Source organism: Schistocerca piceifrons, chromosome 4, assembly GCF_021461385.2.
Source record: "Schistocerca piceifrons isolate TAMUIC-IGC-003096 chromosome 4, iqSchPice1.1, whole genome shotgun sequence".
Classification (NCBI taxonomy): Eukaryota; Metazoa; Arthropoda; class Insecta; order Orthoptera; family Acrididae; genus Schistocerca; species Schistocerca piceifrons.
In genome coordinates, this window is record NC_060141.1 from 309,174,785 (window position 1) to 309,318,963 (window position 144,179).

Here is a 144,179-nt window from a genome sequence, read left to right on the forward strand (position 1 = left end):
GTAGATGTAGAAAAAAATTATAAAAACTTACTCACACAGCCACAGGCAGATTCAGGTCATGACAGAATCAGAGGCGGAAGCAAGAGGCAAGCCAGAACGACGCAAGTGCTTCAGGTCGACGACACTGTGTGCCGATTAAGGATACACATTCAGGAGAAATGAGAGTGTGACAGAAAATCAAGTGAAGCTAGACAAGTATATTCGTTAGGTCGTTAAGACATGTTCGTAAAACTGTACCGTTTTCATAACATCAGATAGCGAGGGACCGGTGAGTGAATGTAGCAGAATAAGGAGGACACACTCAGTCATTACGATCCGAATCGTGCATTATAGCCTCACGCTAATTCCTTTACATTCTCCAGCTATCCAGTTCTCGTCATGAGTAGATCATTGGGTTAGACGGCATTCACAGTAATAGCATTCAATTCCATGATTGCGAGACTGTAGTGAACCTATGTCCTAGATGCTCCAGCACAGTCTATAAACTAAACGAAGATGCACTCAAGATGGTGGCCGCGCAGGGTAGCCGCGCTGTGTGGGGCACCTTGCAGCTCTCCCCGTCGGAGGTTCGAGTCCTCCCTCACGCATGGGTGTGTGTGTGTTGTCCATAGCATAAGTAAGATTAAGTAGTGTGTAGGCTTAGGGACCGATGACCTCACCAGTTTGCCCCATAAGAACTTACCACAAATTTACAATTTGCATTCAAGATGATGGCCTTAACCTGATGTACTTCATGCTGCTCGCCTCCTTCCACGTTCTGACGGAGAAGCCAGCAACAGCGCCTCCTTGGGGTCCACGTTCCTGTTCAACACTGAACGCCTTCGGCTACAGAAACCTGCCAGGAGTAGGGAGGAAATCAAAAGACCACACGACTATCGTCAACAAGAACATCACGGATGGGTCATCAAGGGTCATCGTAGCATTCGGACTGGGACCGAGTACACACCGAAACGGCCGCGCCTGCTCACCGGCAGTCGTCCGCGTGTGCAACCAACCGCTCACCTAGAAACCAACACATAGCTGAATGAGCAACAGTCGTGGCTGGCGTGAAAGGACGAAGACTTACAAATACTATGAACAATTATCTGAACTGTAATAATGCTTTAATACCGTCGTTGACGCTTCACAGGTTTCCGAAAGCTATCTTGAATTTATGCAGAGATGTCTCCATTCGGCGCTCCGTAGTTTTTACAAGCAGTGCCATCTGGCCAAAACACGTTTCGAAGTAACTTTGTTTTACGGTGACAGGTCGCCTTCTGAGAACGCTATGAGGGGGCATTCACTAACAGTTCTCTGTGTTCTGTGAGAAGCGACAGAGCCAAAGTGTGCCGGCCGTTGTGGCCGAGCGGTGCTAGGCGCTTCCGTCCGGAACTGCGCTGCTGCTACGGTCGCAGGTTCGAATCGTGCTTCGGGCATGGATGTGTGTAGTGTCCTTGGGTTAGTTAAGTTTAAGTAGTTCTACGTCTAGGGGACTGATGACCTCAGATGTTAAGTCCCATAGTGCTCAGAGTCATTTGAACCATTTTGAGCCAAAGTGTGGTCAATGATTCTTTCCTCTATGGTCCCACCATATGAGAGATGACCAGTCTCTTGTTTAAAAAGTGATAAGAGGGCTCCTCATGGAATAATCTTAGAAATATACTCGAGGAAGGGTAGCCAGGCTGCCAGTCTGCAAGAAATGCGGACGTGGAGACTAGCGCATTAGCTGAAGGGGAAAACTTAGCTTAACAGTGGGAGCGGAACTCTGAATTGTTTAACATATGTGACGTGCAGTGAAACTATTGGTTATTTCATGAAACTTTTGTTAGGAGGGAAGATTGTTGTCTTGTGAAAAAAATATCATAGGCCAGCATTTTGAAGCATTTTTCATTGGCTTATGGAAATTAATGAGTATGTAGAGAGGAAAAAGAACTCTGTGCTGGTAAATAACACTTCGTCTGGAGACCTGAAATGATCTGGAGACACGGAACAGAGGACAGAGCCTGCAGAAGCAGAGAAGGAATGTTCTAGCAATTGGCAGCTGATGTGCTGCAGTCTGCAGCAGACCACGGCGTCCGCAACGTCCCACTATTGAGTGAAAAATGTGGTGAGAAATTCCATCTTGGGCGAGCAAGGTATAAGAATTACCGAGCATTTGTAGGCGCTTTCTTAGGATCGAACATGACCCGTGAATCTTATGCCTTTCTCGAGTGATTGATGGAATATTCCTGACTCGATCAGTGTCATAGTTTTCCATTCTTCTAGCGGACTCAAGCAATCGATGTGTGTCCACTGTAGATTTGGCTTCCTTTAATTCACTCGTAGGGTACGGTTTTATCCAGATCACCTAAACTTTCAGTCTTTGCTGGGACCCTCAATTGATAGAGTAGCACCATTCCATGTCACTAACTTTCAACTTCCGTGTTCTCTGCGTTTCTTGGGATCGAATAGACCATGCAGTAATTTCTTATTGACGCATATGGTATCAGGGAACTTTATAATAAGCAGTAGTTAATGTGGATCATTGTTTCATTTCGTAGCTACATGATCACCCCACTTGTTAACTTTTGTGAGATGCAACACCCATGCCTGATGTTTGCTAGGGCCATCTCAGTCCTATTAGTTATCCATTCCGTGACAGCTTGTATTAAACGGATATGAGCCCAAGGGGAGAGATATGTCGGCCAGTTCAACCAATGCGAATTGTCCTGACATCCACATGAGTATGTCGAAAGCTCAGGTGTACCCTCGAGAGATTGCAGGGCACCCTCACTTCAGATACGGTGTTATGCTGCGTAATGTTCTTAGGGAAGATGATCTTTATTACTTGGTTGCTATAGTGGATACGATCTGACTTTATTCATTTGCTGAAATGGTTGGCAGTAGTTAACACTTTTAGGGAGTTTATGGCCGTTCTTTGTAAAGCTCGAAATGGACGCAATAGGGGAAATAACGATCTTTTTATGGTGTGCTGTGGTTCCATCCAGGTCATGCTTTTAGGAAAGATGCGTGGGAAGAGACCGCGAAGCTGAATCTTTTTCCTTTTTTTCCCAATTAATTTTTAAAGTCGCCGATTGGTGAAATCTGTGTATGCAGAGCAAGGGGCGGTCTCCCAGCTTCGAATGCCGCACTCCAGCTCGTGATTGGCTTGTGCTAAAGTGGGAGTAGCCTAAGATGTAACTGTGCTGTGTTACCGAGCTGGCGAGGAAAGCTGAGAGAAAGAGAAAAGGATACGCTAATAACTGGCGCTTCGCTAGTAAAGAACGGCAGGTGTTTACCTAAACAGTGAGACTTGTGTCCTTTGCTAGTGTGCCACTTAGAGCCTGTGCCAGTCACTATCTGAACAGTCAGAGGTACTGCTTCTAGTATCACGCACACAAAGAGTGATGCGTGTGTGTACTTATTTGTTTTGAGTCGTCCGTCTAAATATTTGACACATTCCGTCATGCATAGTCATGGCACGGAGTGAAATTGGTTTGTCAGACCAGCAAACGGGTCCACCTGCACGCTGGAATCCACCGGGGATTCAGAGGCTCATAGGGAAGTGCCTGCTTTCCGAATTAGCCGAACACGAGAGGGCGTACTTTCATTTTTTTGGGGGCGCGCGCCATTAATAATAGATTGCTGCCGTCCATCACTTCAGCCGTCGATAGCATCGTGGAGTGCCACCCTGACCAGCAGGAGGGTAAGTATTCGCTGCTATGGCGTAGGGCTCCAATATATGCTTGTCAGCACCCTGTTCTTTGGATCCATATTTTTCTTTGTGGAATAGTAGAGTACGGATGCTTGATAGTAGCGTAGTCTTTGGGCCGTACCATGGATTCACATGGTTGAAGTCAGGTAAAGCGATTAGTTCTGGTTAATGCCGTGTGTTGATCCCCAGCTTATCGCTTTGTTCACTATAGACTGCGTATCATTGAAAGTGTTTGTCGAATAAAAACATGTTTGTGTGCCATTTATTTAGCCATTTTTGTTGTCTTTTGATGTTAAGAAATGAATAAATCTATTGTTATTTAGACCACAACTCCTCCCAGTGTTCTGATTAACATTAACATTACCATTTTTATTAAAGTCATGATTACAGTTGAAAGTTGGAAGCCTGTAATTGGCGACCCTGCCAGTATGTAGGTCCTTGGCACTTCTGTGACGAAGTCATTTAGCGTCCTTGCCGAACAGGTCCACATTATGTTGTAGATACTTGTTTCTCTGTGTTGTTTATGTGTTTATTTGTTTTATTTACAGTGTATTTGTGTTAGTGACTTCTGTGTCATCTGTCAGCCATTTTCTCGTCATTGCTAATGGTGTTGTTGTATTATTTCTGTGGTGTTTACTATTGTATTTGTTTTGTATTTGGTTGTTTTTGATTCTGAATCTTGTGTACTATTGTTGTAGACTCGAACTGCATATGGCTTTGCAATTATTTTTTTTTTTTGACATTCATTGTATTGTACTGTGTATATCTTGTGAGCTAGATAATACAATTGTCCACGTGTTGCACGGATAATTAAAGTTTGTTCTGGACAGAGAATTTGAATGATAACAAGAAGTAGGGCACGGAGAAAGTAGGGCACTGAGACAAGTAGACTGGGAGAGGGAAAATAAATCGTTCGTCATGCAGGAAGAGCGCAATGAACGGTGGACGCACAGTTTGAACGTAGGGAGACGTTGCTGTTGAACGGTGTTAGCAACAACGATGTCATGCAACAAGAAAATCAGGGAGACGAAAGCGATATGGCTTTTCTTGAAGGAACATACAGAGTCAGATCGCGTGTGATAGAAAACGTGAGCGTACCATAACATTTTGAAGCAGGGATGATTATTATAAATCCGGACAGAGAAGACAGGGTGGTATCAGAACGCAATGATGCGGATACAACACCGCAGAAATCAAGTATAAGTTCGGTCGATCACGATACTGAGGAAAAGGAAGAGCACTTCAATCTGGCGGCATTTTTAATGGGAATGGAGAAGAAACTTGATACACTAAAAGTAATGGAGGAAAAGATTAATGGACTAAGAGGAGCGGAGGAGAAAATTAATGATTTGGTACGAGATGATGACGAGACGAGGATGGACATCAAAAATATCGGTGCTCAGGTAAATCAGACACACGAGGAACACAAGTCATGGGCAAATCAACTCCGGGAAAGTCTGTGTAAAGTAAACACCAAAGCAATGAAAAGTTTAAAGATCGCACATGATGCTAAGAAGACGGCAGAGAGCGCCAAGACAGTAGAAAGTTTCGCAAGACGAGTAGCAGCTGAAGCAGCGTAAACGAGTACACGCACAGAACAGGAAGGACGAGATGTGGTGTATCAAGTTTCTTCTCTATTCCCATTAAAAATGCCGCCAGATTGAAGTGCTCTTCCTTTTCCTCAGTATCGTGATCGACCGAACTTATACTTGATATCTGCGGTGTTGTATCCGCATCATTGCGTTCTGATACAACCCTGTCTTCTCTGTCCGGATTTCTAATAATCATCCCTGCTTCGATATGTTGTGGTACGCTCACGTTTTCTATCACACGCGATCTGACTCTGTATGTTCCTTCAAGAAAAGCCATATTGCTTTCGTCTCCCTGATTTCCTTGTTGCATGACATCGTTGTTGCTAGCACCGTTCAACAGCAACGTCTCCCTACTTTCAAATGTGCGTCCACCATTCATTGCGCTCTTCCTGCATGAACAATTTGAACATTTGAACAAGAAGGTCGAAACCGTGGAAAAGCGGCAAAATGATGCGGATCTTCATACAGATCTTCATACGACAGCGGCCATGGACAATTTGGAGTCAGAAGTGCGCAAATTTGGAACTGGTTCGGACGTGACAACTGCAACTCCAGTGAGCGAGACTGGAAAGGTCCGGACTCTCCTTTCGTTCAAATCTCAACACGCGTATGGAGAAGAATCTGAAGAAGGCGCTAAGGAAACAATTTCAAATGCGGCCAAGCGTGAAGGCAAGAGAACCAGAAACAAATTCGGACGGGATGGATAACTGCATACCGTTAGCAGCGAGCAGAGTACATGGTGAGATGAACGTCGCATTTTCTTGAAGCCGAGGAGGGAGCACAAATGAGGGGACGTCGAACGAGGACATCCAAAGGACTGATATTTTCCGTAGGACAGAAGTTGTCGACGAAACGCCGTTTGATTTTAAACACTTCTTACTACTCCGAAAATTTGAAATTTTCCGAGATGAGGGTAATTTTACTCACCCACGGACAGGATATCACAATTTGACCTCTCTTTACCTTCAAATTGACCTTTAAAATACAAATTAGGCTTTATTTGCGGACACTTGCAGGGGTCAGTTGCAGGGAAAATGCGGGGAATACCTGTGACGTGTAGGAGTTACCAGGAGTTCAAGGACATTTTCCTAAATATCTACTGGTCCAAGGAGACGCAAGAGCACATAAAGTACGAGATGATTGTTGGCAAAGGTTTCGATAGTTCAGGCTACAAAAGCCCAGTCAAGTTCTTTGATGCAATGATTGACAAGAACCAGTATCTTGACGTACCATGCGCCACCGGTGAAATTATACGTCACTGTTACACCAAACTTCCGTCAGCATATCAACAAGTATTAGCTGGCAGGTGTAATGTGGAGCTCAGTACTTTCGTAGCACTCTTTACGAATTAGAGCACACATTCTGAACAGCGAATATCAGAGAACACAGAGGAAAATCTGACAGATACGTCGCAGGCCCTATATCGCGTCCACAATATAACCATTACATTAATAAGAACGGAAATGTACGGAATGGAACGCCTAACTGCAACTACATCGGTCATGATTTCGAACAGTTCTTGCAATAAAACAGTTCTATACTGTTAGCCGCCTTTCTGTACTGTTCCATAACAGAATTATTGTATCTCTCTTCGTTTTATAAGTTTTCCTGATCTATTCCTCAAAACAAGATGGGGTTCTCTTGTTATGAGATTTCAAGCCTGGACATTCCGGGCGGGGTACGGGCGAAAAGGAAACTATATATCTGGTATTCTCTTTCTTTTTTTATTGGCCTGTGGGAACACCAACATAGCCAGTCCAAACTTCCTGTCTCTCCTCTGAAAAGGCATCTGTACCAATTTTTCTACAATTTCTGAGGAGTTGAAAGCATAAATTTCATTGCCACTATAAATATATAATATACAGTGGCCCTTAATTTAACGGACAGGTTTCTAATAAATCGAAATAAACACACACACACACACACACACACACACACACACACACACACACACACACACAGAGAGAGAGAGAGAGAGAGAGAGCACAGAGAGAGAGAGAGAGAGAGAGAGAGAGAGAGAGAGAGAGAGAGATTGAATGGTTACAATTTAATGTCAGCTTTCAACTCGAACACACACACACACACAGAGTGAACGGTTGCAACTTAATCTCAAATTTTAAAATGCATTCCACGATCAATTCATAAACGTTTCTATTTCTTGTTGTCAAGAGTGTTAACACATTAGAGGTTATTTCTTAATACACGTGGATCAGCTCCATAAGTAGCGACTCTTGATTCGCTTCTGTACCTAGAGTAGCCAAAACAGGAGTGCTTGACGTTCTGGATCACTCCACAGTCACACGATCTGTATCCTATAGAGGCGTTGACGGTAGAAGCCATTTCAGACTGCCAATGGACTTTACGGACTGCCTCTTTTTCCCGGTGCCAATTGAGTTATACTTCGTATTCCACTTTTCAGCGTTCCGCGGTGCCTTCGCTTAATATCTGTGTAATTGTGTGTACTATGTGCAAATCTTCGGTCTCCCGCTTTTAATTGCTTTCGTTTTGGCCTTGTGTCTGACAACAGCAATTAGATTACCCGCTTGAATGCATTGCTCTTGTGTTACCTGTGTGTTGTCAACAGCGTACACCACAAGACGATCCAAGCCCAATATGCATTCAGTATTACTTTCATTTGCATTGGTATACAGATATTATAAGCGTAAGATAACCGATAAGGTGGATGGGATAATAAACCTAACTACCTCGCATGTCATTGAAGATACAAGTACATTTACAGCTGCATGGCTACTCTGATAATCACACTTCAATGTCTGGTAGAGGGTTCATCGAACCACCTTTACAATAATTCTCTGTTATTCCACTCTCGAACACTTAACCTTAACGTGCGAGCTCTGATTTCCCTTATTTTATTATGATGCTCGTTTCTCCATGCGTAGGGCGATGTCAACAAAATAGTTTCGCATTCGGAGGAGAAAGTTGGTTGCCGGCCGAAGTGGCCATGTGGTTCTAGGCGCCTCAGTCTGGAACCGCGCGACCGCTACGGTCGCAGGTTCGGATCCTGCCTCGGGCATGGATGTGTGTGATTTCCTTATGTTAGTTAGGTTTAATTAGTTCTAAGTTCTAGGGGACTGATGACCTCAGATGTTAAGTCCCATAGTGCTCAGAGCCATTTTTGAGAAAATTGGTTATTAAAATTTCATGAGAAGATCCCGCCGCAATGGAAAACGCCTTTGTTTTAATGATGTCCACATAGATCCTGTATCATGTCCGTGACACTCTCTCCTATTTATCGATAATATAAAATATGCTGTCCTCCTTTGAACTTTCTCGATATACCCCGTTAATCCTACCTGGTAAGGATCCCACACCGCACAACAGTACACCAAAAGAGGACGAACAAGCTTAGCATAGGAAGTCACTTTAGTAGATCTGTTACATCTTCTTAGTGTTCTACCAATAAAAGTGGAATCTTCGGTTCGCCTTTTCCACAACAATTTCTATGTGTTTTTCCAATTTAAGTTTTTCGTAATTGCTATTCCTAGGTATTTAGTTGAATTTACGCCCTTTAGACTTGATGTATTTATCGTGTAACCTTCTAGCACTCATGTGGCTGACTTGCCACTTTTCAATATTTAGGGTCAATTGCCAATTTTCGCACCACACAGATATCTTATCTAAATCTTTTTGCAATTGATTTTGATCTTCTCGTGATTTTAGTAGAGGAGAAACGACAGCATCACTGTAAACAATCTGAAACGACTGCTCAGATTGTCCCCTCAATTTTTATATAGATAAGGAACAACAGATGGCCTATAACACTACCTCCGGGAACGACACAAATCATTCCTATTTTACTCGATGACTTTCCGCCTGTTACTACGAACTGTGACCTGTCTGAAAGGAAATCACGAATCCAGTCGCTTATCTGAGACGACATTCCATAAGCACGCAATTTGATTACAAGTCACTTGTGAGGTACAATGTCAAATATCTTCTGGAAATCTGAAAATACAGAATCAATTTGCAATCTTTTGTCGATAGCCCTCCACACTTCTTGTGAGTAAAGAGCTAGCTTTGTTTCACAACAGCAAAGTTTTTTAAATCCGTTTTGACTGTGTGTCAATAGACAGTTCTCTTCGAGATAATTCGTAATATGTTGGAAAATCCTGCTGTATATCATTGATATGGGCCTGTAATTTGGTGGATTACTCCTATGCCCTTCTTGAATATTGGTGTGACTTTCGAGTATTTGGATACTGATCTTTCGTCAAACGATCGGTTCTGTGTGATTCTTAAAAGCATAGAGCTATTGCTGCAGCATACTCTGAAGGGAACCTAATTAGTATACAGTCTAGACTGGAAAAACTTCCTTTTTTTAAGCAGTTTAAGTTACTGCACTAATCCGAATCTGCTTCTAAGTCATTCACGTTGTCAGCTGTTCTTGATTCGAATTCTGGAATATTTACTTCATCAGCTCTGATAAAGGAATTTCAGAAGGCTGTGTTTAGTAACTCTGCTTTGCCAGTACTGACATCGATAGTATTTCCATTGCTATCTCGTAGACTGTGTCTAGCCGCTGGCATACTTTACATACGACCGGAGTCTCTCTGGATTTTTGGACAAGTTACGAGAAAAAATTTCGTTGTGGAAACTGCTATAAGCATGTAGCATTGAACTCCGCGCTAAATTTGGAGCTTATTTAAAAAATCGCCACTCTTGCGAGTTTTGATTTCCTTTACATTTGTCACAGTTTCTCCGTTGTTTCTGAAACAGTCTTCAAAGCGACACACATTACTGGTACCGAAATGAGCCATTACCTGCAATTCGCTGCATCCCGTGTTCTTCATTCCACACTGAAGGAACCTTTCCACATCTGGAATGGCTCTAGATGGTGTGCATATGGAGTACACATGGCTTTCTTCTCCTCCTTGGCAATCATTTCCCTAAGGGGCCCCACAACGCATCTAACATTGGAGCTCCAATTAATAATAATCCCACCCTCTATGACTGCCCAGATCTTGCTGGCTGAGAGTTTCTTCTGAAAGCGGACAAGCAACTGCATCTGGCTGAGGGACAGTATCAGCCACAGACAACACCTGGAAGCTGTTTGTCAGACTAAAGGGCCTCACATGTTGCGCCGCGGGAAGTCTTTTGCAGCCTGTCATGCCCCGAGGCGACCTCCCACTTGACTACGGGTGAGGGGCAACCTCACAGCGAGCAGTAACTGGGATAGCTACCGATGCAGACCGATCGGTGGACTCGTGGGTCGTGTTGCACTTCCATTGGATTCCCACTGCCGGTCCACAACAGTGATTCCCATCCACTGCAGCCTCAAGCTGTGCAACTGAAGCCAGCACAGACTGGAGCTGACAGTTAAGTGCCATCACCTGAGCTCGTATCCGCACACAGCAATCAGTCCCTGATCAGTACTAAAGATGATGGAAAACTACACTACACGAAGAAACAAATGACTGTCGACACGCGCTACGAAATTATAATGTAGACACTAACGTTAACGCAAGATCAGTGTCCAATAAATTTCATTAACTTGCAGAGTTATAAAAACTAAACCACCGAAGCACACAGATGAGACTATATAATTCGCTCCTGGTTAGGAAATTGTAAAATCTCATAAAATCAGTTACTTCCCTGTTGCTGCTTGTGACTCGGCCGGCTGCTGCTGCCTTACTGACGGACTAATGCCAATGAGCGATCACTAGATTTCGACAAGAATTCAAAACATAGAAAAAAATTTGTAGAGTTCTAACTCACACTTTAAAGAAACGACGTACTTTCCACGTTGTTTCATATATAGGGTGTTTCAAAAATGACCGGTATATTTGAAACGGCAATAAAACCTAAACGAGCAGCGATAGAAATACACCGTTTGTTGCAATATGCTTGGGACAACAGTACATTTTCAGGCGGACAAACTTTCGAAATTACAGTAGTTACAATTTTCAACAACAGATGGCGCTGCAAGTGATGTGAAAGATATAGAAGACAACGCAGTCTGTGGGTGCGCCATTCTGTACGTCGTCTTTCTGCTGTAAGCGTGTGCTGTTCACAATGTGCAAGTGTGCTGTGGACAACATGGTTTATTCCTTAGAACAGAGGATTTTTCTGGTGTTGGAATTCCACCGCCTAGAACACAGTGTTGTTGCAACAAGACGAAGTTTTCAACGGAGGTTTAATGTAACCAAAGGACCGAAAAGCGATACAATAAAGGATCTGTTTGAAAAATTTCAACGGACTGGCAACGTGACGGATGAACGTGCTGGAAAGGTAGGGCGACCGCGTATGGCAACCACAGAGGGCAACGCGCAGCTAGTGCAGCAGGTGATCCGACAGCGGCCTCGGGTTTCCGTTCGCCGTGTTGCAGCTGCGGTCCAAATGACGCCAACGTCCACGTATCGTCTCATGCGCCAGAGTTTACACCTCTATCCATACAAAATTCAAACGCGGCAACCCCTCAGCGCCGCTACCATTGCTGCACGAGAGACATTCGCTAACGATATAGTGCACAGGATTGATGACGGCGATATGCATGTGGGCAGCATTTGGTTTACTGACGAAGCTTATTTTTACCTGGACGGCTTCGTCAATAAACAGAACTGGCGCATATGGGGAACCGAAAAGCCCCATGTTGCAGTCCCATCGTCCCTGCATCCTCAAAAAGTACTGGTCTGGGCTGCCATTTCTTCCAAAGGAATCACTGGCCCATTTTTCAGATCCGAAACGATTACTGCATCACGCACCCCTGTGACTTCTTTCTGTGGGGACACTTGAAAGACCAGGTGTACCGCCAGAATCCAAAAACAATTGAACAGCTGAAGCAGTACATCTCATCTGCATGTGAAGCCATTCCGCCAGACACGTTGCCAAAGGTTTCGGGTAATTTCATTCAGAGACTACGCCATATTATTGCTACGCATGGTGGATATGTGGAAAATATCGTACTATAGAGTTTCCCAGACCGCAGCGCCATCTGTTGTTGACAATTGTAACTACTGTAATTTCGAAAGTTTGTCTGCCTGAAAATGTACTGTTGTCCCAAGCATATTGCAACAAACGGTGTATTTCTATCGCTGCTCGTTTTGTTTTTATTACCGTTTCAAATATACCCATCATTTTTGAAACACCCTGTACATGCAACGCTAGTGCAACAAATATTTTCGCTATTATTGCTGCATCCAAATTCAATAAAATTTCGGATTTCTCTGACGTCATCTTTGGCAGGAAAGAAGTATGGCGACTTCGACTGACCTCATTTTATGATAAATACGTAAGTTGCAATCTGTCGCAAGTTGACCGTGGCGATTTACCCGAAGGTACCGATTTTGGTCAGATTTAATGTGGCGAGAATACAAAATCTTTTCCGCAGTGCAGCGTATAGTGTAAATACAGCTTAGTGAGCAGAATACACACAGCCAAGCGGTGGTTTCTGTGTATCCTCATATCCGTGAACCTACGCTACAGACGTTACACTAGACATTTCCGTTACACTTCACGTTATCAGATGTACGACGTGACGGATGCGACGCTCACGACGTAGCGCATAAGATTTTTCTCTCCTGTCTGGTACGAAAAAGCAATCTCTTGTTCCTGCTTAATATTTACGTCCAACTAAAACTTTCAGGAACAGCCGGCTGGCTCAGGGTAAAATATGGATGGTGAAATATTGTCAATCTTATTATGACGGCGTCGACTCTGACGTTGTTTAAAAGTTTTCGTGAATTTCGTTCCAACAGGAAAATAAGTGTTTCTCATCCCCCGAGATCTTGCTCCTCGTGTCAGTAGAGAATATTTGCTGAAAAAATCGTCCTGGTTTTCCATAGTGCAGCTTTTATTCTGTTTGGTTATTATTCTACTTTTTACCTCCAGCAAACACAGCTCAAGAGTTCTGACTCTTCGCATGTATTTTTTTAAGCATGTACCGTGAAGAATAAAATACGGCAGCAGTTTAAGGTACAAGGAAAACGGGAGAGCTCGACCTTAGGCAGACTAAATAAACATTATATTTCCGCGATAAACGAGTAAAAATATATTACACAGTTTTGTTGATGTTCAACATTTTTGGTCGTAAGTGTGAACTGACTGCAAATGAAATGCCTACTGTGTATAGATATCTCATACAATGTTTTTAATTTTAAAATGTAGATCAGTTGTAGCTAAGGTTCTGACATTCATCATATTACAAAGCAAAACATGTTTAACAGCGAAAAATTGAAATTAATTTAAAAAAATATTCAAAACAGTTTACTGACTAGACAAAACTCTTTTAAACCTTAACCTGTGTGGAGTTCTGCGTGATAGACCTGTTGTGCAAACAATAAGAGGAAGAATTACGGAAGTTTAATTTCCATTTTAATTTGAAGACGTTCCTGAGTTTGGTGCAGGGATTGTCAGTCAACAAACAAATGAAACTAACTGCTCATGTACGGGAGGAAAGATCCATTAACACACTATTTCTAAACAGTTATTGGAAGCTGTCACATCCATCAAATATGTGAAAGCATGTACACGGGATGAATTAATGTGGCATGAAGGCACAAAACTAGTCGCCGGCCGCGGTGGCCGTGCGGTTCTGGCGCTGCAGTCCGGAACCGCGGGACTGCTACGGTCGCAGGTTCGAATCCTGCCTCGGGCATGGGTGTGTGTGATGTCCTTAGGTTAGTTAGGTTTAAGTAGTTCTAAGTTCTAGGGGACTTATGACCTAAGATGTTGAGTCCCATAGTGCTCAGAGCCGTTTTTGAACAAAACTAGTCTTAGGAATGGTTAACAACAGTCGATCTTCCCGAGCACCCCTGGACCGGGAAATGGGGTCACTGACAGCGTCACACTAATCACACTTCGCGTCACACCATACGACTGCTCGCGGAGTAAAAATGTAGACGCGTATGTAGCAAACGAGCCGCGGTTCTCAGTAGTTAGATATACGTGGATAACACCGAAACGGCTGTTCAGCGTGTCACATAACAAGCCTGACGCGGGATCATTCGTTCAGTGTCGTACCAAAGCCAATGGAAAGCATAACATCCACTGAATGAGCCTTACTGTGGACCTAACCACCGTGTCCCACAAAGTAACATGTCGTTTCTGTCTCGACATTATTCGTCTCAGTATGTGTCCAGTTCCTTCTTGTCACTGACTACGAAATGCTCGTTTATACCGAAAGTCTTAAAACAATAATGTGAATTACTGGTACGCTTTCCGTTGTCTAATATCTGCGGGAATATTCTAATATAAATTCACGCTCTATGCTTACATATAGGGATTCGGGAATGCCGTTAAAAACTTATAGGACTTATAGGAGGGAGTGAGTAGACAATATTTTGAACAGAAACTCGTTTTCGGAAACATCATTCAACGCTGCTACAGAGCATTGAAGTTATAGACAGTGATTCTGTGATGATGTTACAGACTTTCTAGGATGATGGAGACGGATAAATGTATCAGTTTGAGGTAGCAGTCCCTAGTTCGGAAACGAACGTATCGGAAGCTACAAGCGAAAATCGTTCTGATATCTCTGACAGTGCAATACATATACGGCTATTGTAGTTGCTAAAATTGTAGGGTGGGCAACTTTCAGAGGTGGTAGTATGAACCAACACAACAAAAAAATGTCTAGTAAACATGAGCTCTAAAATGCTTCCGTTAAGAGCTATGAGCACTTGCTCAGAAGAGGAAATGTGTTTCACAGTAGCGAAGATGAACAAGTGCTCACAGCTCCTACGGTAATGCACTTTTGAGCCCATGTTTACTGGATATTTCTTCCCTGTTTTGGTCAATAATAGCATCTCTGAAAGTTTCATATCCTGTTTTCATAACAAATGGTTCAAATGGCTCTGAGCACAATGGGACTTAACATCTGTGGTCATCAATCCCCTAGAACTTAGAACTACTTAAACCTAACTAACCTAAGGACATCACACACATCCATGCCCAAGGCAGGATTCAAACCTGCGACCGTAGCGGTCACGCTGTTCCAGACTGAAGCGCCTAGAACCGCACGGCCACATCGGCCGGCATTCTTAACAACAGTAGCTGTACACGTACTCCACTATCAGAGGTATCAGATTTTCCCTCGTAATTTCCGACTCCTTCGTTTACTAACCAGAGACCTTTACCTCAAATTGATACGTTTGTCCATCTCTATCACCCTAAGAAGTTTGTAACATCATCACGCAATAATCCTGTAAAAACAAATTTCAGCAGGCGCCGGTGCCTATAACTCTGTAACGTCGTTGGATGACTTTCAGGACATCGGTTACACTTCAAAATATTATGTACTAACTTCCCTCTACATGACCTAGAAGTGTGTAACGGGAATTTCCGAACACACTGTATAAAGGGGAAAAGGTGATTCCAATAATCTCGAAAAGTTCTTGACACATTTATTTTAAATTTTTACAAGATACTCCAATTATAAACAATCGGATGGACAAAAATTAGTATTTATTTGAAACAAGAAAGTACAGCTTTTCTGTCAAATCTCATTATTTACATTCGTTTTCGATGACTTTGGAAAAACTGTAACTCTATCATTTTTCGTAAATTTTATACGATTTCATCGGTTATTACAGTATAACGTACCGTTTTTCAATATTTAATGATTTCTCTTAAAACCGAGAGATCGCCGAACACAAATTCGTGAAATTGCTGAGACAGTAGGGATGTCAACTGAGCGAGTGCATTATATTATGCAACGAGATTTGGCTATGAAAAAGCTGTGTGAGAAGTGGGTGCCGCGATTCCTCACAGTCGAGTAAAAGCGCTTCCGGCACATTATTTCAACAAAATTGTGTCGATGTTTAATCGCAATCCACAAGAATTTTTGCGCCGATTTGTGACTGTTGATAAAACCAGGATGCACCATTACGTACCAGAGTCAAAACGGCAGTCAAAACAATGGATAAAATCTGGTGAAAGTGCGCCGTAGAAGGCAAAGACCATTTTGTCAGTTGGTAAGATGATGGCCACTGATTCCTAAGGAATAATCCTGATAGATTACTTGGAAAAGACAGAACAATAACTTTAGCCTATTATGCTTCATTGTCTGATTTTCTGAAGCCTGCTTTGGCTGGAAAAAGACCAACATTGGCTCGTGGAAAAGTGCTCTTTCACCAGTATAATGCACCATATCCCACGTCGCAATTACAATGGCCAAAGAGCAAAAAATGGGCATTAAATTGGTCTCTCGTCTATCCTATTCCCCAAATCCAGCCCAGATGTCTTCTTCCTGTTCCGTAGCTTGAAACATTGGCCTTCTGGGATGAAATTGCTATCAAATGAGACAATTACAGTATCAGTCAACGAGTATTTTGCAGAATTTGACAGAATACTAATAAATGAAAAGCACCAGTTTGCTTTTGTTCTACAATATTACTTTTATTGCTAACCGGTTTTCGGCTTACAAGGCCATCTTCAGACATTTACTGAGTATTATCACCAAAGAAGTTAAATGTTAGCAGACAACATTGTAAGAGAAGTAACACATCTAGAGTGAAGTAGAAACGTACAGTAAATGATGTGCAAGAGGCAACGCTAGCAAGGAATATGAATGTTGAGGAAAGACAGAAGACGATGGAGACTGGAGGTGGAGAAGCGGCTCCAGTTGTAAATAAACCGCAAGAAGATGACGATGAAGAAGATGATGAAGAAGAAGATGGTGATACTGTCTTTAATACGCGCTGTTGTGCAACAAAGCATTTCGTTCTGTTTGTGCACGTAAATATAAATTTCGTATCGTGAATCTAGTCTTTCAAACATTTGCATATTCAGGAATTTAGTAACCAGAAGGCTGAAAGCAGAAACACTGTTGCTTCTACTCAGTAATGAGTTATTTATGATATTTATTGAGTGTATAAAGGAAATAAGAGGAAGAATAGAGTTTAACGTCCCTTAGACAAGCAGGGCATTTCCGCTGGAGCACAAACCGGGATAGGATAAGAATGGTCCGGGACATACACAGCGTCCTTTACACCGTTGCAGAGGAACCATCCGGGCATTTGCCTTGAATAATTCAGGGAAACTATGGAAAACCTAAATGCACATGGTCGCACAACGATCTGTAATCCGCTCTTGCAGAAGGAAACTCCAGTGTCTCTCTAAAATTGATTTAATTTTGGAATAAAGTGAAGTAGTGAAGTATCGTTTGTTACAAATGAGGAGAGACACTCTAATTAATGTCTAATAATTATGTTGACATAAAATAACAAAGCTGGTCTAAATCTACCTAACCTTTTCCATAGTAAGAATGTCTAAAGTGAATAGATTAGTTTACTAACATTCGACCTCCTTCCATTAACCATGGACCTCGCTGTTTATGGGGAGAGTTGCGTGCATCAGCGATGCAGATAGCCGTACCGTGGATGCAACCACAACGGAGGGATATCTGTTAACAGGCAAGACAATCTTGTGGTTCCTAAAGAGGGGCAGCAGCCTTTCAGTGGTTGCAGGGGCAACAGCCTGGACGATTGACTGATCTGGCCTTGTAATATCAAACAAAACAGCATTGCATGCTGGTACTGCGAACGGCTGAAAGCAACGTGAAACTACAGCCATAATTTTTCCCGAGGGCATGCAGCTGTCCTGTGTTGTTAAATGACGAAGGTGTCCTGTTGCGTAAAATACTCCGGAGGTAAAACAGATATACATTCGGATCTCCATGCAGGGACTACTCAAGAGGATGTCGTTGTCAAGAGAAACAAAACTGGCCTTCTGTGGATCGAAGCGTGCAATGTCAGATCCCTTGACTGGGCAGGTAGGCTAGAAAATTTAAAAAGGGAAATGGATAGGTTAATTAGTGAAGATCGGTGGCAGGAGGAACAGGAATTCTGGTCAGGCGAATACTAGGTTATAAGTACAAAATCAAATAGGGGTCATACAGGAGAAGGTTTAATAATGAATAAAAAAATTGTAACGCGGGTAAGGTACTGCGAGCAGCGTAGTAAATTCATTATCGTCGCCAAGATACACACAAATCGCGCGTCTACCACAGCAGTACAAGTTTATTTGCCTATTAGCTCCGATGATGACGAAGAGAAAAAAGAAATGTGTGATGAGATAAAAGGAATTATTCAAATAGTGGAGGGAGACGAAAATTTAATAACTATGGGGGACTGGAATTCGATAGTAGGAAAAGGAAGAGAAGGAAAAGTAGTAGGTGAATATGGACTGGAAGTAAGGAATGAAAGAGGAAGCTGTCTGCTAGAATTCTGCACAGAGCATAACTTAATAATCGTTAACACTTGGTTTAAGAATCTCGAAAGAAGGTTGTGTACGTTGAAGAGACTTGGAAGCACCGGAAGGTTCCAGACTGGTTATATAATGGTAAGATAGAGATTTAGGAACCAGGTTTTAAATTGTAAGACATTTCCAGGGGCAGATGCAGGGGGAAAGGTATACTATGTGCACAATTCATTGGTTATGGACTGTAGATTAAAACTGAAGAAACTGCAGAAAGCTAAGAATTTAAGGAGATGGGACCAGTTAACAATTTAAGGAGATGGGACCTGGATAAACTGTAAGAACTAGAGGTTTTAGAGAGTTCCAGAGGCACCATTAGGGAACGATTGACAATAACAAGGGAAAGGAATACAGTAGAAGAAGAATGGGTAGCTTTGAGAGATGAATTAGTGAAGGCAGCAGCGGATCAAGTAGGTAAAAAGACGAGGGCTAGTTGAAAACCTTTGGGAACACAAGACATGTTGGATTTAATTGATGAAATGACAAAATAATAAAATGCAGTAAATGAAGCAGGCGAAACGGAATACAAACGTCTCAAAAATCAGATCGACAGGAAGTGCAAAACGGCTAAGTGGGAATGGCTAGAATGTAGAAGAATATATCCCTAAAAGTAAGATAGACGTCGCCTACAGAATAAGTAAGGAAGCCTTTGGAGAGAAGAGAACCACCTGTATGCATATCAAGAACTCAGATGGTAAACCAGTCCTAAGCCAAGAAGAGAAAGACAAAAGATTGAAGGAATATTAGAGATCTATACAAAGGCGATGTACTTAAGGGCAATAGCATGGACATGGAAGACGACTAGATGAAGATGAGATGGGAGATATTATACTGCGTGAAGAATTTGACAGAGCACTGAAAGACGTAATTAGAAACAAGGCCCCTGGAGTAGACAACATTCCGTTAGAACTACTGATAGCCTTGGGAGAGCCAGCCATGATCAAACTCTTCCACCTGGTGGGGAAGATGTGTGAGACAGGATAATACCCTCAGACTTCAATAAGAATATAATAATTCCAATTCCAAAGAAAGCTAGAACTGACTGAATTATCAGTTTAATAAGTCATGGTTGCAAAATACTAACACGAATTCTTTATAGGCGAACACTCGAGGCAATACTGACCCTACGACCTATCTTAGAAGCTAGGTTAAGGAGAGGTAAGCCTGCCTTTGTAGCATTTGTAGACTTAGAGAAAGGTTTTGACAATGTTGACTGGAATACTCTCTTTCAAATTCTGATGATGGCGTGGGTAAAATACAGGGAGTGACAGGCTATTTACAATTTGCACAGAAACCAGATGGGAGTTGTAAGAGTCGAGGGACAAGAAAGGGAAGCAATGGTTCAGAAGAGAGTGAGACAGGGTTGTAACCTGTCCCAGATGTTATTTAATCTATACATTGAACAAGCAGTAAAGGAAACAAAAGAAAACTTTGGAGTAGGGGTTAAAATCCTGGGAGAAGAAATAAAAACTTTGAGATTTGCCGATGACGTTGTAATTCTGTCAGGACAGCAAAGGACTAGGTAGAACAGTTGAACGGAACGGACAGTGTCTTGAAAGGAGGATACAAGGTGAACATCAACAAAAGCAAAACGAGGATAATGAAATGTAGTTGAATTAAATCAGGTGAAGCTAAGGGAATTAGGGAATGATAGACTTAAAGCAGCACATGAGTTTTGCTAGTTGGGCAGCAAAATAACTGATGATGGTCGAAGTAGAGATGATATAAAATGTAGACTGGCGATGGCAAGGAAAGCGTTTCTGAAGAAGAGAAATTTGTTAACATCGCGTATAGATTTAAGTATCAGGAAGACTTTTGTGAAAGTACTTGTATGACGTGTAGCCATGTATGAATGTGAAAGATGGACGATAAACAGTTTAACAAGAAGAGAATAGAAGCTTCTGAAATGTGGTGCTACAGAAGAACAAATAACATCGTGTATAGATTTAAGTGTCAGGAAGACTTTTGTGAACGTACTAATATGGCGTGTAGCCGTGTATGAATGTGAAACATGGACGATAAACAGTTTAACAAGAAGAGAATAGAAGCCTTTGAAATGTGATGCTGCAGAAGAACACTGAAGATTAGATGGTTAGATCGCCTAACTAATGAGGAGGTACTGAACATAACTGTGGAGAAGTTAAATTTGTGGCCCTACTTGACTAGAAGAAGGGATAGGTAGATAGACACGTTATGAGGCATTTAGGGATCACTAATTTAGTACTGGAGGGAGCATGGAGGATAAAAATCGTAGAGGGAGACCAAGTGGTGAATACACTAAGCAGATTCAGGAAGATGTAGATAGCAGTAGTTTCTCGGAGATGAAGAGGCTTGCACAGGGTAGAGGAGCATGGAGAGCTGCATCAAACCAATCTTTGGACTGAAGACCCCAACAACAACATTAGTAACATTCGAACAGAACACTAAACTCGGTAAGTTGATGGTGGTCTAACTGTATATGCTGCAATAATATTTCAAAAGAGATTCTAGCTCATAACATCATTTCCGCTATTTATAACTAGGGTCTGTTTTAATTGTTTTACATTTTGGTAACTTTCGATTTCATATTCTGTTTGAGGAAAGCGTTCTAAGAAATGAGAACCGACAGCCAGACGTTGACTGACATGCAGCCTTTATGTTTGCGGGTAATATTAAACCGGTTGAGCTGTTCAAAATTTTAAAGACGCTGAAATAAAATTGGTGTATCTCTGAGTTCGACGTTAGTAAGAAAGTATAAAACTCTGCTTCTAATGAGTATAAGCTTTAGCAAACATTTAGCATTCGTGACGAAATATTTCTTTGATCGGCAAAGAATTCACATAAATCATGAGTTTTAATCAGTGTAGTGTTATATTACGAAGCTCTTCTCTTGGTCAGAATGAGAATTTTAATCTTTTAATGCTCTATTGTAATAAATTAGTTAATCATAGTTTTCCAAGCGAGTCGTTTAGATGACAGTATCATATTTTTCTTGACATAAATATTTATATATTACGACATATGTGTAGGGTGTGCTTATACTTCCATGCATATAATGTGTCCTCATTACCATTTCTCTTGTGCACTCCAACCTACACACCGATGCCGGCTTCGTGAGTTCCAGGAAGGAGGCGTCACGTCGATAATATAGGTAACAATGAATAATGCAGAATGTCTCCTATGCTGTTTTGTTTTTCGGAGAAATGGAGCGAAGTCACTGACAGACCAATCTCAGCCATCGGTGAGAACGCTTCTGAAAAATTTAGGTAGACAACTGGCAACATAGATAATAAGTCAGGTGGGCTCTGTGAATGCCTTGTAACAGAGAAAGAGTATTTTGTAAAAAGCAATGCCACTCAATGCCATGTATGTAAGCTGCGCTGTACGATGTCAGTCAGTGAATTTGATGCAATGAAGACCAGAAGCATTCGTTGGGTCAATCTTGCAAGGAACTCTGGAACGGATTGAAATGTACCGTTCATTCTGGAGATCGTTCATGTTACTACCTTTGTCATTCGCTAAAAACAATCACGTTTAAAGAAAGTGAGGAATTGGAAGCATCTGTTTGTAGATCGTTATTTGAGTAACTGTGGTAAAATAAGATCATCGTAGAAGCCTTCCAAGGGACCCGTTGTCTAAGAATTCTGGTGCTTCTGTGTTCTGGAATTGTAAACTACAGATGAAATATTTTGTCTAGTCAGACGAAACACTTGGATATTTATCTCATAAATTCGTCACTTCCCCCCCCCCTCCCCCCCAATCCTCCATTTCCACGACCAAACTAAAAAAATGACTTTTTTGGTATGGCAGGTGGCCCTTATACTATTTTGTGATCATTATGTACAGAAGATTGATTTATTTAATAAGAAGAAATACATTATTCTACTGCTGAGTTTTTACTTTCGTATTGTCCAGAAAAAGACTTCATTTGTTTCAAGCGCTAAGCAATAAATATCATGTTACACAGAGTAATACGAGCCATTGGTTTTTAATAAAGGGATTTTATTATTCAACTCAAGATTCCCTCACATCTGCCAGAAGACCTGAGATGAATTTACAACTAAAGCCCTTCATTATTTTACTTGCTTGACGCCTAAGAAATAAATTTGGTAAACTGACGCAGTGATGTATTGTCCCCGCGTGCTGACTGCTGTCACCAGGAAACGCATAAAAGAACTGTCGTCCGACTTTGGATGATGCTGAACCGGAGCGGAGTTATTTGCACTTGACTATGCGTGATTCTCAGGTAGGTTCATCTGCTTCCACATAACATACTGCAGAAAATTTTATGGATGGGACGTTTCAGTCAGTTCCAGCTACAAAATAAGCTAGAAACAGAATTACTCTTTTCCATTACTTGTTTTTTCGATGGTCCGTATTAGCATATTCAGATGTTGTTGTTGTTATTGTGGTCTTCAGTCCTGAGACTGGTTTGATGCAGCTTCATCTGTGCAAGCTTCTTCATCTCCCAGTACTTACTGCAACCTACATCCTTCTGAATCTGTTTAGTGTATTAATCTCTTGGTCTCCCTCTACGATTTTTACCCTCTACGCTGCCCTCCAATACTAAATTGGTGATTCCTTGATGCCTCGGGATATGTCCTACCAAGCGGTCCCCTCTTTTAGTCAAGTTGTGTCACAAACTTCTCTTCTCCCCAATTCTATTCAATACCTTCTCGATAGTTATGTGATCTACCCACCCTATCTTCAGCATTCTTGTGTAGCACCACATTTCGCGAAAGCTTCTATTCTCTTCTTGTCTAAACTATTTATCGTCCACGTTTCACTTCCATACATGGCTACACTCCATACAAATACTTTCAGAAACGATTTCCTGATACTTAAATCTATACTCGATGTTAACAAATTTCTCTTATTCAGAAACACTTTCCTTTCCATTGCCAGTCTACATTTTATATCCTCTCTACTTCGACCATCATCAGTTATTTTCCTCACCAAATAGCAAAACTCATTTACTATTTTAAGCGTCTCATTTCTTAACCTAATTCCCTCAGCATCACCCGACTTAATTCTACTACATTCCATTATCCTCGTTTTGCTTTTGTTGATGTTCATCTTATATCCTCCTTTCAAGACACTGTCCATTCCGTTCAACTGCTCTTCCAGGTTCATTGCTGTCTCTGACAGAATTACAATGTCATCGGCGAACCTCAAAGTTTTTATTTCTTCTCCATGGCTTATAATACCTACTCCGAAATTTTATATTGTTTTCTTTACTGTTTGCTCAATATACAGATCGAATAACATCGTCAGATCCCTTAATCGCGCAGGTGGGTTAGAAAATTCCCTCCCTCCCCCATCCCCCCCCCCCCCCCCCAATGAACCATGGACCTTGCCGTTGGTGGGGAGGCTTGCGTGCCACTTTATATCCTCCTTCCAACACACTGTCCATTTCGTTCAGCTGCTCTTCCACGTGCTTTACTGTCTCTGACGGAATTACAAAGTTTTACTTTACTGCTTGCTGAAACCTGTCTCACTTCCTTCCCAACCACTGCTTCCCTTTCATGCCCCTCGACTCTTATAACTGCCATCTGGGGTCTGTACAAATTGTAAATAGCCTTTCGCTCCCTTTATTTTACCCCTGCAACCTTCAGAATTTGAAAGATAGTATTCCGGTCAACATTGTCAAAAGCTTTCTCTAAGTCTACAAATGCTAGAAACGTTGGTTTGCCTTTCCTTAATGCATATTCTAAGATAAGTCGTAGGGTCAGTATTGCCTCACGCGTTCCAACATTTCTGCGGAATCCAAACTGATCTTCCCCGAGATCGGCTTCTAGCAGTTTTTCCATTAGTCTGTAAAGAATTCGTGTTAGTATTTTGCAGCCGTGGCTTTTTAAACTGACAGTTCGGTAATTTTCACATCTGTCAACACCTGCTCTCTTTGAGATTGGATTTATCATATTCTTCTTGAAGTCTGAGGGTATTTCGCCTGTCTCATACGTCTTGCTCACCAGATGGTAGAGTTTTGTCAGGGCTGGCTTTCCCAAGGCTATTAGTAGTTCTAATGGAATGTTGTCTACTCGCGGGGCCTTGTTTCGACTTAGATCTTTCAGTGCCCTGCCAAACTCTTCACGCAGTATCATATCTCCCATTTGAAGGGCTTATTTCAATAGTGGTACAAGTCCATTTTCGTTCATTCTGAGATACAGAGTCCTAAAGTTAAATGAGGGCTGAAAAATCTGCACTTGAGATGCCAGAAATATTCAAGTATATATACTTGAATTGAAAAATCTGCACTTGAGATACCAGAAATATTCAAGTATATATGCTTGAATATTTCTGGTATCTCAAGTGCAGATTTTTCAGCCCTCATTTAACTTTAGGAGTCTGGTTTCTGCAGATGAGTTTCTCAGAGTCTAGGAAGGTCATTATGTCTGAACACAAAATATGTTCCATGATGCTACAACAAATCGATGCCAGTGAAATTGGCTGGTAATTATGTGCATCCGATTTTCTACCCTTTTTATAGATTGCTATAACTTGGGCCTTCTTCCAGTCCAGTGGAACTTTCCGTTGTTCCAATGATCTCTGATAGATGATGGATGATGATTAAGATTGGTGCTATATTTGTAGCATAGTCAACATATAATCTTACAGTGATACCGTCTGGGCCAGATGCCTTCCTGGCATCTAAGGATCTTAACTGTTTTACAATGCCAGGTACACTAAACACTATGTCAGCCATGCTTACGCTTGTACCATAAATGAAAGGGGGGATGGTGCTGCAGTCCTCTACCGTAAATGAGTTTTTGGAAGCTAGGTTTAGAATTTCGGCCTTCTGTTTATCATCACCCGTTATATTGCCCGAACTGTCAGCAAGAGAAGGTATTGAATTATTTGTAGCGTTCATAGATTTTACGTACGATCAAAATTTTTTTGTTTTTTTTTAGAACCTACAGATAAAATATTGCTATCAAATTCGTTACAAGGATCTCTCATTGACCTTTTGACAGCTGCTTTCATTTCGCATAATTTCTGTTTGTCAGCGGGGCAGTGACTACGTTCAAAACGACTGTGCAAAATTCTCTGCTATCCCAGCAACTTCCTAATATGTTTGTTTTACCAAGGGGGATCATTTACATCCCCTACCTTTTTGCTAGGAACATACTTCTCTAGCACATGGTGGACAATGCCTTTAAATTCCGACCAAAGATGCTCAGTATCTTTGTGTCCTGCGGTGAATGCTTGGAGCTGACTATGAAGATATTCATTAATGACACTTTTATTTTTGCCGGCCGGAGTGGCCGTGCGGTTCTAGGCGATACAGTCTGGAGCCGAGCGACCGCTACGGTCGCAGGTTCGAATCCTGCCTCGGGCATGGATGTGTGTGATGTCCTTAGGTTAGTTAGGTTTAATTAGTTCTAAGTTCTAGGCGACTGATGACCTCAGAAGTTAAGTCGCATAGTGCTCAGAGCCATTTGAACAGTTTTATTTGCTTTCCCAAACAAGAAAACTCTACGCTTTTTCTTTGGATTTTTTGCAACTTCCACGGACATAGAAGCCACAACGACATTATGGTCGCTAATACCTTCTTCTAGATTAACTTCCTCAAAAAGATCAGGTCTGTTTGTCACCAAGATATCTAAATGTTCCCATTTCGAGTTGGTTTTCTAACCAATTGCTCAATGTTGTATGTTGAGAGCGCTCCTAGAATAGCTTCACGCGAGTCTTTGCTTCTGCCCCCTGTGATAAACGTGTAATTTTCCCAGTCAGTGGATGCCAGATTAAAGTCTCTAACGGATAATTTGGGTATTTATTTCCTATGTACTCAAGACTTTCCCTGGAACGTTCTGTGACGTTTGTTGCGAATGCTGGTGGTCTATAAAAACATCCTAATACAATGGTCATAACCACTATATAAAATCACACTCCAGACCGTAACTCCTGGTGTCTGTCCCGTGTGTGTGTGTGTGTGTGTGTGTAAGCCACAGACCTTGCCTCCTCCTAACCAACACACTACCATCACTGACATTGAGACAGAACCAGCTTTCATCAGATAACGCAACAGATCTCCACTCCGGCCTCCAATGAGCTCTCGCTTGACATCGCTGAAGTCAGAAACGGCTGTGTCGTGGGTTCAGTGGAATGCACGCTACTGGCGTTTGGCTCGATGCTGTCGAAGTAACCAGTTGCAACAGTTCGTTGTGTCACTGTGGTGCCAGCTGCTGCCCGAATTGCTGTTGCAGGTACAATATGATGCACCACAGTCATGCACCGAACTTGACGATCTTCTTTCTCGGTAGTGTAATGTGGGCGTCCGGAGGCCATTCTTCATGCTACTTTATCTTCCCGTGACCACTGCTACCAGCAATCATGTACAGTGGCTACATTCCTATCAGTTCTATCTGCAATATCGTGGAAGGAACAGCCAGCTTCTTTTAGCCGTGTTATACGACCTTGTTCAAACTCTGTGACATGTCCATAATATCGCTTTCGTCCTCTTAAAAGTATTCTTGACTAACACAGCTCACTTCGCCGAATCTCAAAAGTAACAAACGCTCACGAGAGTTACGGTGACACATTTAAAGCAAACCTGATTTGCATCTTCATAATGGCGCGAAATTTGAACAGACGTCATCTATCAGATGTAGAAACATGCCTAACAATTTTTTTTTATCTTGCTCAACTTCTTTATGTTGTGATTTTTTTCCGTTAGTGTAATTTTTTTTTTTTGCTGAGGCATCACTTTTCTGACTGGTTTGATCCGGCCCACCACGAATTCCTCTCTTGTGTCGACCTCTTCATCTCAGAGTTGCACTTGAAACCTATGTCTTCAATTATTTGCTGGATGTATTCCAATCTCTGTCTACAGTTTTTTCCCTCTACAGCTCCCTCTACTACCATGGAAGTCATTCCCCGATATCTTAACAGATGTCCTATCATCCTTTCCCTTTTTCTTGTCGGTATTTTTCACACATTCGTTTCCTCTCCGATTCTGCGCAGAACATCCTCACTCCTTACCTTATCAGTCCATCTAATTTTCAAAATTTGTCTGTAGCACCACGTCTCAGATGCTTAGATTCACTTCTATTCCGATTGTCCCACAGTCCATGTTTCATTATCATGCAATGTTGTGACCCTAACGTACATTCCCAGAAACTCCGTCCTCATATTAAGGCCTATGCTTCATACTAGTAGACTTCTCTTGGCAGGAAATGCCCTTTTTGCTAGTGCCAGTCTGCTTCTGATGTCCTCTTTGCTCTGTCCATCATTGGTTATTTTGTTGCCTAGGTAGCAGAATACCTTAACTTCAACTACTTCGTGACCATCATTCCTGATGTTGAGTTTCTCGCTGTTCTCATTTCTGCTACTTCTCATTACTTTCGTCTTTCTTCGCTTTACTGTCAATCCATATCCTGTGCCTATTAGATTGTACATTCCATTCAGCTGACCATGTAATTCTTCTTCACTTTCACTCAGGGTAGCAATGTAATCAGCAAATCATATGGTTGATATCATTTCACCTTGAATTTTAATTCCACTCCTGAACCTTTGTTTTATTTCCATCATTGTTTCTTTGATGTACAGATTGAACTCTAGGGGCGAAAGGCTACACCCCTTTTACTCCGAGCATTTCGTTCTTGGTCGTCCACTCTTATTATTTCATCTTGACTTTTGTACATACTGTATATTACCCGTCTCTTCCTATAACTCATCCCTATTTTTCTCAGGATTTCGAACATCTTGCACCATTTTCCACTGTCGAACGCTGTTTCCTGGTCGACAAACCCTATGAACGAGTCTTGATTTTTCTTTAGTCTTATTTCTATTATGAACTGCATCATCAGAATTGCCTCTCTCGTGCCTTTACCTTATCTAAAGCCAAAATGATCGACATCTAACGCATCCTCGATTTCCTTTTCCATTCTTCTGTATATTATTCTTGTCTGCAACTTGGATGCTTGAGCTTTTGAGCTGATTGTGCCATAATTCTCGCACTTGTCAGCTCTTGCAGTCTTCGGGATAGTGTGGATGATATTTTTCCGAAAGTCAGATGGCATGTTGCAAGACTCATACATTCTGCACACCAACATGTGCAGTCGTTTTGTTGCCACTTCCGCTAATGGTTTTAAAAATTCTGATGGAATGTTCTCTATCCCTTCCGCCTTATTTGATCTTAAGTCCTCTAAAGCTCTCTTAAATTCTGATTCTAATACTGTTGGAGGTTGTTAGTTTTTACCTCCAGTGTTAATTTCCAGACAATAAGTGTATTACTTACTGTATAAGTAATAACAGAGAGAGGGAGGCGGAGAGTCACATACAGGGGAGAAGGTGGACAGAGAGTGGGCTGAGGAGGAGGTGGGAAGATAGGGTGGCGAGGAGGTGATGAGCGGAGAGGGTGGAGATAGAGATGTGTGCTTTATATGTGATGACACACACATACGCTGGCGAAGCCATGGGGAGAAGGCTAGTATACATTTTTAGCCCCTATGGTTAAAATGCAATCTATTCAAGTGTTTAGTACTGCTCGTGTCTTCATACATGATGTCAACCATAGCTACACAGATACTCCGCCATCGTAATGAGACACTGATCTTGCAAAAACGGATGTTAAAAAAAAATTAATTTATTGGATTTCCAAACATGTCATTCAACATCCAAACACATAAACGTATGTTTATGGATTTGCCAGTTCATGGTGACATTATTTTAAGTTGTACCCAGGTACAACGTAAATTAGGATTGACAAAGGACTGTTTCGACATAAAATAAGTTTTGCAACCAGAGTATACTAAAACGAGAAAACAAGGCGAAATATCTACACACATCAAAAAAAGTTTTGCATCACCTCGGTTCCTTGAGACCCTGTACCTGTATAGAAAATGGAATAGAGATCAACATAAACATCATTTCCACCATTTTTATTTCTCATGGAAACCACACACTGCATGTTGTACCACCATACAGCGAGACCTTCAGAGGTGGTGGTCCAGATTGCTGTACACACCGGTACCTCTAATACCCAGTTGCACTTCCTCTTGCATTGATGCATGCCTGTATTACTAAAGGCATACTGTGCACACCTTCATCAAGGTACTGTTGGTCCAAATTGTCCCACTCCTTAAGGGTGATTCGGCTTAGATCTCTCAGAGTGGTTGATGGGTCACGTCGTCCATAAACTGCCCTTTTCAACCTATCCCCGGCAAGTTCGATAAGGTTCATGTCTGGAGAACATGCATGCCACTCTAGTCGAGCGATGTCTTTATCCTGCAGTAAGTCATTCACAAGATGTGCACGACAGGGGCGCGAATTGTCGTCCATGAAGAGCAGTGTCTCGCCAATATGCTGCCGATGTAGTTGCACTATCGGTCGGCGGATGGCATTCATGTACCGCACAGCCGTTACGACGCCTTCCATGACCACCAGCGGCCGTACGTCGGTCCCACAAAATGCCACCCCAAAACAACAGAGAACCTCCACCTTTCTGCACTCGTTGGACAGGGTATCTAAGGCGTTCAGCTTGACCGGGTTGCCTCCAAACACGTCCCCGGCGATTGTCTGGTTGAAGGCATAAGCGACACTCATTGGTGCAGAGAACGTGATGCCAATCCTGAGCGGTCCATTCGGCATGTTGTTGGGCCCATCTGTACCGCGCTGCATGGTGTCGTGGTTGCAAAGATGGACCTCGCCATGGGCGTCGGGAGTGAAGTTGCGCATCATACAGCCTATTGCGCACAGTTTGAGTTGTAACACGACGTCCTGTGACTGCACGAAAAGCATTATTCAAAATGGTGGCGTTGCTGTCGGGGTTCCTCCGAGCCATAATTCGTAGGTAGCGGTCATCCACTGCATTAGTAGCCCTTGGGCAGCCTGTGCGAGCCATGTCATCAACAGATCCTGTCTCTCTGTATCTCCTCCATGTCCCACCACCATCGCCTTGGTTCACTCCTATACGCTAGGACACTTCCCTTGTCTAGAGCCCTTCCTGGCACAAATTGACAATGCGAACTCGATCGAACCGCGGTACTGACCATCTAGGCGTGGTTGAACAGACAACACGAGATGTGTACCTCCTTCCTGGTGGAATGACTAGAACTCATCGGCTGTCGGAGTCCCTCCGCCTAATAGGCAATGCTCATGCATGGTTGTTTACATCTTTCGGTGGGTTTAGTGACATCTCTGAACAGTCAAAGGGAGTGTGCCTGTGATACAATATCCACAGTCAACTTCTATCTTCAGGAGTTCTGGGAACAGGGGTGATGCAAAACTTTTTTTGATGTATGTATATATTGAAAAGTGGTAAATGAAACGTTATCATGTAAAAACATACTGAGCAAACAGACGGACAGCTGAAGGCCATAAACAATATTTCATAAATGCACAAGTTTCATAGAGGAAATGCCAAACTTTTAGTGTGTCATTTTTGCAGGGTAACTTCCGTTACAAATAGGTGATGCTTAAACGAATCGAAAAGATAAATTCCATTTTTCACGCAAACAAATGTTTATGGAACTATTGCTGCTTTTCTGTAGTTGAAAAACGAAAAATCGGAAGAACACGAAACTAACGAATTCATTAATTCATAAGGGAAAGATTACAAATATTTCATGGAAAATCTTTGTGTAAACGAAGCACGGTGGTCAGAAAACATGAAATATGTTTCAGCAGAGAGCCAAGCGAAAGAGGGCCGTAACTTTATGTTAGGCTTGGTCTGCAAAGATACTTGACGAATTTTCTCGAGCCAGTGCAGCACACGTCTTACTGTATGTACCTTCCGAGTATTGTCAACACAGGCCCACAAGCCTCTAACGCTGCTGCTACGGTGGACATCCGCACAAACCTGTCTGTTTTGGTCACATGTAACTTCAGAGGGTCATTCTTATAAAGTAAAAGCTTTGACGTTAGTAATTGACTAAACCGATGGTTAACAAAATGGAAGTAGTGTTTTCCTCTGAAAATCATTTCTACTTTCTGAAGACTACGTTTTCACTCGCATCTAAAAGGCACCCAGTAAATCTATTAGCATAACGTGAACTGACGATTTTGAGTTCTATGTGCTACATTAGAAAATGCTTTTTTCAAGCTGTACGATGTCGTCAGGGAGCAGTCAGTGCGAGAAAGGTGTTTGTAGACCGCTACAGTTGTAACAATCGACAGTCTGCTGCGTCGACGTTGAAGGCGCTAAGCGTAAAAAGACAGCAAGGGTGTTCCACTGTTATGGTCCATGGCTGGTTGTCCAACATGTAACATTATTCGTTAAAAAATATTCACATACCCATTTAATCTACGATGTACCATGATGAATTGTTGGGAAACCCAACGAATATGCAGAGAAAAAGCGGTTATAAAAAATGATTGCGGTTGTCGATGTGAATAGAAACCTGCGAGAAACAGTTATGTCGTTCAAGCCAGAGAGAGAAAGACAATGAGAGAGAAGAGAGAGTAAAGTGAGAGAGAGAGAGAGAGAAGAGAGAGTGAAGTGAGAGAGAGAGAGAGAGAAGAGAGAGTAAAGTGAGAGAGAGAGAGAGAGAGAGAGCGAGGAAGAGAGAGAGAGAGCGAGGAAGAGAGAGAGAGAGGAAGAGAGAGAGAGAGAGAATGAGAGAGAGAGAGAAATAGAGAGAGAGAGAGAACTAGAGCGAGGGAGGAAAATAGAGATCGAGAGAGAGAGAACACACGAAACAGTCATTTTCATTCAACGCAATTTGAACAGATGATGTTTGATGATGTGGAAACAGCATCAACATACTTTTGTGTCAGATGTTCACTTTTTAAACAGTCTGCATAGTACTCGCGGAGCAGCAGCCAGATCGCTATCAACGAGAGCAACACGGAAATCAAATGATTTTCAGCCAGGTCAGTTTACTTAATACATCGTTCAGCACTGTACTACACTGCCAGTCTTCAAATATTTTATATTGTACTAGGATGAGGCGTGTATAAATTTACGTTGTTTACAGCAGTCACAAACATCATATGAGTGATGATTCCCGTTCCCTATTAATATTTATAATCACCAACAGTTTCTGTTATTCATTGATTGGAACTGAACAGCACTTTGTAGTATCGTGTCTCAGCCGACACATTTCAACGTATGTGTTTTACGCGGTGTTCATCTGAAATACGGAACGTTTGATGCCCGCGAGAGGATAAGTGCTATTGACAAGGGTTTTCAGATTGATTCCTTATTTCTGGATTTCCGGAGGGCTTTTGACACTGTACCACACAAGCGGCTTGTTGAGAAATTGCGTGCTTATGGAATATCGTCTCAGTTATGTGACTGGATTCGTGATTTCCTGTCAGAGAGGTGACAGTTCGTAGTAGTTGACGGAAAGTCATCGAGTAAAACAGAAGTGATTTCTGGCGTTGCCCAAGGAAATGTTTTAGGCTTTTTGCTGTTCCTTAACTATATAAACGATTTGAAAGACAATCTGAGCACCGTCTTAGGTTATTTGCAGATGATGCTGTCGTTTATGGACAAATAATTTCATCAGAAGATCACAATAAATTGCAAAATTATTTAGAACAGACATCTGTATGGTACGAAAATTGGCAATTGATCCTAAATAACGAAAAGTGTAAAGTCATTCACATGAATGCTAAAAGGAATCCGTTAAACTTCGGTTACACGATAAATCAGTCAAATCTAAAGGCCGTAAATTCAACTAGATGCCTTGGAATTACAATTACGAACCACTTAAATTGGAAGGAACACATAGAAAATGTTGTGGGGAAGGCTGATCAAAGACCACGTGATATTGGCAGGACACTTAGAAAATGTAACAGATCTACTAAGGAGACTGCCTACACTATGCCAACCGAGCGAGGTGGCGCAGTGCTTAGCACACTGTACTCGCATTCGGGAGGACGACGGTTCAATCCCGTCTCCAGCCATCCTGATTTAGGTTTTCCGTGATTTCCCTAAATCGTTTCAGGGAAATGGTGGGATGGTTCCTTTCAAAGGGCACGGCCGATTTCCTTCCCCATCCTTCCCTAACCCGAGCTAGCGCTCCGTCTCTAATGACCTCGTTGTCGACGGGACGTTAAACAACACTAACCTAACCTAACCTACACTACGCTTGTCCGCCCTCTTTTAGAATACTGCTGCGTTGTGTGGGATCCTTGCCAGATAGAACAGACGGAGTACATCGAAAAAGTTTCAAGAACGGCAGCAAGTTTTGTATTATCGGGAAATATGGGAGAGAGTGTCACAGAAATGATAAAGGATTTGGGGTGGACATCATAAAAACAAAGGCGTTTTACTTTGCGGCGGAATCTTCTCACGAAATTTCAGTCACCAACTTTTCCCTCCGAATGCGAAAATATTTTGTTGACACCGACCTACGTATGGAGAAACGATCACCATGATAAAATAAGAGACATCAGAGCTCGTATGGAAAGATATAGGTATTCGTTCTTTCCGCGCGCTATACGAGATTGGAACAACAGAGAATTTTGAAGGCACTTAAATGTAATTTGCAGAGTATCCATGTAGATGTAGATGTGGTTTCAGCATGACCGTGCACTCACTCACTTCGATTGTAATACTTGTTTTGTAAATAAAACCGCCTTTTCCCGCTGCCACTTCATTTGCTTATCCCAGACGCGTTTCGCCTTTATCTTGTTCTAAGGCATCGTCAGTGGAATGATTTGCTGATCTGCGTTTCCCTTCATCTGGAGGTCGCACTACCACTTCATTATTGACATATAACCACACCTTTGCGTTCTGATCTTCTTCACACTGTTCACCCTGTTTCTCCTTCTTTTTTTTGGTATACTATTGTTCTTTTGCCACTCGATATAACTATTTCGTCAGACACTGCTTTTAACAACGTAAATATTGCAGTTGGAAACGCACTAAATTTAGATTACACTATAATTCACACAAATCTGAAGGCCCTGAGTTCACCTAAATACTTAGAGATCATAATTGCGAATAATTTAAATTGGAAAGTGAACCAAAGACTGCGATTTGTTGGCAGAATATTTAGAAGCTGCAACATATCTACTATAGAGACTGCCTACACCACGCTTGTCCGTCCTCTTGCGGTATCCGCTTCAGATACGACTGACGGATGACTTCGTAAAAGTTCAAAGAAGGGCAGCTCGTTTTGTATTGTCGCGTAATAGGGAAGAGAGTTCATAGATATGATACGCGAACTGGTGTGGCAGTCTTTAAAACAAAGGTGATTTCGTTGCTACAGAACCTTTTCACAAAATTTCAGTTACCAACCTTCTCCTCCGAATGCGACACTATTATGTTTGCGGATACAGAGGGAGAAATGATCATTGTAATAAAATAAGAGAAGTGAGAATTTGCACGGGGAGATTTAAGTGTTCGCTTTTCCCGCGAGCTATTCGAGAATGGAGTGACATAGAATTCTTGTGAAGGTGGTACGATGAACCCGCTGTCTAGCAGTTAAGAGTTAGTTGAGGAGTAGTCATGCAGACGTAGATATAGATGTACTTCGACCTTTAGTTATTTTTCTGCCCAAATAGCAAAACTCATTTACTACTCTTAGTCTCTTATTTCCTAATCTAATTCCCCTAAGATCGCCTGATTTAATTCGACTACAATTCATTATTCTTGGTTTACTGTTGTTGATATTCATCTTATAACCACTTTCAAGACACTATCCATTCTATTCAACTGGTGTTCCAAGCCCTTCGCTATCTCTCACAGAATTACGATGTCATCGCCCAGTCTCAAAGTTTTTATTTATTTTCTGTGAACATTAATTCACTTTCCGAATTTCTCCTGCGTTTCTTTTACTGCTTCCTTAATGTACAGATTGAATAACGTAATGTAAGTAACCTTTTCGTGATTGTATTTTAACCCTGCTAGCTTTAGAAATTTTCTGTAAATAATTCGTCTTAGTTTTGTTATCAGACTACTAGCTGAATACCTGATGTTGGTCGAGTATGCATTTATTCCAGTCATCTATTAGTCCTTCTCCTCCTCCCCCCCCCCTCTTCTCTCTGAGCACCTCCAACATCCCTCACCGTCTGTCCACCCACCCCAACCCCACTCTGTGTCCACGTATTCCACCCACCACTCTCTGTCCATTTGCTACTCCCTATTTCTCTCTGCGCGTCTGTTCCGACCTCCTCTGTCCACTCCTCCTCCTCAAGTCCTCCTCAGTCCCTCTCCCCCGCCCTCCTCTCTCTGTTCATACCATCCTCCCCCTCTCTCAGTCCACCTCCTCTTCCACCTTCTCTGTGTCAGTTTCCTCCTTCAACTGTCTACCTCCTCCTTTCCCCTCTCTGTCTATCCACCACCTCCTCCTGCACGCTTTTTCCTCCACGTTACCACCCTCCCCCCAACAGTTGCTGGTATTTACCCCCACAGTATTTCTTTCCAGGTAGAAAGTAATATGCGTACCACGTTTGCTTGAAATAGATCCATGGGTTAAGGGTTAAGGTGGAGCCTCTCCACTGTGGCTTTGCTCACATACATGAATGTCATATATATTTCACACACACACACGTATATATATATATATATATATATATATATATATATATATATATATATATATATATATGTGTGTGTGTGTGTGTGTGTGTGTGAAAGCTAAGGCGTCATAAAGATGGAGGTGCGTCAAAATGAAACTGAAGGGCGAAATCCGCTTGATGCATAAGTGAAATACCGGTACAGATATATGTGAAATATTTTGAGTCATCGGTCTTCTGACTGGTTTGATGTGGCCTGTCTTTTTTGATCTCCTGTGCCAGCCTCTTCATCTCAGAGTAGCACTGCCAACCTACGATCTCAATTATTTGCTGGCTGTATTCCAGTCTCTGTCATCCTCTACATTTTCTACCCTCTAGTACAATGCAAGTTATTCCGTGATGTCTTAAGATTTCCTAACCCTATATATTAGGTGGATTAATAGGGTAAAAATATATTTCACATATATCTGTACCGTTATTTCACTTATACCTCTAGCGGATTTCGCCCTTCAGTTTCGTTTTCACGTACCTCCATGTTTATGACGTCTTAGCTTATGCACTGTGTGGCTACATCTACATCCATATCTATATCTACATGGATACTGCGCAAATCACACTGAAGTACCTGGCAAAGGGTTCATCGAACCACCTTCACAATAATTCTCTACTATCCAATCTCGAACAGCGCGCGGAAAAAATGAACACCTATATCTTTCCGTGCGATCTCTGATTTGCCTTATTTTATTGTGATGATTGTTTTTCCCTATGTAGGTCGGCGTTAACAAAATATTTTCACATTTGGAGGGAAAGTTCGTAACTGAAATTTCGTGAGAATATTCCGCCGCAAAGAAAAACGCCTTTGTTTTAATGTACTCCACCTCAAATCCTCTATCATGTCCGTGGCACTCTCTCCTCTATCTCGAGATAATACAAAACGTGCTGCTCATCTTCTAACCTTCTCGATGTACTGCGTTAATACTATCTTGTAGGGATCTCAGACCAAGCAGCAGTACCCCAAAAGAGGACGGACAAGCGTAGTGTAGGCAGTCTCTTTAGCAGATCTCTTACATTTTCTAAGTGTTCTGCCACTAAAACGCAATCTTTGGTTTCCCTTCCCCACAACATTTTCTATGTGTTCTTTCCAATTTAAATTGTTAGTAGTTGTAATTCCTTGGTACTAAGCTGAATTTGCGTCCTTTAGATTTGACTGATTTATCGCGTAACAAAAATTTAACGGATTACAGTGATATAATTTTGTGGGTACATCCAGCGGTATGTGTGGATTCGCTCTCTTCCCCCCTCTCTCTCTCTCTCTCTCTCTCTCTCTCTCTCTCTGTGTGTGTGTGTGTGTGTGTGTGTGTGTGTGTGTGTGTGTGTGTGTGTGTCTCCACCCGAAGAAGCCTCGGTACCGTCCGACCACCGTGTCATCCTCAGATGTTGTGCGTCACCGAATGTGGTCAGTAGATACCTCTCCCGGCCATTATCAATTTACGTGACTGGAGTCGCTACTTTTCAGTCAAGTAGCTCCTCAATTGGCCTCACAAGGACTGACTGCAGCCTGCTTGCCAACAGTGATCTGCAGACGCCGTCACCCACCCAGATGGGGTACTTGTGGATACCGCTTGCAAATATACTTAGTAGTAGAGAACAGATACATGAAAACATCATGCAGTATGTGGAAATTTATGACGTCATATCTCCTGAACTATATTCCGTATAAAAGTATATTTTTGCAGGTACATTCAGTGATATACAAGACACTCTCTGCAAATATGTTGCAAAATGGTTCAAATGGCTCTAAACACTATGGGATTTAACATCTGAGGTCATCAGTCCCCTAGACCCTAAACCTAACCAACCTAAGGACATCACACACATCCATGCCCGAGGCAGGATTCGAAATTGCGAGAGCAGCAGCAGCGCGGTTCCGGACTGAAGCGCCTAGAACCGCTCGGTCACAGCGGCCGGCAAAATATGTTGCAAATAAAGTTTGCAGTAGAGAAGTAATACATTAATACGTCATGCCTGATGCGGCAGTTTTACTACATGAATAGCGAAAATGCAGTAACGATAAACATTTTTCCTTTCTTCGCATTGTAGGGAGCATCAGCGAGAGAAATTCTCAAAAATGTTCAAATGTGTGTGAAATCTTATAGGACTTAACTGCTAAGGTCATCAGTCCCTAAGCTTACACGCTACTTAACCTAAATTATCCTAAGGACAAACACACACCCATGCCCAAGGGAGGACTCGAACCTCCGCCGGGACCAGAGAAATTCTCGTGAGGGCCTGATATTATATGTAAATTTGTTTGCAAGTCACTAAATGTTCTCATTTTCAAATATTGGATGAATATAGCAATGCTGTTTTCGCGTTGTGAGCTACGCCCTGTATCACCCTCATCCGTACGCCTTTGAGAGGTTGTTGGTTCGTGTCCCCACAGCCCATAGTGGTTCTTTCCAAACAGTAAATAATACGTACAGAGGTTTGTCGAAATCGATCCAGTGGTTTAGGAGGAGATGTGAACATACACTACTGGCCATTAAAATTGCTACACCACGAAGATGACGTGCTACAGACGCGAGATTTAACCGACAGGAAGAAGATGCTGTGATATGCAAATGATTAGCTTTCCAGAGCATACACACAAGGTTGGCGCCGGTGGCAACACCTACAACATGCTGACATGAGGAAAGTTTCCAATCGATTTCTCATACAGAAACAGCAGTTGACCGGCGTTGCCTGGTGAAACGTTGTTGTGATGCGTCGTGTAAGGAGGAGAAATGCGTACCATCACGTTTCCGACTTTGATAAAGGTCGGATTGTAGCCTATCGCGATTGCGGTTTATCATATCGCGACATTGCTGCTCGCGTTGGTCGAGATCCAATGACTGTTAGCAGAATATGGAATCGGTGGGTTCAGGAGGGTAATACGGAACGCCGTGCTGGATCCCAACGGTCTCTTATCACTAGCAGTCGAGATGACAGGCATCTTATCCGCATTGCTGTAACGGATCGTGCAGCCACGTCTCGATCCCTGAGTCAACACATGGGGACGTTTGCAAGACAAAAACCATCTGCACGAACAGTTCGACGACGTTTGCAGCAGCATGGACTATCAGCTCGGAGACCATGGCTGCGGTTACCCTTCACGCTGCATCACAGACAGGACCGCCCGCGATGGTGTACTCAACGATGAACCTGGGTGCACGAATGACAAAACGTCTTTTCGGATAAATCCAGGTTCTGTTTACAGCATGATGATGGTCGCATCTGTGTTTGGCGACATCGCGGTGAACGCACATTGGAAGCGTGTTTTCGTCATCGCCATACTGGACTGGCATATCACCCGGCGTGATGGTATGGGGTGCCATTGGTTACACGTCTCGGTCACCTCTAGTTGGCATTGACGGCGCTTTGAACAAGGGACGTTACATTTCAGATGTGTTACGACTCGTGGCTCTACCCTTCATTCGATCCCTGCGGAACCCTGCGGAACCCTACATTTCAGCAGGATAATGCACGGCCGCATGTTGCAGGTCCTGTACGGGCCTTTCTGGATACAGAAAATGTTCGACTGCTGCCCTGGCCAGCACATTCTTGAGATCTCTCACCAATTGAAAACGTCTTGTCAATGGTAGCCGAGCAACTGGCTCGTTACAGTACGCCAGTCACTACTCTTGATGAACTGTGGTATCGTGTTGAAGCTGCATGGGCAGCTGTACCTGTACACGCCATCCAAGCTCAGTTTGACTCAATGCCCATGCGTATCAAGGCCAGAGGTGGTTGTTCTGGGTACTGATTTCTCAGGATCTATGCACGTAAATTGCGTGAAAATGTAATCACATGTCAGTTGTAGTATAGTATATTTGTCCAATTAGTTCCCGTTTATCATCTGCGTTTGTTCTTGGTGTAGTAATTTTAATGGCCAGTTGTGTATGTACCTAAATACATACGTACATACATTTTTATAATATTGTGTATTAAAATATTAAAGTGGTGGAAATGAATAGGAAAGAAATTGATAAGAAACATGTGGAACAGTAGCGAAAAGAAGCACCGGCCACGGCGTGTGGTAGCGACGGGTTCGCGCGACGATTCCCGCTCGCCTCGTCCAGCCCGCCCTCTGGTGTGATGCTGCCGCCGCGCACGCGCCGGCCGCCCGCCGGCGATGACCGATACGGCACACGCAAACACAGAGCGCGAGATGTGGCAACCGCCGCCGCCTTATCACGGCCGACATGTGGGCCAGTGGGCCGCAGATAACGCTCGCCGTGCAGTCTGCTGCCGTGGCACGTGTCCGCGCAGTAGCGGGACAACGGCGTAAACAGCCGAACAGCCATTCAGCCTGTTCTCGCTCGGCTGCAGCACATATGAGAGGGTTCAATAAGTAAAGCAACACTTTAAGTAAAGCAACACTTTTTTCTCGTACAATTTCGTTTGCAAAAAATGCGGAATTTGTTGTGCGATACTGTGGAATATCCCGGCGTCAGGCCCTATAGTTTCACGAAGGTCCGATAGGTGGCGGCGCTCTACGTAGCATTCAAAATGGCGTCCGTAACAGAGTTACGTTTCACGACAGAGAGCTGTCACTAAGATTTTTTGGCAGAACACCACACATCGCAGATACTCATAGGCGCTTGCAGAATGTCTACGGAGACCTTGCAGTGAACAAAAGCACAGTGAGCCGTTGGGCGAGGCGTATGTTACCATCGCAACAAGGTCACGCAAACCTTTCCGTTCTGCCACATGCCATCTGCCTGCACACAGCTCTGACTCTTGCAATCTTGGAATGTGAGGACTCTTTCATCTGAAGTGATCGACGGATCACAGTAAAACACCTCGCTGCACAACTGTAAGTGTCGTTTGCTGGTTATAACACACTCCTGCACCAGTTGGGGTTCTCAAAGGTGTGTACCCGTTGGGTTCCACGCCATCTAACAAAAGACCATAAAGAGAAATAAAGGGTCGTTTGTTGCTTGCGTGTTACGACTGTGATTCTAACAATTTTTTGTCGAGCATCGTCACAGGCAGTGAAACATGGGTTCATCGTTTCGAAACGGAAACAAAACGGCAATCCATCTGGAGGTTTTTTTTTTTTTTTTTTTTTTTTTTTTTTTTTTTTTTTTTTGGCAGGTGGCATCAGACAACTGAACACATTCCGAGAACATCTAAATTCGCAACACAAAAACGTACAATTCACTATGGACCTAGGTGAAAAATCCATTAACTTTTTAAACCTTAACATAGATATCACCACAAATACACATACTTTCAAAATTTACAGAAAACCCAAACAACAAACACTGTAATACCCTCATGTTCACAACACACAAACATACAGTCTTCCATTCCATGGTACATCGCCTCACATCCATACCAATGTCAAAACAGAATTTCCAAACAGAAGTAGATACCATTAAATATATTGCATATAACAATGGCTATAACCCTGAATTAGTTTACAAAATCCTGCACAAGAAACAAAGAAGGAAAATTTTGCCCTACATTTATGTCCCGTCTGCAATAACAACTACACCAAAAACCAACTGGTGTACTATTCCATATCTAGGTAAGCTATCTGACAAAATAGCCAAAACACTGAAATCTCAAAACTATAAAACATCATTTTATGTAAGAGTTACTACAGCTTATCTCCTATTCAACAGCAAGGACAAAAGTGATAAACTAAGCAACAGTGGGGTCTACAAAATAATATGCACTGACTGCAATAAACTGTACATTGGTCAAACGGGCAGGGTCATATCAAAAAGGCTGACTGAACATGAACGCAGCTGGAGATTAAATAAATCAGACTCCATCTTTGCTGAGCATGTGCTCAAAGAAGAACACAAATATCTAACACACACACACACAAGTGTAACATATAGCCAACAAAGGCAGAAAACTCAGCATGCTAGAAGCACTTGAAACTAACACTTAGCCCTAAATCCCCAGCTGGTTATAAATGACCAATTGCAACTGAGCACATCACCACTCTTAAACTTTACACAATAAAGTAAACCTACTACTAACCACTAAGTGTCCCAATAGTAAACAAATTCACACCCCAATATAATGTAATACCCCTTATGTGTTTACATTCATAACTGTAACTCAACTGTAACAATGTAACATTTGGTATATATGAATGCACAGTTTTCTAATAACAAAATGTAACCCCCAAAGAAAACATCACCGTTGTACAACCAGCAATTAAAGTCCAGTACAACTGTTCACAACAAATACCAAAAATTGTAATTTTGTAATAATGTGTATTCTAAATACACTCCTGGAAATGGAAAAAAGAACACATTGACACCGGTGTGTCAGACCCACCATACTTGCTCCGGACACTGCGAGAGGGCTGTACAAGCAATGATCACACGCACGGCACAGCGGACACACCAGGAACCGCGGTGTTGCCCGTCGAATGGCGCTAGCTGCGCAGCATTTGTGCACCGCCGCCGTCAGTGTCAGCCAGTTTGCTGTGGCATACGGAGCTCCATCGCAGTCTTTAACACTGGTAGCATGCCGCGACAGCGTGGACGTGAACCGTATGTGCAGTTGACGGACTTTGAGCGAGGGCGTATAGTGGGCACGCGGGAGGCCGGGTGGACGTACCGCCGAATTGCTCAACACGTGGGGCGTGAGGTCTCCACAGTACATCGATGTTGTCGCCAGTGGTCGGCGGAAGGTGCACGTGCCCGTCGACCTGGGACCGGACCGCAGCGACGCACGGATGCACGCCAAGACCGTAGGATCCTACGCAGTGCCGTAGGGGACCGCACCGCCACTTCCCAGCAAATTAGGGACACTGTTGCTCCTGGGGTATCAGCGAGGACCATTCGCAACCGTCTCCATGAAGCTGGACTACGGTCCCGCACACCGTTAGGCCGTCTTCCGCTCACGCCCCAACATCGTGCAGCCCGCCTCCAGTGGTGTCGCGACAGGCGTGAATGGAGGGACGAATGGAGACGTGTCGTCTTCAGCGATGAGAGTCGCTTCTGCCTTGGTGCCAATGATGGTCGTATGCGTGTTTGGCGCCGTGCAGGTGAGCGCCACAATCAGGACTGCATACGACCGAGGCACACAGGGCCAACACCCGGCATCATGGTGTGGGGAGCGATCTCCTACACTGGCCGTACACCACTGGTGATCGTCGAGGGGACACTGAATAGTGCACGGTACATCCAAACCGTCATCGAACCCATCGTTCTACCATTCCTAGACCGGCAAGGGAACTTGCTGTTCCAACAGGACAATGCACGTCCGCATGTATCCCGTGCCACCCAACGTGCTCTAGAAGGTGTAAGTCAACTACCCTGGCCAGCAAGATCTCCGGATCTGTCCCCCATTGAGCATGTTTGGGACTGGACGAAGCGTCGTCTCACGCGGTCTGCACGTCCAGCACGAACGCTGGTCCAACTGAGGCGCCAGGTGGAAATGGCATGGCAAGCCGTTCCACAGGACTACATCCAGCATCTCTACGATCATCTCCATGGGAGAATAGCAGCCTGCATTGCTGCGAAAGGTGGATATACACTTTACTAGTGCCGACATTGTGCATGCTCTGTTGCCTGTGTCTATGTGCCTGTGGTTCTGTCAGTGTGATCATGTGATGTATCTGACCCCAGGAATGTGTCAATAAAGTTTCCCCTTCCTGGGACAATGAATTCACGGTGTTCTTATTTCAATTTCCAGGAGTGTAATTCTAATTGTTGTCATACATGTTACTGAGAAATCATAAAATGTGATTTATTATGTTAAAGAAAAGTTTTACATAACAAAAAGTCAAAACACCCGTTTGACAATTCCAAAGACAATGCCAAAACTAAGGATCGTATGTAAGTGCATTGCATCTTAGTCCAGAATGTTTGGTTCATAAGAACAAAAGCTCCCTGTAAACAAGGAGCTTTTATCTGAAGATGGCCTAATAAGCCGAAAACTAGTTCATACAAATAAAAATAAGTAGAACAAAAAAGAACCTAAGTGTTTTTTTGTTATGTTTTTAGGGTGCAAAACTGCTTCGTTCATAAGCGCCCATTCTGTGGCTTTGGGAAGGATAGAAAACCGAATGGGAAATCAGCAGCAATTGGAGCGAAAATCAAGAATGAGGGAAACTAAAAACGGAATGGAATCTTAGAAAACTACTATTGAAGGGGGGATTGTGTTCCACAAAAAAGAGCTTCAGTCATCCGACTGACGCTGATAAACTCAAGAACGAGAACGACTGAGCGCCTGTCATCTGGTAAAAGGGAAGATAAATCAGGCGACAACTGGTATCGGGCACTTTGCAGATTGCAGTAGGGGCACTGAGTAAGAGGTGTCTCACCGTCCACGGTTGAGAACAGTGGGGACAAAGCGAGAGAGGATCGCCACTGAAAAGATATCGATGGCTAAAAAGACAGTGCCCTATCCGGAGTCTAGTTAAAATTACCTCCTCTCGACGACGAGAACGGGAGGAAGAGGTCCAAGCACAGGGAAGAGGTTTTACGTCCCGTAATTTATTATCGGTAAGTGTAGACCAATGTGTGTGCCATAAAACAGTAACACGACGACATAAAACGCTCTGTAGATCGGCAAAGGGAACCATGCGAACAGCGGGCCGACGAAGAGAGACTGCAGCCTTGGCCGCTATATCGGCTGCCTCGTTTCCGCAGATACCAACATGCTCTGGGATCCAGAGGAACGCCATAGAGATTCCCCCCCCCCCCCTCCCCCCAACCCAAGTGGAGGAAGTGGAGGCTGTCCTGCATTCGGTGAACCATTGGGTTGACGGGATAAAGAGCTTGGTGGATGGAGTGTGGCCACAACGAAACTCCTCTGAAGGTAAAGTTCAAAGCCACACCCGCACCTGATAAAGTCATGGCGACTGTCTTCTGGAACTCTGAAAGGGTTATTCTGTTTGATGTCCTCCATCACGGTGCAATGATCAACTCTGAAGAGTGTTGTGCTACCGTCAGGAAACTCAAGAAACGTCTTCAGCGTATTCGTCGCCACAGAAATTGAAATGAATTTCTCCTTCACCATGACCATACAAGGCCTCACGCCAGTCTGTGCACCTGAGAGGAGCTCACAAAACTGCATTGGACTGTTCTTCCATCCACTGTACAGCCCGGACCTCCATCTATTTGGCCTACTGAAGGGTGTACTCCATGGCAGGCAGTACGTGGATGATGGAGGAGTTATTGCTGCAGCAAGACGTTGCCTGCAACTTCGACAGTAAAATGGTGCAAGGCGGGCATACAAGCCCTTCCAGTAAGGTGTCTTTGCACTGCACAGAGATTATGTGGCCCATAGAGTTTTGTAGTCAAAAGAGTGGGTAATAATATGGTATATTGGAATCCCGAATAAGACTAACCTGCTTTCAGAAAAACAGTGTCTTGCATTACATACGGTACAAGCCATTGCATTGGGCACTCCATACAATCCCATAATTTCTCTTATTTTACCGACGTGGACCTTGCGCGAAAAGTACGTAGGCGGCAGCAGACTCGTTCTGCAAACAACCTACAATTCCTGTTCTCTAAATTATCTCAGTAGTGTCTCTCGGTAAGAACGTCGTCTTTCCTCCAGGCATTCCGACTTGAGTTCATGATGTATCTGCGTAATACTTGTGTGCTGATCGAACCTAATGGTAACAAACCTAGCAGCACGTCTCTGAACTGCTTTGGTGTCTTCCTCTAACCTGACTCGTGGAGATCCCACACCCTCGAGCATTAGTCAAGAATGGCTCCCTTTAGTGTTCTATATTAGGTCTCTTCTATAGCTGACCTGCACTTTATTAAAATTCTCCCAATGAACCGAAAATTCGCCTTTCCTATTACCATCCTGACATGCTCGTTCCATCTCATACCGCTTTGCAGCGTAACGCTCAGGTATGTAAACGACATGACTGTGTCAAGCAGGACATTACTAATGCTGTATTCGAACAGCAAGGATTTCTCCTACTCATCCGCCTTAACTTACATTTTTCTAAATGTTAAGCTAGCTGCCATTCATCACATCAACTAGAAATTCTGCCCGGGTCATCTTATATTCCTCGTATAGTCACTTAGCGACGGTAGCTTCCCGCACACCATTACTTCTTCAATGAACGGTCGCAAATTGCTGCTCACCCTGTCCGTCAGTTCATTTATATATACCGAAAATAGTAGCAGACCTACCATACTTCTTTGGGGGAACTCCGGACGCTACACTTGTCTCTGATGAACGATCGCCGTCTAGGCAAATATACCGGATTCTAATACTTAAGAAGTCTTCGTGCCACTCAGATATCTGGAGATTTATTCCGTACGCTCGTACCTTCATTAATAGTCTGCAGCGAGGCACTGTGTCAAACGTATTCCGGAAATCTAGGACTATGGAATCTACCTGTTGCCCCCCATCCGTGGTTCTCAGGATAGCGTGTGAGAAACTGACAAGCTGAGATCCGCACGAGCGATGCTAGTTTGTGGACAGAAGCTTTCTTGTCTCAAGGAAACTTATTATATTGACCCAAGCAGAATATGCTAAAGAGTTCTGCAGCAAACCAGTGTTAGGGATATTGGTCTGCAATTACGCGAGGCCGTTCTTTTATCTTTCTTATTCACAGGAGTCACCCAGGCTTTTTTTCTAGTCATTTGAAACTTTGGTCTGGGCGAGACATTCACGCAAAATGCTAGCTAAGTAAGAGGCTAATGGCGTATAGTTCTCTCTGTAAAATCGAATTGGGATTCCACCCGGACTGGCGACTTTTTTTTAACTCTTTCTGTTGATTCTCCTCAACAGGGATTCCTCCACATATTAGTCTATGCGACGATCAAAAGACAGTACGGTTGTACGATTCTCCTGCGTGAACGATGTCTTAAACGCGAAATTTAAAACTTGCGCTTCCTTTTCCTGTCTTCTGTTGTCACACCAGACTGGCCGACGAGCGCTTAGATAGAAGCCTTTAACCCGCTTGGCGATCTTACGTAGTTCTTCACGTCATGGTCGTTTCAAGGTCGCGCTGGGCCCTTAGCACTGCTAAACACCTGGATCCCTATTTACCAATATGCATTCACATTTTTTCTTACTTGTTTCATGTCGACATAAGTTGGATCTATAGGATCGTTCGTAAGATATGAAAGAGAAGGAAGATACCTGCTAATTGCAAAATGGGTATCAAAATTCCAATTTTCAAGAAGGTGATAGAAAGAAGGAAATCAACTGAAATCTTCAGTGGAAAATTTTTTCAAAAGTAGAGCCTAAGATCGGACACTTTACTTGAAGAAACTATCTTGGAAGAATAGTATGCATTCAAGAAGGCAATATCTACAATAGATTTAATGTTTGGTCTATGAATACAACAGAGACCTATCGTCAGCCTTCCTTGATTAGAATGTGTGTCATGTTGTGAACAGGGGAAAAGATGTGGGAAGCACTGAAGAAAACTGGAATACATGATATGGTACATAGGCTGAAAAACTTGTACGAAGATATCAACAGTAAAGTCAGAACTGACTGAAGCCTTTGGAGTAAAATGTTCGTTAAGGCAAGGAGGAATTCTGTGTCCTCTTCTTATTACTGTACTGAACGAGATCCAGAGAAAAGCCCACTAAACTATCGGAGATGAAAAAGTGAAATCCATGTTGTTTAGTGATGACGTATGTCTTTAGGGCATTTCAAGGTAGACCCTCAATATCAAATAAACACCTGGGCAGAAGCTACTATAGTATGTGGTCTAATTTTCAGCCAGGAGAAAGGTGAGGTGATGGTGTTCAGAAGATATGGGCAACCAGTGGATCATGTCGGAATGGAGGGGAAATATCTACAGATGAGCCATCCTTTTAAATATATCTGATACTGGTTCTATAGGCAAAGAAATCACTCAGAGAATTCAAGCAGATAGTAACTTCCATCTACTGAACAAGAAAGTATCACTAAAATGTAAGAGTGTCATCTATGAACAATACTACATGCTTACTTCGACATATGATTGTGAAACATGGACCGTGGAAAGTAAAGAAAGCAGCAGAATTCACAAAGAAGAGATGAGGTTTTTTCTTAGCACAATCAGGAAGACACTGAGGGGTAGAATCGGAAATGAGGAAATCCGAAAACAGGCTCAAGTCGTAAGGCTAGAAGACAAAATAACTTCGCATCACCTGAGATGCTGCGGACATATGCGACACATGGATGCTAATAAGCTAACAAGACTAATAATGTGAAAGACCTAGACCAAGACTCACGTATATGGATATTGTGAAATCTAACATCGAGGATCTGGCAAATAGCTGGGACAACCTCGAAGTTTAACGACGGTAACTAGTGGAAAGCTTCGTCTGCCGGCCCATCAAATAGGATGGGACGACGTGGAATATGATATGATGATGACGATAAAAACTGAAGGTTATGTCTATAAAAATTTTATTTAACTGATGTATGCACTGATTTAACTGTTACAAATTCTCTCTCCATAACTACACTGAAACAAAATTTTGGGACCTCTTCCTACACCGAAACTAGCCAAGTGACCAGTGCCTTGTTACTCTTCTTTTTCATTTAGTGGCAGCAGCAAAGCAATCACGTTTCAGGTTTTTTACCATCTCTCCAAGTAGAACTGACAACTGCCCGCCGTTCCAGGGGCTGACTTCTACGTATTAATTCGAATATGATGAGGGCTTACATTATAAAGTATAATGCATCGTATTATCACTATTTAAGTTGTGTGAAAAACCTTCAGTCACACAAAAGACATCTGTAACCAAAAATACTTCTTAAAATGCACAGAAGTGAGACAGTGTAACACAGTGTCTTTATGGAGCTGAAACACTAAGCAGAAAGACTGATTTGATCCACCATAGATGATTTGTGAATGCCTGCGACTGTGAAACAGCGGGTTTATTTGTAAATACCGTTTATGCTACCAGCCACGATTTTCTTTTATTTATATTTCACACGACGCATGTTACTTGTATACTCCATATGGCTCATGACTACACTTTATGTTATATACAGGGCGACAATTATTGTACTAAATGAAACGAACGTAAATTAGTTACAAACTACGACGTGCACACACTTTATTCAACATGTAAACGTCACTACAGGTATTCAGATTTAGGTTATGACATGTTCGATATGCCTGCAACCACTGGCGATGATGTGGTGCAGACGAATAGCGCAATTCTGCATGACCCGCTGAAGTGTCGGAACATCGATGCTGTCGATGACCACCTGAATGGCCGTTTTCAGTTCAGAAATAGTTTTGGGGTATTACTGTACGCATTGTCTTTAATATAGCCGCACAAAAAGGAGTCGCATGTGTTCAGATCCGGAGAATACGACGGCCAATCGAAGCCCATGCAAGTGGCCTCACGGTGCTCCAGGGCCAGAATGCTGTCCCCAAAGTGCTCCTCCAGGGCATCAAACCCCCTCTCCTGCTTAGATGAGGTCGAGTTCCGTCTTGCATGAACCACACCTTGTCGAAATCAGGGTCAGTTTGGGTAATGGGGATGAAATCATCTTGCAAAACCTTCACGTACAGTTTGGTAGACACCGTGCCATCAAGGAATATCGCGCCGATTATTCTGTGTCTAGACATTGCACACCATACAGTCACCCGTTGAGGCCGAAGAGACTTCTCGATTGCGAAATTGCTTATTGACGAACTCCTCGAAATCTAAATGGCCGACAACAAAAGGCGTGTGTGCATGCATATACTAATTCCCATCATGCCCAACGGCCAACGGTGCAGATTGAACGTCCTAACGCAAGCCGTTCATAAGTTTTATTTCATATAGTTCAATAATTGCCACTCTGTATTACACTACTGGCCATTAAAATTGCTACACCAAGAAGAAACGCAGATGATAAACGGGTACTCATTGGACAAATATGTTATACTAGAACTGACATGTGATTACATTTTCACGCAATTTGGGTGCATAGAACCTGAGAGATTAGTAATGAGAACAACCACCTCTGGCAGTAATAACGGCCATGATACCCCTGGGTATTGAGTTAAACAGAGCTTGGATGGCGTGTAAAGGTACAGCTGCCCATGTAGCTTCAACACGATACCACAGTTCATCAAGAGTAGTGACTGCCGTATTGCGACGAGCCAGTTGCTCGGCCACCATTGACCAGATGTTTTCAGTTGGTGAGAGATCTGGAGAATGTGCTGGCCAGGGCAGCAGTCGAACACTTTCTGTATCCAGAAAGGACCGTACAGGACCTGCAACATGCGGTCGTGCATTGTCCTGCTGAAATGTAGGGTTTCGCAGGGATCGAATGAAGGGTAGACCCACGGGTCGTAACACATCTGAAATGTAACGTCCCCTGTTCAAAGCGCCGTCAATGCCAACTAGAGGTGACCGAGACGTGTAACCAATGGCACCCCATACCATCACGCCGGGTGATATGCCAGTCCAGTATGGCGATGACGAAAACACGCTTCCAATGTGCGTTCACCGCGATGTCGCCAAACACGGATGCGACCATCATGATGCTGTAAACAGAACCTGGATTCATCCGAAAAGACGTTTTGTCATTCGTGCACCCAGGTTCATCGTTGCGTACACCATCGCGGGCGCTCCTGTCTGTGATGCAGCGTGAAGGGTAACCGCAGCCATGGTCTCCGAGCTGATAGTCCATGCTGCTGCAAACGTCGTCGAACTGTTCGTGCCGATGGTTTTTGTCTTGCAAACGTCCCCATGTGTTGACTCAGGGATCGAGACGTGGCTGCACGATCCGTTACAGCCATGCGGATAAGATGCCTGTCATCTCGACTGCTAGTGATAAGAGACCGTTGGGATCCAGCACGGCGTTCCGTATTACCCTCCTGAACCCACTGATTCCATATTCTGCTAACAGTCATTGGATCTCGACCAACGCGAGCAGCAATGTCGCGATACGATAAATTGCAATCGCGATAGGCTACAATCCGACCTTTATCAAAGTCGGAAACGTGATGGTACTCATTTCTCCTCCTTACACGAGGCATCACAACAACGTTTCACCAGGCAACGCCGATCAACTGCTACTTGTGTATGAGAAATCGGTTGGAAACTTTCCTCATGTCATCACATTGTAAGTGTCGCCACCGGCGCCAACTTTGTGTGAATGCTCTGAAAAGCTAATCATTTGCATATCACAGCATATTCTTCCTGTCAGTTAAATTTCGCGCGTAGCATTTCATCCTCGTGGTGTAGCAATTTTAATGGCCAGAATTGTAGTTTTTGTTGTGGTTTATTAGGTTAGGATAAACCAATTTTTACTCTGTGGTTTCTGAAAATATTTGCAATCTTCTGTGGCTTATTGTCAATGATTAGGATGCTAAATATGCCCGCATCTCGTGGTCGTGCTGTAGCGTTCTCGCTTCCCACGCCCGGATTCCCGGGTTCGATTCCCGGCGGGGTCAGGGATTTTCTCTGCTTCGTGATGGCTGGGTGTTGTGTGCTGTCCTTCGGTTAGTTAGGTTTAAGTAGTTCTAAGTTCAGGGGACTGATGACCATAGATGTTAAGTCCCATAGTGCTCAGAGCCATTTTGCATTCTGTTTATCTGTGTTTATTTCCTGCTGCACGTTCTCTTTGTTCAGAAGTATAGATATAAGCAAATGAGATAGAAGCAAATTGTGATCCAGATCGTTAAGATAAACACCCCGTTAAAAAAGCTTCGTGGAAGACCTATAACATTGTCTGTCTACTACATCTAAAAACATCTTAGTAACTGTTTGTTTGTGTATGTTTTATTCGATGTATATTGTCGTATCCAGATGGAACAATATACGACTACATGGTACCTGCTACTTGTTAAGGAGGAAATAGTTATTACTATTTAAGTATAGTAGAACAGAAGATGCGCAGAACTTCCCGATGACTGTAAGTGTGCTACATGCAATATGTCACCTTAATGGCTCAAATGGCTCTGTGGACTATGGGACTTAACATCTGAAGTCATCAGTCCCCTAGAACTTAGAACAACTCAAACCTACCTAACCTAAGGATTTCACAGACATCCATGCCCGAGGCAGGATTCGAACCTGCGACCGTAGCAGTCTCGCGGTTCCGGACTGAAGCGCCGAGAACCGGTCGGCCACCGTGGCCAGCTCACGTTAATGAAAGCTGCAAATTATTTGACGTTTAAAGAAGCATTCTGCGAATATAATCGTCATTAATTACTATTTATTCAATGTTTGTATTCAATTTAAGATCCATTTACAATAATACATGAGTTTCTCCCGGCTTATACAATGTTCGGATAACTTACGGGAATATAGCCGGGTGAACCTGAGAGTTTGTCGGCTGAGTTAGCCATTCGTGCGGTCACATTTTCGTTAGAATGGTGTTGTGAGAGGCAGATTAGATGTACATTGAGCTATCGACCAATTGTGCACCGGCTGAGTGATGATAATACCGAGGTGGCACCGGCGACTACGGCCTTTTTGCGTTACGCAGGGATGTTTCGAAGAGAATTGGTCGCATTTTGAGGAAACATGATTCGATATCCGTTTTTCTTCCACCATCTAAGATCAGCGCCCTTTAAGGTTACATATAGGATGATCTTGGTTTGTGTAAGGCGTTTGTTTACCGCATTCCTTGAGGTTGTCGCTTGTCATATATTGATGAGACTATAGGCACTGTGAAGGAGCGGTGTACTGAACATAAGCAGCACACGCGCTTACAACAGCCGAGCAAGTCCGCCACTGCAGAACATTGTCTTGGATCCCTTCATCCTGTGGAATATAGCAACACGGAGATTCTGAAACGCACTTCCATAGAAATGATGGTGTTTGTTTAAATTCTGCATGGAATCCTGTATCCCTTGTCAAAAAAAAAAAAAAAGACAGAGACAGGATTAATGCTTCCTCACCCGTTGATTATTAATTTCACTATCGATAACTTCTGACGTCAGTCATACTTGGTTTGTGTATGGCGCCAGTGTTTTCACTTCACTGTGTGTGTGTAAGTGTGTGTGTGTGTGTGTGTGTGTGTGTGTGTGTGTGTGTTTTATCTTTCGGAGTTTGTACGTAAACCGAGGTTTTAAATTGCATTGCGGGCCGGCCGGTGTAGCCGAGCAGTTCTAGGCGCTTCAGTCTGGAATCGCGCTACCGCTACGGTCGCAGGTTCGAATCCTGTCTCGGGCATGGATGCGTGTGATGTCCTTAGCTTGGTTAGGTTTAAGTAGTTCTAAGTTCTAGGGGACTGACGACCTCAGATGTTGAGTCACATAGTGCTCAGAGCCATTTGATCCATTTTTTTTAATTCCCTTGCATAGTGCTAACTATGTTTGAAAATGGCAGTGTGTGATCCTTTAGAAATATCGGGAGCTGTCGACGACGTCACCCCCATGCATTTACGGAAGTTATTTAATCTAGTTGTAGTATTAAAATGCGCTATAATTGACAAAATTCTTATCTGCCAGAGTACTTCGCTTCTAGAAAATCCTAGGCTCTTGTGTAGAGGACTGATTCAGTGTTAAAAAAATGGAACGAAGAGCTCAGGGCTTATTGAAGAAAATACACCAGCGATTGGGCGATTTGCGGAGAAAAACCTAAACCACGTTATGAAGACCATTTTTCCTCTCTTAATTGTACGCCAACCTTAAATCTCTGGAACTCACTACACTTTCAAGGGCTTCTCCATTCTGCAGCAGTTGCCCTGTATTCCCGCTCGCCAGCTGTCACGATCACGGAAGTCTTCCTCTTACAGACTTCTCTTTCTCATCTTTCCAAGTACTCCGGCTCTCCATGCCAATCTCAACCGTTCACTTTTCCTCCTTCCTGGCGGATGCCATTCCAGGCTTGACCCTTTGGCTATCGTCCTTGCTCCAGGAGGAGGAGAGGATTAGAGTTTAGCACGCCGTCGACAACGATGTCATTAGTGAAGGAGCACAAACTCGGAGTAGGAAATGATGTAGAAGGAAAGCGGCCGTACCCTTTCGAAAGAACGATTCCGAGATTTTCCTTAATCGAATTAGGGAAATCATAAAAAACCTAAATCAGGATGGCTGGGGTTTGAACCGTCGTCCTTCCGAATGGAGTGCAGTGTATTAACCACTGCGCTCCATGCTCCATTCGTCGTACATGGTCATACCATTGAAGAGCCCTACTCTCAGTTCTACGCACGACAATCGCTGGAACTCTTGTTGAATAAAATTGGTCGTTGGTGATCTGCATTTCTTCCCTTCTACGTATCGACTGTCTCAATAAGCGGTAATTTTTCTGAACGAAAATTTTGGAATAATCTCTCTGTTCTAGGGTTTTGCCAAAGGACGACGTCATGCGCGAAACTGAGCTTTACTAAAATCCTGCGTGTATTTGGTTTCTGTTGTTAACTTTTCTTTCCATTGCAATCAACGAAGTTAAAGTGGTTGAATCCCTTATGTTATAATGTTTTCCAATACGTGGTACTTTACTTTCAACTTTTTGTACTCTACAATATATAGGACGATTTAAAGGCAACTGTATGCACTTCGAGGGTGTAATATATGGATCAAAATAAGAGTAAAATGTTACATAAAGTTTTGTCTGAAACTGCTTTATTTCCGAAATATGGTGCACAGTGTCATTTATGGTAGGCTCTACATCATGGGCCCTAATAAATGATTTTGGCGTCCCATGTTCACCTGCGTGTCGATTGATGCTTTGTCGTCGGTGCCCCTGATTGTTTCAGTCTGGAGGCAAGAGAGTATCTCAAAGTTGGGTACCCCAATAAGTGGACAGGTCGTGCAGGGCCAGTTGCTTGGCCCGCCACATCTCCGGATCTTAACCCCTGGACTTCTGTCTTTGCGGCCGTCTAAAGGATCTCGTGTAAAGGGCTGCAATGAAGAACGTAGCACAACCACAGCAGCGAAGTGAAAATCGCTGTACAACTCTGCAGAATGAGATGAACGGACCCTGCAACATTCCGAGAGCGCTAAGAAGTAGAGCACGTCACTGTCTTCGTCTACGTAACATTATTGTCAACATGTCCTGGGGTAACGCGCAGTACATAGTTGAATTTTGGATCCCTTCGTGTCGTTGCTTTCCGAGAAGAATAAATTTTGAGTTGTTTGTGTTTCACTTGTGATCCCTACTCAGCTGCATAGCTCTGAAATAATTCAATTTCAGTAAAAAATTTATGTAACGGTTTACTCTTATTTTGATGCATACATTACATCCACGAAGTGTGTACAGCTACTTTTGAATCACCCTTTATATTCTCGAACAAGGGATGTAAGCAGTTAGTTTGTTCATGCCCATAACTCGTTGCGCCACCTTCTACGATTGCACCCCAGTAAAATTAATAACTGTTAAAGATAACCGACGTTAAGGACTATGGCACAAAATGAAATCTAGGTAGCCATCTAGCTCAGGTGCATTTTCAGGTGAAGGCAGAGACTACACGTTACTTGAGGAGCAACCATTCTTTTTACGGAAGAGGTTTTCTAGTATATGGGAATGCCACACATCTGCCTAAATAGTTCAAATGGCTCTGAGCACTATGCGACTTAACTTCTGAGGTTATCAGTCGCCTAGAACTTAGAACTACTTAAACCTAACTAACCTAAGGACATCACACACATCCATGCCCGAGGCAGGATTCGAACCTGCGACCGTAGCGGTCACGCGGTTCCAGACTGAAGCGCCTTTAACCGCACGGCCACACCGGCCGGCCCGCCTAAATGGTGGTGACCCCTCTCTCTCTCTCTCTCTCTCTCTCTCTCTCTCTCTCGCTCTACATTCTCCAACTTTCTTCATCACTGTCTCTATCAAAAAGCATATCTGCAATAAACATGTTGCAAGAGAGAAGAGGTTGAAGAATAGCAGAAAACCAGAAATGTAAGATCAAGCTAAAGTGGTACAGTAGTACTTATGGTATTGTCCACCACCGCTATTGGAGACGGTCTTGTACTGAACTGTAGGAGATTCGTACCTGAAACAGACAAGAGACGTCACAAAATTAGGTTAGAGTAAAATGTCCAGCTTTTCTCAAAGAATGAAAGAAATTCATATCAGATAATAAACATTGATATCATCACAGCATATGTCACATTAAGAATTTTATACTGATTATTTTCCTCTACTATTCAGCAAAAGAAACTTTTAGTACTACTCAGAGCATTTTTAGAATGTTATTTTCTGTATCGTGTTCCTCCAAAATCTGCCTGGCGATTTGAAAGAGCGAAGGAGGTGCCCTGCCAAGATGATGGAGGCCAGACTAAGCTGCATTCTTCTATCGTTTTTAAACAATCAGTTCAAAAACATTTGAATAGCACCCTAGAAGAAAGTCGAGCAGACAGTGATTTCGGCGATCGCATAGAAAACATTTATGCCGTCCTCAGTAGCAATCAAAAAACAGTACACTCTGTGGAGAACAAGGATTTATTACACAGCCAGGTGAATTAGTGTTATCGCTGTGATAGCCTAGTGAGGAAGCTTTCAGTCTAAGATTTCGCAGCGAAGGCCAAAATTTACCATTTAGATCACATATGATGCAGGCGGGACTCCGTGTCCCTCCGAAAGAAATAGCCGTCCAGATATATACAATACTAACACCATGAATATTTTAAGCGAGTGGGCTAAAGTTTTACAGTGTTCACCTTCTGCCCACTACTCTCACGTCATAATGATAATTGTGGAAGGAGGAGATCGTGGAAAGGAAGTCAAAGCTGTTATGAAACACTGTACGCTATGTTGTCCTTTGATTTAAGTGCGTCAGCATGAAGAGCATTACCTAGCTTTCGTCACGATGTCTCGTTTGAGCCATTAGTACTGTCACGAACGCGGCAATATTTTCCAGAGTGCATACTGAGAAACGTGTTTTCTATCCTTCTGCTTTCATCACTTAAGATTCCAAGTGTATATTGTGTTGTCTGGGTGACTGAAATGCACTGAAGGGTCAAAGAAACCAGTATAGACATGCGTATTCAAATACAGAAATGCGTCAACAAGCAGAATACGGCGCTGCGATCGGCAACGCCTGCCTAAGACAAGAAGTGAGTGGCGCAGTTGTTAAATCGGTTTATGCTGCTACAATGGCAGGTGATCAAGATTTAAGTGCCTTTGTACGTGGTGTTGTAGTCGGCGCACGAGCGATGGGACACAGAATCTCCGAGGTAGCGATGGAGTGGGGAGTGTCCTGTACGACAGTTTCAGGAGTGTACCGTGAATAGCAGGATTCTGGTAAGACATCAAATATCCGATATCGCTTCCGTAAATTGATGCAGATATCAGTGCTGGGACAACAACGAGTGTCAGCTTGCGAACCATACAACATCATCGATATGGGCTTTCGGAGCTGAAAGCCCATTCGTGTACCCTTGATGACTGCACGACAAAGCTTTATGGCTCGCCTGGGCCCGTCAACACCGATATTGGACTGTTGATGACTGGAAACACGTTGCCTGGTCGAACGAGTCTCGTTTCAAATTGTATCGAGCAGGTGGACGTATATGGGCATGGAGACAACCTCATGAATCCAAGGACCCTACGTGTCAGAAGGGGACTGTTCAAGCTGGTGGAGGATCTGTAATGGTGTGGGGCGTGTGCAGTTGGAGTGACATGGGACCCCTGATACATCTAGGTATGACTCTGACAGGTGACACGTACGTTAGCATCCCGTCTGATGATTTGCATCCATTCATGTTCATTGTGCATTCCGACGGACTTGGGCAATTCCAGGAGAACAGTCCGACACCCCACACGTCCAGAATTGCTACAGAGTGTCTCCCGTAAAATTGTTCTGAGTTTAAACACTTCCGCTGGCCACCAAGCTTCCCAGACATGAACATTATTGAGCACATCTGGGAAGCCTTGAAACGACTGTTCAGAAGAGATCTCCACCCCATCGTATTCTTATGTATTTATGGACAAATCTGCAGGATTCATAGTGTCAGCTCCCTCCATCAGTATTTCCGACGTTTGTCGAGTCCATGCCAAGATGTGTTGCTGCACTTTGCGTGCTCGCGGGGGACCTACACGACATTAGGCAGGTGTACCAGTTTCTTTGCCTTTTCAGTGTATATGCATGTGTAGCGTAATTTAGTAGTTGCGTCATGTGAATGATTACCGAAATGGGGGGCAGCGACATAATGAAACCCAGTACCAGCATATCGAGCCTACTAAGTTTCAAATCCCACCAGATTTAGTAATGCCAAGTGTTTCCTTAAGAAATACAGCTTGCCTCAAATACGTTACATGCCTTCATTCCACGATATAGCACAGAGACGTATGAAAGGAAAAAAACAGTTTAATTAACTGTCGAAAAAGTAGTCACTGGAGACGAAGCACATGTGCGGATTGGGGGAAGGTTGTGTATATTAACTGCCCGTGTCCTCTTCGATGGAATCATCCAAACATTTGTTGTAAGCGATTACGATACCTACAGGAAATGTAAATGTGAGTGGCTCAAGAGGGATTTGAATCATCGTTCTCCTGAATGTGAGCCCAGCATGAGACATCTCAGATTCTAAATCTGAGAGATCTCCTACATGTTTCACACAGTCATGGAGAAGCCTTAGGAAATGTTTCATTTTTGCCTTACAATGGAACAGTACCGAATTATTCAACTGATGTAAAATCCAATAGTAGATTCGTATAGAAGGGGGATTGCGTACGTATTAAACGAGTTGTAAAACTTAATACGAAAATTTCTCCATAGCATCAATTTTGCTTGGATTCTAGACCCGCTGATATATTACTGATCACTAGATAAGGTCAGAATAAATTTGATGCCACCCATGCATATTATATACAATAGGCAAGATCGCGCAAGCCGTTGAACGAATAAGAACCGTTTCATTCAAACTTTCTTTTTAGCCATGTTGGCGCTAAGGGAGACCTTACTTCTCAATCTAATCGAATGTTGCCACTTCAGAACAGAGTATGGAAGCGACTCCGCCGCACTGTATGTGAAGCTGTAGGAGTCAGCGCTAGAGGTGGGCCGCTCACAATGAGCCCCAAGGAATGGGTCACTAAAGTGAAAGACCGAGGAAAGACTTATAAGGAACGGTCGATCACCGTTTACTTCGGTTACGGTTGGTCTCTTTCCTGGGAGCGGTCGTTCACATCGATCGCGGTTGGTTTCATTCCCGGGAAGAGTCTTTCACTCCAATCGAAATCAATAGATCAGCCGTTCACTTCGCGTTTCGGCCAGTCTTGTTCCCGCCTCAGACTCATTACCTCACTCAAGTTCTTCAGCTCCTCGTTCCCAACTCGTATTTTGAGCAACTGTAAAACGCACATTTATCAGAAGAGAAGTTGTTTTTTGTTTACCAGTTAAAACGAGCAGCCACTGTTTTTTTTTATTTGAAGACTTTTTAAAGTATCATCTCCTTGATTTTAAGATAGCTCTTAATCATTTTTTTAATTGTAGTGTAAGAATGTTAGCGTAAAACGTGTGATTTTCACAGTTCTTCCAAAAAATAGCGTGATGGTTAAGAAAGTATTATTTTGCAAGTTTGGGTGTTTCTTTGTGGTGCCCTCTAATTTGGTTTTATTGCACAAAAAATGAGTTGCACATGGCTTCGGCTAAGTACAAAAAGGGAAAACAGTGTCTCTCCATTTGCAAAATCGCAGAATAGTATAAAATGTATTTACTTTTTGTCTCAAAAAATGTCGAGAAGTAGCTAGTTTATATATATATATATATATATATATATATATATATATATATATATATATCCCTTTCGAGTTAATTATTGGCAGCGTGTTGCTTCATTAAATAATACAGACTGTAAACCTACAATTATGAAAGGTGTGAGGCAAATATGAGGAGAAAATCAGATTTGTTTTCAAGCAGACTTATTCTCCTATAAATTTTTTTTTCTGGTACCTTGTGAGAATACTGAGACATCATCTGAAGTATATACAGCTTCTGTTCCTTGTTCTTTTTTTTAAAATTCCTTTATTAACAAATCTTTATAATTATACATATGCAACCCACCACCTTACATGATTAGTGGGTCCTTAAGTGTTACATATCCTTGTTTCTTTGTAAATTCTTTATTAGTATGTTTAACGAACTTAAGGCCTCTCTCAGCCGAACAGTTTACTTTAATAACTACATTGAGCCGCGCGGAGTGGCCGCGCGGTTTAAGGCGCCATGCACGGATTGCGCGGTCTTTCCCGCCGGAGGTTCGAGTCCTCCATCGGGCATGGGTTTGTGTGTTGTTCTTAGCATAAGTCAGTTTAAGTAGTGTGTAAGTCTAGGGACTGATGGCCTGAGCAGTTTGGTCCCTTAGGACTTTACACACATTTGAACGTTTGAACTACATTTACGCCAAAGAAACTGATATAGGCATGCATATTCAAATGCAGAGATATGTGAACAGGCAGAATACGGTGCCACGGTCAGCAACGCCTGTATAAGACAGTTGTCATATCGGTTACTGCTGCTACAGTGGGAGATTATCAAGATTTAAGTGACTTTGAACGTGTCCGCAGCTCGTGGTCGTGCGGTAGCGTTCTCGCTTCCCGCACCCGGGTTCCCGGGTTCGATTCCCGGCGGGGTCAGGGTCAGGGTGATGACTGGGTGTTGTGTTATGTCCTTAGGTTAGTTAGGTTTCAGTAGTTCTAAGGTCTAGGGGACTGATGACCATAGCTGTTGAGTTCCATAGTGCTCAGAGCCATTTGAACCATTTTTTTGACTTTGAACGTGGTATTATAGGCGGCACACAAGCGATGGGACACGAGTGTATTGTGAGTATCAGGAATACGGTAAAACAGAAAATCTCCTACGTCGCTGCGGCAGGAACAAGATTCTGCAAGAACGTGGCCAACGACGACTGAAGAGGATCATTCAACAGGACAGAAATGCAACCCTTCCGCAAATTGCGAAAATTTCCATCAAGAAGCGTCAGCGTGCGAACCATTCAATGAAACATCATCAAAATGGGCTTTCGGAGCCGAAGGCCCACTCGCGTGCCCTTGATGACTGCACGACGAAAAGCTTTACGCCTCGTCTGGGGCCGTCAACACCGACATTGGACTGTTGATGACTGGAAACATTCTGCCTGGCCGGACGAGTCTCGTTTTAAAATGTGTCGAGAGGACGGATGTGTCCTGGTATGGGGACAGTCTTATGAATCCACGAAATCCGCATGTCATCAGAGGACTGTTCAAGCTGGTGGAAACTCTGTAATCAACATCTACATCCATACTCCGCAAGCCACCTGACGGTGTGTGGCGGAGGGTACCTTGAGTACCTCTATCGGTTCTCCCTTCTATTCCAGTCTCGTATTGTTCGTGGAAAGAAGGATTGTCGGTATGCCTCTGTGTGGGCTCTAATCTGTCTGATTTTATACCCATGGTCTCTTCGCGAGATATACGTAGGAGGGAGCAATATACTGCTTGACTCCTCGGTGACGGTATGTTCTCGAAACTTCAACAAAAGCCCGTATCGAGCTACTGAGCGTCTCTCCTGCAGAGAGTTCCACTGGAGTTTATCTATCATCTCCGTGACACTTTCTCGATTACTAAATGATCCTGTAACGAAACGCGCTGCTCTCCGTTGGATCTTCTCTATCCCTTCTGTCAACCCTATCTGGTACGGATCCCACACTGCTGAGCAGTATTCAAGCAGTGGGCGAACAAGCGTACTGTAACCTACTTCCTTTGTTTTCGGATTGCATTTCCTTAGGATTCTTCCAAATCACTCTTACTTCGGAAGACTTCTCTCCATTGAGAATGACATGCTGCGTTCTGTTATCTAGGAACTCTTCAATCCAATCACACAATTGGTCTGATAGTCCATATGCTCTTACTTTGTTCATTAAACGACTGTGGGGAACTGTATCGAACGCCTTGCGGAAGTCAAGAAACACGGCATCTGCCTGTGAACCCGTGTCTATGGCCCTCTGAGTCTCGTGGACGAATAGCGCGTCTTTTTCGAAACCCATGCTGATTCCTACAGAGTAGATTTCTAGTCTCCAGAAAAGTCATTATACTCGAACATAATACGTGTTCCAAAATTCTACAACTGATAGACGTTAGAGATATAGGTCTATAGTTCTGCACATCTGTTCGACGTTCCTTCTTGAAAACGGGGATGACCTGTGCTCTTTTCCAATCCTTTGGATCGCTACGCTCTTCTAGAGACCTACGGTACACCGCTGCAAGAAGGGGGGCAACTTCCTTCGCGTACTCTGTGTAAAATCGAACTGGTATCCCATCAGGTCCAGCGGCCTTTCCTCTTTTGAGCGATTTTAATTGTTTCTCTATCCCTCTGTCGTCTATTTCGATATCTACCATTTTCTCATCTGTGCGACAATCTAGAGAAGGAATTACAGTGCAGTCTTCCTCTGTGAAACAGCTTTGGAAAAAGACATTTAGTATTTCTGCCTTCAGTCTGTCATCCTCTGTTTCAGTACCATTTTGGTCACAGAATGTCTGGACATTTTGTTTTGATTCACCTACCGCTTTGATATAAGACCAAAATTTCTTAGGATTTTCTGCCAAATCAGTACATAGAACTTTACTTTCGAATTCATTGAACGCCTCTCGCATAGCCCTCCTCACACCACATTTCGCTTCGCGTAATTTTTGTTTGTCTACAAGGCTTTGGTTATTTTTATGTTTGCTGTGAGGTTCCTTTTGCTTCCGCAGCAGTTTTCTAACCCGGTTGTTGTACCACGGTGGCTCTTTTCCATCTCTTACGATGTTGATTGGCACATTCTCATCTAACACATATTGTACGATGGTTTTGAACTTTGTCCACTGATCCTCAACACTGTCTATACTTTAGACAAAACTTTTGTGTTGAGCCATCAGGTTTGAGGCGTACGCATTTGGAGTGATATGGGACCGACCCCTGATACGTCTAGATACGACTCTGAAGGTGACACGTACGTAAGCATCCTGTCTGATCACTCGCATCCCTTCATGACCAGCCGGGTTGTGAATTTTCTCCGCCTGGGGACTGAGTGTTTGTCATCATCATTTCATCATCATTCATGAAAGTGGCGAGATTGGAATGAGTAAAGATTGGGAATTTGTAGGTCCGCTGATAACCGAGAAGTTGAGCGCCCCACAAACCAACCATCATTATCATCATTCATGTCCATTGTGCATTCCAATGGACATTGGCAATTCCAGTAGGACAATGCAACGTGCTGTGCAGAAGAGATTTGCACCCGTTCGTAGTCTTACAGATTTATGGACAAACCTGCAGGATTCATAGTGTTAGTGCCCTCCAGCACTATTTCCGACGTTAGTCGGTCCATGCCACGTCGCGTTGCGGTACTTCTGTGTGCTCGCGGGGGCTCTACACGATGTTAGGCAGGTGTACCAGTTTCTTTGGCTCTTCAGTGTAGGTATAGAGTGTTGTAGACATCTTCAGTTTTATGCCACTGTGACAATCTGTCTTATGGAGCTTTTCACTCCAGTCAAAAAGGTTGAGGTCATTTTATTAGGAAGGAGCAGTTCAAAATTTTTGGAATTTGATGGATTCGTAATTGAATCCTCACATATATTTTTGTCCGTTGGTTCTTCTTCACGATTCAGCGATGTTATCAAACTGATTTTTGATCCAGAAGATGAAGACATCATAGCACGGGACAGGTGACTATAAATGACTTTTCAGTTTTTATAGAGCCATGCAGGGGTATCACTGTTGACGACCTGATGCATAAAGTTTTGAGAGAATTCTGAAACCTAAGTGCTGTGCTTTGGCTTCGGAAGTGGCACACTTACATACTGTCGAGGAAAGTAAGAATAGTGCCGTCTCGTACTGTAGTAACTCAGTTTCATCTAGGAACATATATTTTTCCAGTACATAAATGGCTTTCGCCATCCACCTTGCGTGATGGATACTCCTTGAGATGGTTTTTCGAGAAGAGAGTACGCAGTTAATTCAAAGCTGTCGACGTAATCCTCGCATATATCTTATGCCTGAAAGGTAAGCACAAGAGATTGTTTTCCAAAACGTTGTCATTCCAAACATATGCACCTTTTGTTGTGACAGAAACTAATGATTCAACTAAAAAGCCATTCAACTTGGGTTTCATGGACAACATTTTACTACATTTTTTTTAGTAAGTTAAATGACCGAAACATGCGCAAAATTATCAGCATTGAGGTAGTAGTGAACTTCTCTGTTTCTTTCATTTTCAAGTATATCTGTGTGTAAAATTTAAATTTTAAGTACATTAGTACATATTTAGCGAGTTGTTGAATTTCATATTAGTTTCAATCTCATCAGTTAATGGCAGCCTGTGCTCGCTCAGAAACTCTCTTTCTCATTTAACTGATGATTGAATCCAGGCATGGAGGTTGGGACCCCGTCAACTGATAAGTGATCAAAAACTGGTTACTATGTTCGATTTTAAAGATCTTCAAAATAACTCTGTGTGCTATATCGTGAAGGTTTTGGAAAAAAAATTCCGGTTTCGTATCACCGACAATCTCCCAGCATATTCATGTAGTTTCCCAAGCTTCTAATTTTAGTATGCAGATTCTCAGCTCCTGTTTCGGAAGTCGTGAGTTATCCAAATAAGGCATTACTTCTCATACAGATAGCATGGCAGTTAATAAATACATAGTTAGTTTACACACCAGCTTACTGTAAAAGAATACTCTACACATAAAAAAAAAGTTTTGCATCATCCAAGTTCCCAGAACTTCTGAGGATAGAAGTTGACTCTGGATATTGTGTCACAGACACAGTCCCTTTGACTGTTCAGAGATGTCAATAAACCAGCCCAACTATGTAAACAACCATGCATGAGTAGCACCTATAAGACAGAGGGGGTCCGACAGCCCATCAGTTCCAGTCATTCCATCAGGAAGGAGTTACACGGCTTGTGTTGTCTGTAGTTCAACCATGCGTAGACGGTCAATACCGCGGTTCGATCGCTTCTGCATTGTTACTTTGTACCTGGAAGGGCTCTCAACAAGGGAAGTGTCCAGGCGTCTCGGAATGAACCAAAGCGATGTTGTTCGTACATGGAGGGGATAGAGAGAGACAGCAACTGTCGATGACATGCCTCGCTCAGGCTGCCCAAGGGCTACTACTGCATTGGATGGCCACTACCTACGGATTATGGCTCAGTGGAGCCCTGACAGCAACGCCGCCATGTTGGATAATGCTTTTCGTGCAGCCACAGAACTTCGTGTTACGACTCAAACTGTGCGCAATAGGCTGCATGATGCGCAACTTCACTCCCGACGTCCATGGCAAGGCCTATCTTTGTAACGACGACACCATGCAGCGCGGTACAAATGGACCGAGCAACATGCCGAATGGACCGCGCAGGATTGGCATCACATTCTGTTCACCGATAAGTGTCGCGTATGCCTTCACCGAGACAATCGTCGGAGACTTGTTTGGAGGCAACCCGTTCAGCCTGAACGCCTTAGACACACTGTCCAGCGAGTGTAGCAAGGAGGAGGTTCCCTGCTGTTATGGGATGGCATTATGTGGGACCGATGTACGGCGTTGGTGGTCATGGAAGGCGCCGTAACGGCTGCACGATGCGTAAATGCCATCCTCCGACCGACAGTGTAACACTATCAGGATAACGACATCGCTCGACTAGAGAGGCCAACATGTTCTCCAGACATGAACCCCATCGAACATGCCTGGGATAGATTGAAAAGGGCTGTTTATGGACGACGTGACCCGCCAACCACTCTGAGGGATCTACGCCAAATCGCCGTTGAGGAGGAGGGCAATCTGGACCAACTGTGCCTTGATGAACTTGTGGACAGTATGCCACGACGAATACAGGCATGCATCAATGAAAGAGGACGTGCTGCTGATAGGTATTAGAGGTACCGGAATGTACCGCAATCTGGACCATCACCTCTAAAGATCTCGCTTTATGGTGGTCCAAAATGCAATGTGTGGTTTTCATGAGCAATAAAAAGGGCGGAAATGATGTTTGTGTTGATCTCTTTCCAGTTTTCTGTACAGGTTCCGGAACTCTCGGAACCGAGATGATGCAAAACTTTTTCTGATATTTGTTTAATGTTGGTTTGACAAATGATAGTTTACTTCTGGTTACTTCATGCTAGTAATGACACTGCATGCATGTATTATTTTCTGTGAACTGAATGAAAACGAAGACATTGTGCCTGCTAGATTACGAACTTCCTTCGAAAATTAATGAGGACTGGGCCGTTCACGCTGGCTCGTTAAAAGGTTCCGTAAGTCGTACTTCGTTCAGCCTGCTCTGGCGTCTCTCTGCCTGTCTTGTAATTACTGGCCCCTCGTGTCAGTCGACTACTTTGGTGCTTTTGGCCGGCTGAAGTGCCCGTGCGGTTAAAGGCGCTGCAGTCTGGAACCGCAAGACCGCTACGGTCGCAGGTTCGAATCCTGCCTCGGGCATGGATGTTTGTGATGTCCTTAGGTTAGTTAGGTTTAACTAGTTCTAAGTTCTAGGGGACTAATGACCTCAGCAGTTGAGTCCCATGGTGCTCAGAGCCATTTGAACCATTTTTTTGGTGCTTTCTGAGAAGGCACTCGACTAAGGAAATGAATTTTGATTTTTATTTGATATTTTTTCTGAAAATTTATCTAAAATCCATGTGTCATGCACAGGAACGGTGAACGGGTAAAAATGAACGGTTCCCAAAAGGGAACAATCACCAATGACCTAATTCCGAAAGATGAAGGAGTCTGCCTCTCTCTAGTCAAAGCAACCTCCCTTGTATGGTTGTCTGCACTTGCTTGTGAAGGCAGACCACACTGGCAGGAAAACTAACGGGGACATGCTCGCCAGGTCATTTTGGCGCAAGCTGTCGCGGACGCCGTTTGGCTTTGAATTGTTAATGAAAACTGGCACGGAAGCCTGTCGCCATCAAGGCTAGCAGTAAGTTTTGACTTCCATCGGCGTAGTGCCAGATGTGCATAGAGTGATCACGACAGGATTTCTTCCACGTAGGCAGAGGATGCACACGGCTGTCGCGGTCGCCGAAACTAGGCGAGCACGAAGTCTGCTCTGTGAGCCGACTGCACATCACACGCCGACTTTGCTTTCGTGAAAGTTGCTACACATACCACCCTTTGTAATCGTCTAACATTCTACGTGGTGTCCGTTTGTTCTAAGTCGTGTCTCCCTACCACTTTCGCGCAACGACGCTCTGAGCGTGTTTTTTAGGGAATTGACTAGTTTGAACCTGGGACCTGCTGCTGGTAAGGAGACGCCAGACCACACATGACATGTAGAATTCATAAGAGTTCAGTGAGGCTAGCGATGATAGCAGCTCCACTGCACTCCCTGTAAAAGAATCTTAATACTAACTGAATTTAGTGGAAGGGGTTCAAGGCTTTCCTATTTTTAGTTAGCTGGTAAAATAACGTCGAAAAAGCAGTTAAGTTTACCATTGGAATTTTTATTCTATTCACAAAACATAGTTTTTAAATTGTACTATTGATAAAAGGAAATATTTTAGTACAGGATGATAAAAACCAACTGCGTTCAACAAAATGTGAACGAATATTCCCTGAATGGGTTTCCAAGTTCTATAATGGATCGAAGGATGACCTATGCCATATCACATCTATAATCTAGGTTTAAATTAAGTTTCATAAAAGAGAAAACTATCAAAAATGGTCTACAGTGACCCTCAATTATCTTTAATTACTTATTTAACTTGTCATAAATTACAGTGGCTGATGTGGCTTCTCAATAATTATATAACAGAAAAATCATCGCGTTTCAGATTTTAGCTTCAAGTAGCAAATGTGAATACCACGAAGTTTAATTGACACTCGACACTAGTAAAAATGGCTCTGAGCACTGTGGGACTTAACAGCTGCGGTCATCAGTCCCATAGAACTTAGAACTACTTAAACCTAACTAACCTAAGGACATGACACACATCCATGCCCGAGGCAAGATTCGAACTTGTGACCATAGCGGTCTCGCGGTTCCAGAATGACGTGCCTAGAACCGCGCGGCCACACCGGCCGGCTCGACACTAGTATTGCGTAAAAAGTGGATGTAACAGATGAGACTCCTGCAGTTCTGAGTGAAGCCTTATGCGCTCTTATGCGGCATCGCATACGTTCATTTCCTTGTCAGTGGTTAGGCAGCGTCGGGGGTGGCGGGTGGCACAGCTCCACACACCTCGCCATTTCGGTAGCAACTCTCACGAACTTATCCTTACTACTGTTTTCCGAAGTTGATTTAAGAAAAAGGTATCTGGCTGTGTTTTCAACTGACCAATCAGCGTCTTAATGTTAACTTTAAGCTCCGCCTACAAAAATTCTGTCTATCCATGAGAAACGTTATACTTTTCGTGGTGGGACATTATTTTTAATGTATGCTACGTAACAGAGACGAGTATAGTCTCACGCTAAAACTTGCAGCTGGTGTGGCCCTTTTAGTGTTATCGTAAGATCTGTGCTGTTCTTCTGGTGGGCTCTATCTTTTAACAGGGGCTGCAGGATGGACCCCCCAGCGGTCGGCCGGACGTGTGGGTGTCCCACTGTCCCTCTCTTATCGTAGGGCAGTGTAGCCTACACGGCTCTACTCTCGGCTTACGTTCTCGTTTCTCCCCTCGGAACTGCGTCTGTTTCACGATGGGAAGGTATGACATGCATTTAGGCGTTATTGTGTTAGTCTCTGGTATTCCATTTGCTCATTCGTTGATCGTATTACTTTGGTTAATTTAATGTCACGATTTATTCGGAGCTATGTGACATATTGCCGGATTTGCTATCATGTCGGGGTTTTCATGGAAGGTGTTGGATTTGCCTGACACCTTACAATCGGATCTCATTAACTTTCATGGTCTCCGTTCTTGCTCTCACCGAGATGGTGATTCCACTTTTTACCAATTACACCTCTCCAAAGGCTGAACGAACTTTTTTTCATATTTTATATTCTTCTTCTCGTGGTGGTCAGGCAATTACTACGGACAATCCAGCGCTGTGGACTGCGGCTGTCCCACTCTCTAAAGCCTGCTTCTCATTTCATTTCTGTTTCCAATGAGATGACAAAATCCTTGGAATACCTCCTAATATCATGCAGGTTTCCGTTTCGTCCGGCGTAGTGCAGCAACTCGACGTGGCATGGACTCAACAAGTCGTTGGAAGTCCCCTGGAGAAATATGGAGCCAATCTGCCTCTGTGGCCGTACATTATTCCGAAAGTGTTGACGGTGCAGGATTTTGTGCACGAACTGACCCTCCGATTGTGTCCCATAAATGTTTGATGAGACTTATGTCGGGCGATCTTTGTGACCAAATCATTCGCTCAAATTGTGTAGAATTTTCTTCAAAACTGTCGATGACATGAAATCATTATTTGATAATATGAAGTCTGTGAATGGCTGAAAATGGTCTCCAAATATCCGATAATAACCATATCTAGTCAATGATCGGTTCATTTTGACCAGAGGATCCTGTCCATTCGATGTGAACACAGCACACACCATTATGGAGCCACCACCAGCTTGCACAGTGCCTTGTTCACAACTTGGGTCCATGGCTTCGTGGGGCCTAAGTCACACTCTAACCCTACCATCAGCTCTTACCAACTGAAATCGGGACTCACCTGACCATGACATGGTTTTCCAGTCTCCATGGTTTTCTCCCAGGAGAGTCGCTGCAGGCGATGTGCTGTTAGCAAAGGCACTCGCGTCGGTCGTCTGCTGCCATAGCCCACTGACGCCGAATTTCGCCTCATTGTCCTAATGTATACGTTCGTTGTACGTTCCACATTGATTTCTGCAGTTACTTCACGCACTATTGCTAGTCTGTTAGCACTAGCAGCTCTACGCAAATGCCGCTGCTCGCGGCAGTTAAGTGAAGGCCGACGACTATTGCATTGCCCGTCGTGAGAGGTAATGCCTTCATTTTATATTGTCGGCACGCTCTTGACACTATGGATCTCGGAATTTTGAATTACTCAACGATTTCCGAAGTGGAATGTCCCATGCGTCTAGCTCCCACCATCATTCCCAGTTCAGAGTCTGTTAATTTCAGTCATGAGGCCATAATCACGTCGGAAACCTTTTCATGTGAATCACCTGAGTAGAAGTGACAGCTCCGCCAATGCACTGCCCCTTTATGCCATGTGTATGCAATGCTACCGCGATCTGTATACGTGCATATCGCTATCCCATGACTTCTGCCAACTTAATATATGGTTCAATATATACAAAAATTAATTGACTTTCTGCTTCACAGTTATTTATTTATGGTCTACCCCTGTCCATAACAGTTCCTGATTGAAGCATCTTCTTTGGTTCCCTTTTCCGATATTGCCGGGGTCAAGGAGACAGTAAGATTTTTCTGGTAAGCTACTATGCAGCGTGATTCCGTAATGATGTTACAAACTTTCAGGGATCGTGGACAAGGGTACATGTGCCAATGTGAGGTAAGAGACTCTGATACGGTAACGATAGAGTCGAAAGTTATAAGTGAAAATCGTTCTGATACCTCTGACAGCGGAACTGTTCTACTGCAGGCTCTTTTCATTCCATATTTTTTGAGGAAGTAGTATGGACCAAAACGAGAAAAAAATTGTCTAGTTAACATGAGCTCTAAAATGCATACCTTATGTTCTTCGAGCACTTGTTCATTAGAAGAGGTGTGTTTCACAATAGTGAAGATGAACAAGTGCTCATAGCTCTTAATGTTGCACTTCAGAGTCCATGGTAAATGAAGATTTTTTTTTTTTTTTATCCATGCCACCTCCTCTCAAAATGTGGAAAGCAGCGAGTTTGCAGTAGAAGGGGTTCGCTGTCAGACTTATATTTTCTTATAACTTTCAAGTAGGTCTTCCCACATCAGTATCCCTTACTTGAAATTGGTACTGTCAATGACTACACAATGAGTGCAATATCTTCCGTTTGCAAGAAAACATAACCACCCCTGCTCTATAAGGTCGAGCATTATTGTCAATCAATACGAAGTCTGAGCTCACAGTACCTTGCGACAACCGCAAATCAGGTCCCAAGATCTCTTCACGATACCTAACCCTGCCGATTCTTCCGTACAATTTCATTAAGAGGGTTTCGAGTATTAAACATAATCCCTGCCTACACCATAAGGGATCCTTCTCGTTATTGGTCTCTTACCACAATTTTTGGGTCCCGAAATCGTGTTCCACGTTCCCTCCAGATGCGAATCCATCGAGAATCAGGCAAAATCGGAGCTCATCTGTCAAAACAACATTGTTCCATCACCCAGGTGGCATGTTGATGATTCCACTCTAGACATTCCCTTCTGTGAAGACCCGTCAGAGGTAGACAATAAATCCGACAATAAACGCCACTATGCCAAAGCCTTCTGGACAACGTTTGTCTCGATACAACATGTCCAGCGGATGCTGCGAGGTCAGACGCCAGTTGCCGTGCAGTGTTAAGGCGGTACTGATGTGCCCTTGCAGCCAAATGACGGTCCTCTATTTGAAGTCATACGTGGTTGGCCCTGCCATGCTCTTCGGGACAGTTTCAGTCTCTATAAACTGTCGCCACATTGGAGAAACTGCAGAACGATTCACACTAAGCCGACGGGTCACATCAGTTTGCGACTGTCCTGCTTCCATTCTTCCTATGTCCCTCCACCCCAGAGTGGTAGACATCTTCTCCGTGCCATACTGCACTGGCTATGACTGTGTATACAGCGATTGTGGATTTAGGACAACCGAAAAACACTATCTCGTTTCATGGTGCCCTGAGGTCATCGTTGGAATGGTTGTCCAGTGACCGGAATGCTATCTTCTGTGCAGAACAAGATAGTAAGGGCATTTCGTTGAAATTTTATGTGATTATACCGTGAATTAGACACGGAGTTCGTTGTTTTAATTTTGGACACGAGAGTTCATAATAAAAAGAAACATCCCAGCCACAAATTTTAACACGAGGCATTGGAGCATAATCATGTGATAGTGAACCATTACTTCTCTGGACATTGTTAGTTGAAACGTCGTGATAAAAACTTCGACACTAAGGCATGTCCAATATGTCGAGCAGATTTATCGTCAGTTGCGGCAACATAGACTTGTTCCATAGTGAGGTTTGCAAATAGTTTTGTTTCTCGTAGAAACGGATTGGAAATGTCCTTAATTTAGGTATGTGGCGCTGCCACAGCGTTGTACATGTTCTGACAGATGACGTGCTGCCTGCCACAGAAGACTAGTGCATGAACGAATATTGCGCATTTTAACACGAAATGATGATTATTCGTAGTGTTTATGCAGGGAGACTTATGAAAAATAGGTCTTAATTTTGAATCATTAGGTTTTCTCTTTTCAACCCAAATGAAAATTGATGCCATTTAACAGCTCTATCCTAGATTCTAAAGCCTTACATGGTTATCAGTTGTCTTCACTGCGGTTTTTAAAAATACCCCTCTTTCTTGAAAGACAGAATAGAAAAAAAGGCGAACTGATTCAGATGATATGTTATGTTGTTACCTGATAACTTCAATAAAAAGAAATTTACTTTTAGTTACATTTGAAATCGAATCTAAAATTGTGTGGTTAATATTACTTGCTTTTCTGATAAATGTGTATGTTAAGAGCGTCGATAATTTCGGTTGGATTTGAATTTAGTTACCCTAAAATGGGGTCATTATCGTTCAAGACCCTGTTAAAAGCACAGAATGAAGTCGTTTCAGAAACATTATTTTCCTTGTGTTTTCAAGTGAATGCTCAAAGTAAAGTCCTTCTTTTCACCTTAGTGCAAATGAAAGTACAGGGAACTGCAATTATGGTGATGTATTGCCCAGAAAGAGTTTACTTCCTGATTTACTGTCCGCCTTGATATAATAAGAGCTAAGTGATATGTCACTAGGAATCCATCCGTGGCGCTACGTTTTATACTTTCACGAAGAGAATTTATCCATCAATCTGATGGTTACCTTCAGTTCATTTTTTATGTTCCAGGACGAAAACATGTTTACTGAGTCCCCAGTATCTCTACTTCGGCTGTCTCGGGGGGCAACGAACCTTAGATATTGGAAAACAGAAGCTTCTTTGGAGACCATGTCAATTCGAGAGCAACAGATCAATAGCATTAGAGCTCAGAAAATAAACTGCAGCATGAGAGATGCTCATAAAACGCAGTAGAGTGGCATTTCATCCCTCGAATGGATACGTTGATCAACGACCAAAACAGAAAACAGTATCAGACTCTGTTTTATTTACTATGAGAACAGAATGCAAGTGTAACTCATATGTAAACAAAGACAAAACACTCGCATACGAAAATAGTATGTACAACATCCTTAATACTGTCTCCAAGTTAGGCCTGAAAAATTTACACGGCACAGGAGAAGACGTACAAAGTTATCACAAGATTCCATTATCCCCTATCGCACGTCCAGATATACATAGATGGTTGCACTCCATTAATGTGGAGTCATGGCACAGGACCACTTTGAGGTAGTGGTACTATTCTGTATTAATTATTCGAGAGTGTCTGTGAGTACACCATCGTTTTCATAACAGAGTGTAGTTCTTCTCCATGTACGATGTGAAATTCTCTTTATTACTGGCGTGACGGCAGTAAATGCATATCGAACAGCAACCTTAAGTTCATCAGCTGTCTTGTAACGAGTGCCAGCAACCTTCTGTTTAATTAACCTCCATAATTCAATGTCGCAAGATGAGAAATCAAGAGTTAGGAGTGGCCGCTACAAAGGTGCAGCAAATGGACGGAACCACGTCCGATCCATTGGTCACGAATGCGTCACTGAGATATTCTCTGTCGGCAATTGCATACTGGGCTGGTACTCTATCCTGCTGGAACAATAAATCACCGAGCAGTCTCCGATTTTGCAGATGTGAAATAAACCAATCACGTAACATGGTAAGACATACAATTCGATTCACAGGATCGTCAAAGAAATGTGGACCTACCGGGTGGGTTGCAGACGTTGAAGCCCAGATCATACCAGTGAATTGTGTTCAAGTACTTCTAAGAATTTACTTTTTCTTTACTCCAGAAATAAATGTTTCTCACTTTTGCAGTGTGATATATTGCAAACTCGTCCGAGAAAAATACTTTCCCTCCAGAAAGACATCGAGCATTCGCCCACAATCCTGATGGTGTTTTTGCATGCCATTATTTAAATGCCTTCAACTTCAACTTCTTCTTAATATGTTTTTTTTTAATGTCGAGTATGGAACTCCTAATTCTTGTGGCCACTTACACTTGGCGTTTTGGGTGAGCGTTCGACAGACGCCTGCAACCCCTACATGAGTTTCCAGTCGTGCTGGTGGTCGTCCTGAGTGGGGTTTCTCTTTTATGTAACAAGTGGCTAAGAGCTTTTTCTCTCATCGTAAAATTACTGATTTTGGTGGAGAACGTCTCTGAAGCGTACTGTATGGGGTCGTTCGTGAGCCCACGTCCTCATCATGATCCATTCCTGTATGGTCTACGTGGACTTATCAGCCACGAGTTAGATGTATATCAACAGTTTCAACATTAAGAAACAACAATTGATTAACATCTCTGTAATATGTAAGACTAATAGGGGTCTGATGACTCTGTACTGCGTTCTGTTGTCACTGTGATGTGCAACTAAGCTTAGCAACGTACGGGTTCACTGTTACAATCAAAGAAAAAAAATTTAAAAATTACTGTCAACAGGGTAGACTTTATTTTAACTGTAAATACTACACTGAAATTGTTTTACATTTCTGACATTTAAAAATTTTTAACAGTTCGTTTGTGTCAATGTTCAAAAAGTTGTGTCTGACAGATTTTGTTCTTTGTGCAATAGCCGTGGCTATGACACTCCAGTCTTAGACGGAAGAGATTTCGGCGAAATGTCAGTTGTTATAAACTTTAGTTTTTCTACCTCCTTGTTTATGTGTGTGTGTGTGTGTGTGTGTGTGTGTGTGTGTGTGTGTGTGTGTGTGGGTGTGTGTGGTGTGGGTGTGTGTGTGTGTGTGTGTGTGTGTGTGTGTGTGTGTGTGTGTGTGTGTGTGTGTGTGTGGGCGCGCGAGCTCGTGCTTCAAGTTGTAGACGCTGATAGGTACTTTAAGCTCTCTTAACAGGTTGTCTTTGCTATCATAACTGTACACTGGTGCTGTTCCCTGTAAATATGTATATAACTTACGTGAATGCAGTGGTGTAACGTCCTCGACAACAGCCGCTTCATTTCTATACACTTCTTAGGCATTTGTTACGGCAGGGGAGACTGAAGTTTCACATGTTTCATATCTAGACTCAGTTTACTAGATAGCAGTCTTATATATACTCGCGAAATATTACTAGAAAATTACTGTCGGTTTTTTTTTTTTTTTAGTGAAGAGAGGCGGTGAAACGCGTTGCCAATACATAACGTACTCATCTCGTACACCACGAGCTAAACAAATACATCCAGCAGATGGATGACAGTCAACAGTGGTCTCATGAATAATTCGATAACACACTGCAGAAACACATGGACGTTGCCACATATGTAGACGTCAGAAACTGAACTTCGTCATTTCTCTTATCCTTGTCGCCTATCGAGATTCATGTGAAGTATCATGTCCCCTCTTTCAGTAGCGTACTAGCGGCCTCTGTTATGCAATGTGTTCCTCATTCTCCTAATTCTGATTTGTTGCTGTGAGTGTAAATGTTTCAGATAATTACAAATGGAAAAACTATGGCAGAATGAATTATGTTCTCTTTATATTAGAGGATGTGAAGACTAAAAGAATACGATTTCCTAATCTGAGCCGAAAGCACCAAACGTTGTACACAGATAGCAGAAGGGTCACTTGCTGCTCTTTTGTCCATTCACTTTTTACTGCAAATACATTTACAAAAGTTCTCCAAAATAATCTTAAGTGTTTTTCAACCAATGAAAATTCTTCAAGGCCGGATTAGCCTCAGAGAAAGGGGAGGTTCCGCTGAGGCCCTTATGCCACCCCCTATGCCTTTTCGTGCCGATTCTGAGCAGCGGTGTGTCTGGGATGTTATGCTCGGTCACTCATAAGAAAAACGCTTGATGTCAAAGCTGGGCGTCGCGGTTCTAATGTGGGTAAGAGGGTCTGACACGACTGTCCCGTCACGTGACACGTCCACGGTGGCTCTGGTCAGAACTGTGGTGAAGTTCTGTGCCGATGTGACGTCATCTTACAGGTCTCATGGACTTCTGAGCTGCGGCCTTTCTTCTGCATGTGGTCAAACCTTGAGGTCTGAAGCGCCTTTGAGCACGAGTGTGACGTCGCAGGGCGCCACGCTTTTGCACCATTACAGAGGAAGGTCGCACTCTCCTTACAGTCAAATATAAAACTTAAGCGTGCAAGTGGAACACAATTACCACGTTTCGAAAAAGTGATCACATAATTGTGTTCCGCAATGTACACTACTGGCCATTAAAATTGCTACACCAAGAAGAAATGCAGATGATAAACGGATATTCATTGGACAAATATATTAAATTAGAACTGACATGTGATTACATTTTCACGCAATTTGGGTGCATAGATCCTGAGAAATCAGTACCTAGAACAACCACCTCTGACCGTAATAACAGCCTTGATACGCCTGGGCATTGAGTCAAACAGAGCTTGGATGGCGTGTACAGGTACAGCTGCCCGTGCAGCTTGAACACGATACCACAGGTCATTAAGAGTAGTGACTGACGTATTATGACGAGCCAGTTGCTCGGCCATCATTGACCAGACGTTTTCAATTGGTGAGAGATCTGGAGAATGTGCTGGCCAGGGCAGCAGTCAAACATTTTCTGTATGCAGAAAGGCCCGTACAGGACCTGCAACATGCGGTCGCGCATTATCCTGCTGGAATGTGGGGTTTCGCAGGGATCGAATGAAGGGTAGAGTAACGGGTCGTAACACATGTGAAATATAACGTCCACTGCTCAAAGTCCCGTCAGTGCGAACAAGAGGTGATCGACACGTGTAACCAATGGCACGCCATACCATCACGCCGGGTGATACGCCAGTATGGCGTTGACGAATACACGCTTCCAATGTGCGTTCACCGCGATGTCGCCAAACACGGATGCGACCATCATAATGCTGTAAACAGAACCTGGATTCATCCGAAAAAATGACGTTTTGCCATTCGTACACCCAGGTTGGTCGTTGAGTACACAATTGCAGGGGCTCCTGTCTGTGATGCAGCGTCAAGGGTAACCGCAGCCATGGTCTCCGAGCTGGTAGTCCATGCTGCTACAAACGTCGTCTAACTGTTCGTGCAGACGGTTGTTGTCTCGCAAACGTCCCCATCTGTTGACTCAGGGATCGAGACGTGGCTGCACGATCCGTTACAGCCATGTGGATAAGATGCCTGTCATCTCGACTGCTAGTGGTACGAGGCCGTTGGGATCCAGCACGGCGTTCCGTATTACCTTCCTGAACCCACCGATTCCATATTCTGCTAACAGTCATTGGATCTTGGCCAACGCGAGCAGCAATGTCGCGATACGATAAACCACACTCGCGATAGGCTACAATCCGACCTTCCTCAAAGTCGGAAACGTGATGATACGCATTTCTCTTCCTTACACGAGGCATCGCAACATAGTTTCATCAGGCAACGCCTATCAACTGCTACTTGTGTATGAGAAATCGGTTAGAAACTTTCCTCATGTCAGCACGTTGTAAGTGTCACCATCGGTGCCAATCTTGTGTCAATGCTCTGAAAAGCTAATCATTTGTGTATCACAGCATCTTCTTCCTGTCGGTTAAATCTTCGTGGTGTAGCACTTTTAATGGCCAGTAGTGTACACTGACTTGACGTAAGTCATGGAATACGCAATTACCTAGATGGCGGTATTATCGCTTATACGACGAATAAAAGGGTGGTGTATTGGCGCAGCTGTCAATGAGATAATTCATGTATGAAGGTTTCCGATGTGATCATGGCCGCGCGAAGAGAACCAACAGACTTGGTATTTATAGGTAGATGGGTGAGACATTCCATTACGGAAATCGTTAGGGAATTAAGTAATCTGAGATGTGTCAAGAGTGTGCCGAGAATACGAAATTTCAGGTAATACGTCTCACCACGGATAACGCACTGACGGCCGGCCGGTGTGACCGAGCTGTTCTATGCGCTTCGGTCTGGAACCACGAGACAGCTACCGTCGCAGGTTCGAATCCTGCCTCACACATGGATGTGTTTGATGTCCTTAGGTTAGTTAGGTTTAAGTAGTTCTAAGTTCTAGGAGACTGATGACCTCAGATGTTAAGTCCCATAGTGCTCAGAGCCATTTGAGCCGTTTGATAATGCGCTGACTGACGGCCTTCACTTAACGACCGAGAACAACGACATTTACGGAGAATTGTCAGTGGTAACAGACAAGCAGCACTACGCGAAATAACCTCAGAAATCAATGCTAGGCGTGCGACGAACGTATCCGTCAGAACAGTGGGGTGAGTTCTGGTTTTAATGGGCTGTGGCAGCAGACAACCAACGCGAGTGTCTTTGCTAACAGCACGACGTCGCCTGTAGCCCCTCTCCTGGGCTCGTGACTATATCGGTTGGGCCCTAAACGACTGGAAAACCGTGTCCTAATCAGATGGGTCCCGATTTCAGTTGGGGTAGAAATGATGACAGAGTCTGAGTGTGGCGCAGACCACACCAAGGTGTAGCCCGAAGTTGTCAACAAGGCACTGTGCAACTGGTGGTGGTTGCTTAATAACGCGGGCTGTCTTTACAAGGGATGGACCGCGTCATCTGGTCCAACTGAATCGATAAATGACTGCAGATGGTTATGTGAGGCTACTTGGAGACCAATTTCTGCCTTTCGTGGACTTCATGTTCCCAAATAACGAAGGAATTTTTATGGATGACAATGCGCAATGCCAGCGAGTCACAATTGTTCGCGTCGGTTTGAAGAACATTCTGGACAGTTCTAGCGAATCATGTGTCACACAGGCTGACCGATATGAATCTCGTGGAACATTTATGGGACACAATCGAGAGGTCTGTTCGAGCACAAGATCCCTCGCCGACAACGCTTTGGCAGTTATGGAGGGTATAGAGAGAGTATGGCTCAGTATTTCTGTTGGGTCTATGTCACGCTGCACTACGCCTGGCAAATGGAGGCATTCCATGACTTTTGTCACCACAGTGTATATCGAGGCTATGGAGCTGTGGACAAACCAAAAACAGCTAGAACAGTACTGTAGTGCAGGACACACTAGCGTCTCGTGCGCTGTTTGCTTTGCAGATGCACTTTCGCGGCTAGCAACGCGTTCGATACAGTTCCCCACAGTCGTTTAATGAACAAAGTAAGAGCGTATGGACTATCAGACCAATTGTGTGATTGGATTGAAAAGTTCCTAGATAACAGAACGCAGCATGTCAATTCTCAATGGAGACAAGTCTTCCGAAGTAAGAGTGATTTCAGGTATGCCGCAGTTGAGTGTCGTAGGACCGTTGCTATTCACAATACACATAAATGACGTTGTGGATAACATCGGAAATTCAATGAGGCTTTTTGCGGATGATGCTGTGGTATATCGAGAGTTTGTAACAATGGAAAATTGTACTGAAATGCAGGAGTATCTGCAACGAAGTGACGCATGGTGCAGGAAATGGCAATTGAATCTCAGTGTAGACAAGTGTAATGTGCAGCGAATACATAGAAAGAAAGATACTTTATCATTTAGCTACAATATAGCAGGTCAGCAACTGGAAGCAGTTAATTCCATAAATTACCTGGGAGGGCATTAGGAGTGATTTAAAATGGAATGATCATATAAAGTTGATCGTCGGTAAAGCGGATGCCAGACTGAGATTCATTGGAAGAATCCTAAGGAAATGCAGTCCGAAAACAAAGGAAGTAGGTTGCACTACACTTGTTCGCCCACTGCTTGAATATTGCTCAGCAGTGTGGGATCCGTACCAGATGGGGTTGATAGAAGAGAGAGAGAAGATCCAACGGAGAGCAGCGCGCTTCGTTACAGGATCATTTAGTAATCGCGAAAGCGTTACGGAGATGATAGATAAACTCAAGTGGAAGACTCTTCAGGAGAGGCGCTCAGTAGCTCGCTACGGGATTTTGTTGAAGTTTCGAGAACATACCTTCACCGAGGAGTCAAGCAGTAAATTGCTCCCTCCTACGTGTATCTCGCGAAGAGGCCATGAGGATAAAATCAGAGAGACTAGAAGCTACACAGAGCCATACCGACGATCTTTCTTTCCACGAACAATACGAGACTGGAATAGAAGTGAGAACCGATAGAGGTACTCAAAGTACCCTCCGCCACACACCGCCACGTGGCTTGCGGAGTATGGATGTAGATGTAGATACCTGTGACGTGATAGCCGTTACTTTTGTCGAGACGCTGGATGACGATTGATGGATGTATCAGAGAGACCCCCGTTTTGAGCGGTGCGCGTGCTGGGCGCTAGAGGCAGTACAGACGGCTGGAAGTCGCTGAGTGTCGTGAGCGGCAGATTGTACTGCGGCGTGGCTGCGGGCCACGTGCGGTCGCGTGGAGCTGGAACGCCGCGCCGTTCCGCTGCCAGCCACGGAGCGCGCTTGGCAGTCGGCTCGCATAAATTGCCGCGTCCAGCGTGGCGCTCGCCCCCCTCATATCTGGCTGGCGTGCTGCACCGCGCCGGCACCCCGGCGTCGTTAAAAGTTAGTGCAGCGCAGCGCAGCGCAGCGCAGCGCAGCGCGGTGTGGAGCGATGTGGTGTGCGGGCGTCACGTTTGGAGCCATTACACGGTCGCTGCGCCAGCCCTCGAGTGCCTATAACCGGCCTATCTGTCGCGCCGAGCCGCCGCTGCGCAGCTCACACGACCGGCCACGAAGAAGGCTCGCGCATTCCGCGGCCACGGGGAGCCTTGTGGAATCTGGGGTCCCAATGTTTCAAACCTAGCTGTACAGGCGCTATAATGTATAAAAGTTTTTCCGTGCAAAAGTGCGAGCTAAGAGTCAAGATTTCAAAGACAACCACCATCTTCGTCAGCAGACGCTCGGCCGAAATGAAATTCTGCCTTCCTTATACGATCGCTCAAGCCTGGTTTACGAAATTCTATTGGAGTAGTGATATCACCTGATTGATGACAGAACCGTAGGTTATAATACCGCTGGTGCCTAGGGACGAGCATTGGAGACGCTGAGTCAAATAAAAACAACATCTTCAGCTACAACAGGTATGGGATCTTTCGATCCTTTCCGTTTCCTTCAAAACTGATCGCGTCATTTCTTCATTTGTCTTCGTAGCGACCTTTTGCCTCACGGTTTATACACTACTGGCCATCAAAATTGCTACACCAACAAGAAATGCAGATGATAAACGGGTATTCATTGGACAAATATATTATACTAGAACTGGCATGTGATTACATTTTCACGCAATTTGGGTGCATAGATCCTGAGAAATCAGTACCGCCGGCCGGTGTGGCCGTGCGGTTCTAGGCGATTCAGTCTGGAACCGCGTGACCGCTACGGACGCAGGTTCGAATCCTGCCTCGGGCATAGATGCGTGTGACGTCCTTAGGTTAGTTAGGTTTAAGTAGGTTTAAGTTCTAGGGGACTGATAACCACCGATGTTAAGTCCCATAGTGCTCAGAGCCATTTGAACCATTTGAAACAAATCAGTACCCAGAATAACCACCTCTGGCCGTAATAACGGCCTTGATACGCCTGTGCATTGAGTCAAACAGAGATTGGATGGCGTGTACAGGTACAGCTGCCCATGCAGCTTCAACACGATACCACAGTTCATCAAGAGTAGTGACTGGCATATTGTGATGAGACAGTTGCTCGGCCACCATTGACCAGACATTTTCAATTGGTGAGAAATCTGGAGAATGTGCTGGCCAGGGAAGCAGTCGAACATTTTATGTATCCAGAAAGGCCCGTACAGGACCTGCAACATGCGGTCGTGCATTATCCTGCTGAAATGTAGGGTTTCTCAGGGATCGAATGAAGGGTAGAGCCAAGGGTCGTAACACGTCTGAAATGTAACGTCCACTGTTCAAAGTCCCGTCAATGCGAACAAGAGGTGACCGAGACGTGTAACCAATGGCACCACATACCATCACGCTGGTGATACGCCAGTATGGCGAGGACGAATACACGCTTCCAATGTGCGTTCACCGCGATATCGCCAAACACGGATGCGACCATCATGGTTTTGTAAACAGAACATGGATTCATCCGAAAAATGACGTTTTGCCATTCGTGCACCCAGTTTCGTCGTTGAGTACACATCACAGGCGCTCCTGTCTGTGATGCAGCGTCAAGGGTAACCGCAGTCATGGTCTCCGAGCTGATAGTCCACGCTTCTGCAAACGTCGTCGAACTGTTCTTGCAAACGTTCCCATCTGTTGACTCAGGGATCGAGACGTGGCTGCACGATCCGTTGCAGCCATGCGGATAAGATGCCTGTCATCTCGATTGCTAGTGATACGAGGCCGTTGGGATCCAGCACGGCGTTCCGTATTACCCTCCTGAACCCACCGATTCCATATTCTGCTAACAGTCATTGGATCTCGACCAATGCGAGCAGCAATGTCAAGATAAGATGAAACGCAATCGCGATATGCTAAGGTCCGACCTTTATCAAAGTCGGAAACGTGATGGTACGCATTTCTCCCCCTTACACAAGGCATCACAACATCATTTCACCAGGCAACGCCGGTGAACTGCTGCTTGTATATGAGAAATCGGTTGGAAACATTCCTCATGTCAGCACTTTGTAGGTGTCGCCACCGTCGCCAGCCTTGTGTGAATGCTCTGAAAAGCTGATCATTTGCATATCACAGCATCTTCTTCCTGTCTGTTAAATTTCGCGTCTGTAGCAGGTCATTTTCGTGGTGTAGCAATTTTAATGGCCAGTAGTGTAAACTGTTTTATTGTTTTAGAGATTCTTGCACGTGGATTACGGTTGATGTGTTCTTTCCATATTATCTGTCTTGTTTTATTGTGTCAGTTCATCTTCTCGCACCCCCCCCCCCCCTCCCCGGCTTCGCCCGTGTAGGCGTTCTACACGTGGACGGAAGAGTCAAAGAAATTGGTACACTTGCCTAACGTCATAAAGGGCCCCCGCAAGCACGCGGAAGTGCCGCAACACTACATGGTATGGACTCGAAGAATGTGCGAAATAGTGCTGGAGGGAAATGACAGCGTGAATCCTGCAGGGCTGTCCATAAATCCGTAAGAATACGAGGGGGTGGACATCTCTTCTGAACAGCAAGTTGCAAGGCATCCCAGATATGGTCAATAATGTTAATATCTGGAGAGCCTGGTGGCCAGCGGAAGTGTTAAAACTCAGAAAAGTGTTCCTCGAGCCACTCTGTAGCAATTCTGGACATGTTGGATGTCGCATTGTCCTGCTGGAATGTTCAAGTCCGTCATAATGCACAATGAACATGAATGGATACAGGTGAACAAACTGGATGCTTATGTATGTATCACCTGTCAGAGTCATATCTAGACGTATCAGGAGTCTCATATCACTCCAACTGCACACGTCCCATTCCGTTACTGAGCCTCCATCAGCTTGAACAGTCCCCTCCCTGGCATGCAGTGTCCATGGATTCATGAGGTTGTCAACATACTCGTACCTCCATCCCCTCAATTCAATCTGAAACTAGACTCGTCCGACCAGGCAACGTGTTTCCAGTCATCAACAGTCCAATGTCGGTGTTGACGGGCCCAGGCGAGGCGTAAAGCTTTGTATCGTGCAGCCATCAAGGGTACACGAAAGGGCCTTCGGTTCCGAAAGGTCATATCGATGATGTTTCGTTGGATGGTTCGCACTCTGACACTTGTTGATGGTCCAGCACTGAAATCTGCAGCAATTTGCGGAAGGGTTGCACTTCTGTCACGTTGAATGATTCTCTTAAGTTTTTCTTGATTCAAAAAATTTCACCAACAGTCGTATGTTTTGGTTTATTGTATTTCATGTATCAAAAGCTACCAGTTTTGGCAACTCCCTATTGCCATCTTCAGGCCCCATACGCTATTATCGTATTAACGATCTTATCGAATGGCGTCATAAAACTTATTTCAGTCAGTGTCAACCGTTTACAGACATCTGTTGCATAACGATCGGATTTACTAGTTTTATGGCACCATTGGATAAGATTGTTAATACGATAACAGTGTATAGGGCCTGAAGATGGTTATAGTGAGTTGCCGAAACTCGTAGCATTTGAAATATAAAATAAAATAAACCAAAATAAACGGCTGGTTGTGAAGTTTTTTGAATCAAGAAATACGTACCAGCCGATGTGCCCCAGGCCATAATGGACCGACGAGACATTCTCTTTAGTCGTCGTTGTTCCCGTTCTTGCAGGATCTTTTTCCGGCTGCAGCGATGTCGGAGATTTGAAGTTTTACCGGATTCCTGATATTCAAGGCACACTCCTTAAATGGTCGTACAGGAAAATCCCCACTTCATCGCTAACTATGATATGCTGTGTCCCACCGTCCGTGAGCCGACTATAACACCATGTTTAAACTAACTTAAATCTTGATAACCAGCCATTGGGCGAAACACTTGTTGTCTTATATAGACGTTGCCGACCGTAGCGCCGTATTCTGTCTGATTACATATCTCTGTATTTGAATGCACATGTTTATACCAGTTTCCTTGGTGCCTCAGTGTATATTGAACACACCTCTTCGTCTCCCCCTCTGTGTCCACCTCTTTCTCCCTCTGTCCGTCCACCTTATCCTCTCATCTCCATCTGCACGTCCCCAGTCTCTCTGGTTCTTCATCTCCTCCTTCCTCTCTCTTCGTCATTTACTCCACTCCTCTCTCTTACGCTATCTTCCTCCCTCCTCCCTCTGATCACACCTATTATCCTCCTCCCACTCCCTTCTCTCCACCTCCTTCCTTTTCCAACTTGGTAGGCTGTTAGTGGTCAGCAGTGGTCAGTTGCTTAAACTTATTTCTGGATATGACCTTTAGTAAATTTAAAACTTGTTCTAATATAGGTATGCTCCGTTTTCAGTCAGTTTGCGTTTTTTTACTGTCCCCATGAGAGAGCTATCGACTCGCTCCTACTCGTATTTAAGAGTGGGTTCATCATTTTACAACATATGGTCTCCGTGCTTTTAGAGTTCATTACTTTTAATGTAGTTACATTTAGGCTCATTTCGTATGCTGTACTTTCGATTCATTTGATTCATTCCAGCATGACACCTCAACAGCTACTTTAACCTCCCCATCTAACCGCACCCTTTTAATTACATTTTCGTGATTACATTTTTTGGATGAGGTGACCACTGTCATTCTAGTTCCTTCCCATTAAGAATATAAAAGTATATTCGTACCGATTATGAAGAGTTGGTTGTAGGTTTTCTTCTTTGTTCGGATTTTTCCTTTAGATAGTAGGATCCTTTACTCTTTAGATAGTCCAGTAGTTATACATAGCATAAAGTAACATGAACCTGAATGTTTCTTTTTATTCTATATCGGTGCTATTATTTTAATGTTGTCATTGGTGCAGAGTTTTATATGCTATTTATCTGTTTTGAGTTTATCATTTTTGATGACTGTTCTTTAAACTATGTATATTCATTTTCCTATGTAATATAAAACGTTTTAAATACTTTTATAGACGTTCTGCATCACGGTTCTTTTTCATCTTTGCCATAACGTTTTTTGTAGCACACGAGTTTTAATGACATACACTTAGTGATCAAAAGTATCCCAACCAAAGGCAACCACATAACGTTTTTCCACTGTTAAGTCATCCAGTGTTTACGTTCCTTACACCAAGCGAAGCGTCGTTTGGCATTTACCGGCGTAATATGTGGCTTAGGAACAGCCGCTCGACCATGAAATCCAAGTTTTCTCACCTTCCGCCTAACTCTCATAGTATCTGCAGTGGATCCTGATGCAATTTTGAATTCCTTTGTGATGGTACGGCTAGATGTCTGCCTATTATACATTACGACCCTCTTCAACTGTCGGTGGTTTCTATCAGTCAACAGACGAGGTCGGTCTGTACGCTTTTGTGCTGTTCGTGTCCATTCACGTTTTCACTTCACTATCACATCGGAAACAGTGGACCTAAGGATGTTTAGGAGCGTGGAAATTTCGCTTACAGACGTATGACAGAAGTGATACCCAGTCGCCTGACCACGTTCGAAGTCTTTGAGTTCCGCGGAGCGCCCCATCCAGCTGTCTCACTATGTCCAATGATTACTGAGATCACTGATATGGAGTGCCAGGCAGTAGGTGGCAAAACATTGCACCTAATATGAAAAACGTATGTTTCTGGTGTTGTCCGGATTCTTTTGATCACTTAGTGTATTTCTCCTGTTTTCGTACGACTGGTTGAAACTGACATCCTTTTCAAATTACATTTCAGTAACTACGGTTATCTATCATTGTTCCCTTCTTCATTTACTATCTTTACTATCCTATCGTGCTCTTGCTTTGTAACTCTGCAATTCCTTGATACATGATGTGACATGTAGTAACCGTTGCGAGTGTCAGCTGATATTCAGTCTTCTCAACTATGGGTGCTCCTGTTCAAGAGTTTTATGACGTTGTTTAGCGACAGCCTTAATCGATTTTTGACATTTTATTATTTCTTACCTGGCGAACGTTACTTCACGTTCACTATAGGACTCAGTTGCCACCAGCTTGTGTACATTTGGGTTCGAGCACTCAGGTTCGATTTTTGGTCTACCATTCTTCATATAATGTTTGTCATGGATTGTCAAAATGCATCACATCATGCGTTCCATAAGTCCCATAGATAATTCCTCATCAACATTGGGCAACAATCGTTAACGAAATACTGTTATAGATTTTTGTGTTTTGGGAATTTCTACTTATGCATTAGCTTTTCTTTTCTTCCGGAACAGGCGCGTTCAGTTCATCAGTTGAGTGATTGCAAATCTCGTTTTATAATACTTCCCAAAATCTTTTACATTTTGTTGTCATCTACACCTTTCTTAGAGAGTCTGCTATTATACATACGATTGATCATTTATGTGTCTGCCATATTTGTTAATAGTTTACCGCGTAGTGTTCCATATTTGGTCCCCACTTTTAATACATTGGCAATGGGCAGTCAGATATAATGGTACCACACCGCCCTAGTAATGCTGCACGTGCGTTGACTGTGACGTTGTTTAACCCATTTTATGTAAGATGATTTTTATTAAATGGGGATTACAAACAAAAGAGTGGTTCTTGCACAAATATTTACTTTAGTTTTTTTCACTATTTAAGAGCGTTTTGTTGATTATGTGTAGATAAAATAGTGCAGATGACACCCGAGACTCCAGCATTCACAATTATTTACAAGCTTTTTATATCAACCAGGTGCTTTAAATGAGGCTGTTACTTTTGTCTCTTTTAAGGCGTTTATGCCAACATCGTATTTATGTATGTTGTTATGCATCTATAACTTGCTTGCTGCTGATCAGCACTATGTGGGTTTCTTACTGCCGTTTTCCGTACCTCACACCTTTCCTACCTCCCTTTAGATATCATGTTTGCTGCATATCCTACATATATAAAAATCTCGTGCCACGATGTACGTCCGGGATAAACCGTTTCAAGTCAGTGGACATTCCGCTGCAGAGTGAAAATTCATTCCCCATGAAATGTGCTTTTTCGAAGGTCAGATGCACACCGTAGCTCACTATGACTCACTTGAAATTCCATTACCGCCAAGAGATAATCTGATTCTATTTGATAAGACTCAGGGTACTGGCAGCCATAAGCAGATAATATGAGACGCTGTGAAGGCTTAGAGATTACTAAATACACCAGTAATTTTAATCGGAAGAAGTAGGCTGTGAAATTAAATGCTGTCTGTATGCCGAAGCTGAAGAAGATGAAGAAAAGGTTTCCACCATGGGATGATAGAAATAGCGAACGACAGCTAGCGACAACCGGCAATTGCGCTCGAGTTTTCAAATCATGTGGCTTCACGCCTCTGCGTGGGAGCACGCGGAAACGGAATTTAGTAGCGAGCAAGAGTGTGCATCGGACCGTGGAAAAGGCCGCAACCACTCTGGAAGACGTCCTCAGCAGACGGGCACGAAACGACGGGTTTCAACATGATTTTTTTTCGACCAAGGTATAACAACCCTGAATAATTTAACAAGAATGACATAACGGTGCAACGAGCACGACAGTGCGATACATGAAGACTGGAAAACATTTGTTGGTCTGATTTGTCTAGTCTTTATTTAGTGTGCTGGGATGCGTAAAACTGGCGTCAATCACATGAACCTATGTATATTTCGGTGTGGCCGAGCGGTATTAAAGGACTGTGGCGAATGTTACGTGGCATAATACAAGGATACATTAAAAAAAATCGTCTGGTTCACCTGAAGTAGAAGATACGAAAGGTTTAGCGTAAACATATCTCCTTGTAAACTGATTTATTTTCAGACTGTGACTGTTTATTTCGATACGACAACTGACCTGATCGTACTACATACCTTCAGTAGGAAATGGCTGGGCAAACTCAATGCGAACATACTCATTCTTTCTGGCTACCAATTTCGTTAGATTACAATCCGATGAATTACCTGTATGACGTCAAGTGTTGACCCGTCTGGGTATTTGAACTTCCACAGCTTCTACTCGGATTCAAAAACGAATTGCATCCAACAGAACTACAGAACTGCTGCCAGCATCTAGTTGGAACAGTACTCTAGTGCACGCTAAACACAAATACGGCCTTTAATGCGGTAAACTGAACCTATACTAAAGTCGATGATCAGGTTCAGAGAACAGCACGATGGCGGTCGGCCACGGAATCATTCTCAAAATTATAGCGCCATATGTATGCGGTGTGAGGTGGAATGGGTTTTGCACACCGCTCTCCAGCCCGTTGTCGGGTGTCCAGACTTCGGCGTCACTGCCTGTCAGTCAAGTACCGAGCGAAGTGGCGCAGTGATCTTAGTACACTGGACTCGCATTCCGGAGTGCGACGGTTCAAATCCCCCTCCTCACATACAGATTTAGAGTTTGAGTGATTTCTCTAAATCGTTCCCGGCAAATACCGGCCTGATTTCTTTGAGAAGGGGACGACTGATTTCGTTCCCATCCTTTCGTAATCCTAACTTGTGTGCTCCGTCTCTAGTGACATCGTTGCATACGAGACGTTAAACTCTAATCTTGCTTCCTTCCTTTTTTCATTTAGGTAACTCCTCAGTTAGCTTCACGAGGCTGAGTAGGCCACTTTCCAGCCCTCGCACCAAGGGAAAGTCCCTGGCAGTACCAGGATTTCAACCCGGCTCCTCCACATGGCTGTCAAACACGCTGACCGCGCAGTGTTACGGAAGTGAACTTTAGGTAAACAGCCGCAAAAAATTTGTGATGCACTGTATTTTCACTCACTTTTATCTCATCAGTGGCCTTAAGTGGGCGACCGTAGAAGCCACTTGACGGAAGCTGATAATCCTTGCTTTCCTGTTGGTGGCCTCAGGATAGCAATCATCAGTAACTTCAACCCGTACTTGCTCGCTGTTTGAAGAACATGAATCACTCCTGGTGCAGTACGGCTGGTTGACATTACACCACTAAGAACCTACGTAGCAAAACGTTACAAAAGTTAACACATACCCTGCTGAACCAGGAAAATGTAAGTGACATTAATGAGATCTGGTTGCGGAGAAAGCACTTGCCTCGATTTTCGTACTTCAGTTTCTTTCTACTGTCGTAATTATAAAGTGATGTGGTACGGTAGCATACCGAATACACTGTGGTGACAAAAGTCATAGGATACCTCGTATATCGTGGCCGATCTCATTTTGCCGACACAGTGTAGCAACTCGACGTGGAATGGACTCAAAAAGTCGTTGGAAGTTCCCTGCAGAGATGTTGTGCCGTGCTGCCTCTATAGCCGTACATAATTGCGAAAGTGTTGCCGGTACAAGATTTCTGTGTACAAACATACCTCTCGATTATGTCCCGTAAATGTTCGATGGGCCGATCTGGGTGGCCAAACAACTTGCTTGAATCGTCCAGAATGTTCCTCAAACCAATTCTGAGTAACTGCGGCCCGGTGACATGGCCCATTGTCGTCCATAAATATCCTGTCGTCGTTTGGCAGCATGACGTGTATCAATGCTACAAACGGTCTCCAAATGGCTGAACATCTAGAGGACCCAATCCATTACTAAGCCACCACCAACTGACACAGTGTCTTGTTGACAATCTGGGTCCATGCCTTCGTGGGGTCTGCGCCACACTCGAACCCTACTATCAGCTCTTACCAACCGAAATAGGGACTAATTCGACCAGGCTACGGCTTTGCAGTCATCTAGGGTCCAACCGATATGGTCACAACCTCAGGAGATCCGCTGCAGTGGATGTCGTGCTGTTAGCAAAGGCACCCGTGTCAGTCGTCTGCTGCTATAGCCATTAACGTCAATTTTTGCCACACTGTCACACGTTCGTTGTGAGTCCGACTTTGATTTCTGTTGTTATTTCACGCGGTGTTGCTTATATGTCAGCAGTGAAAACTGATCTCGGTCGGCCACTGCGTTGTCCGTGGTGGGAGGTAATGCATGAAATGTGGCATTTTTGGCACGCTCCTGACACTGTGGATTTCAGAAAGTTGAATCCTCACCGATTTCCGAAATCGAATGCTCCATGTGTCTAGCCTGTAATGGAACCTGAATTAAGTAACCATTGCGGCACCTCACCTCAACCTCTCGATACCAGGAATATTCTACTGTGTTTCTGAAAAATAGTTAACATATTTCTGAGACAACATTCAGATTTGATTTCATTAATGTATAGGTACTTTGATACATTGATATGTTTATATTGTAATGATATTGGTTGGTTCAAATGGCTCTGAGCACTATGGGACTTAACATCTATGGTCATCAGCCCCCTAGAACTTAGAACTACGTAAACCTATATAACCTAAGGACATCACACAACACCCAGTCATCACGAGGCAGAGAAAATCCATGACCCCGCCGGGAATCGAACCCGGGAACCCGGGTGCGGGAAGCGAGAACGCTACCGCACGACCATGAGCAGCGGACATGTAATGATATTATTCTTATGTGAATTCTTTCTTTTGTCACTATGATCTTTGACGTACTTGTAACTCTGATTTTTGGGCGCGTAGGCGGTTAGTAGAGAGTCAAGTCTTGGTCGTCATGTTGAAAAGACGCAAACTGTAGTCAGTTTATAAAATGTGAACTTTAACAGTGAGGTAGATTTTTCAAGTATGTTTTATACTGTGAAGTGATGTTTTTTAAGTTACGTGATATTGTAACAAAAGCAATGAAAAAGAAGTATAACTTAAATTCGGAGTGCTGATTACTATTTTACATCACCATTGTCCTAACTTGCAAAAGTTTAATCTTCAAGAATGGTTTGTGAAGCGCATCTATAAAACTTCTGAATGTCGCAGAATAACACCTAGGCCTCTTTGGATCCGAGCTTGGAATCATCACTACCTAGATTTTCGACGTTTGAGCCATGAGTACACAACGAGACCAGCGTGGGAAATACGAAAAAATGAGTGCCTGGTTTATCCACTACTTCATGAAATGACACCTGCCACATAATATAACTTTGTTGTTGCCAGAAAATGCAATATTTAGCAGCGTGATCAACATTACAATCATAATTAATTTTTTACCTGTGTTGTGGTAGGGTTGTTAGAAGCCCAAACTACCATTCCGCGTTCAAAGTCTGTTTTCTACCGCCGTGCGGCCACAATGACGTCGGAAACCTTTTCGCACGAACCACACGATTACAAATGACAGCTCCGCCAATGAACTGCACTTTTGTACCTTGCTTACACGATACTGCCACTAACTGTATATGTGCATATCGCTATCCCTTGACCTCTGCCACCGCATTGTTGTATAAAGGACGAACCCAGCCGGTCTCGACTAACTCTGAAACAAAGAGTAGGGTACAGGGTTTACTCAAGCTCTTTCATGGAAGATACTACTTCCTAAAATTTCACGAAACGAGAATATGTTAGAAAAATACAATGTCTGGAAGCCGTACTCCTTGTCCCTTCCCACGGTAGAGATCTCAAAGCTCTTTTCCACCTATCGGCTTTCCCCTCTGCGGTTGACAGAAATATGCCATGCCTTGTTTAGTGATACTTTAAGTAGCAGCAAACCTGTTGTTATGTAGATCATATACTATGCGACCCAAGATGACAAAATATTTAGACTAACTCGCCTGTGTCACAGAATTTTTCTAAAAGCTGGTGATTTCAACGCACAAGTAAGACAGCAACTCTCTCTGCTTCTAATTTACAAATTAATGTACCTTATTCTCTTTCGCTGTTGATTGACCCTAGGCAACAGAGATTTTTCCGCAAAAAAGAGAAGAATTTCCGAGAGTTATATGCAATTTTTTTCACCGAATACGGAAATTTTAACACATGGAAGTTGAATTCGCTCGTTGCAGGAAGTACATGTGTCACATAGGCGACAGCTTTCAGCTACCCTATGACAGAACTGGAGGTTCGGAGACTGTGTGGGCTACGTAACTGGACCTCTTGATTCGGGTCCTCGACTGCCTAGAAGTTCTGGAAGTGCTTTTTCAGTGTAACGCGGAAGTGAAGTACAGCACTATCGTGAAGCAGCAACATGACAATACCACTAAAAGCAGTACTCCCAGCAGGGGAATCAGTGCGTTCTGACAGGATAGAGTAAGGTATCTCTCTGGCAGTGTATTGATTCAGGCCGTTTAACAAAAAGGATGTTGAGATAATAACTTTGTGTCTAGGAACGAGTTTCTTTTACACAACATTGTCCTTATCTACCCCCAAGACATAACTGAAACAGGTACAACATACGTCAGGTGTATCTCTCATGGATTGTAAGTGTTGCGATGAGTCGGTTGAGCATTAAGTATAACCCTGAGGTGATACGAGACCGAAACCCAGTGACTCATATGGTGAACCGATGACTCCCCACGACACCACGTGAAATGAAAAAATGAAATCGCTCAACGGACAACTAATTGGCTAACTAAATGAAACAGGAGTGGCCCAATCGAACGTGAAATACAGGTACCTCAACTCACATGAAAATACTGATAAAGGTTTCTATCAGGATAGTAAGTGAAACGGAAGGCCATTATAGCAATCCTACTTATTGCTAGATGCATTTATATGATTCTAATAACTGAATGGAAAATAGAAATAATTACAAAACGGCACAAGGATGCGAAAAACATGTATTAAAGACGTGTATACATGTGGGTGGATTTGAGATAGTCCATCAACATCGCCAATGATTGCTGAATGAGCTGATAGCCTAAAGAAATGACAAAAACGAGTGAAAAATTGGCTGTTCTCTCGCCTGAGTGCATACTGAGTACAGCTAGCTAATTGTGGATTAGTTCAGAAGAATGAAACTTTGACTTGAATCAAGTAACTTTACGGTCCGCTCATCACGACGCTCATCACGATCTCAGCGACTGTGGTCATCTTGAGTCTGTTGAAAAAGCAACGCTTTGTTTATAGCTTGTTGCTGCCTGACCTCTTGCTTTCAGCAGAATCATTTTTATAGTCAGCGTGCCACGTTTCCTTTTGCATTCTAGCTCGTTGTCATAGCTGTCTGGCAATCCCAAGTTTACAGAGAAACTCTAGAAGTACCCATGACTGTACAGAGTTAAATGAAAGATTACTACTTGTATCTGCAATCATTGGTGTTAGATTTAATTGCTTGCGTACATTCATGCAGCGTAAACATTTAAGTGATTGGGGTATCCTCATCTGAATAATGATTTATTAATAAGGCTATGCAGCAGTTTTTGAAGAACTATTCTGTAACAGTGTCCTTTCTTAGAGAGGCTGACAATACGAATTTTATTACTGCTCTACCTTGAACAGTAATTAACTTAGCTGCGGATCTCGGTGTTTCGTATGGGCTGTTACATGCGAGTAGTAAGGACTGGGCATTTTTGACCAAACTTTTAACACAAGTTTGATAACAATTTTGTAAACAGCCTCTTTTGTTGATGTATTCCAGTTTCCTAATATCCTCTCAATGAATCAAACCCTGTCATACACTTCTAACAATTGTGTCTAACATTGCGTCTAGATAGCTGTGCGTATCAAAAACTCATATTTTGCTTCCATAGTTTTGAGTGATCTGTTTTATCTACTCCTGTCTCCTTCGTCCTGCACGTAAAGCTTGCAGTAATTTTGCAAAGATTAAAATATATGACAAATTTTTTTCTGTATTTCCAAATAGTTTGTAGTTGCTGTACTGGATTCAAATTTGTAAAACTTTATCTAGATATTACAAGACCTTAGTGTACAGTATAAAGACTAATGACTCTTGCAGAGTTTGTTGATTCATTCCTGTTAGTTGTCGAATTATCTAGAAAATTCGTTTCAGATAGCACAGGAGCTATATCTGTACGTGCATTTTTCATTTGTCTTTGTGTTTACTGGACTACATTTGCTAAAAAGATTTATTGAGATTCGTCGTCTTGGAAGATTTATCCATGTGTGTATTGGTATCTCCCCTTTTGACCTACATAAGTAGAAATGAAGATACATAATTGCACAGATTAATTAAATGTAATTAAGTGAAGATGTACACTGAAGAGCCAAGAAATTGGTACACCTGCCTAATATTGCGTAGGGCCCCCACGAGCATGCAGAGGTGCCGCAACACGATGTGGCATGGTCTCGACTAATGTCTGAAGTAGTGCTGGAGGGAACTGACACCATGTATCCTGCAGGATTGCCCAGAAATCCGTAAGTTTACGAGGGGGTGGAGATAGCTTCTGAACAGCACGTTGCAAGGCATCACAGATATGTTCAATTTCGTTCGTGTCTGGGGAATTTGGTGGTCAGCGGAAGTGTTTATACACAGAAGAGTGTTCCTGGAGCCACTCTGTAGCAATTCTGAACGTGTGGGGTGTCGCATTGTCCTGCTGAAATTGTCCAAGTCCGTCGGAATGTACAATGGATGAATGTATGCAGCTGATCGGACAAGATGTTTTCGTACATGTGACCTGTCAGAGTCGTATATAGATGTATCAGACATCCCATATTACTGCAGCTGCACACGCCCCACACCATCACAGAGCCACTAACAGCTTAAACAGTCCCCTGCTGACATGAGGGGTCCATGGAGTCATGAGGTTGTCTCCATAGCCGTACACGTTCATCCGCTCGATCCAATTTGAAATGTAACTCGTCTGATCGGGCGACATGTTTCCAGCCATCAACAGTCCCACGTCGGTGTTGACGGCCCCAGGCGAGGCGTTAAGCTTTGTATCGTGCAATCATCAAGGGTACACGAGTGAATATTCGGCTCCGAAAGTTCATAATGATGTTTCGTTGAATAGTTCGCACTCTGACACTTGTTGATGGACCAGCACTGAAATCTGCAGCAATTTGCGGAAGGGTTGCACTTCTGTCTCGTTGAACGATCTTCTTCAGTCATCGTTGGTCCCGTCCTCGCAAGAACGCCACGTGTTCCAACCTCTTCATCTCAGAGTAACACTTGCAGCCTAAGTCCCCAATTATTTGCCGGGCGAATTCCATCTCTGTCGTCCTCTACAGTTTCTAATCTCTACAGTCCCTTCCAACACCATGGAATATGTTCCCCGATGTCTTAAAACATGTCATATCATCCGGTCCCTTCTTCTTGTCAGTGTTTTCCATACATTCCTTTCCTCGGCGACTCTGCGAGGTGGACTTAATTTTCAACATTCGTCTGTCGCACCACATCTCAAACGCTTCGATTTATGTTTCACTACCATACAATACTAGGCTCCAAACGTACATTCTAAGCCATTTCTTCCTCAAATTAAGGCCAACGTTTGATACCAGTACACTTCTCTTGACCATGAATCCCCTTTGTGCCAGTGTCAGTCGGCGTTTTATGTCCTCCTTGCTCCGTCCGGGATTATTGCTGCCTACGTAGCAGAATTCCCTAACTTCGTCTACTTTGTAATCCCCAATTCCGATGTAAAGTTTCTTACTGTTGTCATTTCTGCTACCTCTCATTGCTTTCGTTTTTCTTCAATTTACTCTCAGTTCATTTCTGTACTCATTAGACATTCATTGTGTTCAGCAGATCCTGTAATTCTGCTGCGCTTTCTCTGAGGATTGCGATGTCATAAACGAGTCTTATCATTGATATCCTTTCACCCTGAATTTTAATTTCATCGACCAGCTGAAGTATTTCTTCTGTTACCCATGGTTTCTTCGTAGTTACCTTCTTTGTGCCTATGTTTCTCTTTCTAACTTCCTTTATTGCCCTTTTTGGGTGCGTCCATTCAACTGTACTGCTTACAGAGTTATTTGTTATCGCAGTATCTATAGGTTCAGAGATCGTCAAGCGTATCTCTTCGTTCCTTATTACTACCTTATTCCACCTCTTTGTACGTTTATTCTTCCTAACTGGCCCCTTAAACTTTTGCTTACTCTTCATCATTACTAGATTATGATCTGAGTCCATAACTGCTCCTGGGTACGTGTTACAATCCACTTTCTGATCATGACGTAATCTAACTGAAATCTTCCCGTATCTCCAGCCCTTTTTTGTGATTCTTGAAGAGAATATTGTCTATCACTAGCTGCAGTTTATTGCACAAATCAGTATTTTTCCTCTCTCATTCCTAGTACCAACCCCATACGCTCCTGTGATCTTTCCTTCTAATCCTCCCCCTACAACTGCGTTCCAGTCCCCCATGACTACTAGATTTTCATTTCCCTATACGTACTGTATTACCCTTCCAGTATCCTCCTACACTTTCTCTTCATCTCCAGCTTGCGACGTCGGCATGTATACCTGAACTATCGTTGCCGGTGTTGGTTTGCTGATCATTTTGTCAAGACAACCCTATCACTGAACTGTTCACAGTACTACACTCTCTGTCCTATCTTCCTATTCAAAACGAATCCTATTCCGGTTGTACCGTTTTCTGGTGCTGTTGATGTTGCTCTATAATCATCTGATCAGAAATCCTTGTCATCTTTGCATTGCGCATCACTAACCCTCATTATATCTAGACTGAGAGTCTGCATTTCCCTTTTCAGATATTCTTATTTCACTTGCACGATCAAACTTCTGATAGTCCACATCCCGACCCGTAGAACGTTATCCCTCCGTTGGTTATTCAATCTCTTTCTCATGTTCGCGTCCCCCTTTGCAGTCCCCTCGCGGAGATCCGAATGGATACCTTATCTGGAATATTTTGCCAATGGAAAGATCGTCATGACACTTTTTCGGTTATAGGCCACATTTCCTGTGAAAACACATAATGTCTCTTTTACGCTGTGGTTTCCATTGCCTTCTACATCTCGAAACAGCATATCCAGACACTCCGGGATGATGATGGCATTGAAACATAGGATGACACGCGTAAAGCTGAAATACTAAACACCTTTTTCCAAAGCTGTTTCACAGAGGAAGACCGCACTGCAGTTCCTTCTCAAAATCCTCACACAAACGGAAAAATGGCTGACATCGAAATAAGTGTCCAAGGAATAGAAAAGCAACTGGAATCACTCTACAGAGTAAAGTCCACTGGACCTGACGGGATACCAATTCGATTCTACACAGAGTACGCGAAAGAACTTGCCCCCCTTCTAACAGTCGTGTACCGCAAGTCTCTAGAGGAACGGAAGGTTCCAAATGATTGGAAAAGAGCACAGGTAATCCCAGTCTTCAAGAAGGGTCGTCGAGGAGATGCGCAAAACTATAGACCCATATCTCTGACGTCGATCTGTTGTAGAATTTTAGAACATGTTTTTTGCTCGCGTATCATGTCGTTTTCGGAAACCCAGAATCTACTCTGTAGGAATCAACATGAATTCCGGAAACAGCGATCGTGTGAGACCCAACTCGCTTTATTTGTTCATGAGACCCAGAAAATATTAGATACAGGCTCCCAGGTAGATGCTATTTTCCTTGACTTCCGGAAGGCGTTCGATACAGTTCCGCACTGTAGCCTGATAAACAAAATAAGAGCCTACGGAATATCAGACCAGCTGTGTGGCTGGATTGAAGAGTTTTTAGCAAACAGAACACAGCATGTTGTTATCAATGGAGAGATGTCTACAGACGTTAAAGTAACCTCTGGCGTGCCACAGGGGAGTGTTACGGGACCATTGCTTTTCACAATATATATAAATGACTTAGTAGATAGTGTCGGAAGTTCCATGCGGGTTTTCACGGATGATGCTGTAGTATACAGATAAGTTGCAGCATTAGAAAATTGTAGCGAAGTGCAGGAAGATCTGCAGCGGATAGGCACTTGGTGCAGGGAGTGGCAACTGACCCTTAACATAGACAAATGTAATGTATTGCGAATACATGGAAAGAAGGATCCTTTATTGTATGATTATATGATAGCGGAACAAACACTGGTAGCAGTTACTTCTGTAAAATATCTGGGAGTATGCGTGCGGAACGATTTGAAGTGCAATGATCATATAAAATTAATTGTTGGTAAGGCGGGTACCAGGTTGAGATTCATTGGGAGAGTCCTTAGAAAATGTAGTCCATCAACAAAGGAGGTGGCTTACAAAACATTCGTTCGACCTATACTTGAGTATTGCTCATCAGTGTGGGATCCGTACCAGATCGGATTGACGGAGGAGATAGAGAAGATCCAAAGAAGAGCGGCGCGTTTCGTCAAAGGGTTATTTGGTAACCGTGATAGCGTTACAGAGATGTTTAGCAAACTCAAGTGACAGACTCTGCAAGAGAGGCACTCTGCATCGCGGTGTAGCTAGCTCGCCAGGTTTCGAGAGGGTGCGTTTCTGGATGAGGTATCGAATATATTGCTTCCCCATACTTATACCTCCCGAGGAGATCACGAATGTAAAATTGGAGAGATTCGAGCTCGCGCGGAGGCTTTCAGACAGTCGTTCTTCTCGCAAACCATACGCGACTGGAACAGAAATGGGAGGTAATGACAGTGGCACGTAAAGTGCCCTCCGCCACACACCGTTGGGTGGCTTGCGGAGAATAAATGTAGATGTAGATGCCGTTGATCATTGCCGATTCTTCCGCCATATGGGCAGTTTCCCATCTCAAGACCAAACGACTGCCCTGAAATTCTGTCTGCTTCTCTGCCCTCTTTGACAAGGCTGTTGGCTGTATGAGGGTGACTTATAATAATGCGATAAGTCGTCGGCATCCGTCATTGATGATTTTTATTCAAAATTTAAACAGTGATGGAGTTCGAACCCCAGACCAAGGACGTTCTGATTACTAATCTAAGACACTACCCCTAGACCAGACTGTATAACAAGGACAGAGTTGTCGTTCATGTTCTCCTGCGATATGTTCTACGTATTTTTAACTGTGGGTGCGTTGTTGCTGTGATTGATATGGGGACGTCCCTTTCAGCAATGTCATAATACGGTGCACCCAGCGCAGAAACTCACGAAGTGAAAATATATGTGTTGGAATCAGTTATCCGAATGAGCTATGGGAGTGCTGTAGAAGGATAAGACGAATTTCAGTATGGAACGTCGAAGTACTTCCGGATGACAGTAACGCTCTCGTAAGGTGGTGTGAGGAAAGAGAGGAGGAGCGAGCAATAGAGAGAGTGGTAGGTAGAGGGGAAAGGGAGGAGACAAAGAAAGAGAGAGAGAAGGGTGGTGGCGGTGGGAGGGAGGGAGAAAGGGGGGGGGTGGGTAGAGAGAGAGAATAAATAGCAGACAGAGAATGAGTGAGGTAAGGCACCGGCGCGGGATGTCAGATGTAGCAGTTACGTATAATGAAAATATAACGCGAGGAAAAGCTTGATTACGACTCCAAATAAATTGAAGTTTAAAAGTTCGCTTTTCTTGAAGAGATCGCACCTGCTGAAGATTCCCTCACTCTGAGTCTGGCATTCTTTTCTGTACGCAGTAGCTACGTCACTGTCACCTTACGAAAAGCGAGGATGTCGTTTACCTCGTTCTTGTGCAAAAAGAGGTAAACAGCGTTCTACGTATTCCACGAGTTTCCGGGCTTGTAGTTGGACAACTGTGGCGTCTTATTCGCATATTTTGCTGATAATCATTAAGCGTGTTTATGTGGGTTCTTCACTGGATATTGCTGGTGGACTTCGCTGAGTTTATATGGAACAATCAACGCAGTTAGCTGGTGTAGGTTTTCGCTGCATGATAGCCCTCTGTCGGATTTGGCTCCAACTGAGGCGCGCAAGCGGCTACGCGACAGTGATATTACGTGCACGAACTCGTCGAATTGTGGCAAAACGAATTAAAATTCGGTGGTCAAAATAGTGAAATTAAATGTCTCTGGACCTGTATTCAGGCGTAAAATTTTGTCTTTTTGGAGAAATTAAAGAAGTCACCGGGTCCCAAGCAGAACAAGATATTCTGCCAAAAGTGTTTCCAGAGATTCCCTAATAATTAAAATCGAGAAGGACTTCGTCGTGGTCAAGATTTTCGTGGTAAAATAATCCGTGAAATGTCCTGTGGAGACACAATTTTTGGCTTTTCAGTATAAAGTCAACGTGGAACTCCAACAATCCTCGGTGCACAGCGCACTTGAAGGCGGCTGAATGGTTGTCACCAGAAACATCGTGGCAAGATGTCAAAGTGCGCTGCTCTGTTGATACACAGGACACGAAAAGTCATAGAAAATAACCTGGGCAGTCCTTCAGCGCAGGCCGCTGTGGCCGAACGGTTCTAGCCGCTTCAGTCCGGAACCGCACTGCTGCTACGGTCGCAGGTTCGGATCCTGCCTCGGGCATAGATGTGTGTGATGTCCTTAGGTTAGTTACGTTTAAGTAGTTCTAAGTCTAGGAGACTGAAGACCTCAGAAGTTAAGTCCCATAGTGCTTAGAGCCATTTGAACCATTTTTTGAGTCCCGCAATGGCCCTTTTCGAGAAATACAGACCAGAATCCGAAAAAGTTCCATTCGACCACGCAAAGCTTCCGAATACACTTATAAAATTTCATATTACCACCTTCTGCTGTTGGGGAAAAAGCTTTATTTACTTTATTTATACAGCCAGTTTCAAATGTCCGACCATCATCAGGTACATAAAAGTATTTGTCAAGTATATGAAAGCCTGAAAATATGTTGGAATCTTCCAGTTACACTGGGATACGTAAGACAATACTACATATATAGAAGAGCTCCCTCTACCTCAGAGCCAAGACTGCAAACAAATATATGACGCACTCAGAGGCAGTTCACTGAAGAGTACCATCGAGTCAAAATTTCCGCTTTTTCGGTGAGTAGTTTATGAAAGTGGACGTGTGTGCGCGTGGAGTGGATAGTAATCTCTAAGCCACACAGAGAAACTAGATATTAACTTGTCTACGGGACCAACTTCCCAAAACAAAATGTCAAAATCAAAGAATTTTTATGAATATTTTAAACATGCATTAGATACGGCTGTAGCGATAGAACATCTTATGGCAAAACATATCAGCGCTTTCTTTCCTTCTTTTTAGATCACCAGAAAATCGCAGCACGTGGTACAAGGTTGTTAACAGGACGACGCCAACCAGTGAAAAATTAGCAGTCATGCGTCCGAGACGTGCAGTGAACCAAACACTCTGGAACAGAGGACTCTGAGTCGACAGTCGCGAGCCGTTGGAAAACTAGTGAACTAATACTCGGACGGATAAACAGAACCGCTCCGAAGCATTCAACAATGGTCACGGCACCAGACTTTAAGCCATTTTCTGCCTCGAAGAGATCTGCCACTACATGGACATACAGCACACTCCATCAGCCGGGACACATTGAGAATTTATACTTTTTATGGGAAGATATGGAATATACCAAAACATGTAGGAACTTTTATGAATCTTTTAACCGTCACATTAGACACAGCGTTTAGAAAACTGTGGTGAATGTCGGAAACAGGTCAAGCAACAAACTTTTTAACAATAACAACAACAAAAAGAAAACGACGGACTTCTATCAACCTCAAGAGGAAGCAACACTGCGTGTCAAGGCCTGGAAAGGAAGAAAGTTGGATCCCTCAACAGCAGGGCTGGCCACGGTGTGCCAAACAGCATGCGAGCTGGGAGTGTGGACCGTGTGCAAGCCCAGGCTCCTAATGTTTCGTCTTTGCTCGGTCCGTCTTGGAAGTACCCGGTACATCGTGACATTCCATCTAGTCCAGAATGACAGTTTCACTCTGCAGCAGAGTGTGCGCTGAAGTGGGGCTGTGAGGGCGGGTCGTGAGTCGTGATGATACCGGCACGGTAGCTCAGCGTGTTCGGTCAAAATGTTAACCGCCCTCTGTAATGATAATAACAACAATAAAAAAACCTGAGTGAATGGACCAACTATGAACTTGAAGGGTGTCATGGGACGTCCGCCAAGAACAAATACAATGAAAAAAATGGTAGAACGCTTGCCCGCGAAAGGCAAAGCTGCCGAGTTCGGGTCTCGGTCCAGGAGCCAGTTTTAATCTGCCAAGAAGATTCATTTCTTCTAGTATTTAGGCGTGGCAATTTAAAGTCGTCACTACTCTCTTCACTTCGGCAAGATTGTGTGTCAGCGCTGTTTACCCTTCATTATATTTTCACAGTATGAAGGACGTTCACAGGTACAGTGGCCGTCTGCACAAATGTGTGCGAATTCCTAAGGGACCAAACTGCTTAGGTCATCAGTCCCTAGACTTGCACACTGCTTAAACTAACTTATGCTAAGAACAACGTGAGGGAGGACCCTTCTGCATGAAATGAGACTGTCTAGCGGTACAGCGTATTAGGGAAGTCCCGTTACAAACTTCTAGGACTTGTAGAGGGGAGTGAATTGGAACCCATATCCGGAAACGTACCATTTCCGTGCTACAACCGTTTGAAAATAAGTTGGTCACGCGGCCACTTTTGCGAGCAACTGGTTAGGCATGGCCCAGTGCATCACTTTTTTTATAATTCCACTTGTTAATAGCCAGAGAAGTTGCTCTTTTACTCGTTGACGGGTTCTCTTCAACGTGATGAGGTGCGGCCTCTGTCAAACCGGGTGTGCGGCGTCTCTTTGGAGCACCACACTCACGCCTTGTGACGGTGAAAGTGTCCTCCCTCGAAGCTGTTGCGTAATTGTGGTGAAAAGTGTATGCGATGGAGTCGGACGCTGTGGAGAACGACCTTGATAAAGGCGACGTGCAGCTCTTCCATTACCGTGAGCTTCGTAATTCAGAACGATCCTCTGGTTGCATTCTGAAAAAGTGCACTCAACCGTATTGCTCTAACACACACAGATACGTGAATAAGACTCGAACCCGGTCATAGAGGTGGGACAGTTGTTAAGTGACATCAGACGATCCGACGTAACCACCCCTCCCATGACTAACCTGTTGGCTACCTACCTAGCAAACATTTTAAAACGACTGCAGCACGGAAACGGTATGTTTCCGGACATGGGTTGCTATCCAAAGTTTAAGTAATTTAAGTACTCACTCCCCTCTACAACTCCTAGAAGTTCGTAACGGGAATTTCCGAACACTTTGTGTATCGTTACAAGCCTTTACAGCTGAAAGAGTGACGGAAGGTAGGAATGAGGATTCTCAGTATCTACTCAGCAGTCGCATAATGGATGGGTACTGAAAATATGACATGAAACGACATTATAATATCATGCAAAAAGCATTTAAAGAATTGCTCACAACGAAAGAGCAAAAAGTTAAAATGATCGACAGATGGGACTCATTGTTCTACTCATCAACAAGCACTTAGTGCTAAATTTGCATGCATGGAGCATGTGATGGTATTGTTAGTACGAATAGTAAAATTTCAGAAGTCACATGTATAACTGCGCTGTCAGTTTTAACAGATTCGATGGAACTCGCCGAACATTATGCAGACTTCATAGTACATTGGTTAAGTCATGGGTCTCACCTGGAACAATTTTTCAATTTGCAACCCACTATTGGTGAATTTACGAAGGAAAAAGGAGTGCAGGAACAAAAATTAGAACATCCAGAATAGATTGGTGACATCACATTTTAAGGGGACTTGACGTCACACTGCGAGGTGAGAAACAACTTTTTTTCTGATTTGATGAGGTTGCATTTAAAAAGAAACTTGCATTGTAAAAGGGACAAATTCTGACAAACACAGTCCAGTTATCTAGGCCTACTGGCATTACAGAAATTGTGAGGTCTGGATAATTCATTACCGCCTTGCAAGAATTACAAGATTACTTTTCTAAACGTTTTGAGGCCACTGCCAACACTTTACCTATTTTCGAGACCGTTTGTCGGTTCAGTGGAAACTGCTCTTGTGGATGTGCAGATGTAACTAATCGATCTGCAATGTAATTCCTGTTTTAAAAACAAATTCTTTTTTCTTAAAACTGTACAGGACGCCTACATTATTTTCCTTAGGTAGAATTAGGACGTCTCCATAACGATGTTGCAAAAGAGCTTGAGTATTTCGATCAACAAAAATGAAACTAAATAAGTTCCAATCACGTGGCAACCTGAGTGCGAAAGTCACTGAAATTGTCTGCGTCTGTCCGTATGCTGACAGTCTGTACCAGAGAAAAATTATATTACGTCTTCAGCGCGCCAAAAATAAATTAATAATACTGAAAATTAGTTTCGCTTGTGATCTATGTTGTACAGAAATGTGAAACATAAATGCAAGCCGTACGCAATACAGATGCATTAGCACGTAAACGCAGTGCGTTCGCAGTTCCCCCTCTCTTCCGCTTTCTCGCGCCTAACATGGCGTGGCGGCGGCGGCGGAGATGTGCAGCGAGGCTGAGTGTTATGCCACACGTGTCAGGGTAAACTGCAAGCCCAATTCTTGGCCGCCCCGCCTCTAGGCGGAGTTGGCCTCACAATAACACTTAGCCACAATGAACTGTATCAAGTAATCATTTGCGATTTACAATGTTGAATAAATAAATTATGTAAGTTCATAAGATGCTGATAAAAGCTCATTAAAATGCGGTGCAAACCCAAAACTTTATTTTTTACTCATTATGCCGATAAAATTTCAGGACTCACAGTATGCCACGTGTTTTATTGTTTGTGTGTCACCCTTCTGACACTGCGAAGAAGAATAGCCATCCATCAGTGTCATTATATGATGCGTTTTTTTTTATTTTTTTGGATTTGAGTCATCAGTCAGCTGATTTGATTCATTTGGCCTGCCATGAGTTCCTATTCCGTGACAACCTTTCCCTCTCACAGTAGTAAGTGCAGCGTATGTCCTCAATTATTTGAAGGATGTATTCCAATCTCTGATTTCAAGTGGCTCTGAGCACTATGGGACTTAACATCTGAGGTCATCAGTCCCCTAGAACTTAGAACTACTTAAACCTAACTAACCTAAGGACATCACACATATCCATGTCCGAGGCAGGATTCGAACCTGCGACCGCTCGGCAGTCTCTCCCCCAATTCTAATGTGAAGTTTCTCGTTGTTCTCCTGCGTGCTACTTCTCGCTACTTCCGGCTTTATTTGGTTTACTCTCAGTCCGTATTCTGTACTCGACTGTTCATGTCATTCAGGAGACGCTGTAATTCTTCTTCACTTTCACTGGGAATAGCAATGTCATCAACGACTCGTATCATTGATACCCTTTCATCTTGAATTTTAATCCCACTCTTGAACCTTTCTTTTATTTCCGTCATTGCTTCTTCGATATACAGATTGAGCAGTACGGGCTAAAGACTACATCCCTACCTCACACCCTTTTTAATTCGAGAACTCCGTTCTTAGTTTTCCAATCGTTTTGCCCCCTCTTGGTTCTTGTACTTATTGTACATTATGTACATTACCCGTCTTTCCCTATGTCTCACCCCCACGGTGCGTACCGTGCAGGAGTCTGAAAGAGCTGTCTGAATGAGATACGGGAAAGATGCATAGAGAGAGAGAGAGAGAGAGAGAGAGAGAGAGAGGAGACGCCGAAGTACTTCCGCAAGACAGTAACTCCTTCACCAGGCGCTGTTTGGAGAGAGAGGGGAGGGAGAGATAAGGAGGAGGGATGGGGAGAGGGAAGAATGAACAGCGGACATGAGAGGGTGAGTGGAGTGCACGTGCGAGATGGGCGCGCCTCAGCAGCACCAGTCACGGCGGAGTGGCTGGGCTCGACAGCTCCTTGCGAGTTACGGGAGGGGGAGGGGGGGGGGGGAGGGCCCAACCGGTCGCGCTGGGTTCATTCACACGGAGCAGCTCTGCGCACCGTCTCTCTCTCACTCTCTCTCTCTCTCTCTCTCTCTCTCTCTCTCTCTCTCTCTCCACACACACACACGCCGAACAGCCGCCAGCAGAATGCTCGCCCGTCCGTGGACCGCTATTAATTACACGTGGGACTGGCGTACTATCCCCGCACCTCTGCCGGCTCCGCGGGGAAATTTTATTCGTGCCGCCGGCGAGTGCTCGCGGACTCTCCCCTCCCCAGACTGCCTCCGGATGGCCAGCAGTTGATAAATATTTTATTAGCCGCGAGCTGGCTCTACCGGAAAAGCCGTAGTGGAGAACTCTGAGAAACTGACACGTGTGCCTTCCAACAGGCGACTAGCGCACAGCTGTCCACATACGGGAATCGTTGGCGTCCATTTTATATGATCGACAATATCACGTACAATTATTTAATCAATGCTCTATAGCTTCTTCATCCACTAGCTTAAAAATACCGATTGAGAGGTCATCACTACCTGGAGTAGTTCCTTTTTTCGCCTTGTCTATAGCAAGTTTGACTTCTGAGGGAGGTAATCCCAGAAATACTTCACTGAGAAATCAATAATTCTATAGACATCATCAGTCCTAAGAATTTTTGACTATTATCGACATCGATACTGGCAAGATACTGGACCCGGAACCCCCACGGCGTTATCAAAATCTCTAGATTAGTTCCTCAGACTAGTTGGACTTACAGAAAGAAGCGAGGAGGGAACCTGAGTTTACATATCTAGGAAGATAAAATTTAACGAAAATTATTTTATTGGAGGTATGATGACTGATATGTACGTTCAAATGGCAAAAACTTATTTTCTATGTAACATAAAAATATTTTAACAAGTTTCAGATTTTACACTTTACTTGCACTGTGAAGTAAATGACCAGATCTTTTTATCGCAATCACTTATAAGCTCAAACTTTTTACACCGCTAATGGACTATGAACCTTAATATGTGTCATAATTTTGCATTTTGTACGCCTACCCGTTCTTGAGAAAAAGTGTAACAGACGGTCGAATAGACGGACCGACGCTTAAAGATAACGAAAACATTTTTTCGTGTTACAGATGCAATTAACAATTTTTGGTTTTTTCCTTTTATTTGTACTTTGAAGTTTTTTTTCTTGCCAAATTTTATGATTCTACGCGCAACCTATAGGGTTTTGATGAGGGAGTTTTTGAGTATCAAAAAATGCGACATGTGTGGCGACATGAGTGGGCACATGAGTGGCTTCAGACTAATTTGCACTTCGAATCGCTGCAGATCTTGGAGAGAGAAATATCATTAAATTTACGTATTTTGCTTACTTGTTTTCATTGCTCAGAAATGTGAAACATGTGGCCGCCTCAATTTTGATTGTTATCAACACAGAATGATTAAAACATGTGAAGACGGTGTTAGAGAGCAGTCTGGAAGGAAGCCTGATGTAGCTGTAAGCAATTAAAAGGTCAGTCTGGAAAGAAGCCTGATGTAACTAAGTAATTAAGAGGTATTTTGTACAAATTTATCAACAGTTGCGAAGAAGAAATTAAAATGGTGAGTTATGTAAATCAATTGGACTTGGTTCCTTTATAGTTTCTTTTTCTTCTTCTTCTTCTTCTTCTTTTCGCTTGGACCACCTAAGGACCACGTTAATCCACGTCAACTTCTTTTTTTCTGGTCTTTCTCTTTGTCCAGTATTCTTTCATTCTAATATATTGCATCCTCCTTCTCTCTTCTCTCCGTACTGATTTTCTTCTGGGTCTAGTTTTGTCCTTGAAACCTATGTAAGCCTGAATTTTTTATTTAAAGACCATACTATCGTACGTACATCTCCAGCTCCTGCATTCCCATTTCTTCTAGATCTGTTATGTCCTAGCCAGTAATGCCACCCGAGCCCGCTGCCAAAAGGTTGGCAGCATCAAAGTCCGGACGCCGTCCGCATAAGCAGCGCCAGCGATACAGGAAATCGCCGCAAGTCTGCGCGCGCCACCGCTGGCTTCTGGCTTCTTAAGCGCTGGAGTCGCGAGCGCTAGGACAGTTCTGTATTCGCCGCTCAGTTGTATACTCGCCACCGAATTGTGTAGTTGCTAGTCAGTTGTGTGTTCATCGCAGCAGAGTTGTTGTTTGTCGTCAGCCGATGCTGACCTAGCCGCTCCGACTCGAACTAGACAGATCTCTGTAGACACGGAGTTCACTATTGTGTTTCTGTATCGTCATCAATAAAGATAAGTACCGACTTTTATTTAATCAGAGTGTTTGGGTTTTCATCTTTCTGTTCACTGTTCCAGCGGACCGGTCGGCCCGCTAATAAAAGTGTGGCGGTGACTTCGTAAGCTGTTTCTACAGCGAATTGTTTGTCGCTACGAACACCGCCACAAAAAGATCCCTTGCTAACCAGAGATTAGTCGCTTTGTTAACCTCTCCTGGTCCATTCTAAGGATGTGTCCGAAGAACACGCTCCTTCTTTTCCTGATGATGTCCGTGATACAGTTCATGGTTAGCTCTTCGCGTAAACTGACCACTTTCTGTGCTTCGCGATCCCAGTATCCTCCTGGGACCCTTACTTCCACCAGTTCTAGTCTCGGAAGTATTTCTGTTCTTACTAGGTTAAGAGTTTGTGCTGCGCATAAGGCTTCAGATCGGGGCACTGTCTGGTAATTTCTCAGTTTTGCATTGAGCGAAAGATTCTTATTATTGTAAATGTTCATAATTAGTTGGTATACCAAATTCATTTCGTTTAAACGTGCTCCAATTGTTTCCTTTTCTGTTAGCCTAGTTTCTGTCAATTGTCCCAGGTACTGAAATCACTCCACTTTCTGAATTTTCCCTTCTTGTATTGTCATCCATATAGGAGCCGCGTTGTTGTTTGTCATAAACTAGGTCTTCTCGATAAGAGGTCTGTAAGATAGTCGCTTGTCTCTGTAGTGGCGAAGTCTGCTTAACCGCCTCTTCAAATGAGTGCGAGAATATCACAATTTTGTCGCCACTCCCTGATCACCTTGTCAAATACAGAGTCAATGAGCAAACGCGAGAGTCCGTCTCCCTTTCTCACTCCTGTTTTAATCTTAAAGGCCTCTGAAAGGTTTCCTCTAAACTTTACCTTGCATGTTGTGTTGCTTAAGGCTTTTCAGTTTACTGGATTTTCCATCCAAACTCATCTGTCCTAAAATTTCGAACAGTGTTCGTATATCTACTGAATAATACGTAAGCTATCTCTAAGTCTACGAATGTGAGCACGAACATTTTTACCCCCCTCTTTCTGGACAGCGATTACCAGTTTCAGATTCAAAATTTGTTTTGCGCATTATTTCTCCTTTCTGAATTCTCCTTCGTATTCACCAGTTTGTGAATTTAGTTATTTTTCCACTCCATTCAGCAACACTTTTGAGAATACGTCGTAGGTCACTGTGTTGTTGTTGTTGTCTTCATTTCAGAGACTGGTTTGATGCAGCTCCCCATGCTACTCTATCCTGTGCAAGCTTCTTCATCTCCCAGTACCTACTGCAACCTACATCCTTCTGAATCTGCTTGGTGTATTCATCTCTTGGCCTCCCTCTACGATTTTTACCCTCCACGCTGCCCTCCGATGCTAAATTGGTGATCCCTTGATGCTTCAGAACATGTCCTACCAACCGATCCCGTCTTCTAGTCCAGTTGTGCCACAAACTCCTCTTCTCCTCAATCCTATTCAGTACCTCCTCATTAGTTATGTGATCTACCCATCTAATCTTCAGCATTCTTCTGTAGCACCACATTTGGAAAGCTTCTATTCTCTTCTTGTCTAAACTATTTATCGTCCATGTTTCACTTCCATAGATGGCTACACTCCATACAAATACTTTCAATCTATACTCGATGTTAAAAAATTTCTCTTCTTCAGAAACGATTTCCTTGCCATTGCCAGTCTACATTTTATATCCTCTCTACTTCGACCATCATCAGTTATTTTTCTCCCCAAATAGCAAAACTCCTTCATTACTTTAAGTGTCTGATTTCCTAATCTAATTCTCTCAGCATCACCCGACTTAATTCGACTACATTCCATTATCCTCGTTTTGCTTTTGTTGATGTTCATCTTATACCCTCCTTTCAAGACACTATCCATTCCGTTCAACTGCTGTTCCAAGTCCTTCGCCGTCTCTGACAGAATCACAATGTCATCGGCGAACCTCAAAGTTTTTACTTCTTCTCCATGGATTTTAATACCTACCCCGAATTTTTCTTTTGTTTCCTTCACTGCTTGCTCGCTAGTAATGACGATATTTCTCCGTAGCTCCCAGGCTTCGACTTATCTCCTGTAAGTGTATAGCTTACATTAGTGTCGACGCCCATCCTGCTGCAAGCTTCTGGTGTTCCCAAATTTTACTTATAATATGTGTCAGCTCTATGATTGTATTCTCGTTTGCAAATTAATTTCAAGAGTTCTGCAACGATCCCATCTTTCCCAGGAGCTTCATTATTCTATAAGGTGTTTTTGATGACACTGCCCTCTCTTATAACTGGAGGCTCTGAGTCGGGATTTGGTTCTTTCTCGTTGTAGCTAAATCACTCAGACAGCGCTCATAGTTCAGGAGCTATTCAAAGTACTCGGCTAAGATCTGACTGAAAATGTAAACTTTCGCGGCGGGAAATGTCACAATTAATAAAATATTCCGGGCTGCTATTATGCCAATGTCGAATGGATTCACATTAAAGCCAAACGTCTCCTCAGTAGTGGGCCAGTTTATTTATTTATTTAATCGTATGGCGAGGTCTCCCCATCGGGCAGGCCGTTCGCCGGGTGCCGGTCTTTCAATTTGACGCCACTTCGGCGACCTGCATCGATGAGGATGATAGGATGAAGATGAGGACAGCGCAACACTCAGTCCCTGAGCGGAGAAAATTCCCCGACCCAGCCAGGAATCGAACCCGGGCCCAGAGGATGGACAATCCGTCACGCTGACCATTCGCGTACCGGGGGCGGACAGCGGGCCAGTGTGTAAATCGGACATTCAAAGAAGCTACGCTCCTCCTTGAAAATGTCATCCATGGGTGGGGACGAAACGTTGGGTTTTAATGTGAAATCTATTCGACCACGCGATAATAGTCCATGTCTTCATATATTGCCTTTACTTCTTCGTATTTAAAACTGAGGTTTAGGGGATCATGTCTACTTAAGGTAGTCCTGAACTATAAAAGTGTTGTGCACAGTTCTTTCGGAAGACCTGTTTTAATTTTATTTTATAGCAATACTTATTATTTCCTGCACATCCGTAGTTCAGTAACACGTGCTCAGTATGTCTGCATATTGAGAGTGAAGAAGCCGCAGTAAAAGGTAAATGTCATTTTCGAAGATAAGCGATACAGTGACTCAGAAAACGAGACGAGTATTAGGGAGTGAGGGATACTGATGAACATCATACAAGTAGTCAAAAAAAAAATGGTTCAAATGGCTCTGAGCACTATGGGACTCAACATCTTAGGTCATAAGTCCCCTAGAACTTAGAACTACTTAAACCTAACTAACCTAAGGACATCACACACACCCATGCCCGAGGCAGGATTCGAACCTGCGACTGTAGCAGCCTCGCGGTTCCGGACTGCAGCGCCAGAACCGCACGACCACCGCGGCCGGCTACAAGTAGTCAAATCAAGTTTTACGCAGGTGTGATTCGATCAATGAAAGATAGTGGGGATACGACACGAACGTATTAAGACCTAGAACTCCGAAGTGAATGCATGTGACACACGTTGACCCACTCGTACACATAGGAGAGCAAGAACTCGACCGAAAGCAGGTATTTTCACTTGGTCGAATTAGTAATAAAACACACGAGCGTCTCAAAGACCGAACTGGGAAGAAGGAAGGAAGGAAGGAAGTCAAGGGTTCAGTGCCCCGTCGACACTGAGGTCATTAGAGACGGAGATCAATCTTGGCATGTTTCTAGGATGGGGCAGAAATCGGCCGTGCCCTTTCAAAGAAACCGTCCCGACATTTGCCTTCAATAGCTCAGGGTGATCACGGAAAATCACGACGGCCAGACAGATAAGAGGTCTTCGAGCCACTCACGTATCTGTGAACTTATTCCAAATGCTCGTACCTTCGTTAACAACCTGCTATGGGGCACCATGTGAAATGCTTTCCGGAAATGTAGAAATATGGAATCTGACTATTGCCCTTCATCCATGGTTCTTAGTATATCATATGGGAATAGGGGAAGCTGAGCTTCGCTCCAGCGATGCTTTCTATAACCACGCTGATTCTAAAACCGTGCTTCTTAGTCCCAAGAAAGTTTATTATATTGGAACTGAGAATAAGTTCAAGGATTCTGCAGCAAACAGAAGTTACAGATCAATATCCCTAACTGCTGTTTGCTGCGGAATCCTTGAACTTACTCTCAGTTCCATTATAATAAACTTTCTCGAGACTAAGACGTTTATGTCCACGAATCATCATGGTTTTAGAAAGCATTGGTCGTTTGAAACTCGCCTTGCCATTCCTTACATGATTTAGTGAGAACCATGGATGAACGACAACAGGCAGATTCCATACTTCTAGATTTCCGGAAAGCATTTGACACGGTGCCCCACAGCAGGCTGTTAACGATAGTACGAGCATATGGAATAAGGTCACAGATATGTGAGTGGCTCGAAGACTTCTCAAACAGTAGAACACAATGTGTTGTCCTCGACGGAAAGTGTTCATCAGAGATAAGGGTATCGTCAGGAGTGCCACAAGGAAGTGTGATAGGACCGCTTTTGTTCCGTATATACATAAAAGATATGGCAGGATATGGCAGGACAATGCGGGCAGCAATCTGCAGTTGTTTGCTGATGACGCCTTTGTGTACGGTAAGGTGTCTAAGCTGAGAGACTATAGGAATATACAAGACGACTTAGACAAAATTTACAGTTGGTGTGGTGAATGGCAGCTAGCCCTAAATGTGGAAAAATTTAAGTTAATGCGGGTTAGTAGGAAGAACAGACCTGGAATGTTCGGATACAGTATTACTAATGTCCTGCTTGACAGAATCAAGTCGTTCAAATATCTGGGCGCAACGTTGCAAAGCGACATGAGATTGAACGATCGTGTGAGAACTGTTGTAGGGAAGGCGAATAGTCAACTTCGGTTTACTTGGAAAATTTTAGGAAATAGTTGGTCACCTGTACAGGAGACTGCATATGGGACGCAGATGCGACCTGTTCTTGAGCACTGCTCGATTATCGATTATTTGGGATTCGTACCATGTCGGATTGAAGGACGACAGCGAAGCAGTTCAGAGACAGGCTGCTAGATTCGTTATCGTTAGGTCCGAACAACTCGTAAGTGTTACGGGGATGCTTCGGGAACTCAAATGGGAATCCCTGGAGGGAAGGCGACGCGCTTTTGGAAAACACTGTTGAGAAAATTTAGAGAACCGGCATTCGAAGCTGACTGCCGAACGATTCTACTGCTTCCACAGTACATTGCGTGTAAGGACCACTAAGACAAGGCACGAAAAATTGGGGCTCATTCGGGGGTGTACATACAATGGTTTTTCCCTCGCTTTATTTGCGAGTGGAACAAGAGAGGAAAAGACAAATAGTGGTACAGCGTACCATCCTCCACGCATCGTACGGTGGCTTGTGGAGTATCAGTGTAGTTTTAGATGTACGAGTAGATGTAGATCCTTCCGAATGCAGGTCCAGTTTATCAGCAATTGTGCCACCTCGTTCAGTAGGACTGGCCTACGTTCTTGGAACTGCATCTTATAACGTCCCGAACGAGTGGCAAAACCAGAGTCTCAGTAGTCATAAACAAAAGTTAAGACCATACGTAAAATAACGGAACAACTGTTAAGTAACTCTTCACGACGACGGGATGTACTTTATATTCAGAGGCAAAAAAGACATTGCTTCACACCTTGTCTTCAATGCGAATTGCAAAAGAAGCTTTGCAGTTAATAGTCTGCTTTTCTGTTTCCGCAGTGACTTTGTACAATGATGTCACCATGTGATACCACCAAGAAACATCGTAATGGCCTGGCATCTGGCCACCACGATGACACATGGATGGCGACGCAACCAATGCGTGCCTTGAAGAGACATGCGTGCTGTATTTTGTCATGTACAAATTAACAATGACTGTGTCAAGTGTTTTTGTTGCGTTCAAAAATAAAACAGGAGTTCATCATTAAGTTCTTTCCACCTACTACACTACTCTGCACCTTAAATCTAACACCTCTGATCGTTCATTTCACGCCAGAGGTTGTAATTTTCATTTTTGGGTTACCTGTCTCGCATTTCCTCAAAATGTTTAGGATAGCCTGTAGACTGGGGAGACAAAAGACATGAGATACCTCCTAATATCGAGCTTCTGTATGTCTATGCTTTTGACTGGAGGTCTTGAGGAAGATGGCCGCTCACTTGTAACAAAATGAAATGCCTACAGCCGTCATTACGATATTGTTTATCGTGTAGCTAATATCGCCTCGGCTATCTTTTTGCCTGGCCTGGTGCAACATCTCGACGTGTGTTCTCAACAAGTCGTTGGAAGACCCCTGCAGAAAAAATGAATTGTCGTGTGGCTAGGGTCTCCTGTCCGGTAGACTAGTCGCCTGGTGCAAGTCTTTCGAGTTGACGCCACTTCGGTGACTTGCATGTCGATGGGGATGATATGATGATGAGGAAGACAACACAACACCCAGTCCATCAGCGGATAAAATCTCCGACCCAGCCGGGAATCGAACCCGGACCCCTTGGCATGGCATTCTGTCGTGCTGACAATTTATTTTTCTCCTTTTGTTCTTTTTTTCTTTTTTTTTCATTCTTGTTCGTTGTATTTGGTCGTAGCGGACGTCAGATGACATCCATTGAAGTTCGTTGTTGATTGTTTCACTCAGTTGGTGTTTTTTATTTTTTATTTATTTAATTTTTTTATGACAGAGGCCATCCAGCCCCCTGACTGAACACGCTGAGCTACCTTGCCGGCTACCACTCAGCTATCGAGGCTGACACCCCTGCAGAAATACTGAGCCATGCTGCTTCTATCGCCGTCCATAAATGCATGTAAAAGAGACAAAAGGAAATAATAAGAATGGACGACTAAGAACGAATTGCTCGGATTATAAAGGGCGCAATACAGGGCGTCTTTCACCCTACTGTTCCATCTGTACGTCGAAGAAGCAGTGATATAAATAAAAGAAAGGTCCAGGAGTGGAATTAACATTAAAGGTGAAAGTACATCAATGATACGATTCGCTGATGACATTGCTATCCTGAGTGAAAGCGAAGAAGAATTACATGATCTGCTGAATGGAATGAACGACGTAACGAGTACAGAATATGGATTGAGAGTAAGTCGAAGAAAGACGTAAGTAATGAGAAGTAGTAGAAATCGGAACAGCGAGAAACTTTGATGGTCACGAAGTAGATGAAGCTAAGGAAATCTGCTACCTAGGCAGCAAAATAACCAATGACGGAGGGAGCAAGGAGGACATCAAAATCAGACTAGCATTGGCAAAACGGGAATTCCTGGCCAAGACAAGTCGATTAGTATCAAACATAGGCCTTAATTTGAGGAAGCAATATCTGACAATGTAAACAATGACTGTGGGAAAACCGGAACAGAAGAGAATCGAAGCATTTGAGATGCGGTGCTACAAATGGATGTTGAAAATCAGGTGGACTGATAAGGTAAGGAATGACGAGGTTCTTCGCAGAATCGGAGAGGAAAGGAATATGTGGAAAACACTGGCAAGGAGGAGGGTCAGGATGATAGGACATCTGTTAAGACATCAGGGAATGACTTCCATGACAATGAAGCTACAAAGAGAAAAAACTGCAGAGAAAAAAATGCCAGTGGGCGAGTTTGTACACGAACTAATCTCTCTCTCCATTATGTCCCATAAATGTTCGATGGGTGGCCAAATCATACTCTCGCATTGCCCATAATGTTCTCCAAACCAGTCGCGAACAACTGTGACTGGTGACATCGCGCGTTGTATTTATAAGAATCCCATCGTCGTACGTAAACATGAAGTCCACGAATGGCAGCAAATGTCTCCAAGTAGCCTAAGATAACCATTTCAGGTCAATGATTGATTCAGTTAGACCAGTGGACCCAGTCCATTCCATGCAAACCCAGCCCAAACCATTATGGAACCACCACAAGCTTGCACAGTTCCTTGTTGACATTGGGGTCTATGAATTTGTTGTGTAGGCATTGCACCCGAACCCTACCATCAGCTCTTACCGACTGAAATCGGCACACATCTGACGAGGGTACGACTTTTCCAGTCGTCTAGATTCCAAGCGATATGGTCACAAGCCCAGGAGAGGCGCTGCAGGCGATGCCATGCTGTTAGTAAAGGCACCCGCGTCGGTCGTCTGCTGCCATAGCCCATTAACGTCAAATTTCGCCACACTGTCCTAACGGATAGGTTAGTTATGCTCCCAACCTTAATTTCTGCGGTTATTTCATGCGTTGTTGCTTGTCTGTTAGCACTGACATCTGTACGCAAACGCCTGTGCTGTTGTCCCAGATGAGGAGTAATATCTTAAATCTGGTATTCTCGTTACACTCTCGACATTGTGGTTCTCGGAATACTGAATTCCCTAACGAATTTCAGAGTGGAATGTCCCATGCTTCTAGCTCCAACTATCATGCCACTTTCAAAATTTCGTAATAACCGTCGTGTGGTGACAATAACATCGCACACCCTTTCACATGAATCACCTGAGCACAAATGACAGCTCCACCAATGCCCTGTCATTCTGCACCAGGTCTACACAATACTAACGCCATCTGCATATGTGCTCATCGCTATCTCATAACTTCTGTCACCTCGTGTACTTATTACCGCGTAGATAATGCACTTTTAACGACGGAACGCACACATTTGTATTAAAGAAAATTAAGAAACAACTTAAACGTCATGCGAATGTGTCGGAAAGATTACAAAACGCATCGTTAAACGCTATATTTTTTCCTGTTGCTAATTTATCCTCAGCTGGAACCACTGGCCTTCAGTATCCTGGGACACGAATCAGCACTGGATCTGTCTCGGAAAAGGTGCTTCAAATGTTGTATTGTAGAGGCCCTGTATGACCATTTTGGTCACTGGTGTGTATCAACCAGATCAAGCAGTTCGCACACATGTGTCTCGAATTGATCAAGCGTTCTGTTGTTGAAAACCTCATTTAAAATGGTATGACTTCAGATGTAAACTTTCGAGTCAAAGGAAGTACTAAATACTGTGCTGAGAGGGGGTCTCAGATCGTCGTAAGTTGTGGCATATTCTACATCCTTCACATCATGTCAAGAGCAAAGCACCCTGCATTTCCTCCTCAATATCGTGTCCCCCATTGGTGGTCATACTTTCACAAGATAGCAATGACCCATGGTTATAGGTGATTTTTGTTCGGCGCCAGTGTGCTAGTCCCTTCCACCCCTCTCCCTCTTTTCCTTCTCTCATACGTTAACAGCTGTTTTCCTAAGGTATTAATGGTACTTCATGCGTGAGTCAGTACTGCGTTGTCACGGTATTAATGATGACAGTTTAACCGCAGGTAAAAAGAGAAGTCGTATGGCGTGAACGGCTTGAAGACCCCGAAAGGCAAGTTTAGCCGCCTAATTGGAAAAGTTTTCCCTATCATTCGCACCAATAGGCACCTTCCCTTCGTTTAGAGTTATGTAAGTAAGTGCATCTGTTAAGTGTAAGTGACTAACGTGTGTGTGTGTGTGTGTGTGTGTGTGTGTGTGTGTGCCTACTCTTCTCGAAGAGCACCAACAGGGCCGCCGAACTTTATGTACCCAACCAACGGATGGATCACCATCAACCGTGTCGCAGGCCCTCACATCATGAGACGCAGCGGGAGTTTTGGAGGTGAATCCAGGACATTTGCCGCAGAGACTGATGAACAGGAATGCCACGTCACCACCCGTCCTGTCCAACTATTGTAAAGGCAAAGGGGAATATGTCAACAGCCCAGGTCACCATGTCACCCCACCTGTCCACGTACTGACAACGCACGACGGCGAGTGACTTCGGTGATCTGGCGGGAACAGATGTATCCACCTCGGCACTGCCGTTGACACCATAGGTTAGTACCGTGTTGTCAGAGAAACTAGCAGCCAGCAAATACTGAAGTGTGCCAGAAACAGCTATAGGTGGACAAGGACGCATGTGTCGGTGGTAGAAAACGGTGAACGCACGGGAAACGGAAGTGAGAAGTGTGTGGATCGTAACGCGGAAAGCACTGGTGTTTGTGGCGTCGGTCGACTAGAATATTCATGACATTACGCTGCGTTCAATATCGAGTCAGTCTGCTACAAGAAAGCACTCCATGCCAGCAATTGGCTTTCACATATAGAAACTATCTACAGCATGTTGAGCATGCAACCGGCACTTTTACAGCTTATTTAAACGTGAGGTGAAATTCTTAGTTATTGTGACTAATTTCTACATAGTTTGGTCACGTAAGAAGTGCTCATGGCGGAGATCCCCAAAGCAGGATAGAAACGTTGATACAAAGGGAAGAATGTCTCAGGATATTTATAATCCACAGTTTTCTGTCGTTATGGAATAATAAATTCGGTGTTCCCTTATCAGTACCTATCACGAAAATAACATTATAGGACTATATGTGCACATCTATACATATATAAGGATAGGGGAAAAAATAAAAACTTCCCAATGACATTGTAATTCTGTCAGTCTCAGCAAAGGCAGTTGAATGAAATAGACATTGTCTCAAAAAGAGGATGTAAGATGAACATTAACGCAAGCAAAACAAGGATAATGGAGGTCAGGCGATGATGAAGTTAGATTAGGAAAGGTGATATTAAAAGCACGAGACTAGTTTTGTTATTTGGGCTGTAAAACAACTGATGTTGGCTGAAGTTGATACAAAATGTAGACTGGAAACTGCAAGAAAAGCGTTTCGGAAGAAGAAAAATTTTTTAATCGCGAATATAGGTTTAAGTGTTAGGAGTTCTTTTCTGAACGTATTTGTTTGGAGTGTATGGAAGTGAAACAAGGACTATAACAAGTCAGACAAGAAGATCAAATTAGTGTTGATGGCAAGTGTGTTTGCGGGGGGTACCGAAGAAGGAGACCAAGAGGTGAATACAGTAACCAAGTTCAAAAGGATGCAGGTTGCAGCAGCTGTTCGTGACGAAGAGGCTTGCACAGTATACATTATCATGGAGAGCTGCATCAAACTATTCTTCGAACTGAAGACCACCACTACAACAACAACAATATATACATCTAAGAAATACATCGATTACAAAATCGCTTCAAAATAATCTCACAGGATAAAACATTACTCACGCCCATAAAACAGCACGTTGGTCACCTTGAAGCATTGTAGAAGATATGTAGTGAAGAGCAAAAGACACTGGTACCCCTGCCTAATATCCTGTACCGCCCCCGCGAGCACGAGGAAGTGCCGCAACACGATGTGGCATGGACTCGACTAATGTCTCGAGTAGTGCTGGAGGGAACTGAAACCATGAATCCTGCAGGGCTCTCCATAAATCCGTAAGAGTACGAAGGGGTGGCGATCTCTTGTGAACAGCACATTGCGAGACATACCAGATATGCTCAGTAAGAAGAGTGTTCCTGGAGCCAATCTATAGCAATTCTGGGCCTGTGGGTTGTCGCATTGTCCTGCTGGAACTGCCCAAGTCCGTCGGAACGCACAATGGACATGAATGGATGCAGGTGATCAGACAGAATGCTTACGTACATGTCGCCTGTCACATTCGTATCTAGACGTATCAGGGGTCCCATATCACTGCAACTGCACACGTCCCACACCATTACAGAGCCTCCACCAGCTTGACATGCAGGTTCTCTGGATTCAAGAGGTTGTCTTCGTACCCGTACACGTCCATCCTCTCGATACAATTTGAAACGTGACTCGCCTGGTCGGGCGACATGTTTCCAGCCATCAACAGCCCAACGTCGGTGTTGACGGGTCCAGGCGAGGCGTAAAGCTTTGTGTCGTGCAGTCATCAAAGGTAAAAGAGTGGGCCTTCGGCTGCGAAAGCCCATACCGATTATGTTCCGTTGAATGGTTCGCAAGCTGACACTTGTTGATGACCCAGCAATTTGCGGAAGAGTTGCACTTCTTTCACGCTGAACGATTCTCTTCATTCATAGTTGGTCCCGTTCTTCTAGTATCTTTTCCTGGCCGCAGCGATGTCGCAGATTTGATATTTTACCGGATTCCTGATATTCACGGTACACTCGTGAAATAGTCGAACGGCAAAATCCCCACTACATAGCTAACTCTGATATGCTGTGTCCCATCGCTCGTGCGCCGAGTATAACACCGCATACAAACTCACTTAAATCTTGATAACATGCCATTGTAGCAGCAGTAACCTATCTAACAACTGCGCCAGACACTTGTCTTATATAGGCGTTATCGACCGAAGCGCCTATTGTGCCTGTTTACATATCTCTGTATTTGAATACGCATGTCTATACCAGTTTCTTTGTCTCTTCAGTGTGCATGGATACTCTACAAATCACACTAAAGTGACTGGCAAAGGGTTCTTCGAACCATCTTCACAATAATTCTCATTATTCCATCCTGGAACACCGCGCAGAAGAAATGAACACCTATATGTTCCCGTGCGAGCTCTGATTTCCCTTATTTTATTATGATGATCATTTCTCCCTATGTAGGTCAACAAAATATTTTCGCATTCGGAGGAGATAGTTAGTGATTGAAATTTTGTGCGAAGATACCGCCGCAACGAAAAACGCCTTTCTTTTAATGGTGTCCTGTATCATGTCCGTGACACTCTCTTCTTTCTCGCGATAATATAAAATGAGCTGTTCTTCTTTGAATTTTCTGATGTACTCCGTTAAGCCTATCTGGAAAGAATCCCAGATCGCGCAGCAGTACTCCAAAAGAGTACGTATAAGCGTAGTGTAGGCAGTCCGTCACATTTTCTAAGAGTTGTCCCAGTAAAACGCTGTCTTTCTTTTGCTTTCCGCATGTGTTTTCTATATGTTCTTTCCAATTTTAATTGTTCATAATTGTAATTCCTAGGTATTTAGTTGAATTTACGTACTTTAGACTAATTTATCACGTAACCGAAGTTTAAAGGATTCGTTTTAGAACTGACGCGGACGACCTCACACTTTCATTATTTAGGGTCAACTGCCAATTTTCGTGCCACACAAATATCTTATCTAAATCGTTTTGCAATTTGTTTGATCTGCAACCAGCCTAAGACGGACGCTCAGATTGTCGCCTAAATCGCTTATATAGATAATGAGCAGCAGAGGGCCTGTAACACTAGCTAGGGGAACGCCAGAAATCACTTCTATTTTACTCGATGGCTTTCCGTCTGTGACCTCTCCGACAGGAAATTACGAATCCAGTCACATAACTGAGACGATATTCCAGAAGCACGCAATTTCACTACAAGCTGCTTGTGAGGAACAGTGTCAAAAGCCTTTTGGAAATATAGAGATATGGAATCAATTTTAATTCCGTTATCAATAGCTGTCAACACTTCATGTGTGTATAGAGCTAGTTGTGCTTCAGATGAACGATGTTTTCTACATCCGTGTTGACTGTGTGTCATTAGACCGTTCTCTTCAAGGTAATTCATAATATTCGAACACAATATATGTTCCAGAAGCCTGCTGCATATTGACGTTAATGATATGGGCCTGTAATTTAGTGGATTACTCCTACAATCTTTCTTGAATATTTGTATGACCTAGGCAATTTTTCAGTCTTTGGGTACTGATCGTTCGTCGAACGAGCGGTTGTATATGTCTACATCTACACCTATACCTACATGGATACTCTGTAAATGACATTTAAGTGCATGGCAGAGTGTTATCGAACCACCTTCACAATTCTCAATTCTCAATTATTGTAAGTATGAAATTATTGCATCAGCATACTCTGAAAGGAACCTAATTGGTATACGGCCTGGACCAGAAGACCTGCTTTTATTAAGTTTTAAGTTGCTTCACTACTTCGAGGGTATCTACTTCTAAGTTACTCACGTTAGCAGCTGTGCTTTATTGGAATTCTGGAATATTTACTTCGTCTTCTGCGGTAAAGGAATTTCGAAATGCTTTTGATGGGTTCGTGATCACGTTCTTTAGTCCCTTCACCAATAATTTTGTAATGGAATGTAAGAAATTATTGTGTGAAGTTTTTAATTACCGTCGTAGAAATCCAATATGGAGATGGCTGAGAGATACAGACTTCTTCATGAGAACCTCCCGAGTTTCAGAAGGCGACAGCAAAAAACTACAAGATAAACATTAAACAGAAAACCATCCAAGTTTTTCACTCACATTATAGGTGTTCAATGTGTGTACCACTGTGACGTGACAAACGTCAACACTTTCGTGAAATTCAATAGCACGATTTGACCTAGAAGATACGAAGGTATCACACTTTGAAGATCTGTTAATTGGTTTACCTGTCTGCAGGCGAGAACTAATTACACGGCGCAAAAGAGTCAATCTTTTGATTCAGGCACGTGTCCAGTCGCAGCCGCCCTGTCTCCCCCCCCCCCCCCCCCCCACCAACACCGATTACCCGTCATGATGAGAACGGGAAAAAGGACGGCTGAAAAATCGTTAACATCCTTTGTTGCTTCGGATCACTTTCAGATATCATCGAATGATTTTGAACGGGTGCTAGTGGTTCCACTCTATATACCAGAGCAAACATTGTGGTCGCCGTGCACTCCAAAGGTTCAGAACACATCCAGTGGGGTTGCAGCCCCACGGTGTCCTTAAGGAAAGGCTGAATCATCCGCAGGGAATCGGCTGATTCAAAGATTGTGAAGAATATCGATCTGTTGCACATCACCCCGCAAACAGTCGTTTTCGACCGCGAAATGTATAAATCAGAATGCCCCAAGCGAACGACTGATTTTATTGTCACCCTTTATACGAATACCCGAGGCCTTTTCGTGTTGATTCCCAGAGGAGTATATGTCTGAAATGTTTTCCTCGGCCATCTATAAGGAAATCGAGTAATTTCAACCCTGGGCTTCACAGTTTTGACTCCGTCTCACAAGCGTCAAGAGAAGCCGTGAGAATGATGAGGCTAAGATGGTGTGGGGGAACTTTCCATCGTGTGACACGTCCACTTTAGCGTTGAGCAGAATTGTGAAATTTGGTGTTAATCATCTTCAACCTACGTTACTCTTCACATTAAGTTCTGAGCTCTCGCCTTTGTTTCGTTTGTGTGAACACTTAGCTGTTTGCATCGCTGCTAAACCCGAGGGTGACGTTGCAGAGCACCCACGCTTTTGCACCCTTACAGAGGAAGGTTGTAGATACTTTTCAACCAAATTGCACTGTTCTGCGTCGCAGTGTGGGAATCTAAAGGGGTTTCACAAATTACTTAGCACAGTGTAGATGCGGATGTAATCTGTAATTATTAGATTGCTGCATAAGTCAGTAGCGTTTTTACGTAAGATTAATAAACACAACAGATACACATAACGGGGACTTTTTTGTTAATAATATGTTCTCCTTCACTATTTACAATAGCCTGCCAACGCTAGGATAACTTTCTGATTCCACGACTGTAGAAGTCACTTGGTTTTGAGACGAAGAACTCGTCGAGGCGTTTCATCCGGAAAGGAAATTCCTTGAAAGTTGTTCGACAGAGAGCAGTAAAGGTGAAAATCTGAGGGCGCAACATCAAGGTGGGTGCGAAGTGACTTCCCAGTAAACTGCTGTATACTGTTTTCTGTCAGTCTAGCAGAATGCGGGTGGGAGTTGTTATTGTGTAGCATCACTTCATGCAGACTTTCTGACCGTTGTTCTGGGCCTGCCTGTACAAGACGTCTTAGTTGTTGACAATAAATGTCGGCAGCGGTGGTTACAAAAAATGTTTCAAATGGCTGTGAGCACTATGGGACTTAACATCTGAGGTCATCAGTCCCCTAGAACTTAGAACTACTTCAACCTAACTAACCTAAAACGACACACACATCCACGCCCGAGGCAGGATTCGATGGTTACACATCGGGGGAAGTAATTCGTAGTACAGCACACTGTCGCTGTTCCTCTAGATACGTAACTCATCTTTTGCATGTCTTTGTATGGGGCGTTGCTGCTTTTTTGGGGTCGTCCATTCCTTTTTTTCCCCTTACGTTAAAATAAAGACACCATTACTCGTCACCAGTAACGACACAGTATGGGAACGGTAGGTATTGTGCACGAGCCAGTTCAAAAAATGGTTCAAATGGCTCTGAGCACTATGGGACTCAACTGCTGAGGTCAATAGTCCCCTAGAACTTAGAACTAATTAAACCTAACTAACCTAAGGACATCACAAACATCCATGCCCGAGGCAGGATTCGAACCTGCGACCGTTGCGGTCTTGCGGTTCCAGACTGCAGCGCCTTTAACCGCACGGCCACTTCGGCCGGCCACGAGCCAGTTGATGATGAGCGAGCAGAGATGCACTTAACACAACCCGCTTATTTTTGTGATTTTAGCTTAGAGCATGTGGTACGCACACACTCGATTTTCCAACTGTACGGAAATTCGCATAACGGTGAACGATCACAATTCACTTCATACGTCAGTTCTCGAGTACACTGGCGTGGATTAATGTGTATTAATGCGTTTAAACGATCTTCGTCAATCGCAAAGGTCTTCCTGAACGTGGTGAGCCACTAATTTCGAACTACCCTCTGTAAAATAACCACTTTCTTGCCGCGCTCTGTCCAATGTCACTAACCTTAAACAAGGCGCAAATGTTTCTGGTCACCTCCGCTGCTGTCGCCCCACTATTGAACTCAAACAGAAGAATACGTCGCAAATGTTCCGATTTTCTCCACTTGGCACCTCATTGTTTTGCGTGCGCGGCTCCTCTCTCTATCGCAAAATGATAATTTGTGAACTGAAGTAGCAACAGTGAAGCCGCGCGTGGTAGCCGTGAGGTCTAGGGCGCCTTGCCACGGTTCGCGTGACTACCCTCGTCGGAGGTTCGAGTCCTCTGGCATTGGTGTGTGTGTGTGTGTGTTGTCCTTAGCGTAAGTTAGTTTAAGTTACATTAAGTAGTCTGTAAGCCTAGAAAGCGATGACCTCAGCAGTTTGGTCGAATAGGAACTTACCACAAATTAAAAAAAAAAAAATAAAGCTGTCAATAAATAAACTCATAGCAACCGGAATACTAACATGCGAAGCAAAAATGCACCAACCTAATATAGGAGTTCTTCCACAAACCATTAGCCGGCTTCCCTTTACCATTGGGGTATGATTCATAGCAATAGAAGGCAGAAAATTCCCGGTACGTACTCTTTATAGAGGGTGATTGAAGGAAACGTTCACAAACTGACATGGCACGTCGGGTATATAACAAGGGACAGTAAGCACATAGGAACCGAGGATCGCAAATGCCACGAGAGGGCACTATGATCGCGGGACTGAAGCTCCACAGCGAGTGTCCTCTTCACCGATCAGGTTGCGTTCTCACTCGAGGATGTGATGAACACAAGCAACCTACATACGTGGGTGGATGTGAATCCACATACCACACGTACGCATGCCTCACAAACCAAATTTGCCCTTAACGTGTGGGCTGGTATCGCCGGAGACTGTTCAACTGGGCCGGCCGGTGTGGACGAGCGGTTCTAGACGCTACAGTATGGAACCGCGCGACCGCTACGGTCGCAGGTTCGAATCCTGCCTCGGGCATGGATGTGTGTGATGTTCTTAGGTTAGTAGGTTTAAGTAGTTCCAAGTTGTAGGGGACTGATGACCTCAGAAGTTAAGTCCCATAGTGCTCAGAGCCATTTGAACCATTTGTTGAACTGGGCCGTACACTCTCCCGGACGGACTTGAAGATCGCACATATCTCGTATTCCAGCGAGAGGTTCTGCCGGACGTGCTGAATGATGTTCCCATGCCTGTTCGTCGCCGGATGCGATTTCAGTATAACGGAGTCTCCGCTCATTTAAGCAGACAGGTGAGGTCAGATCTGCAGGCAATCTTTCCCAGCCGCGGGATTTGTCGCAGTTGGCCAGTCGTGTGGCCACCACGATCACTCGATCTTCTCCCAATCGATTTTTTCCTTTGGGGGGGTATATGAAGGATCTTGTGAATGAAACGTCTGTTACATCACCTGAGGACCTAGTGGGCATGATTGCTGCAGCAACAGGATGTCTACGAATGCAGCAGGTATCTTTGAGAGGGTGCGCCGTTCAATGAAGCGTCAATTTCAGATATGCTTCGAGTTATCTGGACAAAACTTTGAGCACCTCCTGCAGTGGACGTCCATTTGTAGAATGTGACTACATAGCCGCAACGCCGTTTAGTAGACTCGGATGGCCTTTGCGACTCACACTTCCTATGTAATTACTGTTTCTTGTTGTGTGCCCCGCGTGCCATGTCAGTTTGTAAACGAATTTTTGAATCACACCTTAGAAAATATTTTGACCTCTGGTAACCGCTAAGCTCTGCGAACCAGAGGGAAAAAAGGTTGCTCGAAACCAGAAAAAGCCACTATTACAAGCTGTAGTGGGGTGTTCCTCTGGGATTGCACATGCTCATTTCATAACAGGAAGCGCGGCGCTGGGCAGTCGCTTCGTTTGTTTTTCACGCTGACCGACGCAGCCGCGAGAAACTGGTTTCACAGTAGGTTCCCATCGCCGGCCTGTCCTTTTGCAGCTGTAATAGGAGATACCGTTAATATCCGTTCATTCCCGGGAGTTAGCAGGGAGGCAGCTGCAGTCCATTTTCGCAGCAGATTAGTGGCGGAAGCGGCGAGTGCCCACGGCGCGGGCCTTTAGCGAGCCGCACCTCGCGAGATAACATTCTGCGCGGCCACAGGGAGCAAAAAGGCGGCCGCGTAGGTCCACCGGGCCGAGGCTGCTGGCTGGTGCGGCGTGGGCATCGACCCCGCAGCCGCCGCTGAGGCCGACAAAGCCCGGCGCCGCCCCACAGCCGATCAGGCAACGCCCCCTCAGCATTACGCGCTCTTTGTGCCTTCCTCATTCCTCTCCGTCCCCTCTCCCCGCCCCCATCAGCAGTCCGGGTCGTGCCATACATGCTCACTGTAACGGCGGGCGCCGTGAAATCGCGTTTGAATGGTCGTAGCCAAGCAAAGGTACAGTCATGCTGATATGGGTCTGTGTACGTGCCTCCGACGAGAACTTGAAGGAAGGCGGTAGTGCTGTGTGTGTGTGTGTGTGTGTGTGTGTGTGTGTGTGAGAGAGAGAGAGAGAGAGAGAGAGAGAGAGAGAGAGAGAACAGTTTTGATTATGACACAGCTGTTGATTACTAAGCGTATATCTGTTACCATATCTAAGAAATGGTTGAGGTAACCCATCGATTATGTTTTAAATAATATAAGCAGATAGCTGACAGAGGGTACAAACTATTGCCGTAGGGATGTACAGTTTTGCTGGTCTCGGCCAGACAATTCCTTATCATGAAAACAGGCGGCTAACTAACTCACTAATTCTTGGTAAATACGCTACTGTTTGGAGAAAGTGAAGTACCAAGACAGAGAGATGTGATTACAATGAAAATTATTGATTGGCGACTGCATAGAGTGCTGTGTTCACAACGACCATATACGTGAAATTAGAAGGAAGGTCAGCGTTGGCCGTGATTTTGATGGTTTATTGACAGCAAAATCTATTTTAAATCACGTAATGATCACCTCAGTGCTGTAGTGTACAAATTAAACTCATAGGCACTGGTGTCAAGTTATTATTAGGAACCAAAGCTATGATCGTTTCACAGCTTTGGTTAATGATAATAACTTGACACCAGTGCCTATACCTCGACTTTTCTCTTTGTGGTAGATGGCGCTGTAAGAGTCACAAACGTATAAGTACGTGGTATCACATAACATTCCGCCAGTGCGGACGGTATTTGCTTCGTGATACATTGCCCATGTTAAAATGGAATTGCGGAAAAGGTCGATATCGTGTTGATGTATGGCTATTGTGATCAAAATGCCCAACGGGCGTGTGCTATGTATGCTGCTCAGTATCCTGGACGACGTCATCCAAGTGTCCGGACAGTTCGCCGGATAGTTACGTTATTTAAGGTAACAGGAAGTGTTCAGCCACGTGTGAAACGTCAACCACGACCTACAACAAATGATGATGCCCAAGTAGGTGTTTTAGCTGCTGTCATGGCTAATCCGCACATCAGTAGCAGACAAATTGCGCGAGAATCGGGAATCTCAAAAACGTCGGTGTTGAGAATGCTACACCAACATCGATTGCACCTGTACCACATTTCTATGCACCAGGAATTGCATGGCGACGACTTTGAACGTCGTGTACAGTTCTGCCACTGGGCACAACAGAAATTACGGGACGATGACAGTTTTTTGCACGCGTTCTATTTAGCGATGAAGCGTCATTCACCAACAGCGGTAACGTAAACCGGCATAATATGCACTATTGGGCAACGGAAACTCCACGATGGCTACGACAAGTGGAACATCAGCGACCTTGGCGGGTTAATGTTTGTTGCGGCATTATGGGAGGAAGCATAATTGGCCCACATTTTATCGATGGCAATCTAAATGGTGCAATGTATGCTGATTTCCTACGTAATGTTCTACCGATGTTACTACAAGATGTTTCACTGCATGACAGAATGGCGATGTACTTCCAACATGATGGATGTCCGGCACATAGCTCGCATGCGGTTGAAGCGGTATTGAATAGCATATCTCATGACAGGTGGATGGGTCGTGGAAGCACCATACCTTGGCCCTCACGTTCACCGGATCTGACGTCCTCGGATTTCTTTCTGTTGGGAAAGTTGAAGGATATTTTCCATCGTGATCCACCAACAACATGCGTCAGCGCATTGTCAATGCTTGAGCGAACAATATGGAAGGCGAACCACTCGCTTTTGAGAGGAATGTCGGTACACGTATTGCCAAATGCATTGAGGTTGACGGACATCATTTTGAGTATTTATTGCATTAATGTGGTATTTACAGGTAATCACGCTGTAACAGCAAGCGTTCTCAGAAGTGATAAGTTCACAAAGGTACATGTATCACATTGGAACAACCTAAACAAAATGTTCAAACGTACCTATGTTCTGTATTTTAATTAAAAAAAACCTACCTGTTACCAACTGTTCGTGTAAAATGGTGTGTCATATGGCTGTGACTATTACAGAGCCATCTATCACAAAGCGAAAGAAGTGGTCCAACTAAAACATACACATTTCTTTACGTACTACACGAATACGTAACAAAAAATGGGGGTTCCTATTTAAAAAACGCAGTTGATATCCGTTTGACCTATGCCAGCGCCATCTAGCGGGCCAACCATAGCGCCATCTGGTTTCCCCCTTCAAGCTACTCAAGTTTCGTTCTTTGTAGTTTTTTCGTTTGACGCTTATTTCGTGAGATATTTGGCCCGGTCGCGATCAATGGACCACCCTGTATATTACCACTCAGCTCGCCATTGTCAGTGTTCACGAGTCCACTGCAGTCTGCAGTGTTGATGCACGCGTGACAACAGTCCTGCCCGCAGCCCGCGTCGACTCATCGACCTCCGTTGTATTGCTCCAAAGTCGCGCCAGCGCTGTGGATGAAGCAGATCTGGCCGTTACGGTCAAGGGCACAAGATAGCGCTCATCTCGCGCTGTGGCCACGTTGAGTCGTGTCGTGCAGTACCCTATCGGCGCTGTGTATGCACCTCTTCACTGCACTGGTTCCACGTACTATTCACTGTTGAAGCACCGTGCCCTGTACGAGCCGCACTGTCACGGAACGACAGACGAGCCCGCCCCGTTCGAACATCCGCTCTGTGATGTCGAAGCATAGTGGCAATCGGTTACACGTTTCCACTACGTCCGATCACAGAAACGCGGACGCTGTTGGGCTTACTTGTACGCCGTGTCTTTGGTCGTGGTCCACCTTGCTGATACCTATTGTTGTGATCATCCTGTACAACAGTGCCCCTTAAAAAGGTTGTAAGGGATGAATGAAAACTTTCTGTTTGAAGGCGCTGCTGCAGCGTATGCACAACGTAGGGCGACTCCTAGGCGGGTATAACAGCACCGACATGTAGACAAGGAATTAGTGTGACATTCGCGTCTTTCCGGTGCGCATCCGAGAAATACGTAAACATGAACGATGGAGATGTTATTACCAAATGCGTCTAAGGAAGACCAGTGTACTGTTATTCTTTTTTTAGCTGCCGAATGGCAAACAACGGTACACATCCATCGGAGAATGAAGAATGCGTATGCGTTAGCGTGTCTGTCGAAAACCAACGTTGTGGTATGATGTGCCAAGTTCCGTGTTGGAACACATGTCCTCGTATCGCAAAAATCGTTACCCAGAAGTTACGATAACTCAAGTGGGAGACATTCGAGCATCCGCCGTACAGTCCTTCAGTCCCTTAGAAAAGGCCTTGATACCTGTCAGACGAGGATGTGCAGCAGGCAGTTACGGACTTCTTCAGGCACCATGACACCGTGATTCTGTACTGTAAGGCCTCCTAATGGAAACTTTTTGATCGCCTCCTTTGTTTCTGTCGCTCCGAAGAATCACTCAGTCATGATACCTTTGAAACTCAAGACTGTAGGTTCGATACTGGAACTAAGCCAGGGAGACTCCAGCTAGGAAACCTGCTGTGTCCTATGACAAACATGAAAGAAATGGTCTATTAATCGTCGGCAGTTTAAATGTATGGCGAATAATGGAACCTCTGAGGGGAATGGCAGCAAGGGATGGGAAGGAGGCAGGTGTACTCATTGTGTATGACTGGGTAACTCACTCAAGATGTTGAAGAGGGTATAACGGCAGTCACTGAGGGAACAGGATGAAATCAACTGCAGATAGTGGCACACATTAGAAGAAATGGTGTGTGTCGTCTGTGTTTCGAGTGCATACTTGGATCATTTTAGCAGCTGACAGAGAAGATTGAGAACCCAGCCTTGCTCACTTAGTTTCAACGAATCTCTCAAATTTCAGTATTGTCCCCCGAACTGATCATAGACCACTGGTTGTAAGTAGAAGGAGTGAACCAGAGCTCTGATGGTTCTGTGACAAACTAGACTGTGACTTCCTGGAGTTGCACCATAAAATTGTTAACTGCAGGGTCCCCCCCCCCCCCCAAATGTGCCAGGCTGCAACGCTTTTTCTCTTACCTGTGGTAAGAATATAAAATGAAGTCTATTTTTATTACTATGTACGATCTTAGCCCAGCACTGGAATGTGATACACGGATAACACTTCATGTTCATGGCTCATTTGTGACAAAGTGATTTCCATTCACCACGCATTCTGTTCCTGAAAACAGAGTTCATCGAAAACAATTGTAAACATTGTTAAATAGTTATGATGTAGGGTTGATTCAAAATTACAGAAGTCGACGCTTGTAAGAATTAAACTTCAGTCAGTGGTTCACCTATCCTCAGTCGCAAGTGCTGAGTGTGGAGAATCTTAAGATGGTCGAGTTTAACTGGCACTAAATTCTACCAAGTCCCATCGAAGATACTGAAGCACCGAATAATTATAATCTCCCATCAGCTAGCATCGATCAAAACAGTAACTCCCTTTAAAAGTTAATCGCGATTTGCTCACTTCGCGCCGAAGACCAAATCCCACCGAAAGTTCAAGATCTGAATTTAGATGTCAAATAATGTATAAGCGAAACTAAAATGCAGTCCAACGCGACAAAGGTACCTCGCATACATGTATCTCAGGCAGTACTACTAACCACGTTCTTGTACCGGAATTTGTTCCCTTTACACCCACTATCGGTCTCATTCACCAGACTAAACAAGCCCACATATTTTGAACAACACATGACATTTACAAAAAAAAATTCTTCTATCACATACATACTCAAGTTCTGAAGAAATTGACGCTAAACGCTGAATGTCTAACTTAACCCGCTGAATACCGTTTATTTATTTATAGTGAAAGATATTGATGTATATTTATTTTAAGCAATCTCTTAGCCCGAATTAACAGTATGAATAAAATATATCCTGCCGTTCGTTTTCTAACGCAGGAAGGCCTGGGACATGCAGAGCTACTCTTAAGTACCTCTGGGGATTCAGAAGACGACTGCGCAAAAAATACACTACGTACAGAAAACAGACGCACAGCACTGGATACAGCATCTCTCCAAGTTTTTAACTCACATTACAAGTGCTCAATAGGGGCATCTTTTGTGACGCGGCAAACGCCAACACGAGCGTGCAGTTCATTGACACAAATTTTCCGGGAAGGCGCGACACCAGTCGGCTTTTCAAATCTGCTAATTGAGTTCCCTACTCGCACGCGCGAACTAATTCGGTGCGACAATACGGTGCGGAGTGGAGCAGAACGTTACCAATCAAACTTGAAGGCAGTGCAACCTACAGGTTGAAGATGTAATTATATGAGTTCTGCAAACCACTAGGAGGCTTCCTTTTGCCAGTGAGACATTGATACTAAGGAATAAAATGCAGTTAATTCTCATTGATAGTTTGATAACCTATCGTGGGCACATACATCCCAATGGTAGTCAAAACTACGGGTAACCGGGATTTGCAGCATTTGCATAAAGAATGAATTTTTCAACGGTCAAAACACACTGAAGAGCGAAAGAAACTGGTACAGCTACCTAATATCGTGTAGGACCCCCACGAGCACGCAGAAGTGCCTCAACACCACTTGGCATGGATAGACTTCTGTCTGAAGTAGTACTGGAGGTAACTGGCGCCATAACTCCTTCAGGGCTGTCCATAAATCTCTAAGAGTACGAGTGGTTGTAGATCTCTTCTGAGCAGCACGTTGCAAGGCATACCAGATATGCTCAACAGTGTTCATGTCTTGGGAATTTAATGTCCAGCGGAAGTGTTTAAACTCGGAAGAGTGTTCCTAGTACCACTCTGTAGCAATTCTGAAAGTGTCGGGTGTCGCATTTTTCTGCTGGAATTGTCCAAGTCCGTCGGAATGCACAACGGACATGAAAGGATGCAGGCCACCAGTCAGGATGTTTACGTATGTATCACCTCTCAAAGTCGTATTTAAACACATCACGGGTCCCCTGCACACCCACCACACCATTACAGAGCCTCCACCAGCTTGAACAGTCCCCTGCTCACACGCAGGTTCCATGCACTGATGAGGTTGTCTCCATACCCGTACACGTCCATCCACTCAATACAATTTGAAACGAGACTCGTCAGAACATGCAACATGTTTCCAGTCATCAACAGTCCAAATATCAGTGTTGACGGGCCCAGACGAGGCGTAAGGCTATGTCTCGTGCAGCTATCAAGGGTACGCTAGTGGGCCCTCGGCTCCGAAAGCCCATATCGATGATGTTTCGTTGAATGGTTCGCACGCTGACACTTGTTGATGGCCCAGCACTGAAATCTGCAGCAATTCGTGGAAGTGTTGTACTTGAGTCACGCTGAACGATTCTCGTCAGTCGTCGTTAGTCCCGTCTTGCAGGATCTTTTTCCGGGCGCAGTGATGTCGGAGATGTGATGTTTTACCGGATTCCTGATATTCACGGTACACTCATGAAGTGACCTACGGGAAAATCCCCACTTCGTCGCTACCTCGGAGATGCTGTGTCCCATCGCTCGTGCGCTGACTATAAACCACGTTCAAGCTCACTTAAATCTCGATAATCTGCCATTGTAGCAGCAGTAACTGCGCCAGGCACTTGTTGTCTTATACAGTAAGTGGGCCTATAGGCGTTGCCGACCGCAGCTCCTATTCTGTATTTTTTTTTAGCGCTTCAGTGCACATGACATGCGTATACCAGTTTTTTTTAGCGCTTCAGTGCACGTGTTAATATCATGCTGGCACAATAAATAACGCTTCTTCACTATGGGAAAAATCCCCCTCTTTCCAATCATGGACTTATAATTGATGCAACACTTTAGGTTTTTGAGTAATATTGACGATATTAATAATACGCATATAGTGTCATTTAATCTTGATCTATATCCATAATAGTCTTGATCAATATCCATAATAGCATAGACATTTATATTTATTATAATCTCTGAATCTTAATACTAATTTATCGCGCTGTGTGTCACATTTTGCTAATTACGCATGTTCTAAAAAGTGATCAAATATGGTAATTAGTGATGACATCCCATCAGCTAAGCAAACAAGTGGATAACGTATTGTCAGTATACGAGGGTGTGCTAAGAAGTGAACACTCCTAACGTCTTCATTTCTACGTATTTATTTCTCAACGTAATCACACTGGCGATGAACACATTTCTCCCAACGAGAAACTATTTGTTGATACCGTCGCTATAAGTTGTTTAATTTCGTTGACGTAGCTACAACCTCACCTCTGCGTGCACCACTTCATCATTATGAAAGTGAATTCTTCGAATGTGTTCTTTAAATTTTTGAAACGGATGAAAATCGGATGGGGCCAAGTCAGGACTGTATAGCGCTTGTGTGTAGTCTGACATTGGCGTGCTGAAAGAGAGGGTTCTTCATGTGTCGATGAATTCTTCAAATTCGAAACTCGATTACAGCATGCTGTTTCTCACGCATCGATAAAGTTACGTTACACACCGCCATGTTACAAGCTACAATTTGGAGCCCTCTAGCAACAGAGGGCTGCAAATACGTAGGCATGAATAATAAAGGTGTAGAATGTTTGTTTTATTTAAAAAGCTTTAAGAGTGTTCTCATAAAAAATTCAGAGACGTTACTGTTCAGCATGTCCTCGTATTTATAGATAGCGCTCACCAAGGTCTCTCTGTTGACAGCTCTCTTAGTCTCATCAGTTTCATTAACATAATTAATCAATTAATTTCGAAATATGGTAATTACGAGTAGTACAATTGAGTTTATCTGTAGCTATCTCTCAGGGAGATCTATCGGTTAACACCCATCTGAGTGTCGCATCAATTTTACTAACCCTGTAATTCCCCTACACCATTCCCCATAGCTCCAAAAATTTTATTTCACCGAAACCTCTCATAAATAATTTTTCACTATTTAATGGGCAATTCTAACACTTTTGACATTCTCAACCCCAAAATTCTGATGTGACATATTCGTCACTTCGGAAGACAGACAGCCTAAAATACTGAATTGCAGGACATGTTGTTAAGATTATAATTTAATTTATAGGTCTCAGTTCCAAAATCTTCTTTATTCTCATTTTTATGGAACATTCTGTTTTGAATAATGAATATATTAATACTAGTTACTTTTAAGTCAAATTATTTATAATTATTACAAATAGTATTACGTAAGTGACATTATTATTATACAACAGCAAGTCACAATATATATCTCGCTTCTGTATATGCTATAAAACAGCAGCTGATTCTGTTAAGAGTACATTATGAAAAATTGTTAATTCCTTTTCACAATGAAATAGAAGAAAGCAACTGGAGTTATTAGCCAACTCAGTTCGTCAGTTTTCATGTGTGAAATCTTCTGGAATAATTTCTATTTTTATTCAAGCACAAAAATACTTCACAGTTTTCGTATCACACGTATGACGCGTATCTTGCGTCATCCTCTTGTTTCCTTCCATGTAGGCCAATTATCATACTTGTCCTTTTGGCAATCTACAAGTATTGTCACACAGCCCTTCTTATTGACATGTCATCTTTACTTGGGCGGTCTCGCTTTCATTTGTCTTCCCTACCAACAGTATTCCACCCGCAATTTCTGTTTAGAACTTGCGCTGTTGAATGTGTCGTTCTTGAAGAAACTAGCAGTACTTACGGTATTTGAGCCAACTGTTGACTACCACAACTGTAATTGTGTGCCAGAAGATGTATAAATACCACGGCCTTGATTCTATGTGGTATTTTTATAGTGATGTTAGTTTGCCCATCAGATCAATACTACCCATACAGGTGTTGTAAGCTGGGATAACATCTGGTCTTGGGACTAGCACATATTATCTTTCTCATTTGTCCCACCTGTTTGCCTCATCTTTGGCCTCAACTCCAACGACAGATGACAGCAGAGTAACAATTTTGTTGACTCCCATCTCCTGTGAGGTCTGCTAAACTTGATATTGCTCCTCGTCCTTCAGCCTTCATGATTTTTTACTGGGGAGGTCACAGTCTTTCAGCCTATTTGCTTTTAGTGTTCCGATGGAACAGATACCTGTATTCAACAGATACTGAACAAGTATATTGCTCGTAAAAATGTTGTCGGCATGTACCTTGTAATTTTACAACCAGTTCATATGCGAGCTCTTTCCCCACTTTTCTCTTCTTTTTTACGTTTTTTCGTGCTACACCCTGATAAATGTCAGTCATACAAGTAGCCAGAAACTCCTGCCCTATCCCACTTTTGAATCCCCGCCTTATAGGTTTGTTTTTGCTTAAATTGTTTCACGGTACTTCTGCCTTTAAAAGCAATCATTGCTTCATCGACAATGTGGTGTTCTGGAACTTCTTTCAAACATTTTTTCAGAAATGATTCAGCCATGGTCGAATTTTCCACAGCTTAGCATTATTTTTAGTTTCATCAGTTGCTAATAAATAACTTTCGAAGTAGAGGACGCTCGACAGTTTTCCAATCTATTTCGGGCGGCATCGTTACAAACCAATGGGTGGACTGCGTGGGTCTCCCAGCAGCAGCGAATGCTAGGCATTTGAGGAAGCCCCATTCTAAGGTACATGCCTAACATTTGTTCAAGTTCCGAATTGCTTGTATTCACTGTTGCTTCGTTCCTTTGTACTCTATACTGACTGGAATGGTGTACCAAGTTTTGAAGCATGTCATCCATTACCAGAGTTCTGAAATATTCCAGAGAGATCACTAGTCCAGTAGGAGCTGATACAGGAAGAAGAACAAATGGCTCTATGACAGGAGCAAAATCTCCCTTCTTCCACAGTACACGATCCAACTTTTCTGCAGAATTGTCGTCCCTTTGTATGGACTCTTTATCTTCTTAAAGCTAAACAACCTTCAGCATCATTTTCAGCGAAAAAGGAATATTAGGGAATAGTTGTTCACATCCTGGCGATTCACTTGTTACCATTGCACCTGTTTCATCAGCGTCATCATCAGCATTATCGAACTACAAATCTTCTATATCACCGACATCAGGCTCGTCCAGAATAGATACTATACCTTCGACGTATAGCTACAAAAGCGATAAAGAGTAATTATTACTTTATTTTATTACGAGTTCCAGTGATTCATGAAATGAAATAATTTGTGATTTATCCATAACTGTATTACTCATTGTAACATATTTGTAGCATGCATTTTCAGCCCCTCTTATAGCACAATATACAACGGTTATTCCATTCTGAAACAATATTTACTATTTGTGAATGGCAACATAAAATAATATATTACAATATTCCAAAAAACTGCATTAATATGAAGACAATGAATGCAACAATGTTACATGGCGTGACTTGGCTGTTCACAGCAGCGGCAGGATGGCGAAACTGCCTTGGTGCGCTTTGTCCGCACCGCTGATTCATATTAACGCCACCAGAGATTGCTAGGGAGGCGTTAACAGGTGTGTCACGCCAGGCATTAAGCAGAAAGGAAGCAAATTGTAGTCTCTGCACCACTTCAAAACCCAGTGTGACATATGTCACGCAGGGCACTAGAGGCTTAACATAGTTAATTAATTTCAAAAGGTGGTAGTGGAATGCATTTCTTTTTATATCTGTAGCCCTGGAACCGCTAGTCGAATTAGAGAACACTGATAATCAGTAATTCCAACTCACCTTTATCTTTGATTTGACATTTTTGGCTACTGAATACCTTTATTCCTTCGCGATATATTATAGCTTATGTGAACAACATAAAATGTCATTACGCATTTTTGCAGTCTGTCTGAGAGCCGTCATCTCTTTACGCATGGACAGCTCACAACGACCGTGTTTGGCCAACATTCAACCACTGACAAGTCATGTTTTTGGGTGAAGTAAGGAAAAACGTCCCCAAGAAAGTGTACCTTCGGCAAGCCGCTGAGCTTCCGATGCGTACCGACTTACCCTTCATAACGAACATAGGGCCTCTATCCTCACAGTCTGCTGTCATATCGCTCATAAATATCATGTCGTATGACTATGTTTCACTTCGTTACGTCACAAAGTGTGTACGACGAATCAGAGGCTGCTAGGTAGCTTGCTGTCTGTTGGGTGCATATATTTTCTTAGGCGACTCTCCATCCAGTCCTGAAAACGATAACTATAGGATAGCCGGAAGTGTCAGTGTAAGATCCAAAGAAATGAGTTCTGCAAATGAGAGTATTAAAATCCTAGTAATTAACTAGTGAAGTATTTGCAACAACATGCCAGAGCTTGAAGCGCTAGTAAAAAGTAGTAGAGATCAAATAATACTATAAACAGAAAGCTGGTTGAAACTGAAATTGGTAGCAATGACAGTTATGGGGAAAAACTAGGTGTATGTCCAAAGGAAAGGCTAATGGTAAATATTTTTAATGGAATGATCCTCACTTGCTGTGATTTATTTCAAAATATAAAAATATAGATATTTGACTGCGGTTGCCCGCAATTTAAAATAATGGTAAATACAGGTGGTGTATAAGTCACAGTAGACCAGCAACTCAGATCCACGAAGACAGACATTAAAACTGCAAGAGAGATTGTCTCAGGCAGGGCTCAGAGTCAACGGTGGGCACAAACTCATTATTGGAGCCATCTGTCTTCCACGTCCGGATGCAACGGATCTTTGTAGAAAAGAAAAATTACCTAGCACATAATCCACAAGAGTACTGTCATCATCGGAGGAGACTTTAATCATCCAACAATGAACTGGGAAATTTACAGTTCTGTAATTGATAGACGAAACAAGACGTGTTGTGAAACATTAACACATGTATTCTCTGAAAACTACCTAGAACAGATTACTCGGAAGTACACTAATGAAGGAAATATATTGATCTAACAACAAGGCATAGACCTGATGTCTTTGAGGATGTCCACATTGAAATAAGTATCAGTGACTATGAGGTAGTATAGCGACAATGATAACAAAAGTACAAAGGGTTGCTAAAGCAAGTAAAATAATTTACATGTCCACCAAACTAGATAAAGAGGCAATAGTGTCACATCTCAAGTTAATCGAAACATTTGGCTTTGGAGAGGGCATGTATAAGTACTTAGGTTCAGGTTCAGAAGGATAGTTGCACTTGACAGATATTACCTAGAAAAACACTTTATGATGGGAAGGATCCTTCATAGCGCACAATCACTATAAAGAAATTTCTAAAGAAACAGAGCACTGCATAATAGCTGCAAAACAAAGCTTTCAAATGTTCCTTTACAAAGCAAAATCCACGGCTAATGCCTCAACTTACTTCTCGCACCGTGGCAAACAAGGGTAGCAGAAGCGATGACTACCGTCCAGTATCCTTGACATCCCATTCCAGAATAAAAACAGTCTTGGTTGCGAAATTAACATCAATGGCGCGTTTCACCTTTAATCAGATGATGCCCTAAATGGATGAAACGCCTCATTGATATTAAATAATTTCGCAACCAAGACTGTTTTTATTCTGGAATAATTCGAAAGCGGTTTCTGTAGCACTCTGCCACAATGGAATGGAATACTTTTTGTCCTTGACAAAATGTTCAAATGTGAGTGAAATCCTATGGGACTCAACTGCTAAGGTCATCAGTCCCTAAGCTTACACACTACTTAACCTAAATTATCCTAAGGACAAACACACACACCCATGCCCGAGGGAGGACTCGAACCTCCGCCGGGACCAGCCGCACAGTCCATGACTGCAGCGCCTTCAGACCGCTCGGCTAATCCCGCGCGGCCAGTCCTTGACATGCATTTGTTGTAAAATAAGAGGTCAAACAGAATGATCCTCACGCCAACCAGCACAGGTAACGTGAAACCCAATTTGCACTTTTTCCACGTCTCGTCCTGAAAGCCATGGTTAATTGAAGGCAGTCAAGTAGAATCAATATTTATTTCCGGAAAACATTTGAGCAACTACCTCACTACGCCTGTAATCGAAAGTACTCTCGGTTGAGCTATCAAGGGAAATTTGGGATTGGACTGAAGATTTTTTGATAGGTAGCACACACCTTGTGATCTTGGATGGAGAGTCATCGACAAATAGAGGGGTAACTTCCGGTGTGCTCCACGGAAGTGTGTTGGGAAACTTGTTGTTCATGTTTTATAAATGACCTTGCAGTCAACATTAACAGTAACTGCTGAATTTTCGCAGATGATGCAGGTACCTGTAATGAAGTACTGTTTGGAAAAAGCTGCACAGACTTTCAGTTAGATCTTGAAAAGATTTCACAGTGGTGCAAAGGTGGTAACGTGCTTTAAATGTTCAGAAATGTAAAATTATGCACTTCAGAAAATGAAAAAAAAAGCGCAGTACCTTGTGAGTACAACACTAAGGAGTCACAGCTGGAATCGTTCAAGTCGTATAAAAACCTGCGTGTAAAACTTTTTAGGAATATGGAATGGAACTGTTACATAGGCTCAGTCGCAGTTAAAGCACCTAGACGTCGGTTCATTGGTAGAGCACTAGGGAAGTGGAATCAGTCTACAAAGGAAGTTCCCAATTAAACACTAGTTCGGCCCACATAGAGTATTGTTCAACTGTGTGGGACCTTTTCAAAATTGGACTAGCAGCGTAGCTTGAATGTATGAGAAGGACAATTCAATTGGTCACAGATTTATTTGACCCGTGTGGGTGAGACAGCAGAGATGCTGCAGGAACAAAATTGTAGGCACTTGAAAATAGATGCAAACTATTCCGAAAAAGCCTATTGACATAGTTTCGAGAACTAGCTTTAAGCTCACATCTTCTTCGTAAGCTTAGACTAAGCACGGTGCGCACAGAAGTGTTTAAGCAATAATTTTTCCTGCGAGAAAAGGCCCTAACAACTGGTGCAATGAGAAGTACTCTCTGCTATGCACTTCGAAGTGGTTTGCAAACTATGGGTGTACATGTAGATACAGACCTCCACTTTTCAGGGCAGTGAAAGTATTTCACCGCAAAGGATGTTGACAAGATATGTCCTTCAAACGTAAAGCTTAGAGTGTGATGACACACACCTCACACCGAACATTCACACCCGCTGAAGCAACAAGAGCTCTTCGTCTCCTTCTCCATCAGTATAGCTTGCAAATTCCTGGTAGTCATATAATACACTACTGGCCATTAAAATTGCTACACCAAGAAGAAATGCAGATGATAAACGGGTATTCATTGGACAAATATATTTTACTAGAACTGACATATGATTACATTTTCACGCAATTTGGGTGCATAGATCCTGAGAGATCAGTACCCAGAACAACCACCTCTGGCCTTAATAACGGCCTTGATACGCCTGGGCATTGAGACAAACAGAGCTTGGACGGCGTGTACAGGTACAGCTGCCCATGCAGCTTCAACACGATACGACAGTTCATCGAGAATAGTGACTGGCGTATTGTGACGAGCCAGTTGCTAGGCCACCATTGACCAAACGCTTTCAATTGGTGAGAGATTTGGAGAATGTGCTGGCCAGGGCAGCAGACGAACATTTTCTGTATCCAGAAAGGCCCGTACAGGACCTGCAACATGCGGGCGTGCATTATCCTTCTGAAATGTAGGGTTTCGCAGGGATCGAATGAAGAGTAGTGCCACGGGTCGTAACACATCTGAAATGTAACGTCCACTGTTCAGAGTGCCGGCAGTTCGAACAAGAGGTGACCGAGACGTGTAACCAATGGCACCCCATACCATCACGCCGGGTGATACGCCAGTATGGCGATGACGAATACACGCTTCCAATGTGCGTTCACTGCGATGTCGCCAAACACGGATGCGACCACCATGATGCTGTAAACAGAACCTGGATTCATCCAAAAAAATTACGTTTTGCCATTCGTGCACCGAGGTTCGTCGTTGAGTACACCATCGCAGGCACTCCTATTTGTGATGCAGCGTCAAGGGTAACCGCCGCCGTGGTCTCCGAGCTGATAGTCCATGCTGCTGCAAACGTCGTCGAATTGTTCGTGCAGATGGTTGTTGTCTTGCAAACGTCCCCATCTGTTGATTCAGGGATCGAGACGTGGCTGCACTATCCGTTACAGACATGTGGATAAGATGCCTGTCATCTCGACTGCTAGTTGTACGAGGCCGTTGGGATCTAGCACGGCGTTCCGTATTACCCTCCTGAACCCACCGATTCCATATTCTGTTAACAGTCTGTGGTGTCACCGCCAGACATCACACTTGCTAGGTGGTAGCCTTTATATCGGCCGCGGTCCGTTATACGTCGGACCAGAGTGTCGCCACTATCAGTGATTGCAGACCGAGCGCCGCCACACGGCAGGTCTAGAGAGACTTCCTAGCACTCGCTCCAGTTGTACAAGCGATGGTTCACTGACAAAATACGCTCTCATTTGCCGAGACGATAGTTTAGCAGAGCCTTCAGCTACATCATTTGCTACGACCTAGCAAGGCGCCATATTCAGTTACTATTGATATTGTGAATCATGTACCGTCAAGACCGACGTTCATCATTAAGGGATTAAAGTATTCCACCAGCTACGTCCGTTTTTCTAACTTGTGTTCCAGACCTCACACCAGCCTGCGTGAGCTAAAACGCGTGCATTTCGGCCTCCTTTAGTAAAACGGTGTTGGCTCTCCTGTCAACCACAACACAGTCGTTGGATCTCGACCAACGCGAGCAGCAATGTCGCGATACGATAAACCGCAATCGCGATAGGGTACAATCCGACCTTTATCGAAGTCGGAAACGTGATGGTACGCATTTCTCCTCCTTACATGAGGCATCACAACAACGTTTCACCAGGCAACGCCGGTCAACTGCTGTTTGTGTATGAGAAATCGGTTGGAAACTTTCCTCATGGCAGCACGTTCTAGGTGTCGCCAACGGCGCCAACCTTGTGTGAATGCTCTGGAAAGCTAATCATTTGCGTATCACAGCATCTTCTTCCTGTCGGTTAAGTTTCGCGACTGTAGCACGTCATCTTTCGTGGTGTAGCAGTTTTAATGGCCAGTAGTGTATAAGTACCCAGTTCGACTGTTAATCGGATTATTTACATCTTCAATTCGATATTAGTCACATCGTCATGGCTTCCATGGCACAGTCATAATAACAACGATTAGTGCAAATGACACCATTAATTACTAATATAGCTGAAAATCTTGACTGTGAGCAAAGCAACACAAGCTTATACAGAAAGAGAGCCGTAAGAAAGTTATGAATGTAGGGTACGCTGGTGAAGAAAGTCCTCTCTAAAGAAATTTGCAGTGATGCATCCGCGGAAGATTTTCTAAGTCGTAGTCTTCGACCCAGCACTCTGCGGATGTGAAACGTGAGCAATCGTAAAAGAAAACGAAAATAAACGTTTTTAACTGTGATGTCACACGAAATGGCTAGAACCCAAACTGAAGAGGTATCAGTAGGCGGAGAAATTGATTTATGAAACACTCTCTCCTCACGCACATGGCAGATTTGCAGACATTTTCTTGGCATTTGCGAGTCTCTGATCATATTACGAAGGAAAACAGGAAGTAAGAGTAGGTTTCAAGATTTCATCGACGATGACGGGACAGAGCGAAAATTCGGATAGTACCTAGAACTGGGAGCGATATCGCTTGTGTCGACTGCAAAGAAACCATTCCTGAATTCCCTTTAGTCTAGTCTTGGAAAGCACGGGAATCCTAGATCTGGATGAACAGAATGGAATTTGAAGCCCAATTTTGGTTACATTTTGGGATAATCCAGTGTCACTTGCTCTTCAGTACTGTGGCTGACAAGCTTATACTCAATATAAAGCTCTTCTTGAAATAGAGTCTCTAACTCACATCGATACATTCCTGTAGTTCCAATGCAATGAGCCACTGATCATTGACACCTCCAGTCATATGCGTAAGGCAAACAAATTCAGCTATAATTAATAATAAACGAATTGAACAGAAGACGACATGCGAAATCTGTTGAATAGGTGATGATCTATCTCCTTCTGTCGTCTAAGGTAGCAAACACTTACGAGCTGTTAGCGCGAATTATCATATCTGTCTGTACTTTCACCTATAAATCACAGTGTGTTCATAACTCTAGCGGTAGATTCTCGTCCTTTTGTCTCATTCGTGAACGAATGGGAGTAATTTTTCCGTCCTTTTCATTTGCCACCAGAACCTTAAGTATATTTGTGACAATTTAGTGTAATAGTATTCGGATTAAATTTTTTGCAACAGATTATTCGGATTAAAATTTTTGCATCAGATTCTCTTTGCAGTAATGGTTGAGTAGCTGTTTCGCGCAGTAAATTTCCTCATGCAGTTTCTCTTCATAGTCGAGAATACCGCACTGGACAAAAGTGGCAGTTAACATCAGAGAACACCTGTAACCGCCTCTTCTCCATAAACATCACTAATTTAGTTTATTTTTTATTATTTTGTCAATATTGAAATCCCACAATCTGGAATATAGGGCGTTCATTTTGTCTTTGTGCTATAACGCGACACAGTAAT